The sequence below is a fragment of the Callospermophilus lateralis genome, chromosome 9 (assembly GCF_048772815.1).
Source record: "Callospermophilus lateralis isolate mCalLat2 chromosome 9, mCalLat2.hap1, whole genome shotgun sequence".
Lineage (NCBI taxonomy): Eukaryota > Metazoa > Chordata > Mammalia > Rodentia > Sciuridae > Callospermophilus > Callospermophilus lateralis.
In genome coordinates, this window is record NC_135313.1 from 29,277,628 (window position 1) to 29,421,806 (window position 144,179).

The following is a 144,179-nucleotide window of genomic DNA, read 5'->3' on the forward strand; positions in this document are numbered from 1 at the left end:
AGGCTGTAGTTATGTTCATGTATATTCAATTAGACTTTGATGTAAACCTAATCTTTGCAGCATTTAGTCTGTTTTTCAAATTTTCATTCATGTGTCAGAGTCCATTGAGATTATAGTTTCTCAGCTATATTCCAAAGTTGGGAAAAATGATTAAACTATGAGCAAGATTTGAAGCAATCATTACATCTAACACTTACTGGGTTGCAACACTATGTGATGATATATACATTGATTTATGTATTAAGGGAGAAAGCTATGGAATCAATTCCCCAGATTTAAATTCTGACTTTACCACCTACCAGCTATATCTCTATTACTATTATCTATGAAGTGGGAATGTTAGTGCTATAACACTTACCTTAGAGAGGGTTTGGAAGACTAAATAATTTAACATGTGCAAAGCATTGGGTAGAAGTAAGTGCTTAGTAAGTTTTAGTTGTTGCTTTCATTATACTAAACATTAAAAAATTGGGGCTGGGGTTGTGGCTCAGTGGTAGAGTGCTTGCCTAGCATGTGTGAGGCATCCTCAGTATCACATAAAAATAAATAAATAAAGTTAATGTGTCTATATACAACTAAAAATATTTTTAAAAAAACATTAAAAAATTCTCTAGCAATTTCATCTTTATCAAGGAAGAATGAATATGGATACCAAGAATTATGACTTAATATGCAACCAATCTACACAGTTCAATAGTAGAAAAGAAAGTATTATATAACTTTTTGCACACAATACTTTCTACCAAACATTTTACTTCTGGCCATTTAAAAATAATAAGAATGGGAAACCCTTTACTTCCCACACAGAAAATATGTAAATTCTTAGATACTTGCAAATGCCTTGCAGTCAAGTATTCAATAAATATTTATTCATTGAATAAATGAATAAATAAATAAATGCATAGTTATAGCCAAGACTACAAAGAGAATTTGTTTATTTATATATTATTTAGAGAGGTTAAGTTGGCCTCGAACTCCTGGACTCAAGTGATTCTCCTACCTCAGCCTCCAGAGGCTTAGGATGGCTCTGACAATATAATTTTCAACCAACAATGTATGAATTATATAAACTGAGCATTTTAGAGAGCATGTAATCATAATCATTGCTTTTACAACTGGATAAAAATCATCTGTGCAATTTGTGACTACAGATTACTCAACAGGAGTTCTTCATTGTTTCTGGAGGACAAATCAAAATCAGTGTCTTACCAATGGAGGAATAATAACATTTGCTTTTCTGAAGGATTTAGACAAATGTGCAAAAATAATTAAAAAAAATAACTCACTAGGCTAAGAAGAAAAATTTAAAAAGGGTCATTACTAAAGGACTGTTTTTCTTTGGCCTGGTTTATGAGAACTAATTGTCCCAATAGTCCAAGATATGTTCATGTAGAAGGCAGAAAAATGGCTCCCAAAGATGTTATGTATTAATCCTCTGAACTTAATGTTCTACGTGGCAAGGGGGATTTTGTAGATATGAGTAAATTAAGGATCTTTGAATAGGGAGATGAGCCTGGATTATCCAGGTGAGCTGTAAATAATCAGAAGAATCCTTATAAGATCGAAGCAGGAAGATCAGAGTCAAATGGAGATTGGAAGATTCTATACTGCTGGCTTTGAAGATGGAGAAAAGGACCATAAGCCAAGGAATATGGGTAACTTCAAGAAGCTGGAAAAAAACAAGGGCAGGAGGACTTCAGGTTCAAGATCAGCCTCAGCAACTTAAAGCAAGACCCTGTCTCAAAAAATAAAAAGGCTGGTAATATAGTACAAGAAAAAAAAGAAAAAGAAAGAAAGAAAAAATGTAATGTGCCTTGAGATTCTTAGCTGTGTTGCTTACTCTTTGCATTTTAATAATTCTATTTTCCTTAATTTTGGAAGAGTGGGTATGCTTCAAAAGACAATGTGTTGGGCATGGTGGCACATACCTGTAATCCGACAATTCAGGAGGCTGAGGCAGGCAGATCACAGGTTCAAGGTCAGCCTAGTAATTTAGTGAGACCATAAGGAACATAATAAGACCCTATCTCAAAATAAAAAATAAAAAGGTCTGGAGACTTATTTCAGTGGTAAAATCATTTGGAACTGGGTTCAATCCCCAGGACCAAATATCCCCTAACCCCCCCCCAAAAAAAAACCCTAAAACAAAACCCCTAGCATGCTTCAACACTATAATGATTTTGATACAACAATATGTATTTTAATGAGAATAGTTGTATTAATGGATGCAATCCAGAAATTAAATATGGACAACTTAGTATATTGTGGAAGCTTTTTGCTTTTGTCGTGTTGACATCTGCTTTTATTTCAAAATAAGAAGTTAGTATATATGGTATAATAATTTTGTCTCTGTCCCTGTTTCCTGATACAAGCTCCTAAAACCCTTTTAATTCCCTCAATGTTGAGCTGATATGGGTATCATTTGTCCTAATATTTGGTCTTTGTCCTCATAGTTCCTGACATAGAGCTCCTAAATCCCTTGAAATATCCTGGGTAGTGGGAGCATCTTTTTTCCTAATGAAGCAACTCTTCACAGGTCCCTAGAAGCTTCAGGGTGGAGACTGGTCACCAGAAAGACTAAGTCTGGATTAGAAACTAAAACTATAAGTTGCAGATCCCCAACCTCCAGGAAGAGGAAGGGGGCTGGAAATTGAGTTAAAAATCATTTATATTGACTAAACTATCAAAAAAACTTCCGTTGGGGTTCGGAGAGCTTTCAGAGTAGGGTGGTAGGAGGGTGGTGTGTCCACAGAGGGCATGGAAGCTTTGTGTCCCATATTCCCAAGCCCTCCACCAATGCTTTGCTCTGTTTTTCTTATTTAGCTGTTCATGTCATATCCCTTGTAGTAAACTAGTGAATTTAAGTAAAAAATTCTCCTGAGTTCTGTGTACTATTTTAGCAAATTGTCAAACTGGAAGTTGTAAGAACATATCCTGGCTTTGTAATCAAGTCAGACAGAAATATGGGTAACCTGGGGACCTTATACTTGTGACTGGCCTCTTAAGTGAAAGCAGTCTTGTGGGGCTGAGCCCTTAAACTCACAGAGTCAGATGATGACTCTGGATGGTTAATGTCAGAATTGGACTGAATTGTAGGACCCTCAGTATGTCCAGGGAGTTGGGAGAATTGGTTAACGTGAGAAAAAACACTCCACAGTTTAGTGTCAGAAATTATTGTTATCATCTTTTAATTTTTAATTTATTTGTATTTTTTTGGTACTGAGAATTGAACCCAGGGGCACTTTACTACTGTGCTTCATCCCCAGTCTATTTTATTTATTTAAGGTACCAAGGATTGAACTCAGGGGCACTCAACCACTAAGTGACATCCCCAGCCCAATTTTGTATTTTATCAGAGACAGGATCTCACTGAGTTGATTAGTGCCTTGTCATTGCTGAGGTTGGCCTTGAACTCTCAGTTCTTCTGTTTCAGCCTCCCCATCTGCTGGGATTATAGGCATGTGTCACCATGCCTGGCCCCAGACAGGGTCTCGATAAATTCCTTAGGGCCTTGCTAAATTACAGAGGCTAGCCCCAAACTTGGGATTCTCCTACCTCAGTCTCCCCAGTCACTGAGATTACAGGTATGTGCTATCACACTTGGCTATTTTTGTTATTATTAATTATTATTATTTGTGATATGGTGATTGAACTCAGGGGCACTTTACCACTGAGCTATATCCCCAGCCCCTTTTATATTTTAGTTGTAGATGTACACAATACTTTTATTTATTTTTATGGGTGCTAAGGATTGAACCCAGTGCCTCACACATGCCAGGCAAGCACTCTACTAATGAGCTACAAACCCAGTCCCTTATATTTTATTTTGACACATGGTCTTGCTGTGTTGAGTCACTGGGATTATAGGTGTGTGCCATCTCACCAGGTAGTGTCAGAAGTTTTGTGAGGAAAAGCAGCTCAGCATGTAAAACCATAAATACATAAAATCCTTTCACAGTGCTTAAATGAATTAACGTTTTTTAAGTTTTGTGAATTTAAAAATAGAAGCAAAAAGAACCCAGTGAAAATCACATTATTACAACAGTTTGATTCAGAGAAAACAAAAAACTTTCTCCATTTATTTATTTGCAGCTTGAACACTACCACTGATCTACAGCTCTTTTTTTTTTTTTTTAATATTTATTTTTTTAGTTTTCGGCGGACACAACATCTTTGTTTGTATGTGGTGCTGAGGATCGAATGTTCGCATGCCAGGGGAGCGCGCTACCACTTGAGCCACATCCCCAGCCCCTTATCTACAGCTCTTTTATTTTTTATTTTGACAAAGTATAGCTACATTCCCCAGGCTGATCTTGAACTTGAGATCCTCCTGCCTTAACCTCTCAAGTAGCTGGGATTACAGGACTGCATCACCACCCTGGGCTAGAAACTCCCTTTTAATGGGGGGACCGGGAAAGACAAATGGTTTGCATGGAGTATTTACATGGGCTTTCTAAGAATGTTATTGTGAGTCTCTATTTCCCCACAATTTAATTTAATTTGCTTATTCATTTTTAAGATGGGGTCTCACTGTTTTCCAGGCTATTCTTGAATTCCTGTACTACATGCATGTGCCATCATGCCTGGCTCTGCAATTTTTTCTTTAGATACATTTCAGATAGAGACACATGATATTGGAATGAAATATATATAGGGACTGATAATTTATGCCATCTTCAATGACTACTACATGAAGTACAAAGAGTTTACTATGATAAAATTTAATTAACATAATTCTATTCTTGTTCCTCAACAGAGACAAAATGGTTACCATCTAGTTCAAGTTTAGCCTAATGGTCTCCTGAGGTTGATGTTAACATCATTCTGGATAGGGCAACAGGAAGCATCTGTGTATCCTATCATGAATGAAGATGATTCATTCTTTCCCCATTCAAGTATAAATTCTGTTGGTATTAAATTACCTAATTGCTATTTATATATTTAAACGTTTAGACATACTGTAATAACTTCTCAGTAAACTTAAATGATTTAAACCATGGAAATTCTTAATTTTTCCCAGTTGGTCAACATCGATTCTTTTTTTTTTTTTCCCCTCCATGGTTTAAAGGATACTTGTCATATGAAAGCTATTCTTACAAAATCTTTTGTTCTCATGTTCTACAACCATCTATGGTGACAGCAAAACTCAGGGAACAATGTCAGTCAATTAACAGTTCCCAAAGAGCAGATGGCATAAACGATCATGCCCTACAAAATGGAGAAGGGGAATACACAAAAGATATTTGCTCAAAGATGCTAAAGTTTCCATACAAAAGGCTATAATGGTAACCATTTTTAAATCTCTTGTATATTTGCAGGTGATTCTCTTACATCCTATCTTTTATTTTTGACCTGAGAGAGCATGTAAAAATAACTTAAGAGGGGCTGGGATTGTGGCTCAGTGGTAGAGCGCTCACCTTGCACATGGGAGACCCTGGGTTTGATCCTCAGCACCACATAAAAATATATGAATAAAATAAAGGTATTGTGGGGCTGGGGATGTGGCTCAAGTGGTAGCCCGCTCGCCTGGCATGCGTGCTGCCCGGGTTCGATCCTCAGCACCACGTACAAAACAAAGATGTTGTGTCCGCCGAAAAAACTAAAAAATAAATATTAAAATTCTCTCTCTCTCTCTCTCTTTCTCTCTCTCTCTTAAAAAAAAAGGTATTGTGTCCAACTACAGCTAAAAAATAAATATTAAAAAAATAACTTAAGAGTATGTATTTATATTAGGTATTTTTAGCAATGAGGAGTACACAAATAAATATGCTAACAGAAAAGTAGAATACTTAACACTGCTTTCAGATTTTTAAACTGTACTATAAAATGACCAATTGGAAAATAATGTTTAAACGTTACTAAAATGATTAGAATTGCACACATATTTTGTTAGCCATTATGGACTTTTATTTATTTATACATCATATAGGACCCTTGTATATGCCAGGTAAGTCTTTTGCCACTGAGCTATAGATGAACTTTTTTAGTGAAATTAATAGAAAGTCTACACTTACTCTCTCAGAGCTCTTCTCATTTAACCTATCTTAAAAAAGGGATTATACTTCTTAAGAATTCAAAATCTCAAATACTCATTAATTCAAAAAAATTTCTGATGATACTTTGTGCTCAACCTGTAAAACCATAAATACATAAAATCCTGTTTCTGATGCTAAGTGAATAAAATAGACAAAAACAAAAGTTCTAGCTCTCCTGGAACATCTATATCTTTAAGAAATTTTTTTTTTTTTTTTTTTTTTTTTTTTTTTTTTTTTGTGGTACTGGGGTTTGAACCCAGGGAAGCTCTACCTCTGAGCTACAAGTTGCTCAGTTGGCCTGGAACTTGCAATCCTCTAGCCTCAGCTTTCCAAGTCACTGGGATTATAGGTATGCACCACAGCACCCAGTAGAAGCTTGTATTTTTAAAGCAGGTCATGAGACTAGGGTTGTAGCTCAGTGGTAGGGCATATGGTTAGCATGTGTGAGGCCTCTGGGTTTAATCTCTGGCACCAAAATAACAACAAATAAATAAATAAATATAAAATTAGGATCTATATAAGAATAAAACATCCCTAAAATAATAATTGGTTCCTTTCTTGCCTGACTTCATCCATGTGAAGGCAGGAGCTGAATTTTTCACCAATATCCTACTACTTGTACACTGTAGATGATTTATAGGTACTTCTTGAATATTTGAACAACAGAAAATCCTTAAAGTAAGTAAAAATAATGGTTCTTTGTTACATGTTATATCTCTTTGAACTTTTCTGCTTGGCTTTCAAAGTTCTCTTTTTTTAATATTTATTTTTTAGGTGTAGTTGGACACAATGCCTTTATTTATTTATTTTTATGTGGTGCTGAGGATTGAACCCAGGGCCCCACACATGCTAGGCGAGTGCTCTACTGCTGAGCTACAACCCCAGCCCCTATTTATTTATTTTTATGTGGTGCTGAGGATCGAATCCAGGGCCTCGCACGTGCTAGGTGAATGCTCTACTGATGAGGCACAACCTCAGCCCCTCAAAATCCTCTTAACTGGGCCCTACCCTACTTTGTCTACTACATTTCCCAGTACACACCTATTCCACTGTGGAGAAGACCTGCTCACTCCTGCTTTGGATCATGCCATTTCCTCTATCCAACATCAATAAAAATTCTCTCCATTTTAACAAACTGATCTCTGATCTTCCATGTATCTGGACTGTGTTAGGGATTTTGGGGTATCTGATTTAATGCATACAGGAGTGAATGAGGCCCAGAGTTCTGGGAGAACCCCACTGCACTCAGTTCCTGAATTGGGCCTAAAGCCCAGTTTAGTAGCACCTAGCCTTCTCCAGCAGTTCAAGGAGCCCTTCTCTCCTCACCCTCGCTGTGGCCAGGAACCCTTGCTTATTTTTGTTTACTCTTCCTGGTTCTTCTCTTTGCAACTAGATTATAAATTCCCTGAGCACAACTGTGTAGTTACCCAATAAATATTTCACCACTGAAGAATGCATGCACTGGGCCTATAATCTCAGTGGCAGGATTAGGAGTTCAAAGCCAGCCTCAGCAAAGCCATAAACATCTCAGTGATACCCTGTGTCTAAATGAAATACAAAAAAGGGCAAGGGTTATGCTTCAGTGGTTAAGTGGCCCTGAGTTCAATCTCCAGTACCAAAAAAAAAAAAAAAAAAAAATAGACCACATGGTTTGATCTGAGCCTTTCATTTATTTATTTATTTAGATACTGTGGATTTAATCCAGGTACACTGTGCCACTAAGTCATTTAAAAATTTTCAAATGTCACCATTTTTTTAATTTGAAATATTCTCCTGAAGTTGCTCAGACTAGCCACAAACTTGTGATCCTCCTGCCTTAGCCTCCACGGTCCCTGGGATTACAGGTGTACACCACCAAGTCAACTGTTAAAAAGTTAACCTTTGAGTCCTTCAATAGTGAGGCTGGTACAAGATGGCTGTGGCATGTTGGAACATGAAGGGCCTGGTAGCAGTAATAACTGGAGTAGCCTCCGGTCTTGGTCTGGCCATTGCAGAATGACTGGTGAAACACGGGACTACTGCTGTGCTTCTGGACATGCCTTACTCAGGTGGTGAGGCCCAGACCAAGAAGTTAGGAAAGAGACCCATGTGTGCCCCAATCGATGTGACCTCTAAGAAGGATGTGCAATCAGCCCTGACTCTAGCAAAGGAGAAGTTTGGCTGTGTGGATGTGGCTGTGCACTATGCAGGTATTGCAATGGCCATTATTAAGACATACAACTTAAAGAAGAACCAGGCCCATTCCTTGGAGGAGTTCCAGTAGGTTTTCAATGTGAAGCTTATGGGTACCTTCGATGATCTACCTGGTTGCTGGTGAGATGAGCGAGAATGAACCAGACCAGGGAGATCAATGTGGGGTTATCATCAACACTGCCAATGTGGCTGCCTTTGAGGGCCAGGCAGGACAAGCTGCATATTTTGCTTCCAAAGGGGGTATAGTTGGCATGACGTTGCCCATTGCTTGGGATCTGGCTCCAATAAGCATCTGGGTTATGGCCATTGCTCCAGGTCAGGTCTGTTTGGCACCCCATTGCTGACTAGGCTTCCAGAGAAGGTGTCAAACTTCCTGGCCAGTCAGGTACCCTTCCTCAGCCAACTGGGTGACCCTGCTGAGTACGCTCACCTGGTCCAGACCATAATCAAGAACCCATTCCTCAAAGGAGAGGTCATCTGGATGGATGGGGCTCTGCATGCAGCCTTGAAGGGTGACAGCAGGGAAAACGAAGGCTCCTGTGCCTCATCTCCCCCTGGGGTACTACTACCAGTCACCCTCTGTGCCTAATAAACTATTTCATTATAAAAATTTTTTATTTTATTTATTTATTTTTGCCTTACAGATTTATTTATTTATTTTTTATTATTAGTTGTTCAAAACATTACAAAGCTCTCATATTTCATACATTTGATTCAAGTGAATTATGAACTCCCATTTTTACCCCATATACAGATTGCAGAATCATATCGGTTACACATCCACGTTTTTACATACTGCCATACTAGTGTCTGTTGTATTCTGCTGCCTTTCTTATCCTCTACTATCCCCCCATATTATAAAAATTTTTTTAAAAAATTAACCTTTGAAACAAATTCCATCTTTGACAATTTAAAAAATAAACTTCTATATGGTCAGAATTTGCCTGAGGCTTAGCATATATAGATTTTATAATCTTGAGGTAAGTTCCTGTTATCCCTAGTTTTTCTAATGTTTTGAACATAAAGGGATGCTGTACTTTGTCGAATGCTTTTTCTGCGATGTGAAAACTCTTTTTAAAAGAAATACTTCTCTTGAGATTCAAAAGTTGTCTTTCACTTATAGGTAAACAATTTAATGTTCAGTTGGTCTACGTCCTTCACTGACTTTAATCACAACCCCCTTCAGTTTCTTTTTTCATGCACAGAAGTCCTAGTATTTCCAGATTTTCTTTCATTCTTTCGACCACACAATGGTTCTATATAGATCTTCTCTGGCTCCTTTGTGTCTTTGAGGTAGAGTGACCTAAATTGCATAGACAAGCTTTATTTTGATGAGCTACCCTAGCCAGGGTCACATATTCTAGCCAGCTAATTTCCCACAGACATGTTTAGCTTGGCTAGTAGTTGTTAAAAAATAAAGAAGAAAAAATTTAAATTTTATTTTGGTACGAGGACTTAACCCAGGGGTGCTTTACCACTGACCACATTCCTCGGCCCTATTTATTATTATTATTATTATTTTGAGACAGGGTCTTCCTAAGTTGCTGGTGCTGACTGGAACTTGCAATCCTCCCGTCTTAGCTTCCTCAGTCACTGGAATTACAGGCACATACCATTGCACCCAGCTAAGAAACAATATTTTTAACCCAGTGGTCTCAAGTTCTTCTCAGGTTCTACCATTCCTTTAGACTTACACCAGGCCAATTTCCTAGACTGTAAAGTCAAGGAGACCAGAGACTGCCTGTGTTGTTCACTATTAAATACTGAAGCTGCTACAAATTTCATCCTTATGTAGAAGCAGCTTTTCAACTTTTTGACCCAACCCTGAATGAAAATATACCTGGGCCTGATGGTGCACATTTTTTATGCCAGCAACTCAAGAAACTGAGGAAGGAGGGTCACAAGTTCAAGGGTTGTCTGAAAATAAAAAATAAAAAGGACTGGGCATATGGCTCAGTGATAAAGCATCCCTGGGTTCCACCTCATATATAGGCACATATTCTGTGTTAACACTTCAATTACAATGACTTTGGATATTTTCTATCATTCTCTTTTTCTTTCTTATGGAGGTATGTGTATGTAGTACAAGAGATTGAACCCAGGGCACTCTATCACCAAGCTACAAACCCAGCCTTTTTTTATGTTAAGATAGGGTCTAAGTTGCCCAGGATGGCTTCAAACTTTTGATCTTTCTGCCTCAACCTCCAGAGTGGTTGGAATTACAGTGATGCACCACTATATCCAACTCTCCCAAATTTTATCTTTTTTTTTTTTTTTTTTTTTTTATACCAGGTATTGAATCCAAGGGTGCTTAACCACTGAGTCATATCCCCAGCCCTTTTTTATATTTTTATTTAGAGACAGGGTCTTGCTGAGTTGCTAAGTGCCTTGCTAACTTGTTGAGGCTGGCTTTGAACTCGTGATCCTCCTAACTCAGCCTCCAGAGTTGTTAGGATTACAGGCATTCACCACTGAGCTGGCTATCATTCTTCTTCATAATCTGCTAAATTGATGCTTTAAATTCCCACATTTTCAAACATCTATGGCAGAATTAAGGTAAGATCTCTTGCCACAGTATTACCTAGTACCCCTGAATAAGAACCCGGTTTGTTTGTTTGTTTGGTTGGTTGGTTACAGCCAGGTGCTAGGGAAATGCCTAGCAGTGTCTGGTACCTGGAAGAATGAACAAATGCTTGTAGTTTTATGTTGACTGAGTCTGTTCTTATGTGAAAATAAAAGTTCAATTACATATATCCATATATTTTTAATTTCTATTTTTTTAAGTGCTGGGAAACACTCAGAGCCTGGACTTCATGCATGCTAGGCAAGTACCTGAACTACTTCCCCAGCCCTCAATCATATTTAAAATTATTCTTAAAAACTAAACTTTAATTTACTGAAGAGCATTAACTTTAATCAAAAGGAAAAATCACACAAGTAGTAAATATGTAATAGGACTCCAATTAACTATATAATTCCTTTTAAAACTTTAGAAACTGATCCAAGACCCAGGTGAGGCAGTGGATGCCTACAATCCCATTACTTAGGAGGCTGAGGCTGAAGGATCACAAGTTTAAGGCCAGACTCAGCAATTAACTGAGACTCAGTCTCAAAATAAAAAATAAAAAGGGCTGGGGATGATGTAGTTCATTGGTAGAGCACTCCAGGAGTTCAATTTCAAGTACTTAAAAAAATTTTTTGATTTTACAGTTAGCTACCAGACTTTTCTCAGTTTTCAAAATCTACTTTGATCTACTTTCTATGAATTCAGTGGAGAGAAAATAAATAGAAATTGACAGTTATGGAGTAGCTGTTATGAATGATCTAGTATATCATATAGGGTCCTAAAATCACCTTATTCAAACAGTCTGTGTTAAGAATGAGGGCACTGAGGTTTGAGAGGCCAGGGAGCCTGCCCCAGTTTTCAAGTAAATATTAGCCCTGGGATTCACATGGTTTCTGATCTACCCCTACACTAATACTGAATGTGCATTTTAAAACAATAAATGAATAGCTGCCCTATAACACAACTGAAAATATTAGACAAGTATAAAACTTTTACTGTTCCCTTTGTGGTACCACTTTTAAAAAAAAATTTAATAATTCTTTTATGCCTTATTGTCAATGTCTTTCATTTTCAATACTTAGGATATTGAAATTTAAATGCATTTCTCTGTATAGAATGGTTAATGAAAGGAGTTAAGTGGTCATAATATTCTTCTTTTGTGTATTCTGTATGTACTTCCTGTACCCCTTATATTTTCAGACTTTGAAGGGCACCAAAATCACAGCTAAACTTAAATTTTTTGTTGTAGACTATAAATTATCTGGGTATTTGAAAAATATATGGAAAAAAATCAGTAAACAGTTTCTGTTTCAATGCATATATTTGGTATGCTAGAATCTTAGTTATCTCCCTTCATCTTTCCTTCTGTTGAATTTGGCTTATGACCATGGTAAGTCCACTGTCTAGGTAATGTTTAAAAACAAAACAAAACAAAAACAAAAGGTTACCTCCTGACCTTGAGCAGTACTAACTGTAGGTGTTTGCTGGCAAACAACCAAAAAGAGCAGCTGCTCTTCCCTTAGTACTTGCTGTGTGCTGGAGACCCTGCCTAGAGCCTTATATCCATTACACCATCTAGTCCTCAGAACACCCCAATGAGGTAGGTAGTATTATTATCTCCATTTTTACCAATCAGGAAAGTGAGAGGTTAAGAAGCTTACAAAGAGTCACACAGCACAAAAATGCTGGAGCTATATTTCTAACTTGATGACCTTGACCTCAGAGATTAAGCTCTTAACCACCAAAGCCCCTTACCTATGTGGAAAACAGAAACAAAAACAAACCAAAAAAAAAAAAAAAAAAAAAAAAAAAAAAAAAAATCTGGAAAACAATGTAGGACATTAAAGTAAGAATAAGGTCACTGTACACTTGGGTTGGCATCAGAAGGCTTCAGGGACAAGGTTTTAAGCAAAGTATCAAAGCAGAATGGAATTTGAGTTGGCAGAGCTAAGAACAGAGAACATCAAAACAAGAAAAGAAGCATCAAAACAAAAGTGGCCATGGCTTCCTGTATGAGGCAAAAAGAACACCACCTAATAGAGGGATCAGGTTGAGTAGTTTCTTTTCTTTTTTTTGGTACCAGGGATAGAGCCCAGGGGAGCTTAATCACTGAGCCACATTCAGCTCCCTTTCCCCTTTAAAATTTTATTTTGAAAGCTGGGCAGGGTGGTGCACGCCTGTAATCTCAGTGGCTCGGGAGGCTGAGACTGGAGAATCTCTTCATAGCCAGCCTCAGCAAAAGCAAGGCACTAAGCAATTCAGTGAGACCCTGTTTCTAAATAAAATACAAAATAGGGCTGGGCATGTGGCTCAGTGTCTTTTTTTTTTTTTTAATTTTGAGAGACTGTTGCTTACAGGCTCCCTAATTTGCTGAGGCTGGCTTTGAACCCATGATCTTCCTGCCTCAGCCTCCTGTGCTGCTGGGATTATAGGTATGTGCTACCACACCCAGCTAGGTTGAGTAGTTTCTAGTGGAATCTTATCTGCTGTCATCACTACATTTTTTTCTCTTTCTGGTTTTAAGAATGAAACAGGGGTTGGGGTTGTGGCTCAGTGGTAGAGTGCCTGCCTGGCATGTGTGAGTCACTGGGTTTGATTCTTAACACCATATATAAATAAAATAAAGGTCCATCAGCAACTAAGATTATATATATTTTAAACAAAATGCAAATACCAATGTTATACGGCACCCAGTTATGCAAAACCCAGAAATTCCAATGTATACAAAAGTAAACAGTAAGATTTTCAATTGCTACCACTGCCTTTAAAAACTTAATGTCTTTGATTATCTTCCTTGGGTTTAAATCAAGCTATTTGGACTATGTTGATATTTACTCCTTATTTTATTGTAATGAGGAATAACTTACTTCCCCATTCTTACTAGTGAGTTCTGGTTGTCTTTAAGGACATGGGAAAGATGTTACAGCACAGGAAGTTCAAACTTATTAGTGGGCTGTGATCCAGAAAATCACTGTAAATTAGTTGTTTGGAACCTGGAATTTATTTTCCCATGGAAATAGTGGTTATGTTCCCAGAGGGTCCACAAAAGCTTACTTAACTAAGAATGCAGTAGAAATGAACATTGTCACCTTTGTGCTAACCTCTGCCTATTATCCTGAAGTCTCTATGGATTTCTCTCCTTATTACAATGTTTAATCACCACTTTGGGAACAGCTTTTTTCATTACAAATTATAGAAAATGTTGACTGTCACTTGTAATTCTATCCAAATCCAATCTTTTAATTGTTCTTTGGGGGTATTTCTTTTTACCACCCAATACTTAAAACAGGACTTCTGTTGGAGTTATTTTCCTTTTTCTAATATCAAGGAGTCAGTATAATGGCCAAAGAGTGCCTATAGCCTAAGCTACAGTGTCACGTTCTTTGCTATAGCTTGATAAGCACTGCCATCAGAGGCCAAGAAGATATATTCTTAACTTTGTAAAGTTTTAAAACAAACAACCTCCCTAACACTCTTCCCCAGCTTTCTTGGCTTTTGACATATAATCATATGATAGTTTCTAGGTCTTATTTGTCCTGAGTTTGGTGGTATACCTTAAGAGACTACCTGAATAATGTTCATGCACATTTTAATTATAGTTGAATTGTTACTACAGAAATTTCATTCTCAAATAATCTAAAGCTATGATCTAAATGTCTGCCAAATACATAACTTATCTCAGGAATACTTTCTTTCATGTTATAATAACCACAATAAAACAAAAATATCTTTGTTTTAGATGGAAACATTACCAAGAAATGTTTCCAAAACAGAAATGCTTTAAAAAAAAATTGTGTATGGCCACAATAATAGTGTGGCATTGCAAATTTTTAGGCCATGTACACATTCCACTACTACCTCCTTACTTCTGGGGTATTGCCATGTTGCCCAGACTGGAGTGCAGTGGCTACTCACAGGCATAAGCCCACTAGTGCCCAGCACATGCAAACCTACTGGTGTCCCTGTTCCTAGCAGGTTACCATATTGATGCTGAACCTAGTAAGGACACCCAATTGGCTTTGGTATAGCACACTACATCCTTGAACTTCTGGGCTCAAGGGACCCTCAACTTCCCCAGTAGCCACCACACCCAGATCCTTGGAATTTTACATGCCAGGAATTCTTGGTATTATTTTAAAGTCTGCCTGTGTTGGAAAAAAACACCTTTAACATTAGGGAAGATTCTTATCATCACAACTACCCTCCAAAAAAACCCACCAAATTTACCTAACCATGTCATCAGTTGTGTGTGTATTTTTTTTTTTTTTAAGCCCATTTGAAAAAAAAAAAAAAAAAAAAAAAAAACCCATGTGATTGTCAGCAAACATTTGCCAACAAAATCATGGCTTTATTGTGTAAAGACAAATTCTACTATATTAAATGTGCATACATCTTTTGCTTTAAATCCTCACAATCTATGAATGACACCTTTTAAGGATATAGGTGGTATTTTTCTTAATAACTTCACTGTAACAGCCATAATATGGTGGTCAATTTTTATAAAATTAAAATCATTAATATAGAAGGTAGATTGATTAGATTCTGATAGTAAAAATATTAAGGTAAGACAGCCCACACCTGTACTAGCTAATCTCAGCAACTGGGAAGGTTGGGGCAGGAGGATGGCAAGTTCCAGGCCAGACTCAGCAATTTAACAAAACGTTGTCTCAAAAATAAAAATGGCTAGCGTGGTAGAGCACACCTGGGTTCAATATCCAGTTTAAAAACAAAAACTGGGGCTGGGACCATGGCTCAGTGGTAGAGTGCTTGCCTAGCATAGGCGGAACCTGGGTTCGGTCCTCAGCACCACATAAAAATAAAGGCATTGTGTTGTGTCCATCTACACCTAAAAAAAAATATATATTAAAAAAAAAAAAAAAAATTGGGGCTGGGGATGTGGCTCAAGCGGTAGAGCGCTCGCCTGGCATGCGTGCAGCCCGGGTTCGATCCTCAGCACCACATACAAACAAAGATGTTGTGTCCGCTGAGAACTAATAAAAAATAAATATTAAAAAATTCTCTCTTAAAAAAAAATAAAAATAAAAATAAAAACAAAAATTAAGGCAAGTGTAGTCCTATTTCAACTAAAGACCAAACAGCTACTTATAAAATCAAGGCATGATAGAATAAATTAGCTAGTGCTTTACACCAACTAACACTGCTCATTTTCAGGATCTGTAAGAAATTTTTTCTTAATAACAATGCATTTCTTTTTGACAATAGGTATTGAACCCAGGAGTGCTTTACCACTGAGCTACATACATCCCCAGTTCATTTACTATTATTATTTAAATTTTAAGACAGGATCTTGCTAAATTGCCCATGCTGGCTTAGAACTTGCCCTGCCTCAGCCTCCGGAGTTGCTGGGAATATAGGTGTGGTGTATGCTACTGTACCTGGCTCACAGTGCATTTCACTGACAAATATTAACCTTTTAGCATTCTTCAAAACAACTGATAGATTTAGGCACTATACTTCAGAAAGGTGAAATAAGCTACTAGTTAACTAATGAATGAAAGAGGGCTCCAGTAGCAGGTGACTAAAATTGTTTTTGGCAAAGCACAGTGGTCAGGAACCTAGGATTTCTAGACCCATGGCATTTTAGTAGGCACCTTGGAAACTACAGGGCAGAACCTAGAATTTTATTGAGCCAAGAAATTTCACACTCTGACAAATTAGACAACTATCCTGTCTTAAAAAAATAAAAGGAAAAAAACAGCATAAAACTTTTTGGAGCTCCTGTGGGAATTAAATGAGAATACATACATAAAGGTATCTAGCAGGGTTGGAATTGTAGCTCAGTTGAAGTACAGCACTCACCTAACACAGAGCTTGATCCTCAGCACCACATAAAAATAAATAAATAAAATTAAGGTATCGTGTCCATCTACAATTAAAACTACTTTTAAAAAAAGTATCTAGCAAAGTTACCAATGTGAGTCAGCAGGGTGGTGACAGGCAGGTATTTGACTAATTCAAGCTACTAAGGAGGTTGAAGTGCGAGGATCACTTGAGCCCAGGGGTTGGCAACAGAGCAAGACCCCTTTAAAAGTTAGCCAAATTTGAGTAGTGAGAATTTTGCTGGAGGAAATAAAAGTGCTCCTAAATTATGACAGCATTTTTTTTAAGCACTTTTGCTTCTAAGAATTGAGGGTGCCTGAAATGAATTAACAAGTGACCAAATTCACCAATATTGCAAATTCAGTGGGATTCTTCTTAGTTGAGCAGCAATCCCCCAAATTTTGACTAGTTGGCTAGGATGATGAATAAATAGTTTATACCATGTACAAGTCAACCTTTATAAAGAGAAAGCACTGAAATCCTGTGATTATACAAGTACAGTATTAGCCTGATAGACATCATGCAAGCACATGTCTCTTGGGTGACAAAAGGGATTGCATAAAAAGATACAGCCAGCTTAAGGCAAACAAATACATCTGAATTTCTTGAAACACTGAAAACATCATCTATAAAGTTACATCAGATATAAGGAAAAACAAACTTTTAGCAAACATGGTTTTCAAGTTCACTAGAGGTCTAAGTAAAGGGAAATAGTTTCCTTGCAATGACCACTGTTTATCTCCAAATGTTAAAAACAAATAAGTAAAGCAAAGTTCACAACTGAGGCTTCAAAGATGTTAAGAACCAGTTAAGTTGGCAGTGGCTCTGGAGGCAGAGGCAGGAGGACGCAAAGTTCCAAACCAGTCTCAGCAATTTAGCAAGGCCCTATCTCAAAATAAAAAATAAAAAGGGCTGGGGATGTGGCTCAGTGGTAAAGCACCCTGGTTTCAATCCCCAGTACAATAAACAACTAAATAAATAAATAAACCAGTTAATTTTACTTTTTTTTTTCCCTATTAAAGAGAGGCAAAAACCCCCAAAATAATTCGGAATATTTAGGTATTATATTCAAATTTAGATGATAAAGATGGTGTTCAGCAAGGCAGAGTGAATACCTGATATGTGCATTAACCAAACTCACCTTAAAGTTATAACAATTTCTGAATTCGGAAGCTCAAAAAATAGACATTTTTATGTGGAGTCATAAGTTACTTACTACTGATCCAAGGCACTAAAACTACAAATTCATTCCCATGAGGTTAGCCAACATGTGTTAGAAAAAATATCTTTTAGTACAAAACTCCATTCCTCATTCCCTGTAGAACATAAAGACAGTCTGGTCATTTTCTACCATTCTTCTCTCTCTTCACAAAAATGGAAAAAGTCTGTATAATTCATTCTTCTCCAGTAAGAGTTCTCTTGGTACTGATGCAAATAGGCAATGCCCTTCTATCACTTTTGCACTACCTCAATATTGTTTATTTTTGATCCTATTTACCTATCATGCTTTGTTCATTAAAAAAAAAAAAAACAAAACAAAAACAAAAAAAACTTCATGACATTTTTTTCGTTGTAATATATGAAAACTCATTCATACAGACCGGCAACACAGTGAAAGTTCTGAACTAACATTTCAACTTTAACAAAAATAAACAGATTTCTCAATTCTGTGATACAGGATGCAGACAGCAACACATGTAATACAAAGACCTAAACTTTAAGGACTCTAGATAGATAAAAACGAAATGACCACCTATCATTCTTAATAATTTTCCTTAAGAAACCTAAAGCTGAGTTTAAAAATCTATTTCCAGGTTTACAGTATTCTTCCTTCATAGGCAGACCACAACAGAATTAGGATTATTTCCAGAAACATGGTCAGTTATACACTGGGGTTAGATTTAAACCTCCAGTGATGTCTGCTTTTATTTGCACTGTGAAAAATAAATAGCTGTATTATGCCTTTCTGGACAGTCAATAGGTTTTATTTACATTGCTTTGCAAGGAGGAGACAAAAGACATCTCTTTACAATTGTTTTACAGCAATCTCAGTTTAGAATACGTAACACAGACATATGTGTATGTATACATATGAAAACACAAACATTTATATAGAGAGTAACAAAAATAAATAGACAAAATAACTATGAAGTCTCTTGAAGTACAGATTTATAAACTGTCCACCAGACACAGAACTTAAACCTGTAATGGACAAAAATCATTACTGACTTAAAAAAAAAATACGACTTTCACTAACATGGAAAAAAATTAAGATAGAAAAGAGAAAACAATAATCACCGGAAAACCTATGTCTTGTAAAGATTTCTTCCCATCAGAAGATGCAGAAACATTTCCCCCCCTGGAGCAAATGCACACGTTTCTCATGAACCCTCAGTTTCTTCCCTGCTTTCTCCCCCAGGCGCTGGTGTCGAAGGCCGGTGTGGACTTTTTTCCAGAGGTGAGAAGTAGAAATGTGTACTTTATCGGGGAGCGAGTGCACTTTTCCCCCTGGCCCCCCTTTGCTCTGCCTCCAAGATGGTAGGAAAGTTGTCGTTTCGGAGGGCAGAGGAGCCACTCTCTGGTGTTATGTCCTCGCAGTGCCTGTAGTGGTGCTGTAGGAGGCTGCTGCCTCTTCTTGTGCAGCCCCGGCAGCCCTGCCTTCTTGGCTGGAGAGTATATTCAGGGATTTCCCCTTAATAATCACCGACCCTGGGAGCACTTTTTACTTTCCAAAATAAAAATATGATCCTCACCCCTCTTGCTTGACAGGGAAAGGCTCTCACTGAAGCCCAGGGGGGAGCAGTAGCAGCGGCAGCCGAGCTTCCTAGTCCATTGCCAGCGCCTCTCACTCTGATCTGTCAGCCCAGCCGAGGGAAAAGGGGGGAAGGAGGAAGAAAAAAAAAAAAAAAAAAAAAAAAAAAAAAAAAAAAAAGCAGCTGAAAGGTAAGCAGAGGAGGCCCCAGGCCCGGCCCACATCCCCGGGCTCCCGTAGGGCGGCGGGCTGGGCCGCGCAGGCAGGGCGGGCGGCGAGCGCGCTTACGTGAGGCCGGGGATTTGCCGGCCCACGCCAGGCCCGGGGCGGAGAATGAAAGGGTGAGTGGGGCCGGCGCTGGGGTGGCGGGGGCCGGGGGCCTACGGGCCTCGGGGGCGCCCGCCGGCGGCGACCGAAGGCTGGCGGACGGGCGGGCGGGGGTCTGGCCGGGGCGGGAGCCGGCCGGGTGGCGAGGCCGGTGCGGGCCGGGGTGGGGGTGTGCGGCGTAAGGGGGGGGGAGCCGGGTAGGCCTCGGGCCGGCGGGCCCCGCGGCGGCCGCGCCCTGCCCCCGCACCCCGGGCCTGCACGCGCCCCCTCGGGTCCCCCGGGGCCTCCAGGCGGGACGGCGGCGCTGCCGGGCGAAATCCGGCGCCGGCCCCGGGGCTCTCCCGCGGGGCGGCAGGCCCGGACTGACGGGACAGGGGCGTCAGGGGCGTCAAGGCCTAGGAGTGGAGAATGGGCGCCGGCCCCCCTTCCCCCTGGGTGTCTCACAGACGCCCCCCGGATTCCGGTAACAGTTGAATTTATTTATCCCCCTCCTTCGCGCTCCGGGCGGCAGGCCGGGGCGGGGCGGGCGGCCTGGCGGGCGTGGGGTGGGGTGGAGGGGCGGTGAGAAGTCAGGTGCAGCCGCGGCCCGGAAAGTTTCCTTTTAGGCCCGAATTGGGGTCTGCCCTCTCTTCGGGGAGCCCTGGACCTACCGCCCGGGACCCCCGGGGGCGTGGGGAGAGCACTCGGCTATTTTGAAACTCTTTGCCAGTTCCTGTCCATTGAAGGTACTCCGCCCCTGCACCCCTGGCCCGCGCCCCACCCCACTCCCAGCGAGCCCCGTCGGGCTGCAAACTCCAGCCTGTTCCCCAAGAGCCCTTAGGCTGGGGGAAAGGCCTTCTCTTCCGGTTTGGAAAAGTTTTCAAGGGATTTTTCTTAGCGTTATTAGTTAGTGACCGTGTTTTTTAGGGGTGGGAAGGGAGGGAGATTCAGGTGGTGTTTCTTCTGGACAGTCTCTGCCCATCTCCGTATTTAGCCCTTACCCCCCGAACTGGGTTTATTATCAGGTTTACCACCCTTTTCCTTCTCGGACTCCTTTGGGTCCAAAATCCCCTTTTCTGGTCAGCTCCGGCAGAGGGAAATATGGGGAGCAGCGAGACAGGCAGCGAGAGGGGCAGGACCAGGCAGGATTTCTGGAGCAGCCCCCAGATGCAGGAGCAGCCCTCCTATTTGGTCACTGTCCGGTAAACCAAGCCCGGAATGGAACCAAGGGTCCCTGGTTCTCAGGACGCTTGGAAGCTTTCAAGACTGCGAGGAGGAGGGGGAGGTGGGCAGGGCAGCTCCTGAAACAAGGTCTTCCTACAGTTTAAGATCAGTAGTTTATTTATTCTGATAACTGATTAATTTATGCACTATTCTTATATGGCACTCTGGAATCAGAGAAATGGAAGTTTTAAGGAAACTTGTTACTACCACATCTTAGAAGGGTCTGTGGAAGAGCCTTCTGGAGTTGTTATTATTATTATTATTATTATTATTATTATTTTTTCTGTTTAAACGGATTCAATTTAGTTCTGTTTTGGCGTCGTGAGTTTCTGAGAGGTTTTTATTTTTGTTTTTTGAATGTAGTAAACTGAAGTTTCCAATTCTAGATTTCCCACTTTTCAGGGATAGGAAGTTTCCTGTGGCTACTCTTAACCTCCTTCTGGATGTTCTTTAGAGTTGATGTTGAAATGTTAATGGTTCCTGACACCCTCCTCCCCAACCCCCAGTGTGGGCACGTTTGGAAACGTTATTTTTCCTTTCTGTTTGTCCACCCCCCACACCCCCGCCCCCTCCCCCCACTTTTTTTTTTTTTTTGGTGAGCTTGGGGCAGTGTGGTTTTTGTGTGTGTCCTGCTTGGCAGCAGGTTGGAGGTTGCTAGCAGAGGTATTCCACGTTCTGACCACTCAAACCCTACCAACAGTAAAAAGAGTAATTTGGAGAGCAATGGATATAACCCATGACTTGCTCAGAGCTGACTTCTGTCAGGCACCTGAGACTCCTTATGATTCTTAACCAAGTCTGTCTTTTCCTTTTGTCTGCCTGAAGTAAAACTCATTCTCCACAATGATAGATAACCAACCATTTAGCATTGTGCTTAAGAAAGTCTTGATATTGAAGACTGTATAGGTTTCATACCAAAATGTAAATTAGATTTTATGGTTGTTTTAACTCTGTTGATCAGTTGAAATTTCTTATTAACTTGGACATTTTCATATAAATGTGTACCAAAAATCATTACTTTTATTATAGTTTGACTTTATTTTTAAAGCATACTGGTGGGGGGAAAAAATCCTTCTATGAATTAATTCCTTTTCCCAGAACATTTTTAAAGTTTGAAAGAAATTCTCTTGGGGCTGGGGATGTGGCTCAAGTGGTAGCAAGCTCGCCTGGCATGCGTGCGGCCCGGGTTCGATTCTCAGCACCACGTACAAACAAAGATGTTGTGTCCGCCAAGTACTAAAAAAAAAAAAACAAATGTTAAAAAAAATTCTCTCTCTCCCTCTCTCTCTCACTCTTTCTAAAAAAAAAAAAAAAAAAAAATTCTCTTGTTGCTTCATAATTTGATGTTTTCTCATATTCCTAAGCTTTCAAAAACTGTTTGTACAAATACCAAAACTTTGGTACTTTTTCCCACTTGTCCCAAATGCATATTAATTCCCTAATCTAATCACCTCATGGGCTACTTTATTCCTGTAGGAATGGTAGGTTTGACATTTTTAAAAGTTACATTTTATTTGAAACTAATACAGACTTTCAGGGCAAATATTGGATTAGCTTTAAATTGCAAAGGGAATATACCTTTTCACTGTTAAATGTTTTGTTTTAAAAATTGGTGTTTAATTTATAAGTATGAAGCAATCAAATTTTCTTTCCTCAGATTTTATAAACGCATTGTCTATTCCATCCCAAATGTTTTTTTCCCCAGCTAATCATGTTTGCTGCTATTTTTAGAAGAATGAAGATTTTAGTTTAGATGGATTTTAAAAGTTCTGAGTACTCAAAACTTAAAATGTCATTTCAGAAAATTGCTGATCCATTCATTTTTACCTGAGATGCTCTCCCAGGGCCAGCAGCTCTCACTACCCAGGTTTGGACCAGGGGTTATAGATAACAAAAGGCTATTTATATCTGAATACAGCTAAAGAGCAATATTCCCAGACATGAACCTCCCCAACCCCCATACCTGGTAACTTGTAAAAAGGTAGGATAATAGACGAGGCTGTCTTAGAAACTAGAATTATCTCCAGAACAGATACTCCTGTGTAATGGAGTCACATTGAAGTCCACTTAACTTATGCTAATACAGTTGTGTTTGGCAAAACATACAGCAAATAGTCTCCTTCCCACTATATCAGGTGTGAGTTTGTTGCAGAGGCCCCGACTATAAAAGTTGATTTTAGACAATGCTCTGGATCTTTTGAGATACTTGGTTAAAAAAAAAAAAAAAAGTTAAAATTTTAGGTTTCTTTTTTTTCCCCCTCCTTGCACTTAAGGTGATAAGAGTACTTTTTTTTTGGGGGGGGGGGGTGCTGGGGATCGAACCCAGGGCCTTGTACATACAAGGCAAGCACTCTACCAACTGAGCTATATGCCCAGCCTTACTACTTGGTTTTTATTCCTTCAAAAAATATGATCTGTTGTTGTTGTTGTTTTGGTACCAGGGATTGAACCCAGGAGTGCACAACCACCCAGCCATATCCCTAGCCCATTTTATTTTTGAGATGGGGCCTCACTAAGTTGCTGAGGTTGGCTTTGAACTTTTGATCCTCTTGTCACTGGGATTACAGGTGTGTGCTACCGCCCAGCTTGTGATTTGTTTTTAAGATTGGTTTTGGGGGAAATTTTATTGTATCATGGCATCTTGTAGTCTGACATGTTTGAACTGGGCTTTTGGGTTCTGATCCCAGGTCTTTCACTTGGCAGGTTACTTAATCTTTGGTTTCTTTATCTAGAAATGGAAATAAATTTATTTGACTTAAGCAGTAAGTGAAATAGCCATGTGCTTGGCCCCAGAATAGTTACTGATAGAAGATTGATCCCCCTAGCCCACTTTACCTTTCTAGTAGCACCATCTAAATACTATTTATTTTATTTGTATACTTATTTTCTGTAATTAAAAATAATACAGTCTTATTCTGTGTTTGGAGAATTACTATTCATCCCACTCCGGGGATAACCATTGTTGTTATTATTTTTGAGTACTGGGATCACACTCAGGGACATGTATGGGCAAGTGCTCTTACCACTGAGCTACATCCACAGCCCATCTTAACACTTAACATTTTAAGTGTGTTTTCTTTCTTTTGAGTATATGCATGTATATGACATCCACATAAGCATAGGCTGTTAAACGTAACAGTAATTGTGAGATTTTGTGTTGGTTAGAAGATTGGACTCTAGAGTCACATTGGTCTTGAATCCTAGCTGTGTGAAATTGGGTAATTAAAATTACTATCTCAGTTTCTTCATCCACGAAAGGGGGCAATAGAGTGTTTACTTCATAGGGTTGCTGTAAAAAATGAGGATTTACACATCAGTCCTTTAAAATAGTTCCTAGTGGATAAATTTCATGTAATATTTTCCTCTAAAGATTTTTTTATATTCTTGTGTGAATTTTTAATGAGTTTTGACTCAATATATGTTAATAATACTAATAAGTATTTGACTACAGAAAGAATATTGTAGTTAATTTCTTGGGCCAAGTACATATTCTTGTGCCAGTAAAAAATTGTGCAGTATACAAATGGACAGTTCCAGCAGCTTGCAGTTAGCCTAGCCTCTGCTACCCAATTCTCTCTAGTTTGCAAATGTAAAGGAGTGAGAAATGTACCCACTGGCAAAGGTGGAGGTAGGTTTGTTTGACTCTTGGCCTCCTGGAAGATTTGAAGTGACCTGCATGGCCTTGAAGGCCTGAGTACTGTTTGGGGCCTTGGTGGGCTCACTTTAAAGAGTGTTGCCTGAAGAGATGACAGGAATTGGTGAAGTCACTGCTGGTTCATTCATCTACCAGATTAGCTTCTTTGTGGTAGCTCTGCCCTTGAGGAGTTTTTAGTCTGCTCAGGAAGAAAACTAAGCCAGTATTGAGGAAACCTATTTTTCTCCTCTGGCCTGGGGGCAGGCCTTAAAGTGAGGGCTTTGCAGAGATTTCTTTTCTAAGGGAATGGGAGGAGTTAGGTATTCAAGGAGGTAGGACCTACTGGTTTGAATAAATGCCTAGGGACAAAGGAGCATTCTGTGTTGCAAATTGTGGTTCTGTGTGGCCCTGGAGTAGGGGGAGTAGGGGAGTAAACGGTGAGAGGAGGGGTCAGCCTGGCCAGGACTTCAGGAGTTTGTATGTTACACAAAGAAGTTCAGATTTCTTATAAATTTGTAAGCTTACCCCAAAGGCCTTTGACCAAAGAAGTGGTTAACAATTTAGAGGACTCAGGTTGTATAAAGAGTGGCATAGAGGAGAGCATGATTGGAATTAGAACAATGAGGCAGCTACTGAGAAAAGAATGAAGCTGGCCGGAATTAAGGTGGCAGAAAAATGGAGAGGAGGTGGCAGAGGCAGGTGCAGAAGGTAAGTGGGTTCCAGAGGTTGGCCACATGTGAATGTGGGCATCACCTTCATAGATGCTGAAAAGGTAAAAGGAGATCAGAAGTAGATTGGTGTGGTCACTGGTTCTTAAGGAAAGGAAAATGCACTTGGACAGTTTTGTACATTTGGATGGAAACCTGGGTAGTAACCTCTAGTCTTGGTAGATATGGAGTAAAATGATAATAAAAGCCTGTAGGGATGTTTTCTTTGATTTAGACTTTTTATGTTTATGTGTGACTTAATTACTACAATTTCATTGATGAGGAAGTGGATTTATAAAATTGCTGGGTAACTATTATCCCTCTTGTATGCTTACAAGTTTCAGTGAGCTACTGACATGAAAATATTGGAAGATTTTATGGAAAAGTTTTAAGTTTTTAATCTTGAAAATTTGGAAGATCTGAAAACACTAGTCTAAATTTTTTTTTTTTTTTTAATTGCAACAACTTGTTGGAACTGGCTTGAGTCAGTGCCTTTGGATGAACAAACTTCTGTAAAGGCTGCTCCTGGCCCACTCCTGTGGCCCCTGTAGGCATTTTTTCTTGCACCCCTTTAAGATGAGATCAAAAGAACCTTGGGGAACATTGGCCTATAAGTGTGGGGCCCAGAGAAAGGAAGCCACTGACTGAGCAGCCAGGAAGGAGAGATTTTTCAAGAAAGAGAAAGTGGCCAACAGTGTCATGCTGTAGAGAGGTCACATAAGCCAGAGATGGAAAAGTGTATGTGGAATTTAGTAACAAAGAGGTCATTCGTTTCAGATTCTTAGAACAAAAGAACTTTGAAGAGTATAGCTACAACTTAGTTTTTCTTCTTTCTTGTCCCTCTTGTGGGGTTTCTGCAACAATAGTGACTATGACAATGGTAGAACTCAGAAAACATTTGTTGTAAAGGATTATTGACTAGAGCTAATACATGTTTAACCAAATCAAACCCTGCTCATTCTGCTAGTATTTCCCATCACAAAATTATTAGTATGTAAAGACTATAGAGGGGCTGTGGTTGTGGCTCAGAGGAAGAGCACTCGCCTAGTATGTGTGGCACTGGGTTCAATCCTCAGCACCACATAAAAATAAAATGAAGATATTGTGTCCACTTAAAACTGAAGTAAATAAGTAAATATTTAAAAAAAAGACTCTATAGAGAATATTTTTAGTTTTTTGCAGTAATGAGAATTGAACCAGGGCCTGTCCATGCTAGGCAATCTCTCTGTCACTGAGCTACATTCTTAGCCCTTATTATTTTTATTTTTTAATTTTGAGACATAGAAAATATTTTTATATTAGATTTTATATTAGATATAATATGAAATATAGTAAAGAACTCTTGGTGGATTCTGTAAGTCTAGCCCCAATAGGGTGGGAGGGCCTGAATTAGTGGAGAATTATACAGTACTATTCAGAAAACCACTAGCAGCTGGAGAGGGCATTTTAGCCCTGCAGATTCTAGATTAAAATGATAATACTAATAAGTTACTACTTACTGCTTCTAATAGTAGTTAACACTAAGTGATTACTATGTACTGGGTACCATGCTAAGCACAGTTTGTGAAATACCTAATTTAATTCTCCTGAGCAACTGAATGAGGTATATACAATTATAATCTTCCTTTTCAGATGAGAGAATTTACCAGATTTGAGCCCCATCACTGATTCCTACCAGAGCCAATGAGTGATCTCTACTGCTGCATAAGCTATCCTTACCTTTCTAATAAATCAGGTAAAGGCTATTGAAATTATTTTAATTTTAAATTCATAATGCAAGCTTATATATACAATGCGAGAGCAGCCTTTGGCACATAGACATCTGGCAAACATTTATTTTTAAGTAATTCTAATTTAAACTTTAATTATACTGAATATTGCTTAAAGTTTTGGGCAGTCGGCAGTTTTCTCACTGATTTCTTTTTTCCTCTTAGTCACATGAGCTGGTAGGTTTTCATCATTTCTCAGTCAAATTTTACTACTTTTCACATTGACATGAGAATGTTCTTTTTTTTTTTTTAAGTTAATATAGTTGTCTGTTTAGCTACAGTTACATTTTGTGTTCGTCAAGTTGAATTAAAACTCAATTTAAAAAGTCTTAACATGAAGGAAAAACCTTAAGACTTTTAAGTATGAGACTCTAAATATGATTTTAACAATAGCTACTCCTTTGGGGATAAGTAAATAGCCTTTTCATCTTCATTAAATATTTTGGAAAGTTAACATCTCAGGATTTTGGTTCATGCTAGTTTAAAAAAATCGTAAGATATGTTTTTAGGTTAATGCTCCTTAAAGGTGGTAGAATATAAAATTATAGGTGGCAACTAGAGAAATGCTGTGGCAGTGAAATGAACATGCTTCTGAAACAGGAGACTCAAAAGAACAATAATGAAACATAGGGAGTCCGCATGGCGGTGACCCAGCAGTAGTCCCAAAGAGAATAATGTTCACATTTTGTCAAATTGTTTTGTGGTGGTTATTGGAAGACTGAAAAAGCTATTGGCTGCTTGTGCTAAAAGCTTATCTTCCTTTCTCCCGGCTAATATCTTTTTCTCTGTATTTGCAAGAAGAAAGAAACTATGAAAATGAACTGTTTTATTTTACAATTAAACTCAATATATAGTATCAAGAAGGATTTTTTGGAAAAAGATTCTGCATCTTAACATATTTACTGTTTCTGAATTCTAGTGTATGTGGATGTATATGCTGTGGAAATATTCTTTCTGTGACCTGAATCTCATCTATTTTCAGTAATAGTCATTTCTGCATTTTGGTAATAGATGAATGTATATGTTGCTGTTGCTTTAAAGTTCTTACTTACCTGCATTTTCTCTTTAAGGGAACATAGATCTTTTAAATTCTAAGTTAGTTGCTCCACAGCTGAAGGTGATATAGCTGCTAAAGCTGTTAATAAATTTTGTCTGGTTAAGATTTTCTTCCTATTTTAAGTGATTATCAACATGTGTGAAAAGTTAAAGCTGTTTTATCCCTCTTTTTATTTTTTGTTTTTTGCAGTGCTGGAGATCCAACCAGTCTCCCACAGCTAAGCAAGCACTCTACCACTGAGCCCAGAAAATGTGATAGTATTTAAATCTTAGGACTTATACATGTTTGATTATGTGGACCTTATGTATTTTATGTTTCCTTTGTTTATTATAGTATCAAGGAGTGAGGTGATTGTGAACTCCAGCTGTGCAGGCTGGACAGTTGACTATTCAAAAAGAAGATGCAAAGAATGCTATAAAGTGGCCATTTTATCGGACTTTAAAAATATCAAAAGAAATGAGGAAAAATTAATCACAGCTACATATAAAAATTAAGGAGAAATTGTTTATAAGATGCTGAAATTAAATATATATATTTTTAAGTTTTTTTTTTTTTTTTTTTTTTGGTACTGAGGATTGAACTCAGAGGCACTCAACCACTGAGCCACATCCCCAGCCGTATTTTGTATTTTATTTAGAGACAGGGTCTCACTGAGTTGCTTAGCGCCTTGCTTTTGCTGAGGCTGGCTTTGAACTCGAAATTCTCCTGTCTCATCCTCCCAGAGCCGCTGGGATTACAAGTATGCGCGCTGCGGTGCCCAGCTTTAAATATGTTTATGAGTGGCATAGAAGTATAGGTAAACCAGGCACAGTGACACATGCCTGTAATTCCAGTGACTCTGGAGACTGAGGCAGGAGAATCCCAACTTTTAAGGCCAATCTGGGCAATTTAGCAAGACCCTGTCTCAAAATAAAAAGGGCTGGGGATATAGCTCGGTTGCACAGCATTCTGAGTTCAATTTCTAGTACCAAGAAAAAAAAGGAAGGTTGGGGTGATTAGAGAAAACTTTCACATTTTGTGGGTAAATACTAAAAGAGGGCAGTTGAATGGACTAATGAATTCTTAGAGTTGGAAAGGAGTTGAATAGGTAGACTTTTAATGAGTTTTTACATTTTCAACATTACTTTTTTGAATAAATATTGAGTAGCAAATTATATGACATCTATTTGATGAAACATGTTACTTCATAAAAATTCTGCGATATTAAAAACATTTTATAACTTTTAGTGTATACTGACTTTGTCATGATATCTGACTATGGCTTCTAGAAATAATTCTGTAGACAAAAGTACCAATTTAGTAGAGGTTTTTGATTTTTGTTTCTGGTTCTGGGCATTGAACCCAGGTGTGCTTTATCACAGAGCCACATCCCCAGCCCTTTGTATTATTTATTCACTTATTTTTTTACTTTTTTAAAAAAAGTGTGATTTCTAATTAGTTATACATGACAGTAGAAAGGCTTTTCCATTCGTTTTATTTTGAGATAGGATCAGGCTACCTCCCAACTTGTGATCCTCCTGCCTCAGCCTCCTGAGTCTCTGGAACTACAGGCAGGCACCATTGCTTCTGGCTCATTTTACTGGTTTTTAAGAATTATTTAATGATAAGTGGGTGAATGTCATGAACTTTGAATACATAATCTGGAATTAAGAATTACTCTTATAAAATCTCTTCATTCAACATGTACTTATTGAACATCTACTAACTTCTGGGTAGACCGAGGAATATAATGATGCACAGAAAACTGTTGGTTCTTTTAGGAGTTTATTTTCTAGGACAGAAGTCAACAGGCAAAGTAGGACTTGATGAATGTAGAAACGGGGAAATAGAGGCAGTACCTCAGAAGAGCATGTAACTAACTCATGTTTCTGGTTGAGCTTTGTGGGGTCTGTATGTGTCTTCTTAAGGATTATACCAGGGTTGACCATAGGAGGGAGCACTAAGTAGAAGATAAAGAGGGAAGAGGACCATTTATATGGGCAGATGGAACATTCTGTTTATAAGCTTGGTGAGAGTAGAGGAACCTGAGGTGTCTAGAGCTCTGAATAAAGGTTCCCCAATTATCTGCTCCCTTTCTTTCTTTCTTTTTTTTTCTTTTAAAAATGTGTTCTTTTTAGGTATACATGACAGTAGAATGTATTTTGATGTATTATACATATATGAAGTATACTTTCTTGTGGTTTTACATGATGTGGAGTTTCATTGGTTGTGTAGTCCTATATGAACATAGAAGTTGTGTTCGATTCATTCTACTCTCTTTTCTTTTCCTATCCTCCCTCCCTTCCCATCATCTAATCCAATGAACTTCTGTTCTGCTGCACCCTCCTTATTTATTGTGTGTTAGCATCCGCATATAGAGAGAACATTCGGCCTTTAGTCTTTTGGGATTGTCTTATTTCACGTAGCATATCTTATTTCACGTAGCTTGATAGTCTCCAGTTCCATCCATTTACTGGCAAATGGCATAATTTCATTCTTTTTTATGGCTGAGTAATATTCTGTTGTGTATACATACCACATTTTCTTTATCTGTTGTTGAAGAGCACTAACTGTTGTGAATTGAGCTGCTATAAACATTGATGTGGCCATATATATATATATATGTGTGTGTGTGTGTGTGTGTATATATTTTTTTTTTTTTTCTGGCTTTAAGTCTTTGGGTATATGCCGAGGAGTATAGCAACTGGGTCAAATGGTGGTTCCATTCCAAGTTTTCCAAGGACTTTCTTTCACTCCCTTTCTTTTTTTTTTTTTTTTTTTTTTTTTTTAAGAATTTTTTAATATTTATTTTTTAGTTCTCGGCGGACACAACATCTTTGTTTGTATGTGGTGCTGAGGATCGAACCCGGGCCACACGCATGCCAGGCGAGCACGCTACCGCTTGAGCCACATCCCCAGCCCATCACTCCCTTTCTTTTTAATGTGTCTCATTTTATAGATTATAATTTTTCTAAGGACATAATGTCTTGCATTATGGCATTCACAACTATTGAGAAAATGAAAAACTTTTCTTAAGTGTCTAATAAGTAAATACTTTTCGCCTTTAAAGGGAAAATGACACGAATTTAGCAAGTTCTTTAATTTAAAAAAAAATTCAGAATTATGAGAAAGTTTGTAAGTTTTATGATTTTGATTTTACTATGTTACGTTTTACAATGTAGATACATCTGGTTAATGATGGTACAGTACTTACATCTCTTTTTCCTCACTAAACCAATCACAAAATAATAGAAATAGAATTAGAGAAAAGAAACTCAAATCTGGAATAACTACCATAAGCTCATAATCAGAATATGTGAAAATTAGATGTCCTTAGGGGCAGAGAAAATTAAATCAAGACAAGATGCTAAGAAAGAATGATTTCCTCTTTAGAATCAGGTTGGTGAGGGGAGCAGCTTTCTCCCAAGTAGGTGACACACCCTGAGGGCAATAACTTCTTTGGAATGACAAAGTAGGGCATGTATTGGGCTCCCCAAGTGGCCCAGGAGGTGGGGCGGAATTATAAACTGCAGTCCTACCATTTTTGCAAGTTCAAAATGGATGGAGCATAATGGCGCATACCCAGAATGCCAGGGATTCGAGAGGCTGAGGCAGGAGAACTGCAAGTTCCAAGCCAGCACAGGCAATTTAGCAAGACCTTCTCTCAAAAAAAGGGGTGGGGATGTAGCTCAGAGGTAGTGTCCCTGGGTTCAATCCCTAGTAATGCTCCTCCCCGTCCCCCCAAAAAATTGGGGCAGAAATTGTTAGCAAGGAAACTCAACAGCTGCTCATGTTTATCAACTAAAAAGGAATCAAGGCTAAAGAATCATCCCTTCTAAATCTATGGCAAGTGGGTATTTATGGGCTTGGGAAAGTAGTCCAGCAAGGAGTTAGAACCTCCAGAGAACAGTGATAAAAATTTTCAAAAACGAGGGGCTGGGGATGCAACTCAGTGGTAAGAACCTGCTTGGCATGCTTGACTTGCTTGGCCTTCAGTTCCACCCCCAGGATTGTGGGGGGGGGGGACTTTTTCAAAAACAGCAGAGTAGGTGAAAATTGTGATCAAGTAGTTCCAGTGGGAGGAGATGGGGTGAGTAGTGGTGAGGTATGGCTCCTCTGAAATTAGAATTTAAAGATGAGATTTTAAAGTTCAAGAAAAATAATAACAACTGAAAGAGATAAGAGTGAGCTGATGAAACCAGTGTACAGAATAAAGAGAAAAGTATGGTCATTTATACAAATGAATGTTAACTTTCAAAGCAATAGATAATGGAGGCAAGCTTGAGAAATTTAAGAAATCAAAAAAGAAAAAATTAAAGACTTTAGAGACAATGATAGATAAGGAATATAGTACCTCTAGCATACCAATAATTGATACCATCGAGGATGTCAACACAGTAAATGAAGGAGGCTGGGCATACACTCCTATAATCGTGGCTATTCAGAAGGTTGAGGCAGAATTGTTGAGTTCATTGCCAGGCTGGGTAATTTAGTGAGACGCTGTCTTAAAATAAAAAGTGAAAAGGGATGTGGAAGTAGCTCAGTAGTATGTGTTTTGCTACTAAGCCACATCCCTAGCCCTTTTTATTTTGAGACAGGATCTCACTAAGTGCCCATGGTCTCACTAAATTGCTGAGGTTGGCCTTGGACTTGTGATCCACCTACCTCAGCCTCCTGAGCTGCTAGGATTACACATGTGCACCACAGTACCTTGTTCAATTAAAATATTTTTAACAATAATTTTCAGCAATAATGCTGATACATACAGTTATTTGTGTGAAATCAAGAAATGTCTTCTAATGGAGAGACTATAAATCTTCCAAGAAAAACAGCTATATGGTGGAATATGTAATGAATTAAAATTTACAAACAGTACAGAGAAATATAATGAATTGAGATGAAATATCTGTCATATAAGTAAACTGAAGCAAAAGTCAAATCTGATAAAAGAGTATTTAATAGTTGATAAAGTCAAGTGTGGTCCCAGCAAGGCTAGGAGATCCCAGATTCAAGGCTAGCCCGGGGAATTTAGTGAGATCCTGTCTCAAACTAAAAAAGTAGAAAGGGTTGTGGACTGGGATATAGATTGAACCCTAGCTGGGTTCAATCTTCAGTACACACCCGCCCCGCCCCCCCCCCCCCCCCCCAAATAGCCAGGAATAAGGCTGAGGGTGTAGCTCAGTGGTAGAGCACATGTCTAGCATGCATGAGATCCTGGGTTTGATCCCTAGCACTGTAAAAAATAAACAACAACAACAACAAAACTTTAGTGAGTATTATCGGCCTGTGGCTCTGTGATGTCTGTCACATCTGCTCAGCTTATGATAGCCCCCAAAGCAGACATGGACAGTATTTAAGTGAATGAGCATGGCTGTATTCAGTAAAATTTTATTTACAAAAACAAGCAGTGTTACAAATTTGTCCTCTAAACCATAGGCTTTTCTGACTTAAGATCTTAAATAGTGTCTGAGAAAAGTTGAGAGCAAAGAATGTGCAGAGATTTAACTTGGCAAGCCACATTGAACTCAACACAAAGAGAATTGATTTTGAGTTACTTTTGTTTTTCTTTTTGCAGACCTAGGGATTGAACCCAGGGACTTTGTGCATGCCAGGCTCTATCACTGAAGTATATCCCCAGCCCTGCTATTTCTTCCCCCCTCCCTCCCTCCCTCTCTCTTTTTCCCGTTCCCCGCATTCCTTTCTTGTATGTTAAACATACTCTACTCCAATCCTTCCCTTCCTCCCTTCCTTATTTTTTTGTACTGGAGATTGAACTCAGAAGCACTTTACCACTGAGCCACATCCCCACCCCTTTTAATTTTTTACTAAGTTGTTTTGGGCCTTGCTGAGGCTGGCTTTGGCATCTTCCTGCCTCTGCCTCCAGAGTCACTGGGATTACAGGTGTGTGCCATCATACCCAGCTCACCATTAAAATTTTTAAGACAAAAAGATAAGGAAAAATAGAAGTTAGATTATAGTAGAGGATTTTTGATTCAACTCTTCCAGTCCTTGATAGAACAAGAATAGAGAATAAGTTATGACATAGGATATGACACATGAGGTTAATAACCTCATAAATGGTGTAACAAACAACATACCATGAAAACAATTATTTTTTTCACACACCCTTTAGGCCTCCAAAAAAAAATTTAGTTAATATAAGAAGCAAAGATATATGTAGATTATGATCCTATTTCTTTTCTAGAATTAAAACAGAAAAGTACAAAAATTTTCCATTTGGAAAAAAAAACTCTTTTAAGAAGAATATTTTTAGTTGTAGATGGACACAACACCTTTATTTTATTTATTTAGTTTTTTTATGTGGTGCTGGGGATCAAACCCAGTGCCTCACACATGCTAAGCAAGCATTCTACCACTGAGCCACAACCCCAGCCCTGAAAAAGATTAACTCTTGGATCAAAGGAAAAATAAAAAATTAAACCAAATGGTAGAATGTGCTGATAGTCAAAATTCTGTGTATTAATACCTATGGGATATATAGTTAAATCTGTACTCAAAGGAAAATTCATAGATGTAAATAGAATATTAAAGCTGGAAAAGAATGAAAATTCAATCCAAGAAGTAGAATAAAATAATTGGAAGAAAGTAGAAGGATGGTATTAGCAGAGATAAAAGCAGAAATTGAGGAAGTAGATAAATGAAAGTGCTAATAACTCTAAGATATTTTTTATTTTTGGTAGACAGTGTTGATAAAAATATTAAGCAGATAAACTAAAGCTCATCATGAACAAAGGGAGAAAACACAAATATCACATTGTATGTGAACGTACAATAGGACGTGAATATTTAGAAAATTAAATGTAAAAAGTTTACTCTGCTCAACTGGATACAGATAAATTGAAAACAGAAGAGCACTATTAGGCTCAAGCAACCCAAGGAACATAGATAACTAAAATGCTTTTTACATTCTTAAAGAACAGAAAAAGAGGGATGGAGGTGTAAGCTCAGTGGTAGAGCTCTGCCTAGCTCGAAGGAGGCCCTGGGTTAGATCCCCAACACAACCCGTGTGTACACGCACATAGAAAAAAGAACATAGGAAAATAAAAAATTGTTTTGTAAATTACTTTTTGCAACATTATATTGATACCAAATCTGCCAAAACATACAGAAGAAAACTATACCATTCTCAAAATACAAAAATCTTGCTGGGCATAGAGGCACTTGCTTATAATCCCAGCAATTTGGAAGACTGAGGCAAGAGGATCAAAAGTTTGAGGCCAGTCTCAGCAAACTAGTGAGTCCCTGAACACCTTAGTGAGAATCTGTCTCAAAATAAAAAGGACTAGGGATGTGGCTCAGTAGTTAGCACCCCTGGGTTCAATCCCTGATTACCAAAAAAAGATAAACAAAAAGTAAAAAAAAAAAAAAAAAAAAACAAAAACCAAAAAACAAATCCTAGATATTGGTGTCATTCAACAGCACATTAAAAGAATAAATAATATACGATAACCAGTTGGCTTTTCTTATATTTTTCTTATATGGAGGTGTTAAACACCATAATTTTAAAAGTGTAAACAGGAAATAAGATTTCCCTAGGTGATGAAAAAATTGGTTAAATTAACCATCAACTTTTACTAAGTTGCTTTGGGCCTTGCTGAGTCTGGCTTCAGCATCTTCCTGCCTCTGCCTCCAGAGTCGCTGGGATTACAGGTGTGTGCCACCATACCCAGCTCACCATTAAAATTTTTAAGACAAAAAGATAAGGAAAAATAGAGGTTAGATTATAGTAGGAGATTTTTGATTCAACTCTTGCAAATAAAACAAAGACTAAGAAACTTGACAGTATTGGGGTCTTAACCCAGGGGTGCTTTACCAATGAATTACATTTCTGGTCCCCATCCCCCGCCCCTTTTTTTTATACTGGGGATTGAACTTTGGTCACTTAACCTCTGAGCTGCATCCCCCTGACTTGCTATTTTTTTTTGTTTTGAGAGTATCTTTTTAAATTGCTGAGGGTCTTGATAATTGACAGAGGCTGTTCTCCAACTTGTGAACATTCTGCCTCAGTCTCCCAAATTGCTGGGGTTACAGGTATTTTTCACCATGCCCAGCTCAAAATCCTATTCTTAGTAAGATAGGAATTGTTGGGCTTGGGGATGTAACTCAGCTGGCAGAGTGCTTGCTGTGCATGCACAAGGCCCTGGGTTCAATCCCCAGCACCAATAAATAAACAAAAAAACAATAGGAATTGTGGGTTACTTTTTTTAAAAATATTTTTTTAGTTGTAGCTGGACACAATATCTTTATTTATTTTTATGTGGTGCTGAAGATCAAACCTAGAGCCTCACATGTGCGAGACAAGTGCTATACCGCTGAACCACAGCCCCAGCCCCTGTGGTTTACTTTTTTTCTTTTCTTTGTTTGGTGCTTGAGATTGACCCAGGGCCTAGCATGTGCTAAGCATACACTTTCCCATGGAACTACAAATATGGAATATGTGTTGTGATGTGATGCAAGTTAGCATTGTTTCTAATGAAGCAGTTATTTAAATTTAGGAGTTAACAGTGTTGCTGCCACTGTTATCATTATTATCATCATCATGATTATTATTTGTTGTACTGGGCATTAAACCCAGTGGTGCTCTATCATTGAGCTACATCCCTGACTCTTTTATTTTTTTTAGTTTGTGACAGAGTCTCACTAATTTCCTGAGGCTGGCCTCAAACTTGTAATTTTTTCTGCCTCAGCCCCCAGAGTACCTGGGATCACAGGTGTGTTACATTATGCAAAGCTTTGCTATTATTGCTTAACATTTTTTCTAGTGGTTCTAGCCAATTGAGTTATGGGAGAATATATGCTTAAAAAACTGGGGAAAAAAGTGAAATCCTCAATTTTTTTAAAATTCTTTTTTTTAATATCTTTATTTTTATTTTTATGTGGTGCTGAGAATCGAACCCAGTGCTTCACGCATGCCAGGCGAGCGCTCTACCACTGAGCCACATCCCCAGCCCGAAATCCTCAATTTTGATTGCATAACTAGGAAATTTCATAGTAAAATGTAAGCATTGCCTTTCATATCCCTCTATTCTTGCCCTTAGACTTTGTAAAATATTCTTCTACATACCAACACACAGGTTTGTTTCTTTTTTTAAAATTATTTTTTTAGTTGTAGATGATACAATATCTTTATTTTGTTTATTTATTTTTATGTGGTGCCGAGGATCCACCCAGGGTCTCATGAGCGCCAGACAAGCACTCTACCACAGAGCTACAATCCAAGCCCTTTTTCTTTCTTTTTTTTTTTTCTATAAAGGTAATCAAACAGATTCCGTAAATGACTTTTTTAAAAAAAGTTTTTTATTTGTTTTAATTAGTTATACATAATAGTAGAGTGAAGCAGGAGGCATCACAATACCAGACCTTAAACTATACTACAGAGCCATAGTAACAAAAATGGCATGGTATTGGCACCAAAACAGACATGTAGACCAGTAGTACAAAATAGAAGACAAAGAGACAAACCCACATAAATACAGCTATCTCGTGCTAGACAGAGGCACCAAAAACATTTAGTAGAGAAAAACTAGCCTATTCAATAAATAGTGCTGGGAAAATTGGAAATCCACATGTAACAAAATGAAACTAAACCCCCATCTCTCACCCTGCACAAAACTCAAAAGTGGATCAAAGACTTAGGCAACAGAAACCCTGTGCCTAATAGAAGAAAAAATAGGCCCAAATCTTCACCATGTTGGCTTAGGATTTGACTTCTTTAACAAGTCTCCTAAAGTGCAAGAAGTAAAATCAAGAATCAATAAATGGGACAGCTTCAAACTAAAAAGCTTCTTCTCAGCAAAAGAAACAATCAATAACGTGAAGAGAGCCAGCAGAATGGGAGAAAATCTTTACCACATGCACCTCAGATAGAGCATTAATCTCCAGGATATATAAAGAACTCAGAAAACACCAAAAAACAAAACAACCCAATCAATAAATGGGCTAAGGAACTGTATATAACTTTTTAAGCTTAGGTGTACCCAGGGTATTTTTTCACTGAAGTTCATACACACTTACTTGAACTTACTTGTGAAAGACTTTGCCAGGTAGTTGAGTAGTTTAAGAGAGTATAAGAATGAAAAACCACCTGGGTTGCTTTGACATATTTCCTGTCCTAACTATTCAGACCTTTAGGAAAGCTAAATGAATTTGTAGTCCAACTCTTGCATCCCAATAAGGTGGAAAGGAAAAGCTCTAATTTTTGTTTTATATTGATGTTATTAGATTTACTTAGTAATTTGAGTGATTTATTAGTATTGCATGTTTTTTTAATCTATTGAAGTTATCGAAATGTTTCTTAAGGAGAATACAAATATGCTACCATTATCACTAGTAGGTGAAATTAGTAATATAAGGATTAACATTTTTGGGCGGGGGTTGTGGCTCAGTAGAGCACTTGCCTATCATGCGTGAGGCACTGGATTTGATCCCTGGCACCATATAAAAATGAAAACAAATAAAATAAAGGTATTGTGTTCATCTACAACTAAAAAAATAATTTTTAAAATGTTTCTTAAAAAAGAATAACATTTGTGAATAGTAACTTAAATTTATCCAGCGCTTACCATGTGCTAGGCATGATCCTTACTGTTACATGCTTTGCATCATTTGATCCTTAGAACAACAGTGATAACATCTCCTTTTATCCCTATTTTACAGATGAGAAAACTGAGATTCAGAGAGGTTAAATGATTTGTTCAAGATAACACAGTAAGTGTTAGATTTCGGGCTGGAACGACTGTGTCTTCTCAAGTATTTATGTTTCTTGTCATTTGCTGGTATAAGGAATGTTTCATTCAACCTTTTTTCTTTTGTTTTTATTTTTTTAGCACTAAGGGTTGAAACCAGGGCTTTGCACATGATAAGCACATACACTTTACTACTGAGTAGTAATGTGTTCAGATTCTGAATGAAAGGGTATTTCCCAAGTGTTCCTGTAGCTGGTATCTAAGCTGTTCCATCAGCTTTGGGAGGATGGGTTGGACTGCATCAGCTCTCAGAGACACTGACTTTGCAAAATAGATTTGAGTTTCATAGTTGTGGACTCCTATGGGGTTATGCAATAGCTACCCTTTTGGGGGCAGAAGGGTATAGGCAAAGGCAAAGGTCTGTTGGATATAGAAAGGTAGTCAGTATTGTAAAATTCCCTTCCATTTTCTAATGGAATCTCAGAAGGCTTAAGCAATGATTATTATCCTACTTCCCAGTGATTAGAAGCACCAGGTGGGGTGGAGTGCTGAATGATATAAGTGTGGTTGGATGACTAGGCTTTGTGCTGAAAAAGCTTAGAGTTTAGATGTTATAGTGTGGTGGAGTATTAGAAGGAAAATAACATTTTTTAAAAATTTTACTTTTTATTAGAGCATTATAATTATATGTAGTATTTGGGTTCCTTTTGACAAGATTATCCCCATTTCTCCTCCCTATTTTATATTTTATTTGCTCTATTTTTATGTTTCATAAACATTTGTTACAAATTGGCAAATATTTTGTCAATATAAGAAAAAAGGTAGGGACTGGCTGTGGCTCCATGGTAGTGTGCTTACCCAGCATGTGAGAGGCACTGGGTTCGATCCCCAGCACCACATAAAAATAAATAAATAAAATAAAGATACTGTGTCTATGTAAAACTAAAAATTAAAAAAAAAAAAAGAAGAAGAAGAAGAAAGAAAAAGAAAAGAAAAAATGTAGAATTTCTGAGAGAAGTTTTAGGTCTATAGTTTATTCCATTGGCCTAGTAAAGGGATTTGGTTTTCTAAAAATACAAGTACATAAACACCTGTAAAAAGACCTGTACTGGTGACAGTTCATTTGGTGGAGGAGTTCTGCTTTAAGGTATTCACAAAACTTAACCTGAGTAAATGTTATTTAGTTCCATTTTGAGAGATAGGATAGCATATTTTATAATGTCTTTTTTTTTTTTTTTCCTATTTGACCGCATTAATGAGATGTTGGAGTATAAGGAAGAATCCATTACATTAGGAAGGGTGATAGTGGCATATTTTATAACCTGGATGAACTAGCTTTGCTTATTTCTACTTGTTAACTAGGCTTTTGATATTTTTATAGACAGTCTGCTTCATCTCGATTCAGCAGCGTTCCAAACTGTGGTATCCTTGGGGTTTTCTTAACATTGCTATGGTGCAGAAGATTTAAAATCAGGTATGGCTGTGAGGCCAAAGTTCCTCAGTGAAATTCTCAATTTAAATCTACCTTGTGCTCTCTGATTTATCATTTGGGTTTCTTTTTTTGTGGTGGCCCTTTAGCTGATGTTCACAAGGAATAGAGTCACGTGATGTATGAAGGGAAACATATACACTTCTCTGAGGTTGACAATAAGCCCTTGTGCTCGTATAGCCCCAAACTGTGCAAGCAGCGGCGTCTCAACGGCTACGCTTTCTGTATCAGACACGTTCTGGAGGACAAGACTGCCCCCTTCAAGCAATGTGAATATGTGGCCAAGTACAACAGCCAGCGCTGCACCAACCCCATCCCCAAATCAGAGGATCGTAGGTAAGCAGTCAGTCCTTGATTTCAAGGGTAAGCTTGCCTCCTTGTCTTCTGTCTTCTCTTTTTTCCTTTCTCCCTCTTTCAGTGTGGTGAATTTAAATGTTGAGTTCTGGGGGAATCCAAGTAAACTTGGGAATGCTTCTTAAAAGATTGAAATTTCTTTTAAACAGAGTAGTAAGTTTGAGGGATTATTTTAAAAATATGTGCCAGTGTTTTCTTTTTTTATTAATTTCATAGACTTTTTAAAATTATCTCCCCTGAAATTTGCTGCTTGGCTTCTTGGTACTAGTTTACTTGGTTTGTGTCCTTATAAAGTATTCCTGTCTTTTCTACTTAGTTTTATCCATCTGCCTAGCAAAAGAAACTATAGGAAATAACTGTTATAATATATAATAATTTGGGTGTTTTAAAATATATGCATGAAAGATAGTGAATGATATGTTAATTAAATATATGTAATTAAATCCTAATTAAGGGTTGGGGTTGTGGCTCAGCGGTAGAGCACTTGCTTAGTCATGTAAGGCCCTGGATTCTATCCTCAGCACCACATATAAATAAATAAAGGTATTGTGTCCAACTGCAACTAAAAACTAAATATTTTTTTAAAAAATCCTAATTAAAAGAGGATTTAAAATAGTATTCAAAATATTCAGAAGATTTACTTCCTAAACAGACTACTAAGTTTTGGCATTGTCTTATATATAATTTTGACTTTTTTTGGTCAAAAAGGGTTCCACATACATTTTGTTTACCATAATTTAGACACTTTTGCTTTATGGGTAGGCTAAAGTGTGGAAGTTATTTTGAAAGGAGTTAAGACCCATTGTCTTTCATAGTCTTAAGAAAATTTATGCTTTCAGATATAATCTCTTCTTCATGTATCTTTTTCTTTAGTTCTCCAGAAACCATTCTTATCATTGTGGAACATGACACAGGGATGCATGCTTGTTTTCCCGAAGTTTTAGATAGTTATCTTTAGGTATAAGAGTTGAAACTTTTACTTCCGTCTTATATCATGCGTGCACACACACACACCCTCACACCCTTACACTCTCACCCACAATTGTATACATAAGCAAATGCTACCAGTATACATTAGTTGAAAAAGAGAGACATGTGTTTTTTTATGTCATAGTATATACTGTTTTTTAATTTTTTCGTGTGAAATAATTTGTGTTGGTAGAGATCCAACCAAAATGAGAATATATATAATGTGGTGATTTGGGAGTACCCTACTAGAATTTCTAATGAGCATTCAGGCTTCAAATAACAATACCTGAAAGTTAGAAACAGCTGCTTAGTGAGGCAAGAAATAAAATTTTAATCTCAGATGAGAAAGGGACCTGTGTATTAGGCTAAACATATCTATCTAGTGGGTTTTAGCTCACTGAAAATAATAATTTCTTACCCCTGCTCTCTTTTAACAGCCCAATTTCTAAGCTTGGAGTAATTTCTTTACTTCAAGCTCCATTGTAAACACATTTCTATAATTTTGTCTTAAATTTAGTTTATCACAGTTGCAATTGTCAGCCTTGGATTTCTTTTGGTGGGTTTTTTTTTTTTTTCCCCTATTTGAGCTAAAGCAAGTATTATCTTAATAGTTAACAGTAAGCCTGAAGAAGGAGTTCTGAATTTCTTTAAAATTTTAATTCTCTGAAGTATTTGTCTTCAAAGTAATTTCCTCTTTTGAGGAAAGGATAAGGGAAAGAAGTTTTGTATTTCTGTGTTAAGAGAAGCTATGCAAGAAATAACAAGTTATACTTCTTTTTTTCAAAATTGTTTTATGACCATATCAGTGAAAAATTATAGGAATTTTTTTGTTTCAGCACTGGGGATTTTTTTTTTTTTTTTTTTAAGCACTGGGGAATTGAACCCAGGGCTTTGTGCATGCTAGGCAAGTACTCTTCCACCAGGTACATCTCCAGCCCTCGGTATTTTTGTTGCTTGTAGGGTTGCCTGAAAATAAATTAAAGTGAAGTCAAAAGAGGTAATGTTATTATTTTTTTTCCAGTTGTAGATGCACACAATACCTTTATTTTGTTTATTTTTTTTATGTGGTGCTGAGGATCGAACCCAGTGCCTCACACATGCTAGGAAAGCACTCTACCACTGAGCCACAACTCTACCCCAAAAGAGGTGATATTCTTGTTACCTCAAGAAATCCAGGTTGAATTCATGTATTAATATGTTTAAACCTATATATGTTTAAATATATATATATATATATATGTTTTAATAGCTTAATTAAGATGTGATTCACATACCATACAGTTCATTCATTTAAAGGGTACTAGTCAGTATTTTTTACTACGACACAAGACTACACAGCTATCATCATAATCTAATTTTAGACCATCTTTATTATCCCCATAGAAACCCTGACTCCATTAGCAGTCATTTCCAGGTGATGGTTCTTTTAGACTGAAAATTTAAATCTATATACTTATTTTAAATGTTGTTCATAACTAAGTTATTATAGTCTAGTTATAAAGAATTTTTCCACTTAAAAGAAGCAGAGTTTAAAAAAAAAAATATATATATATATTTATTTATAGTTTTCTTTTCTTTCTTTATTTTTATGTGGTGCTGAGGATTGAACCCAGGGCTTAGCACGTGCTAAGCAAGCACTCTACTGCTGAGCCACAACCCCAGCTCCAAGAAGCAGAGTTTTTAAGAGTCCAGACTATTTGTTGTGGGTGGTGGTGGTATCCCAGTATCTAGAATTAAGGGTGCTGAGAGGGAAGGCTGCCTCTGTCAATGAGCCTCATTCTAGTCAGTAGCACAGAGCAGCCTCATTTACCAGCTGGGATTGTCCACATATAAATGAGCAGAGAAGTTTGATTTCTAAACTAAAAAACAAAAACCAAAAAAACTACTACATTGTTCTTCCCTAGAAAGCTAATAAGCCTTTTGTTAATTATAGAATTGAGTTGAAAACAACAAAAACCATTTACTCTCTTAAATTATAATTATTAGTGCTATGACATTTTTTAATATTTTTTAGTTGTTGATGAACCTTATTTTATTCATTTATTTACATGTGGTGCTGAGAATCAAACCCAATGCCTCTCACAGGTGAGGCAAGTGCTCTATCACTGAGCCTCAACCCCAGCCCCTGGATGACATTCTTATACATACATATAATGTACTAAATCATGTCATTTTCCCTATCTGCTCTTTTATCCCTTCCCGCTGGTCCCCTTCTCCTCTGTCCCCCCAATTAAATTTTTTTTAAGTATATATTTTTTAATTGTAGATGGACTCAGTACCTTTATTTTATTTATTTATTTTTATGTGGTGCTGGGGCTCGAACCCAGTGCCTCACACATGCTAGGCAAGTGCTTTACCACTGAGCTACAGCCCCAAACCCCTATTTAAATTTTTTTTTTTTTTCGGTACCAGGTATTGAACCCATGGGCACTTAACCACAGAACCATACCACCCCCCTCGCCTTTTTTTTTTAAAGTATTTTATTTAGAGACAGGGTCTCACTGAGTTACTTGGGGCCTTGCTAAGTTGGTAAAGCTGGCTTTGAAATAGAAGTCCTCCTGCCTCAGCCTCCTGAGCCACTGGGATTACAGGCATGCGTCACTGTACCTACCTGAGTCCCTCCCCCACTGTTTAAGTTTTACTAAATTGTATTATTGTTTTTCACTTTTTGGTTAATGTAGTTTTCCTAATATTCCTTTCCTTGCTGGCTACAGCCTTTTTCTTTTCTTTTCTTTTTTTTTTAATAACAAGGAGTGCATTACCACTGATCCATATCCCCAGCTCTTTTTATTTTTTATTTAGAGACAGGATCTCACTAAGTAACTGAGGCTGGCTTTGAACTTGGGATCTTCTTGCCTCCTCCCAAATCTCTAGGATTACAGGTGTGCAGTACCATGCCTGGCTGCTGGCTACAGCTTTATGAATCTCTTTTATTTAAGGTACATATGGTACCTAGCACAAATCTGCTAGTTGGACTTGGAGATATCATCTGTATGTCAAAAGAATAGGTTCCATTTTCAAATAACTTGAAGACTTCATGCTTGGTCAAAGAGGACAACCTTGGTCAAAGATACACAAGTAGCTGCAGTCCCCTGCTAGGACCTCCAAGCAAGCTCTCAGATAACTTGGAGAAACACTGCCAGATGGGTACACATCCGTTTTGGAACTTCATAGTGCATATTATACAAAATGATTTGAGAAAAATTTCAGAAGAAACAAGCAGCAACAAAATCAATGTCTAATTTTGTTTAAGCCAGCAATTTTCAAATTTTCTTAAGCATGGAATACTGTTTTTATGTATACTAAGTAAATATACTGAGTAAATTTTCATAAGTGAAACTGTATGAATAATGTGAGTTTAGAGGTGAAATATTCTATTGATTAAAAGCCTCCATGAGTTTTTAGAGTGATTAATTGGTGTATCATGTCTTCTACTTTCTCATTATGTAACTCTATCCTTTCCTAACATATATATTTTTAATTTTATGTTTTATTCTTTTAATGTCTTAAAAATGACATTTACATTGCAAAGATAGTCTGCTCATTGTTGAAGACGAATGAGACATGAGCTTTGATTTTAGTTCAAGTCTTAAATATGTCACTTTCCAAATGAAAAATGGTTTGGGCAAGTTCATGAAGCTTATTAGTTTCCTAATCTGTATGAAGTGCATTATATTCGTGCCTACTGATATTAGAGGAGATAGTCCAAGTTCTTATATTTTTTTATTGAGAAACTCATTCCACCTACAATTCCATTAACCAGTTTTTTTCTCTTATTTTATTCTGTTCTCATGTTCTTCTCTCTCTGTCTCTCTCTGTATAAAGCACACAGTGAACCCTTAAACCCTTCATATTCTTGAGAGTTAGGACATAAGCATCTGGATACTTCTCTGTGAATCTCCTAAAGTAAATACTTAAATGGTATTGGAATATATATTTTTCTCCATAAAAGAATTTTTAAATGATCCTTCAGACTCTGAATGAGTTACTTTGTATGTTCTGAATAAAGAACAACAAATCATGTGATAAGCAGTGGTCTAGTTGTTTTCAGGGCCCTCACTAGATGACTGACTTGCCTCTGTCTGGCCATCTCTGCTCATGTTCAGTTTGCATATTTGCCTCAGCAGAATCATGCAGACTTTGAGGAATGCTTGAGAGTTGTGGAAGTTATGTATTAAATCAATGAAGGCCAAGAGTTACTATAGTCATGAAATTTTTAACCTATAGGATTCACATTGTATAATATGTAATTTTTATATTCTTCATATGTTTCATGCACATTTTCCCATATACTTTTAAAGGTACTGCAACAGCCACTTGCAGGTACTTGGCTTTATCCCGAAAAAAGAGAGGAAGAAAAAGAATGATCCTATAGATGAGGTGAAAGTCCGGCACCAGATGGATACCATGGCCTTTAGCTTGACAGTGCCCACGCTGGCCTTGAAGATGCCCAACGGACTAGATGGAATGTCCCTCTCTCCACCTGGGGCAAGGGTCCCTCTCCACTACCTGGAAACTGAGTTGGAAGACCCATTTGCTTTTAACGAGGAAGATGATGATCTGAAGAAAGGGGCAACTGTGAGAAAGAAGTTGCAGAGCAAATTGGCCCAGAATCGGCAGCGCCAGAGAGAGACAGAGATTTTAAAAGTTCGACAAGAGCACTTTAGTCCCCCTCCTGCACCTTCCCAGCAGCAGCCTCCGCAGCAGCACTCCCACCTGTCACCTTTATCCACTTTAAAACCTCCAGCGCCGCCGCAGGGTTCTGTCTGCAAGTCACCTCAACCTCAGAACACCAGCCTACCAATGCAGGGAGTGGCCCCCACCACACACACTATAGCACAAGCAAGGCAGTTGTCTCACAAGAGGCCTCTGCCCCTCCTGCCATCCAGTAGGGCTCCCGTCGTGGACTCCCCCAGGACTGACCGGGTCCTTATGAAAGCCACAGCCTTCTCTCCACACTTCTCTTGTATAAGTCAGCTGCAGAGACTGGTGAAACTGTGCACACAAAAACATCAGTTGGATACTGATCTGTTTCCCCACTTAGGTGAGTTTTTGGTTTTACCATATCATATATGTATAGATAAACACATTCTGTCACAGCTACCACATAAATGATAGGGCTAGAATACCTACCTGTACAGAGTGATGCTCTGGATGCTTCTTTTTAAGCTCCAGGAGATGAGTGTTTCTGTGTTGCCCAGGCTGGCCTCAAACTCCTGGGCCTAAGTGCTCCTCTGCCTCAACCTTCCGAGTTGCTGGGATTATCAGAACTCTCTGTGTCTTATCGTAGGATTTTAGAATAACAATCGCATTGCTAATATTTACCAATAGCAGGGGAAAAAAAACCCACAAAGCTTCATTTAAAAAAAAATTCACAAGACAATACCTGTGTATGGTTGGAAAGTGAGAAAAATATAGATAAAACTTTTTTTTTCTAATTTAAAGGTTTTTTGTATTTACTATTAATAGTTGGGTTTATTTGTTTTGTTTTTGATTATTTAAACCTTATTGAATGTGATATGAACTATTCTAACTTCAGGAAAAATTCTTTTGCATGATGTGGGTAGCAGTAAAAATATGAACAAAGGACATGAATAAAAGAACAAATATTAATGGTCAATAAACAAACAAAAATCCCCATTGGAGGCAGGGTAATATAAATTAAAACAATGAATTACCATATTGACAAAAATTATACTCAATGTTGCTAAGGGTATTGTGTCATACTTTTTTTTTTGTAACTGGGAATTGAATCCAGGGGCATTTTACCTCTGAGCCATATTCCCAGCCCATTTATTTATTTGTTTGTTTGTTGTTGTTGTTGTTGATAGACCTTTATTTATTTTACATGGTGCTGAGAATAGAACCCAGTGCCTCACACATGCCAGGCAAGTGCGCTACCGCTGAGCCCCAGCCCTTATTTTTTATTTTGAGACAGGGTCTTGCTAAATTTCTGAGGCTGGCTTTTAACTTGCAATCCTCTTACCTCAGCCTCCCAAGTCATTGGGATTACAGGCATGTGCCACTGCACCCTGCCTGTATCTCATACTTTGTTGATGAGTAATGTTAGAATACCTTTAAAAATATATATTGGGGCTGGGATTGTGGCTCAGCGGTTGAGCGCTCGCCTAGAACGGGCAGGACCCGGGTTCGACCCTCAGCACCACATAAAAATAAAGGCGTTGTGTTGTGTCCATCTACACCTAAAAAATAAATATTAAAAAAAGTACACACACAATTATTGATAGCCAACAAATTCCCTTTTGGGACTTGTATTAGTTAGCTTTTCATCACTGTGACCACAGAACCTGACAAGAAAAATTTATAGGAGGAAAAGTTTATTTTGGGGTCAGGGATTCAGAGGTTCAGTTCATGGTCAGCTAACTTTATTGCTCTGGGCTTGAAATGAGGCAGAGCATCATGGCAGAAAGGGCATGGTAGAGGAAAGCTGTCACTACATGGTAGCCAGGAAGCAGAGAGGGAGAGCTGGGGACTAGATATAGTTCCCAAGGGCATGCCCCAGTGACCTACATGCTTAAGCAGTGCCCCACTGGCCTACAGTTACTACCCAGTAATCCATTCAAATCATTATTCCATCAAATGGATTAATCCACTAATGAGGTTATAGCTTTCAAAATCCTGTCTTCACCTCTTAACATTGCTACATTTCCTAACATGAGCTTTTCAGGGGACAATTCATATTCAGACCATCACTGGTCTCTACTCTATGAATAACATGTCCTATCTAATAATCTGTGTGTGAAAATGGTTATTACAGCTTTGCTTACAACATTAAAAATCTGTAAATATCTTGAGTAACTGACAGGAAACCTTGATAAATTATTGTACACACATGTATTAAATAAGCAGCTATTTAAAAGAATTGAATGAAATGTGTATGTTTCGACCAGGATGTGCCCAGGATTTATCAGGTGGAAAAAAAATCAAGAGGTGTTCTTTGTTACTCTGTTCATGTGCTTTGTTTATTTTTACAAAAACAAAGGACATCATTATATTTATTGATTAAGTATGTGGATAGATATTTGCCTATTTGGTGTTTGCATAGATAGGAAAAAGTGTAAAAGGATATATGCTTCTGGGCTGTTAACATTGGCTCTTACAGGGAGACTGGAATTGGGCAGGATGTGTTTTATGGGAAAAGGGAGTGGTAGCTTTTCTTGTGTAGCTTATATTGTTTCACATGTTGTTAACACTGTGTTAGCCAGGGGTGGTGGCACAGGTCTGTAATCCAAGTGGCTCAGGAGGCTGAGGAAGGAGGATCACAAGTTCAAAGCCAGCCTCAGCAACTTAGTGAGACCCTGTCTCAAAATCAAAGTACAAAAAGTGCTGGGATGTGGCTCAATGGTTAAGCACCTCTGGGCTCACTCCCTGGTAACAAACAAACAAATAAAAAACACCAACTTTTGGTAATTAAAAATACTTAATAAAACTCTTAGCTGGGTGTGGTGGCACCCACCTGTAATCTCAACAACTCGGAAAGTTGTTATAGGAGGATGGCAATTTCCAGGCCAGCCTGCCTTAGCAACTTAGCGAGACCCTGTCTCAAAAAATAAAAAGGGCTGGAGATGTGGCTCAGTGGTAAAGCACTTTCTGGGTTCAAGCCCCAGGACCGCTGCCCCTCCTCCCACATTACACACCAAAAAACAACTTTTAAAATATAGATAAGCCAAAAGAACAAATTAAAATACCTCAAACCCTAATACCCATTGATTAATACTTTCTCAAATGTGTAAATTTGTTCCTACTATACATGCTGATTTATAACTTTTAAAAAATTTTATGTATTTTCAAGTTAATTTTTTATATGAAATAACTTGTCATAGCTGCATTCTATCTTCAATTTTAATATCATTATACTCTTGTAGAGCCTTGCCCCCAAATAATTACTGTTACATCTTTAATTTTTTTCTTCAAATAGATTCTTAGAAGTGGAATTTATATTTTTATAAAAACGTTTTTGGTGGATTACATATATACCTTAATGGTACAGTGCATACTTAGCATATATGAGCCCCTAGGATCAATCCCTAGCACCAAAAACAAAGTTTTTGATATGTGTTGCTAAATTTTCCTTGAATTACTTTGTCAGTTTACTCTTCTTTCAGTAGTACATTTGAATTAGTATGTCTACATCTTTATCAGCCCTGGATCTTATTATTTTTGCCTTTGCAAATTTAATAGAAAATCTGCTTTAATTTTCACATCTTAGATCAATATTTCTCAAGTTTGGGCCTTTAGACGCTTTTACACTTAAAAAATTATTGAGGACAACTGGGCATGGTGGTGCACACCTGCAACCCCATCAACTTAGGAGATTGAGGCAAGAGGCCAGTCTTAGCAACTTAGGGATGCCCTGTCTCAAGAAAATAAAAAGAACTAGGGATGTAGCTCAGTCCCTGTGGGTTCAAGCCCCAGTAGCTTAAAAATAAATAAATAAGTAAATTGAAGGCACCATAAAACTTTTGTATATGTTATTTCTATTGATACTTACTATGTTAGTTGAAATGGAAAAGTTTGAAAATATTAATGATTCATTCAAAAATAACAAAATAAATTCGCCATGTAATATGGTGAATAACTTCTAAAACAAAACAAATACAATAAGATAGAGTGTTATTTTGCATTGTTATGCATATTTTAATGTCTGATTTACTAGAAGGAAGGTAGATTCTCATGCCTGTTTCTATATTTAATATGTCATGATATATGGTTTTAGGAAAATATGGTCTGACTTTTACGTAGATGGAAAAGTTGGAGTACTTTAATAGCCTTTTTAAAGTAATTGTGGACATTGTCCTTTGATTCTTCCCTGCAATTTGATAAGTGGTAGTTGCAATGTGGAATCTGAAACTGTATACAGGAATTTTTCATATTGTTACATTAAAATCCTTTGATTTAGGGCTGGGGCTGTAGCTCAGTGGAAAGGCCACTTAGCACGTGTGAGGCACTGGGTTCAATCCTTAGCATCAGGTAAGAATTAACAAATGGAATAAAGGCATTCTGTGCATCTACAGTTAACAAAAAATTTAAAAATTGGTTTAGCCAGGCTTGGTGGCGCTTGCCTGTAATCCAGAAGCTCAGGAGGCTGAGGCAGGAGAATCATGAGTTCAAAGCCAGCTTCAGCAACTTTCAGACATAAAGCAACTCAGTGAGACTCAGTCTGTATTATCCACTACATTTTATTTATTTTTAAAATACATTTCTTTTATTTATTTATTTTTATGTGGTGCTGAAGATCGAACCCATTGCCTCACATGTGCCAAGCAAGCTCTCTACCACTGAGCCACAACCCCAGCCCCTCGTCCACTACATTTTAATTTATAATTTCATTCATTTGTGGATGTTGAAAATTCTTCAGCTTTTGAAACTGGAATTTTATGTTGGGGGCTATCAATTTTGAATGAACTTACAAAAAAAATTCAGCCTTTTTTTAAAAAAAATGTTTTTAAGTGTAGATGGACACAATGGACTTTTGTTTAATTTATTTTTTAATGTGGTGCTGAGTATGGAACCCAGTGCCTCACAGGTGAGCACTCTATCATTAAGCTACAACCACAGCCCCAAAATTCAACCTTTTTTTTTTTTTTTTTTAAGAGAGAGTGAGAGAGGAGAGAGAGAGAGAGAGAGTTTTTTTTAATATTTATTTTTTAGTTATCGGCAGACACAATATCTTTGTTTGTATGTGGTGCTGAGAATCGAACCCGGGCCGCACGCATGCCAGGCGAGCGCGCTACCACTTGAGCCACATCCCCAGCCCCCCAAAATTCAACCTTTTTATTTTATTTTATTTTATTTAAATTTAAAGTCATTTACAGGGCTGGGGATGTGGCTCAAGCGGTAGCGCGCTCGCCTTTCATGTGTGCGGCCCGGGTTCGATCCTCAGCACCACGTACAAACAAAGATGTTGTGACTGCCGAAAACTAAAAAATAAACATTAAAAAACTCTCTCTCTCTCTCTCTCTCTCTCTTTAAAAAAAAAATTATTAAAAAAAAATTATTAAAAAAAAAATAAAGTCATTTACAGCAAAGTTAATTTTAGAGAAATTGTAATGTACTCTTAGAACCAAACACAATCTTTGTTTATGTCAGCAAAGAGTGCTTAAAGAAAAATTTAGTCTTCTAATTAGCTTTTATAGTTCTGTCTGGGCTGGTCATATCAGTTAGTTAATATTAAAACTGGCTATAACCTAAGATCAAAGGTTTGCTGTATTAGATAGTTAATTTCTCAGCAGGAAAAACACAACTTGGGTCTTGACTTTTTCAGAGGAAGTGGAGGTGTCTTAGTAGAAAATATCATTACTTCTATCAACAAAAGATAGATCATATTCTGTTTTGTTTTTGTTTTTGGTACTGGAGATTGAACCGGACACTTAACCTCTGAGCCACATTTTCAGCCCATTTTATTTTGAAACAGGGTCTTGCTAAATTTCTTAAGGTTTGTTAAGTTGCTCAGGCTAAACTCCAACTTAAGTCCTCCTGATTCAGCCTTCATATTCTGTTTTTTTAAAGGTGTCTTAAGTATCACTTTGAAAGACCCCACTGAAGTTGGTGTTGTTATCATCACTTAATTGTTTCTTTTTTTTTTCCCTACAAATTTTGATTCTTGCACTTAGTAGTAAGTATTCACATTTTAAGGTGACCTGACACCAAAAAGGGTCATCTTGGAACTAGATTTGAAGTTTCTTTTACCAGTGGCAATATGTAATTTAATTTTAAGCATTTATAATTTACATTTCAATTATCCATTTCTTAATTTCTCTATTTGGCACAGTGTAAACTCATTTAAACTATGAAAGAAGTCCATGAGATCCTTTTAAATATAACTGTCTAATGAGAATGCTCTTTTGATATTTGAGGTTCTCATGTAGGAAGACATAAAATCAAGATGTCTATTAACTTTCATAGTGGCATGAGTATATTGAAATTGCATGATCCCACACACTCTGTTATTCTTTAGGCTATGCAACATCTATTTATCAAGACTTCTTCAGAATATAAACTTTTAAAAGGGGAAAACCTTATGTCAGAAGCTAATAGTTATCCTGTCATTAAAAATTATAGCATTTAACAAAACAGTTAAGCATCATTGATACCATGTTTCTACATTTTATCTCCTCTAAACTTGTTTTAGCAAATGAAGCACAAAATGTGGGAGCTCTTGTTTAAAGGAATTGAAAGAAGGCCCAAACTTCATTTAATTGAACATCGGTATCCCACCCTTTGCTTTTCCCATGGGAGTGCCCTGCCTAATCCTTGGAACCCTTTCCTTTCCTCCACATGTATTGGGGGAAAGATGGAGTGTGTCTGCCTTTGACAGTTTATTCCAGGGCCTGTCTTTGTTGAAGGTGACTCCATTACCACCTTTTGACTTTTTTCTTGCTAGAACATTACATACATAGGACTTCTTTTCTTAACCCTCTTGAATATGTTTTTCTGATACTGTTTTAGTGTATGATATTTTGATAGTTAAAAATTTTACCTTTTATGTGTCCTGAACTCTATATCTTTGCTTCTGTTGTGTCTACTCCATTAGTAAAGAGCCTGTTAAAAGTCCATTTTTAATATAACATAGCCTTTTTGTTATAATGTCATTTTTTCAAAACCTGAGCATATATCATATATTTATTTTTAATGCCTTTGTAGTGATAGAAATACTGGAGGCATTTGTTCAACACTATGATAATACTTGCTGGTGTTGGCTTATGTGTTTTGGATACCTATTTTTTAAATCTAAATTTGTAGTCAAAGTAAATTTTTTTCTAACTTGAATATCCTCTGTCTGTCCCAGGGTTGGACTGGTCTGAAGAAAGCGGAGAGGAACTGGAGGACTCAGAACAGGCTTCACCATACCAGGTTGCATGGTCTATCCGAGAAACCCTCAGATATGAAAGACACACGTAAGCCTTCCTTTTTGTTTTTATTTTAATTCTTTAAGTACCATTGTAGCAGATAGATTTTGTACTAATGTTTTTCTCTTATTGGATCTAGTTTTGATATAATGTAGGTAAAGTAGTTATCATTTGGAAAGAAATGTACCATATTATTTGAGCAAAGGTAATCTTAATTTTTCTTGGTGAATTAGTCATAGAATTTAGAATTTGTAATAAAGTTTAGAATTGAAAGGGACCTTGGAGATTTCTTCCTTTTTTTTTTTTTTTTTAATTGGTACTGGGGATTGAACCCAGGGGAGCTCTACTACTGAGCTATGTCCTTGGTCCTTTTTTATTTTATTTTTTTTTGAGACAGGGTCTGTCTAAGTTGCCAAGGCCAGATTTGAACTTGGGATTTTCCCCCCAGCTTCCTGACTAGCTAGGATTACAGGTGTGCTCCCCCATGACCAGCGGGCCTTAGAGATCATCTGATGCAATTGCTTCATTTTACAGAAGAGGAAAGCAAGCCTAAACAGGTTAAGAGCTTGTCATGTCATTAGGAGGGCTACTTGGAATCCTCCTGTCTTGCTTCTCCACATCTTCTTTGGCTATTTCTCCATAGAAGCTAGAAATAGTGCTTTTTGCTTCATTTGTGTCTTTGCAATTTTAATTCATTCTTTAATATTTCTGCTGTGCTAAAAATTTGTTTAATCTTCTTAGGAGCTTTTTGTACCTACTCTATAAGAAATCTGTTTTAATATACTTAAACCCTCTTGAGTACATTAGTAAGAAAGCATTTGTGTAAGGTCTGTAGAAGATTAATGCATGTGTTCTTCAGTAATAGATGGTGAGAAAACATTTCAGGTGATTGCTTTAGCAATATAGGGATTCACTTGGTGCCACATCACAGTACCAAGAGAAATCCATGTCCATGGGGCCAGAATAATGACTAGAATAATGATTCTAGAATCATTATTCTGACTAGAATAATGATTTAGTTCAAATAGACACCCAACAAGATAGAGACCAGCTCTCTGCCCCAGACTGACTCCTAGATGTTCATAATTTAGGTTATGGTTCTTGAATTTGTAGGATTAAAAAGGTGGTTTGTTAGTTCACCCAGAGATGATGAGGCTTAGAAAACTGACTATTAGAGACTGATCTAATAATTATTATTAGAGACTGATCAAAACTATGTAGGAGGCAAATTATAATCAAAAGCTTATTTGGCCATGGAATTAAAGCAAAAAGTGTTGGTTGGATTTTATTAACAGACATTGTCACTAAGTTACAAGAGCATCATGTGTTCTTTTCTACTCTTGGGATTTACTTCCCAAATTCTTGTCCCTGCTTCACTTACATGCTAGACAGTATTGGAGAATGCTACCATTGTAGCATTCACTCACTCAGTTTTATTTTATATGTCATTCATGACTCTTACCTTATCATTATATTCTTTCTTTCAGCCATTGTACAATAGAATCAATTGAGTTTAAGCTTTCCTAGTTATAGACATGTTTCATATCAACTTGACTTGGCATATTTTGGGGTAATTTTACAAACTGCTGTGAATTAACATAAATCCTTAGCAGTATGCCTGGCATATGGGAAATAGTAGTTATTCCCTAGTTTTATTCTACTTCAACACTAGTATTGGGTATATTTGATATTGATTAGAGTAATGTATATTCCACTTCTGCCTTCTGTATCCCCTCATCCTCCCAGTTCTGGGAATTGAACGCAGGGTGCTTTGCCACTGAACAACATCTCCAGCCTTTTTTTTTTTTTTAAAGAGAGAGATAATTTTTTAATATTTATTTTTCAGTTTTCGGCAGACACAACATCTTTATTTTATTTTTATGTGGTACTGAGGATCGAACCCAGCGCCCCACGCATGCCAGGCGAGCGCACCACCGCTTGAGCCACATCCCCAACCCTCCAGCCCTTTTTTAAACTTTGAGACAGGTTCTTACTAAGTTGTCCAGACTGCTCTTGAACTTGAGAGCCTCCTGCATCAGCCCCTTGAAATAGCTAGGATTACAGGCCTCACCTTGCTTCTACCTTCTATTCTTGAATAGTTATCAAAATACTTCTTTTTCCTTCTAAAAAAATTTTTGGTCAGGGTCTCACTAGGTTGCTGAGGGTAGTCCCCAGTTGGTGTCCTACTACCTCAGCCTCAGAGTAGCTGAGATTAAAGGCATGCTTCACTGTGCCAGGCCAAAATACTTCTTTTGTTATTTCAGGCTTCTGACCATCCTCAGTTTTCTTCATCTCCAAAGCAGTTTATTCTTGGTCATTTTTGCTAACTTGCTTCTTCCACTTTTACTACCATGGTACTCTTCTTTCTTGGTTATTCTTTTCTTTCAGATAATTTATTTTCTTTTTACAGGCAATTATCTTTACTTCCCACCAGCTGTAATTTTTATCTCTTCTTCATTCTTTTCATTCATGTACTCTTCAGTTTATATCTGTTAAGCTCTTTTACTCCAGCTGGGGGCGCTGTGTTTTTTCTTTTGTGTAAAACTGAAATCAAATTGGTTTATCATCCTGTCTATGCCAACAGCTGCATGTCTGTGTCTGTCTACCTCTTTTCCCTCTCACAAGAAACCCTTTCCTATGTTTTAAACTATCCAAGGAACTTTTTATTCCTTTATTTTATTTTTTTTGTTACAACCACCTGTGCTTTGTTGTACCTTGTGTGAGAATAGGTAATTATCCTTATGTAATCTATCCGTTATATCTTTTTGGAGTTTTTGCCATTTAAAATTTCTAAGTGAATTCTTTGAGTTTTTGGAAGAAAGACTGACGTCTGATTATCGCATTTCTGCCTAAAGAACCTTTTTCATGAATTATTTGTTAAACCATAATTATACTAAAAGTAATTTTTAGAACAAGGCTCAGTTTTGTTTTGGCAAAGTTTTCTTGGTTATTTTAGTTGTAGATGCACATGTCTCTGTACGATCTTTCTGACTTTGTTCTCAATATCAGAAATAATTACCTTAAATATATTATTATTAGTGTAATTTTTACTTTTTTTTTTTTTTTTGGTACTATTGATAGAGCTCAGGGATATCCCCAGCTGTTTTTATATTTTATTTTGAGAAAGGGTCTCAACTAAGTTGCGTAGGCTCTCACCAAGTTGCTGGGGCTAGTCTTAAACTTAATCCTCCTGCCTCTGCCTCCCAAGTCACTGAAGTTATTGGCATGTGGCACTATTCCCAGATCGTAACTATTGTTAAGGAACAGTGGTTACTGCCAGGAGCTGTTCATCTTTTCATTTCCAAAATGGTGTCTTTTCATTAAAAAAAAAAAAAATCTCTATTTAATAAACCGTAATTGGCTTTTCCTTACAGTGAGTACACTTGTCACTTGCGTAAGAAATCATGGCTGTGTCGTGGTCATGAAGATATTCTCTCATTATCTTCTAAAATCTTGATTGTATTGACAATCCTTCTGGAATTTAATTTTGCATATTTTGTATATGGTGTGAAATGTGGGATTAACAATGTCTTCCTTCCTCCTTTCCTACCAGTTTGTGCATCCAGGCTGGGGATTAACCCTAGAGCCCCCTGGAGGAAGCACATGTTCTGTCACTGAGCTGCCCCCTAGCCTTGATAGTTTGTGTGTGTGTGTGTGTGTGTGTGTGTGTGTGTGTGTGTGTATGTATGTATGTTTTATTTGGAGTGTTTAGACCATTTAAATTCAACTTGATTATTGATACTGGATTTATTTATTTATTGTTCTCTCCTTTTTTAAAATTTATATTATATAACAGCGGAATGCATTACAAATCTTATTACATATATAGAGCTCAATTTTTCTGGTTGTATACATAGTATACTCACACCAATTCATGTCCTCATACATGTGCTTTGGATAATAATGATCATCACATTCAACCATCATTAATTACCCCATGCCCCCTCCCTTCCCCTCCCACCTCTCTGCCCTATCTAGAGTTTGTCTATTCTTCCCACCCTCCCTCTCTCTATCTCACTGTGAATCAGCTTCCTTATGTCAAAGAAAACATTTCAGCATTTGGGTTTTTGGGATTGACTAATTTAGCATTATCTTCTCTAACTCCATCCATTTACCTGCAAATGCCATGGTTTTATTCTTTTTTATTGCTGAGTAATATTCCATTGTGTATATATGCCACATTTTTTTTATCCATTTATCTATTGAAGGGCATCTAGGTTGGTTCCACAATTTAGCTATTATGAATTGTGCTGCTATAAACATTGATATGGCTGTGTCCTTGTAGTATGCTGTTTTTAAGTCCTTTGGGTGTAGACTGAGGAGAAGGATAGCTGGGTCAAATGGTGGTTCCATTCTCAGTTTTCTAAGAAACCTTCATACTGCTTTCCATATTGGCTGCACCAATGTGCAGTCCCACCAGCAGTGTTGATATTGGATTTAAATCTCATATCTTTTATTTGTTTCTCTTTTGTTCCATCTATTATTTGTTCTTTTCATTGATTTTTTTTTTTTTTTTTTTTTTGATACCAGGGATTGAACCCAGGGACACTTTATCACTGAACCACATCCCCAGCCCTTGTTTATTTTTTTAAAGACAGGAGCTTGTGAGTTGCTTAGGGCCATGCTAAATTTCTGAGGGTGTCTTTGAACTTAAATCCTCCTGCATCAGCCTCCCAAGCTGCTGGGATCACAGAGTGTATCACCACACCTGACTGCACTGACTTTTTTTTTTTTTATAATTCCATTTTATCTTCTTCCTTGGCTTATTAATTGTACTTCTTTGATGTGTTTTTTAAAGGCTTATATTGTGCATATTTAATTACTACAGTCTACCTTCAGGTGTTATAGCTCATGAATAAGAATTATATAACGGTATACTTTTAAAAATGTTATCATTACTGCATTGTAGTTACACATAATAGTGGGATTCATTTTGTTTATAATTGTAAATTTTGATTCTACCCTTTTAAGATATCTACTCTGAGAATCTCTGCTTTTGATTCAGCAATTTGATTTGTTTAGGCAATTTAAACTTATTTTTTATTTAAAAAATTGTTTTGAGACAAGAGTCACATTAAGTTGTACAGTCTTGCCTTGCACTTGTGGTCTTTTTCCCTGGCCTCCCTAGTATCTGAGATACAGGTATGTCCCACCGTGTCCAGATTGGCCATTTAAATTTAATGTGATTTGTTGATATTAATGTGTTTAATGTTAATTTTTTTAGTGCTTGATACAATTCACCAGTGAAACTGTCTTGTCCTGGGCTTTTCTTTGTGGGAAGTTTTTTCTTTACTAATTTCAGTTTCTTATTATAGGTATATTCAGATTTAAAATTTTTTGTTGTTGTTCTGTCTTTTCCCCACTATGGTACAGGGCATTGAACCCAGGGCCTCACCCATGGTAGGCAAGTGCTCTACTACTAAGCTGCATCCCTAGCCCCAATTTCTAAATTCAGAAGCTTATGACTCTAGAAATTTGTTCTAAATAATTTTTATTATCTAGGGCCTTACACATGCAAGCACTCCACCACTGAGTTATATTCCCAGCTCATATCTACATACATTTTTTTTTCTTCTTTTGAGATGGTTCTCTGTTGCCTGGGCTGGCTTCGAAACCTTGATTCTCCTTTTTTAGCCTCCCTCATAGCTAGAATTACAGGTGTGTAACACCCATGTTTAGTCCTTGGAGAGTGAATGTTACTTTGAATTGGCATCTTCTTTTTAAATGTAAGTGATTGATTGTAGCTACAAATTTCTTTCAAGTTCATCAATAAGTTATGGTATCTGTACTTCATTTTTACTTATCTAAAAATATTTTCTTATTTTCTTTGTGATTTGTTTTGACCTGTTGATTATTTAGGACAGAAGTATTCTTAATTTACATGCAGTTTCAAAATTCTCAAATTTTATTGTTATTGAATTTCTCATTTTAAATGTTGCAAAGTATACAACTTAGTGGCACTTAGAATAACCATTACCATATCTTGTTCCAGAACATTTTCATCATCCCAAAAGGAAACCTCACACCTTTGAAGCAAGCTGTTGCTCTACTCTCTCTTTTCCTCCTTCCCTCAGTCAACTATAAATCTTTTTTCTTTCTCTGTAAACTTATCTATTCTGGGGATTCATATAAATGGAGTTATATAATATGTGGCTTTTGTTGTTAGAAAACACACTTTGTATAATTTCGGTCCTTTTAAAATTATTGAGACTTATCTTAAGTCATCTTAAAAATGATCTAACATAGCAAACTTTCCATGTTGTACTTGAGAAGGGCGCATATTCTGCTGTTGTTGAGTGGAGAGTTTTTATACGTCTTATTTTAGGTATAGTTGGTTTATAGTTTTGCAAAATTTTATTTCCTTGATGATTTTCTGTTATAACGAGTGGAATATTGAAGTCCTCATGTTATTGTGGAATTATTGATTTTTCCCTTCAGTTCTGTCAGTTTTTATTTTGGGACTCCATTAGTTACATGTGTGTTTATAATACTGTGTTTTCCTTATGTGCTGATACTTGAATCATTTTAAAAATAAACTTTTTTATTTTGAAGTATATTTTGTTTTATGATAATATGGCTATTCTAGCTCTTTTTATGGTTACTATTTCACATATATTCTTTTCCATCTCTTTGTTTTCAGCCTGTTTTTGTCTTTGAATTGTAAAATATACATTCTTCTCAAGCTTACCACCATATAGGTACTTAATTTCACAAGAAGTCTTAACCATAACCATTTTCTAAAGTGTTTGTACCATTTTATACTCCCATTAGTAATGTATGTGAATTCTTATTGCTCAATATCCTCTCCAACATTTGGTGGTGTCAGTCTTTTTAAAGTTTTATATATTTGCCTTTTTAATTTTTTTTCTGTTGCTATAACAGAATACCTGAAATTGGATGATTTTCAATGCATACAGGTTTTTGGATTTTAGTTCTGGAAGCTGGGAATTCCAAGAGCATGGTGGTGGCATCTGCTTGGCTTTTAGTGAGGTCCTTGTGCTGCATCATAACGTAGTTGAAAAGTAAAAGAGCAAGTAGGCTCTTGTAGGGGATACCAAACACAGGCTGATCTTGCTTTCTAACAGCCCACTTTCCAAGTAACTAATCCAATTTAGCAAAAATTAATCCACCATTGTGAGAAGGGCATTAATCCCCCTTAACTACATAGTCACCTCTTATTTGCTTCACATCCCAGCACATTGGCTTTGGGGATCAAGTTCCAACACAAAAATGTGGGGAACACTTTCGAGCTCTTATTACTTTTTTTTTTTTCCTCTCTCTTTTTTTGCAGTGCTGTGGATCAAACCCAGAGCCTCATGATGCCAGGCAAGCATCCCACCACTGAATTATGCCCCTCACCCTTAGTATTCTAATGAGATATGAAATGATATCTCATTGTCACTGTCATTTTACTTTACATTTCCCCAATAACTGATGATTTTTTTTACCATTTCATGTACTTATTGGACATTCAAAAATCATTTTGGGGGAAGTATATTTTCAAGCCTCTTGGTAGTGCCGGGGATCAAACCCAGGGCCTTGTGGTTAATAGGCAAGCATTCTATCACATTCTACCACATCCCCAGCCCTGCCTCCTTCTTAACGTATTTTTTTGTTATATATTTTGGATATTTCTTTTTGTTATATATATGGTTGAGATTGTTTTCCTTTAGTCTGCTACTTGCCTTTTTATTTTCTTAATGGTATCTTTTCATTAGTACCAGTTTTTAATATTAAATAAGTCAAGTTTATTGCATTTCTTTTATTTTTTTTATAGTTAGTACATTCTGTATACCATTTTTAAATGTTTATGACCATTCAAGATTTTCTCCTCTGTTGTATTTAAGAATTCATAGTTCTATCTTTAGCATAAAAATTTAGATATATGACCTATCTTACTTATTTTCATATGGTGGTATGGTTGGAGTCAAGATTTATTCTTTTATGGGTATCTAGTTATTCTAGCATATTTGATGAAAATATCTTCATTTTTTTATTCATGTTTTTTGGTACTTTTTTGTGAAATAATGGACCATATATTGGTGTATTAACCTGGTTTTTAAAATTTTTTTTTTTGTTATACATGGACACAATATCTTTATTTTGTTTATTTATTTTTATGTGGTGCTGAGGATCGAACCCAGGGTCTCTCACATGCTAGGTGAGCGCTCTACCACTGAGCCACAACCCCAGCCCTGTTTAGGTCACTTCTATACTTAATATCTTAATTAATGTGGTTCTAGAGTAAGTCTAGAAATTCAGTGACTTGAATTATACAATTTTGTCCTTTTTCACAGTTATTTTGACTATTTTAGATACTTGCATTCCTATAGGAATTCTTGAATGAAATTGTCGTTTTTGATAAAATTGTAATTGTGGTTTTTAATCATAAATCAATTTGAAGAGAATTGATGTTTTAACAGTGTTATATCTTCCAATCCATGAATGTGGGATACCACTTTAGGTCACTTAAAATCTTTATTGTTAATGTTTGATTTTGGTTATCAAGAACTTGCATATATTTTATTAAACTTACCTTGAAATTTTTTACTAGTATTTAATGACAATATTTGCTAGTTGTTGTTAAGTGACCTGCAGTTGTCAATATATACTACAATTTTAATAGATTTATTTTTTTTTTATAAAATTATTACTTTCCTTGCAAACAATCATGTCATTTATAAATATGGACAATTTCACTTTCACCCTTCTGATCTTTAAGCCTTTTATTGCTACTTCTGGCCTTACTGTACTAAGATCTTCAGGAAAGTGTCGAATAGAAGTAATGAAGGTAGATATGATTGCTTGCCACTTATTTGTTTGTTTGTTTGTTTATTTATTTATTTGCACTGGGGAATGAACCCAGGTCTTTGAGCAGTGCCAGGCGGGCTCTCTTCCACTGACTTACAAAACCAGCCCTTTAAAAAAATTTTTTTTTTTCAAGGTCTTGCTAAGTGTTTGATGATAGCCTTCAGCTTGTGATCCTCCTGACTCAGCCTCCAGAGTAGTTGGGATTACAAGTGTATGCCACCAGGCTTCATGCCTTGTTTTCTTTATTTGGAGCAAAGTATTTATGTATTTTTGACTTAAATTTTTTTATTTATAGGGTTTCCATTTATTTTCAATCTTGTTTGGCCATTCCTATATTTCTTTTATATTTCTTCATAAAATTCATACTTTAAACATCTCATACATAACAGTTTTATATTCATAATTCCAACCTTTGATGCCCTTGTAAATCTCATTTGTTGTTTTTTCTTTTTGTCATGCAGGAGGGCTTATATCTTCTTTGGCATGATAATTTTTGATTTGGTAGGTCCTGGCCTTATGGATTCTCAGTCAAGTTCAGCCACTTGATCTTGTAGGGATGAGAGTTGATATCAGCATGCACTCTCAAAGAAGCCCATTTCAAACCCTCTTTTCGCCTTCCCTACAAGTTTAGCTTCAGTTATGAACTTTTTCTATTTATGATTTCTTCATTTTTTTGATCAAGCACTTCCTTTCAGAGCAACATGCATCCATAAAGCACCTAGTATATAGGTGCTTTGGAGTGGCAAGTTCCTAAGAGTACCTAACTGCCATACTGCCATAAGTGTTCCATTCTTCCATTGTTTCACCTGTTATTTCTATATGAATGACTCAGATCTTTTTCTCATGTCTGACCATTGTTTTTTCTTAAATTCAAAAACAAGTTCTTTTGAGATAGGTTCTTGCTGTTACATAGGCTTGTCTTGAACCTCTGGGTTCTAGTGATCCGCCTGCCAAGTCTCCCAAGTATATCTAACTGTTCTTTTGAGTTTGAACTACCTGTTGGATATTTCTCAACAAATATTCTGTTAATACCTTAAATTCAGCATTTCTACAGTTAAATTCATTATTTTATTTACTATATATTTTTCTTACCAGTTTCTCTTTTTGATTCCCCTGTTTTTTTTTTTTTTTTTTTTTTTTTTTTTTATCAGCAATGTTACCATTTTGCTGCTGTTGTCTTAATAAAGTTAATTTTGTTTGGAGAATTTTCTGTCAATTCTTGTGATTATGGATAAGCCCGGAGTCTCAGAATGTCAAGTTTGGAATTTATTGGTTTGTATTTGGTTTTTACTGATAATGTTTCAATATTAATAATAACTGTACTTTTATTGTGACTTTACAGATATAATTTCTTTTCATTTTCTTCACATTTGGAGATAAGCAGGCCAGCTATGCCTCTCATAGATGAGAAAAGTTCAATGAGGGGAAACTGGCCTCTCTCTTCCCAATTCACTCACTGCTCTTCTTAGCAACCAGGCTTGCCATATTAATGTCAGAGAACTAAGAAATGGGAAGCATCTTGGAGATGCTGGCAATGGTCTGTGGCCCTGTGTCAGTATACAAACTGTTTGTTACTGGTGTGTGACAAGATAAGTATGGAAATTACGAGTAAGCTTTTGAAGCTTCTTTATAATCACATAACATGCCTCAACATCTAGTGCATCTTTCCAAATGAACTGGAGGGGCACTGATTTAGCCTGTCCTTCCTCAGGTAATAGTGTCTTTGAAATAACTATTGTGTTGAGTGATGATCTACCCAAGCTTTGCCTTCCCTATCAGCCCTTTCTTTTTCTTTTTTACCAATTGCCCTTCCATTCTCTATTATGCAGATTCATAGTCATTAAGTCACCCTTAAGTTTCTTATTTGTCATATCCAGTTGCCAAATTAAGTTCATTCTTTCTGATAATGGCCCTTATGTGTGTTTTCCTTTCTGTTATCTGTCTTGTCTCTTATTTTCATCATTCTCCAGTCTTTGAGTTGTTTGTTGTTGACTCTGAAATTTGTGCTTTTTACCTCAGTGGACTGATGGTGTAGCTTAATCATAGAGCACTTGCCAAGCATGTGTAAGGCCCTTATCCCCAGCACCCCAAAGTTCCTTTTTTCCTTTTATCTGAAATGGGATTCATTTTCTTCTCCAAATCTGCTCTTGATCCAGTTCCTTATTTCATAAATGGTACCACTGTCCTTCCCTAGCTCTGATGGGAACAGCTGTCTTCCTTTCCAGGTTTGTCTTTTCTGCTCACATATTACCACTCACATTCTCCATGCTGCTGCCCTTATTATCTCTTACCTGGAGTTTGCTAATAGTTTTCTAATTGCTCTCTTCTGTTTCTTCCTCTGTTTATTCTGTATCTGCTAGCACTGTAATCTTTCTCATGCACATCTCTATTATATTGATACCTATTTTTTAAAAATTTACATATTACATAGATTCTTCATTGTCTGTGAAATAAAGGTTAAACTCTTTCATCTGGCATTTAGATTTATAAAATTTTACCAACCATCACTTCCCAGCACGTCCTACACCTTAGCCAAACCAAGCTCCTTAGTATTACAGTTTTCAGTTGTCTCTGTACCTTGGCTTAAAGTGTTTATCCTTATTGATGAGCCTTTTTTCCTTTTCTCCACATCTTTAACTTCTACCCTGTCTTCAAGATCCAGCTTTGTTGTTATCTCTTCTTCAGGGCCTTTCCTGCAGCACTCTTTCTTGTGAACTTTTGTAGCACATTATCCATATTTCTCATGGACTTAACTGTTATTTATCTTGTACAAAGTATTTAAGTGTTTGTAGCACTTACTGGCCCTACCTGAACCCCAAATATAGATCTTCTATGAGATTCTGGGGAACAATTTTAAATAAAAGATTCTTGGGCCTGCCCCATGAGATTCTGGTTTAGTTAATCAGTGTAGGTCTTGGGAATCTGAAGTTTCAAGATGCTCCTAGGTTTTTCTGATTTGTTTTCAAATATTTGAATTGTTGATCTGTGTGCCTTGCTGTTTGCATCATCACTTTTAGCCTCTTGAATTATTTAACTTTGGAATGTGTTATCTTGTCTGAATTATATTGCAGGCTCTTCTTCAAAACTTTATTTTCTCTTCTATAGTACTCAACATAATAGACACAATAAATGTTGAATAAGTGATAAGATTGAAGTAAAATCTTCAGTTTATCTATCTGCAGTAGAAGTTGTAGTGAAGAGGACATGCTTCAAGAAAAGACTCCTAACAGAAGTTTGAAGAATAGCCTGTTACATGTCATTCTGGGGGAAAAAAAAAAAGGATAATACCACTTTAAACAAGAGAAACCAAGCAATGATTTCCAGATTAGTAAGATAATATATAGTCTATGGCGTCACATGTATGGAATTTATGTTAAGATAGAAGAGAAATAAAATAACAGGTTAGTCTTTAGGTCTTATGCATTATTCTTAACAATAAATAAAGTGAACAGTTTAACCTTGCTGATGGTAGACAATGTTAACTAATCATAGCACTGTTTCTTATTAAGCCTAGATGTGCTTAGCGTCCTTTCCAAATAATACTTCAGTAGGGATCACCTTTCAATCACATTAGTATATGATGAGAAAATGTGTGTTTTGTCTCTGGTGTATGAAATGCCATTTAGGATACCTGTAGTTAAAACTGTAGAACTAATGTGATCCCTACAATCAAAGTACTTTTAAAAATTTTTTTTTTGCACGGTACTATGGATTGAACTTAGTTAAGAGCATTGAGCTACAATCCCAGCCTTTTGTTGTTGTGTTGTTGTTGCTGGTGATTGAACCCAAGGCCTTGTGCGTGTGAGGCAAGCACTTTACCAACTGCACTATGTATATCCCCAGCCCCTGATTCCTAGTCTTTTTATTCTGAGACAAGGTGTCTGGCTAAGTTGACCAGGCTGGCCTCAAACTTGGAATCCTTTTACTTCAACCTCTCAAGTTACTGGGATTGCAGGTGTGCACCAGGATGCCTGGCTTCAGAATTCTTTAAGTACTTAACAAGAAAAGGTAGTTAAAAACCAGAATGTTTTAAAGGGCAGTTCCTAAGTAATGTACTATTGGAATTCACTGCTCTGATATGACTGATCTATCTTTTATTGAGTTGTGCTGTCATTTATTCAGTTTTTAGTAAGTAAAGGTAAAGAAGTGGTTTTCTCTGAGTCCCTATTCATTTAAAATTCAGAAAGTACTGGGCATTACGTGTCTAATGGTGACATGCTAAGAAGGGTAAGCATCTTAAAGTCCTGGATTGTCTCTGCTGCCTTGTGTTGAGTTGAAATATTATTTTCAGTTCTATTGAAATCTCATGCTCTAATTTTCTTAACCACTTACTCACTTGCCACCAAGGTTTTAACCCTGTTCATCAGCCCCCCTTCCTTATTCTCATTTCCCCTTTCTAAAATGTTCATCAGCCCCCCTTCCCATTTCCCCTTTCTAAAATGAGCTTAATGTGTAATTGGTTTTTTACTTCTCTCCTTGCACTTTCCAGGCCAGATGACGATGATGCGGAGAGTAGGAGCTCCAGGGTGACCCAACTTTGCACTTACTTTCAGCAGAAATACAAGCACCTCTGCCGCCTGGAACGGGCAGAATCTCGTCAAAAGAAATGCCGTCATACATTTAGGAAAGCATTGCTGCAGGCAGCCAGTAAAGAACCGGAATGTACTGGTCAGTTAATACAAGAACTTCGGAGAGCAGCATGCACTCGAACCAGGTTAGAGCCACACAGAGCCACTTGTTCTAAGGAACTTGTCTCAGTTTGTATTTTGTTTTCTGTATTTTTGGAGAGGGTGGTTAAGGCACAATGACCATTTAAACCTAAAATATTTGAGACTGCATTTTGGTTTTGTTGTTCCGGAAAAAAGCACCACATAGGTGACAGAATAGTACTGCCATATACTGATATGATAGTAAAAGCATTACTGAAGTTTTGGCTGGAATTTAATTACAGTTTATTTTTAGAAGGTTGAGAATATTATCTATTTTAGTGCTAAAAAATTTCATGTTATTTGAAAGTAATATAGTTTTTTTAGTAACAAAAGAAAAATGTGTTTTATTAAAAGGACATTTTTTTTGCTTGAATTATTTAAGATTTTTCTTTTCCATGTATTTCATATAACTACCCCACCTAGTTTGTGTTCAGTTTTCTTTCATTCATTCACTCATTGTTGTTGTTGTTGTTTATTTTTTTATGTGGTGCTGATGATTGAACTCAGTGCCTCACACATTGGACAAGTTACTCTACCACTGAGCTACAACCCCAGCCCTCACTCATTATGTTTTAGTGGTACTGGGAATTGAACCCAGGGGTGCTCCACCATTGAACTACATCCTCAGATCGTTCCTACTTTTTATTTTGAGACAGGGTCTCACTAAGTTGCCCATGTTGGCCTCAAACTTGTGATCCTTCTGTCTTAATCTCCTGAATATGTTTTGCCCAACATGTTCAACATATTTTATTACATTGCATTTCTTTAGGGGGAAGAAACAGCTCTTCTGTTTGTAATGCAGATGCTTGTTTATTGAGCAAAATTTGGAAAAATACAGAAAAAAAGAAGGGGGAAATCTCCATAGCTCCATTGATATAACTGAATAAGCACTGTAAACATTGTTCTTCTTTTCCACTCTTACCTTTTTTTTTTCTTTTCTTTCTTTCTTTCTTTCTTTTTTTTTTTTTTAATTGTTACCAGGAATTGAACCCAGGTGTATTTAACCACTGAGCCACATCCTTTTTTTAATGTTTATTTTGAGACAGGCTCTTGATAAGTTTTGAACTTGTGGTCCTCCTGCCTCAGCCTCCTGAGCTACTGGAATTATAGGCATGTGCCACTGCACCTGGTTGTCATTGTTGTTCAATCCTCAGTACCACATAAAAATAAAAATAAATAAATAAACAAAGGTATTGTCCTGTCTACAACTAAAATTTTATTTTAAAAAAGGATTGTTTTAAAGTCTAGGAGACCTAAGTCTTTATTGAGTTTACTATTTCACACTTCTCAGTGTTACATTTTCAGATGACAACTTTGAGTATATATGTGTAGAAAAAGATTAGGAGTTTGTATATTGAAATGTCTCTAACTGGTGGGTTATTGATAAAGTGAAGAAAATATATTTGTTCTAATTTTTTAATAGTGATTTATGAGTTACTTGAATAAATCTCTCATGCTAGACAGTAATTTCCATGAGTGCAGGATGAAGGTCCATTTAGTTCTTGTATCTCCAGTGTTGTTCAAAGAATGAATATTATTGAATATATGAAGGTCTGTTTATTTGTTAAAGCAATTCACTCAGTTTGACAGAGATAATGATATCATATGTTTTAGATGGTATATTGCTCTCAAGTGCATAATTTCAAGAAAGTGTAGCTATATGCAGCATAATACAATTTATATATAAATATTTTATACAGCAAGTCACATATTGTTATGATATTGTCAGAGATGTAAGAGTTTGTACATCGAGATTGGGACAATTTGGTATTTATGTGGAAGACTATTTTATCTATGTCCATCTCCCTCCCTCCCTCCTTCCCTCCCTCCCTTTCTTCCTTCATTCCATCCTTCCTTCTGCTGGAGATCAAAACCAAGGACCTTGTACTTGCTAGGCAAGTACTCTACCACTGAGCTACACTGTCAGCTTTTTCTATGATTATTAACTGGTTGTTTTCAGAACATCCTCCAAACTGACTTTAGTGATATGGGAAGAAAATGATAAATGTCACCAAATAATAAAATAACACACCAAGATGGATTCTATTACTATTTTAAAATTTATTCGATATCATTTCATTATGTCACCCTTGATTAATGAAAAGTTTATTGCCCATTGCAGTAAATTACTGATGATTGTATAGCAATGTGTCATAGTTGTTCTTTGGTTATTGCTTATTACTGGTACATTGTATTTTAGGTTCACAAAAATTAGTTTTAGTTACATGATATTCTCTATTTATTTGATAATTTTGGTATCAAAGTCCTAGTTCCACAGAAGACATTTAGATAAATATTTTAGAAACTGAAACTTTAATGATTGCCTTCTAATATGTATGTTATAAAATATAGTTTGTATATAAGCTGAATAATATTAAGGTGTTAATTTAACAGCTTTTTCATTCTTTTTGGTAAGCAGACTATGCCACTGAAATAGCCTAAAGTACATAGACCTGTATTTGACTCTGGTGGTGTATAGTCCTACACTGACGAGTGTTGTTGGTGTCTTGTGTTTGTATGGCATTGTTTATGTGGGAGCATGATTATTTATTAGGGATACTATAGAGCATGCAAAAAGGAAACTTGTAGATATTTTTATATTAAAAACATCAAAATGTTTTAGTAATTCTCTTTGCTTTCTTGGGATTATTTGAATAATAAAATATACCTAACATCATTTTAACCTTAATCTATCCATGGGGATATTGAAATTCTGAGTTCATATTCATTTTAAGAGATCGATAAATTGGAACATGAGGTGATTGAAAAAAATGAAACAGATGATTTTTTTGAAAGTTTAGAAAGAAAATGAGGGAATATGTTGTATAGTAGGGGTGGTAGATAGGTAAATAATTTGTGTGTTCAATGAAAATTATCCCTTCAGTATAAAGAGGTACCTTCTATTTAAATAAAGAGAAAGAGAATTTGGGCTTAGCTGCCAAAAATATTTATTTCAAATTATGTATCTTTTTTACAGGACTAAAGTTAATAATGTAAACACCCTTTGGGGGCCAGTATATAAAACTATTAGGAATAAATGGTTTACTTCTGAAATGACCCTCTTCTTCATCCTTGTAATCTTGATAAATCTTGTAGAACTCTTAATTAAAGCAAGTTCTATGGCAGGGCTTGATTATCTATTTCCATTAACTGTTTCTATAATTATAATGGAAGTATTCTTTTATTTGAACAGTATGTAAATTCACAGTTTAGATTCTGTATGACTTTATCTACTTAGTATAAATCATTTTATTGAGATCCTTATAGATACTAGAAACAACACAGGATTTCTTTGATTTTCATGCCTGATTTGTGAGTCAGTTTATTAAGATTTTCCCTCCATATTCAGGCATGTGTAAAGGCCTAATAATTTGTGATGTTTTGTAGAATTATTATTTTTGGAACCATATGCATACATTGCCGGTTCATAAAATCTAAAAGTAAGTTAAATATATTAAATATTAAATGAAAAAAGTGGAAACAACATTTACGTATTGAAACCCGGAGTTACACATAATGCAAAATTTTAAAATTTGTCCAAAATGAGTATGTTTTAGGGCTTGAGAGTAGCTCAGTCACTTCTGCATCTTAGTGTTCCCTTTGCTATATATATATAAGAGCAAGTTAATTTTTATTTTTTGGGTTTTGGTATTGAGGATTAAAAGGGGCTTTACCCTGAGCTGCTTCCCCAGTCCTTTTAATTTAATTAATTATTTTTTTTAAAAATTGCTACCAGGAATTGAACTACTGAGTTACATGCCCACACCTTTTTATTTTTTATTTTAAGACAAGGTCTCACTAAGTTGCTGAGGCTGGCCTTGAGCTTTCCATCCTCCCACCTCTGCCTCCCAAGCCAGTGGGATTATAGGTGTGCACCACTGTGCCTGGCTATGATCAAGGGGTTTTTTGTTTTGTTTTGTTTTGCATATTTATCATTTAGCAGCATAAGGTGACCACATCCTAGTAATGATAATGATAACAGTGATTAACAACCATGTTCACAACACACCTGCCAGCTGAGGGGACCTTGTTGTCTCTTCCCTTTCCAAGTGAGGAAGTTGTTTCTTAACAGAGGCTTATTAACTGTCACACAGCTAGTAAGAGGTAGAGATGAAACTGGGAACAGGGTCTGATTCTAGTCTCATGTTCTTCATCACTTTTCTCCATTACCTTTTTGAAAAGTAGAAGGTATCAAATATCATTTAAAAAACAAAAACAGGGGCCAGCTGCAAATGGCTATAATCCCAGCGGCTCAGGAGGCTGAGACAGGAGGATTGCAAGTTCAGAGCCAGTTTCAACAGAAGCGAGGTGCTAAGCAACTCAGTGAGACGTTGTCTCTAAATAAAATAGAAAATAGGGATGGGGAGGTGGCTTACTGGCCAAGTGCCCCTGAGTTCAATCCCTGGTACCAAAAAACAAAAAGACCATATATTTGAAAACTATTCGATAAAACTTTTTGCTTTGAATATCAGTAGATTTGGGAAATAACATATTTGGTATTTATAGTACTTACTTTAACTCATATTTGCAAGTTAATGACTGTGGGTATTATAGATAGTTATAATGTGGATATTACAGAGTACCGACATAATATAGAAAAACTGCCTTAGATTCTTAAGCGTGTGCTTTAAAAACCAATTTTGTATTTTTTCTTCCTCAGTATAAGCCGGACCAAGTTGAGGGAGGTGGAACCAGCAGCATGCAGTGGAACCATGAAAGGGGAGCAGTGCACTAACAAAGCCCTTCCATTCACCAGACATTGTTTCCAACGTATCCTTCTAACTTGATCAAGTGTGCATGGAAAAGTTTTAACTCACTTGGAGCTGTGTACCTTTTTTCCCCTGGTACGGGGGATTGAACCCAGAGTCTCCTGCATTTTTAGACAGGTGCTCTGCTGCAGATGATTACTGTGCTTCATTTTTAAATCAAGTGAATGACTTTTGAAATAGTAACTGTTTAATTTTTGAAATTATTAAGTAACTTCTAATTTTCCTAAAATCTTACAATTTTTTTTCTGCTTATATTAGTTCAGCCCCGCCCCCCAACACACACATTTTATTCTCATGACACTGAGCTGGGAAAGGTAGGAATCACAAGTGCATAAAATTCACTATTCTTATCTTTTAGACAAAATTGAGATTCAGTTTCTAATTGTCTTAAGTTCAGAATCTGGATCAAAGTCAAGAGGACCAAATAACAACAAAATAAGCCAAACTGATAGCAAATAGGATCTCCTAGTGGCTAACACATTATATGTTATTAATAGAATTCTGATCCTACAGGTGGTTCCAGGTAGCTTATAAGGAGTAACTCTATAACAATTATTGATGGAAAAATTAAATCAAAGTTTTAGTTTTTAGTCTTCCAAGATAGTTATACAGCTTTACAGTGTGCCTGATGCTATAAGGTTAATTTGCTGTTTTGGAGAATAATTTGAAAGGAAATAAGTTAACATATCACTGACTTGGCAAAAAGGTCTCTTACGATTCTATACTTAAGGAAAAAATTTTCTAGGGAGCTTTCAACTGTAGATAAAATCTTATTAGCTCTTTTATTAAATATTTAGAACTGAGTAGCTTTTTTTGGGGGGGTACTGGGGAGTGAATCCAGGGGCACTTAACCACTGAGCCACATTCCTTGCCCTTTTTTGTTTTCTGTTTAGAGACAGGGTCTCACTGAGTTTCTTAGTGCCTTGCTTTTGCTGAAGCTGGTTTTGAACTCTTGATCTTCCTGCCTCATACTCCCAAGCCAGTGAGCTTATAGGTGTGCGCCCCCACGCCCAGCTATTTTTATTCTTGATAAATATCATAAGCAGAAAGTTTTTTCTTTTAAAATAAGTTTATTTAAAAAAATAGTTGTTACAGTGGAAATTTTAGGAGTGAAATGTGTTAAGAAGATGATCCTTCTCCAAATAACATAAAGTGGTTCAGAATGGCCATAAAAGAGACTTGCACTAGGAGCTTATTAGCAAAATGACATCCTTCAGAAGTATCTCCTATAAATAATGATGGTCAATCCAACTATTAACATTTTACCATATCAGTATTTGGATTTGTACTTTAGGTTTTTACAGATAATAAAATTCATATTTATTAAACATAAGTAAGGGAAGCAGTGAATTATATAGATATTGAAAAATTAGCGTTTAAGAGTATTTTATTCCTAACTTTAAAAAACACAGATATCCTCTTGAACCGCTCTCAGCAGCTCTTCTCCAGTTGCACCGCCAAGTTTGCAGATGGACAGCAATGCTCTGTGCCAGTTTTTGACATTACACACCAGACACCTCTGTGTGAAGAACATGCCAAAAAAATGGTAAACTCATATTTTATTTTCTGTGACATAGCCTTTCAAAGTTTTGATGACTATCTACAGTAGAAAATACTTTGTGACCTAGTACAAACTATGTGTATATATAAATCATTGACACAAGTTTTGTAAACAGTATTTTTCACTACCTGAAATTTTCTATTCGCTGACCAAAAGATTTTAAGAATGCTAAACATGACTCATTGAATTAATTTCAGACCCTCATTTTTAGAAACACTGTTTTACAAGATACTTGGTGTGGGTTGAGCATTCCCCAATTCAAAAATGTAAAATTCAAAAGGTTTTAAAATTCAAAGCCTTTTGAGTGCTGGCATGATTTTCAAAAATTTCAGATTTTGGAGTCTTTAAATTTTGGTTTCTGGATTAAGGATGTTTATCAGTTAAATTTTATGCATATACTCCGAAGTTTGAAACACTTTTGCTCCTTAAGTTTTTGGATAAGTGATATTAAACCTGCAGCTACTTAGATGAGTTCATTTTGTTTATTATCTACCCCTATGCTATACCTCTCTTTTCTTTTTCTTTTTTTTAATATATACAAATATATTTTTAGTTGTAGATGGACACAATACCTTTATTTTATTTATTTGTTTTTATGTGGTGCTGAGAATTGAACCCAGTGCCTCACAAGTGCTAGGCAAGCGTTTTTCCACTGAGTTATAACCCCAGCCCCATACCTCTCTTTTCTTTAAGATATATTTTCTTACACATAGCAGATTTCTCAAACTCTTTCTTTGCCCTTTTTTCTTTAGGTTTTTGCTTTCTTATATATAGTTCTGTAAATGTCTTGAATATTTGCTAAGATTTTGACCAAATGCCAAGACTTTGTATAATTTGGTTTAATTTAGTTATTGCTTTGGTTAATGCTAGTCCCATTTGATTCAGAATAATTTTGAGAACAGATAAGTTTGAATTTATGGAATTTTTGAATTGTACATTAAAGTTCATTTTTTGCCTGTGGATGTAGCTCAGTGGTAGTGCACTTGCCTATAAAGTGCAAGGCCATGGGTTTGATTCCCCAACAACACAAAAACAAAACAAAAAAAGTTCACTGATGTTATTTTCTCCCATCAGATAGTTACTTCACGAGATTGTGCTAGGTTACCTTATGTACCAAAAAGTTGAGAAAGACACTTCCAGCTGTCTGTAAGCACTTTCTGTTTTCATGGACATGTGGCCTGTGACCCTGTCTTTGCCACTAACTAAATGCATAACTAGGGACTGATGATTGAACCTTTCTGTACCTTGGGTTCCCTGATTGTAATTTACTGGCCTCATCAAAAACCTTATTTGTTTTGGGGTTCTTTTATGGATTGTATGTTTTGAAAATTTTAGATACTAACCTATATACACAAATGTTGGATTTCTTCCCCCTTTTTAATTAAAAATATTTAAAATTTGGGCATTTTTGTTTGTGTCTTCAGGCTACATCATGGGTAAAGAATAATTTCTGTATGCTTTTGGAACCACTTTTGTGGACTTTCATTGATGATTTTGCAGACTTTTGGTAACAGGAGCCCTGCAACTTTCAAACCACTGAAGAATTTGCCAGCTTGAATTTTAAAGTTGTTTAATTCTAGAGTACTTTAGATAGATAGATAGATAGATAGATAGATAGTTGGTTGTATATGGACAGCATGCTTTAATTTTATGTTTATTTTTATGTGGTGTTGAGGATCAAACCCAATGCCTCACATGTGCTAGCACCCATTCTACCCATTCTACTGCTGGGCTACAACCTCAGCCCCTGTAGAAGCTTTTTTTTTTTTTTTTTTTTTTTTTTTAAGGTACAGGGGATTGAACTCGGGAGCACTTGGCCACTGAGCCACATCCCCAGCCCTATTTTGTATTTTATTTAGAGACAGGGGTCTCACTGTGTTGCTTAGTAACTCATTTTTGCTGAGGCTGGCTTTGAACTCCTGATCCTCCTGCCTCAGACTTCCAAGATGCTGGGATTACAGGTGCCTATTACCATACCCAGCTTCCCTCTAGAGGCTTTTAAGATTAGGAAAGTATTGTTAAGTAGGGAAGCTTATACTATTTGTATATTGATTATTATGTGAAGGCTTTCGAAGAAATTCAAAGCACTTTATTCTTTTCAGCTGGTTGAACATTCTTCCTTAGGCAAATTCAATAAAGCAAACCTAAAGTTGAATTAGTATGATATGAATTACTCAGAAAATAATTAATATTTTATATTGTGACAAAGTAAAAATAAATATTAATCAGGTTTTGAAAAAGTGTTTACAGATTTTTGATTTTCTCTCTGAAGACTGTTACAAAATCTGACACTGGTTTTAGCTATTTTGTTCTGGGTCAAAAATTACTTCATTGCCCCTATGAGAGACTTACTCTGGGTTAGACAAGAACTGTGTGAAATCTCTTGGCGCTGCTTTTGTGTTATGTCTTCAACCCAAACACATTTTACCAACCTGACTGTTAGTGTCTTAGCCTAAGCTGCCATCATCTTTGCTTTGATTATTGTTATAGTCAGCATCCTAAGTGATCTCCTTTTGCCATACTCGCCCCTCTGTAAACACACACACACACACACACACACACATACACACACACGTACACCCGTGAATTATGTGAACTGAATTTAATTCGAAGAAAGTAGAAAACATCCACAGAAGCTACTCTGGCTATTATTCTGACAAGTGGATACAATTGTGTGACCATCACCATGATCAAGGATAGTCTTATCACTTCTTCAAATTCTCTTGTAGTGAATCCTTTACTCCATTTTCATTTATCTATTTTTCAGTTTCTATAATTTTTATATTTTCTAGAATGTTATCAGTGGAATCATATAAGTATGGGCCTTTAAAGCAGGCTTTTTAAAACATCTGATCATCTTAGTCCCATGATTAAACTCTTCTAATGACTTCCTATCACAATCTAGAGTCAAATCCAAAATTCTCACCAATGTGTCTGAGGCACTTTGTGATCTGGGCCTCACTTCTTCAGCTTCATCTCCTCCCCTTGTTGTCCTGGAATTCCAGCAGTGCTGACTTTCTGGCTGTTTTTGATATTCTACATATGCTCCCTCTCGGGGGCTTTGCACTTGGTTTTCTCTTTTCCTGGGATGTTCTTTTCTCAGGTTTCTGCATGACTTACTCCTTTATTTCATTCAAGTTTCTGATCACATTTCTCATCAGAAAAGTTTTCTACTTCCCTGCTACCCTGTCAGTGTTTTAATCCTCTCTCCCCCTCCCTCCTCTCTTTTTTGGTACTAGGGATTGAACCCAGGGGTGCTCAACCACCAAGCCACATCCCCAGTCCAAATTTTATATTTTATTAGAGACAGGGCCTCGCTGAGTTGCTTAGGACCTCACTAGGTTGCTGCAGCTAGTTTTGAACTCTAGATCCTCCCGCCTTAGCTTCCCAAGTTGCTGGGATTACAGGCGTGTGCCACCTTTTTATTGTCCTTTCCAACATTTATTTGCCTAACATTATTTTGTTCATTGTCTATATTCTCCTATAATTGTGGAAACTTCACAAGAGCAGAAACATTTTTGTTCATTGCATTTTCTTATGTGGGAATGTTGAATAAATTAATGGTTAGGCACATGGCTGGGAAGGGTGAAGATTCGGAAGTAAATTCAACCACTGAGGTGAAACAACCATTGGCAGGAGAAGCTTAGACCATAAGAGGTACAGATTGGTAGGCAGAAAAGATGTTCCAACAGGTTGGTCACACCTCAGTTGGTAAGTTAGAAGGTGCTTGGCCTGGCATACAAAAAGATGGAAAGTTGCAAGTGAATAGTATTCCATTACTCACTAAAGCTAGGCAAATGAATCATTGGCATTGGGAAATCCTCTGCCAAGTGAGGGCTCTAGCTCTCTGAAAGAACTAAGTGGGAATGGCCAATAGTAAGAGCAAAACAAGATGTCTATCTTGAGTAGTTCTATGTGCATGATCAGTAGGGTCACAGTGTGTGTAGGCTAGGAGAGTAGGTCAGGAGGCAGCAACCTGTACCAGGTGGATATTGGTAACTCACAAGTCAGACTTGTTAAATCTGGGGCTGGAGCTCTCTGACTTGATCTTATCTAAGATCTGTGCTCACATTGAAGATCTGCTGCTTAAAGTAGACACTGAGCTGAGTGCTGGTTGTTGGTAGTCACTCACTTTTATTAAATAGTGATCATCATAGAAGTAGACTTCAAGTGTTGGGCTCAAAAGAACCACAAGCCTAGGAAATACCTCTTTAAGAAAAAGGAAATTGTTTTTGTGACATAAAGAGTTTAATAATTTTTTTGTCAAATATTTGGTATCAATCATCTTTTAGACTTCTTGAATTTATGCTTTAATTTTTATTTTTCATGTTTTTAATGCTAGTGATTGTTATTCATCTTCAAAAACTATTATCTATAAACTTTTTATATTCAGTTGTGGATTATTACTGAATTTGTAGAATCAAAGATGACATCAGTTATAAAAACTAACTGTACTCAGAAAATATGTTGCCAGTGATTCAATATTTTTATTTCACTTGGAATTTTTGTTTTAGACTTACTAAAAAAGCCTTTTAAAAACCTATTTAGACATGGATTTTTATGTTATATGTCATTCCTGGTCTTAGCTATATTATTTGATGTGTGAAAGTCAGTATTTTGCTATTATGTATCATCATCAACTTTGTGGTTATTTCCCTTTCTCACTTAGAGTTGTAGTAATATTTGCTTCTCTAACAATTTTATACTCTCCTATTCTTTGTGCCTTTCTGCATACACAAAAATTTTTCTACACAAGTTATACTAGCAGTGCATACACTAATTCAAGTAGTGCCAGCACAAAGAAGTATAACCGCTGTTGAGTGTATAAAGGCAGGGCCAACTGTAACGAACATTACCTGGTTGGCAGCTCATGTAAGATACCAACATTTACATTTTCCTATTATAGAGAGATTAAAATGTACATTTTGAATTGATAAAATGTGATGTTAGTTTTGGTGACTATAAGAAAGTACCAAAGATAAAGTAGCTTGTAATCAATATTTATTTCTCAGTTCTGGATGGTGCAGGCATGGTTGGGTTCTGGTCAGGTTCTTTTTTGGATTGTACCCTGCCAACCTCATTGTTGCTTTCTGAGGTCTCACATATTAAGGCCCTAATTCCATACATGGGGGCTCCACCTTCATGATTGAAACCCCATAAAACCATCACATTGGGGGATTAGGATTCAACATCAGTTTGGGGATGAAACAGACTTTTAGTCTGTATCAGATGGTGGGCAGATGATAAAGTTGATGTTATTGACTGAAGAAAGCTAGTTATATCATCACTCTCTCTTTTGTCCTTGTAGGCTCTTACCCCCTTGCCTACTCACTTAATTTCAGCAGTTTTATGTACCTGTGTCCTCAGTGTCCATTCTCTCTGTCTCCCTGCCTGTGTAAATTATTTTAAAGGTCTTGACTGAGTCATGGATTTCCAGGTCTGTGTCTTCATCCCCTTTATTCCTGTGCGCCGGTAGTTTTCCCATAGCTCTTTAGACATCTATGTATCTCACCACAGGGGAGCTGTCATCCTATCTAGGGGCTAGAGGTGTAACTCAGTAGAGCTTAAGGCCCTGGGTTCTTATCCCCAGTAATGGGGGAAGGAAAAACCAAAACGCTGCAATGCCTGTTAAACAAAAGTTTAAAATCTTTAACAGGAAATTCAAAGAAATATGTACTCTGATCCCAAAATTCTTACAGCTTGCTTTTGTGTTTCATCTATGATCATACCTAGTTATTTACTGTACTTTTTCTCTTGTTTGTGCTATTTCCTTTAGGCAAGAATGATCTTTTCTATTACCCCACAATTTAAAATCTACTTACCTTTTAATCTCACAAACCAAAAATAATTAATTTTTCTTTTGTATACCTGTGGGAGGTGTTTACCTTGTCATTATTTAATTTTCTCTGTACTGTATTTATGTAGATTTTTATCTGTGTTTTCACATACAAGAGTAAGTTCACATAAAACACAAATTTTTTTTTATGTTACAGTACTTCCTATAATGTCTTTAAATGTGGGATGAACTATGTATATATGTTGAATTGATATGAATTGAATAATTACATAGGTATAAGTTTATTTTAGGCATTATATAGAATATTAAGAACTTCAGGCTTTTTGAAGATGGTTGTTAAAGTTTTTCCAGATAGTCTCAATTGTTTAAATACTAAATTTGTTTTAACTGCCACCTGGGAACATAACAAATTTTACATGATATTGCCATACATGTATACATTATATGGTGATTGAATCAGGTTAAACTATCTTTATGATAAAACTTCCAGAGTCATTATTTCTAGTTTTTTGAGCTGCACAGAATATTATTGTTATCTGTAGTCACCCTACTGTAGAGTAGCACACCAGGAGAGAGGGTGAGGTAGGGTTGATCAGTGAGTAGTCCTCAGTTTAAAAAAAATAATAAATTTTTTTTTTGTTTATTCCAAAGGATAATTTCTTGAGAGGAGATAACTCCCGTAAAGTTCAGCACCAGCAGCAGAGGAAACCCAGGAAAAAAACCAAGCCTCCTGCACTTACCAAAAAACATAAGAAGAAGAGAAGGCGTGGACCTCGTCGACCCCAAAAGCCCATCCCCCCAGCAGTCCCCCAAGGGAACCTCAGCATGCCCACCAGCGTCTCACTGCCAGTGGAGGCCTCTCAGATCCGGTGAGTGGTGGACAGACTTATTTTTCCTATTTCCTGAATGTTCTCAGAACATCTGTCTGTGTGAGTATCAGAATGTCGGCACTAAACTACAGAGCCATCCAGTGTGTCAGTCTGTACTTCTGTCTAGTCTTATGCTCTACCATTGAGCTATGGCCCCGGCCCCAGCCTCAGCTTAGCCATTTTGAGGAATATATTTTACTAATTCTGGCTGAGTTTGGAGTGCACATTTTATCAGTATCAAAGCTTTAGACTATAGCAAAGAGAACAGATGCTGAAATTGCGAATTTAATTATATACTCAGAAATTGTTTTTCAGTCTTTTTTATTTTTTGGAACTGGAGATTGAACCCAGGACTCAAAATGTGAAGTAAACACTTTGCCACTGAGCTACATCCCAGCCCAATACTCAGATTTTTTTTAACAGAAATTCCATGTACATAAGAAATATTTCATCAGAATTATGACATTATTAATTTTGGGCATTTTGACAGGATAACTAGAGCTTCTGTTTCATTTTATTACATTTCAGTTTTACCTGATTCTCTTTTGTGGTACTGTGGGTTGAACACAATGGCTCATGCTTGCTTGGCAGGCACTCTACCATGCAGTTACATCCCTAGCTCTTGTTTGTAAAATTTTATTTTTTATAGGTCTTGCTAAGTTGCCCAAGCTGACCTTGAACTTGCAATCCTCCTTACTCAGCTTCATGATTGGCTAGGATTATAGGTATGGGTCACCATGCCCACCATTTTACTTCATTTTTAAAATTATTATTCTGACCAAATTTGAAATTCTACTACAAAATATTAAGACATACTTGATACCCAATTGTGATCCATTCTACTAATCTGAAGTAAAAATATAGCTAGTAATAATTCTCTTATCTCAATTATGGGTAAAGATTAAAGAAATATGTGACGGTATATGGCAAGGTATATCTTATTGCAATGTATCTGCTTTGATTTCCTTCTCACAAAGTAAGTTTATATTAGGATTTCCCATGTTTGCATTGAATATATACGTTTTAAAAAAAAGTGTAGACGTTAGCATCTTCTTATGTGGGGTAAACTTGAATTGTTGACATTGGTATGAAGGTGAAGGGGGAGTGCTGGCACCAAATGCCCTGTCTTCCTAGGAGCCCATCCACGCCTGAGCTGAGTGCTGACGAGTTGCCGGATGACATTGCCAACGAGATCACCGACATTCCACATGATTTGGAATTGAACCAGGAGGACTTTTCAGACGTCCTGCCACGGTTACCTGATGACTTGCAAGATTTTGATTTTTTTGAAGGTATGGTCAGTGTTTTAATTAAACAAACTGACTTAAAACAAATGAGTTTGTAAGAAGAGAAATAGTTTTGAGATGTGTCTGAAATTTTCCTCAAGTAAAATATTTTTTCACTCTATAGACAGAAAATATAACACTGCCAAAGTTTTCAATCCTTTTCAGAAGTGGAGAGTAGGTAATTTTGTTTAACCATATTTTAGGTTTAGTAGATTTATATTGATAGCTAGATTTATAACTTTGTTTCTTTAAAATGAGTAATTTTACTTAATTTTTTGAACACAGACATTTAAACCACAAGTTTATTGAAGTCTTTTAGAACTTTCCCAGTTTTAATATCCCACCCTGTAATTCAGTTAAAGTGAACTTTTCTAAAACAAAGTTTGCTTAATGCCATCAACTCCCCAGTGCTTTCAGGAGAAAACTTTTATGCTATTAAGATATTTTTTTCCCACTAAAAATTGAATATTTTCATGGTGATAAATCAAGTTCCTAACAATAAGATTTTTTAAATTGATAGTGAAATCAAAGTGTGTCCATGTGCTTCCATTTAATGAAAATCAATTAGAAATGGAAAAAGAATGAGGGAGAAGGATTAGGTAAACACCCCCAAAATTAACTGAGTGCTTAGTGTTGTGCTGAAATGTATACATGAGCTTCTGTGTTCTGGTCTTCTATCTGCCCTCAAGCTGGAAGAAGCTGGGCATAGACAAGGCAAGGAACAGTAACTCTATGCAGCCTATGTTTTCTATCATAATATAATAAATATAATTTTAGATAAAAACATGTACAACCAAATGGTTATAAGATTTTTAAATTGGTAACACAGTTCCTAAGAATTGAACATCTGATAAGATGGCCTTCGAGATTCTCCGCTAGCTGACCTTTCAGACCCATCCTGCAGATTAATAGTTTACTTTTTCCTTCCAATGCAGTTCTTAGAAGCTTCCCTTTTCAAGAAGGACTTTCTTTGAATAATTTAAATGTATGAATGCTGTGGTATAGATTAGATGTGAGACCTACTTATTCTCAATGCCTTTTGTTGACTCAGGAAAGAACGGAGACCTCCTCCCGACGACCGAAGAGGCTGAGGAGCTTGAACGGGCCCTGCAGGCCGTAACTTCTCTCGAGTGCCTGAGTACCATTGGGGTACTTACCCAGTCAGACGGTGTACCAGTCCAGGAGTTGTCAGATAGAGGAATAGGGGTGTTCTCCACAGGTACTGGAGCTTCAGGAATCCAGTCCTTGAGCCGAGAAGTAAACACGGACCTAGGGGAGCTATTGAATGGGCGAATAGTACATGATAATTTTTCTAGTCTAGAGCTGGACGAGAACCTGCTCCGTTCTGCTACCTTGTCTAACCCACCTACACCCCTGGCAGGGCAGATCCAGGGGCAGTTCTCTGCCCCAGCCAACGTTGGCCTTACTTCTGCCACTCTGATCAGCCAGAGTGCACTTGGGGAGAGAGCCTTCCCAGGACAGTTTCATGGACTTCATGATGGCAGCCATGCCTCCCAGAGGCCACATCCTGCCCAGCTGCTGAGCAAGGCAGACGACCTAATCACCTCACGACAGCAATACAGCAGTGATCATTCACACTCCTCGCCCCATGGAAGCCATTATGATAGTGAGCACGTGCCGTCTCCCTACAGTGACCATATCACCTCTCCCCACACGACATCTTACTCTGGTGATAATATGGCAGCTACCTTTTCAGCAGAGATGCCCATCATGGCGCAGCACTTGCTCCCAACCCAACTTGAGGTGCCACTTGGAGGAGTGGTAAACCCTAGAACTCACTGGGGTAATCTCCCTGTCAACCTTGGAGATCCCTCTCCATTTAGCAACCTTCTCGGCGCAGATGGACATCTTCTTTCCACTTCCCTATCCACGCCACCCACCACTTCGAACTCAGAGACCACACAGCCTGCCTTCGCCACCGTGACCCCCAGCAGCTCCAGTGTGCTTCCGGGGTTACCGCAGACCAGCTTCAGTGGCATGGGGCCTTCTGCTGAACTAATGGCCTCCACCTCTCCCAAGCAGCAACTCCCTCAGTTCAGCGCAGCCTTCGGCCACCAGCTGAGTTCTCACAGTGGCATTCCTAAGGACCTGCAGCCCAGCCACAGCTCTATAGCCCCTCCTACAGGCTTCACAGTAACAGGTGCCACAGCTACAAGTACCAATAATGCATCTTCTCCCTTTCCCTCCCCTAACTGAGCGTGTCTGTGTGTTTGCAGGCAGGTGGGGAACCCGGTGTTTTCTATCTTTGTTTCCTCTTTAGCACCCCTTCCTCCTTTTCCAAAAGAAGATTTAAAAATAGTAGATGGGAATTAGAGGGGCACCCCCTTCCCAGCTCAACAGGTGGCCAGGCAGTGGACCTTGCTGCAGTGTTCACATGTGCTCCTTAGCACTGGTGCTCATTCCCTCCTGGCAGGTCCACTCGGCCCCTGTGGTTTCCTTGGTGGTTCAGCACATTGACTGGATAGGATTGGTTTTTAGCAGCAAGTCCTAGAAGTGGAAGATACCTCAGATTACCAGTGCCCTTTACTATTTCCTAGTGTTCAGATCAGTGCTTTCCATTCTATAGCCAGGTTTTTACATAGGTGGTTCTAGATAGAATGATCCTATTAAGTGAGTTCCTGTGTAGGAGATAACTGATGGTGTATAGAGGCAGGTTAAGACTCTGACTCAGCACCAGCTGCCAAACACCACCCAGAGGCCAGGATGCCATTCCTAATTGTGATCATGGTTAACTAAAAAGAAAAAAAAAATGTTTTTTGACCACCTGTGAGTGTGTGTGCACCCATGTGTGTGTTTTGTGCAGTGCAGGAAGTAGCTGTCCTATTGGGTTGTTAATTTTTTTTCTTTAACCCCTGTAATGAGTATAAGGCCTTTTTCTCCTTTGTACATCTCACATCCTAGTAAGGTTGGTCATTCTGTCCCACTGAGTTAACTGAAGTTTCTTGAATAGGGAGGGGGGTGATCTGCCCATGTGAATAGCACAACCCTTTTCTGCTAAATGTTAGCCCATAAAGAAGTGAGACACCAAAAGCTGAATTCATTCACATTAGCGATGGGGGCAGGGCGGGGGCGGGTGTCAAGCAAGACTTGCCTGGAGTGACTGTGGGGTTGCTGAGGCCATTTTGCCTTTTCAGACCTGCACTTGTTTTAAACCCCTTACTCATGGGACACTTTTGCAAGATGTCATTGAAGAAAATATCTTGATGTGAAAAAGCAGGATAGGTCAGATAGATTTGAAAGATGAAATCTGTGAACTTCTTGATCCATCTTTTGCTTTTGACTTTTTCATGTTTACAGTAGTGATTCTTTGGTAAGATTTGTAAAATGTTGAAGACACTTGTAGAATCAGTGTACCAGTTGTGAAGTGATGTGTAATAACTGAAGGATACACATTTTAAAATTTCTTTCAAAGCAGAATATGGAGATCAGACATACATTTTTACCTGCATTTGGTACTTTTAAAATAATTTAAGAATCTAGGTTTAAGTAAATTTGGTAAAAGTTTTGGGAAATTCTTTTAAAGTATCAGGATTTTAGGGTAAAAAATCATGTTGGATAGTTTAGTAAGTTGGTGACTATGAAATAAATATGTGAGATTTCTTCTTGCCTGCCTTCCCTGCCCTCTGCCCCAGAGAAGGGTGGAGCTAGATTTTAAAGCATCTCTACTCCAATTTTGCTGAGAAATTTCACTGTCCCTTAAGATACATTGGCTATTTATACCTGATTCCAGCCTAATTTACATATATATTTTTTAAAAGATGAGCAGAGAGAACATATCTATTAGTGAAGTGGTACAATAATTCATTTATCAGGGAATATTTGATCTTAATTCCTTTCTAATAGGTAAAAGTTTGGACATATTTTCCTATTTCCTATATGTATTCTCTTTATGCCATGCTAGTTCTAACCAGGCCCTTCTTTTGGAAGCTTTTCTTTCTCTGCTTTTTAAAGGAATGATGGTGATCAGCAGGCATTATGCAGACACCACGTGCCTGGGATTATGGAGGGGAAATGTCACATGACTGTATGGAATCATGATATGCCCTATTTTGTATTTATTGAAGTTTCTTTGGGGGCCAAAAATATGTATGTAATATATTTACTTTTTTTTAAAATCATGTTAATTGATTGGAAGATTTATTTTTAATAGCTTTGCCTTTTTTGAAGATTGAAAAATTTCTAAATTATAAGTTATGTCTCAAAGCAAAATTATATTTGGTATCACCATAAATTTCTATTCTGAGTGGTGAGAACACATAATTTGCATATTTCTTACCTGTGAACCTGTGTCAGTAAGCTTTTTTACTTTAGTGCACTGTAATGAAATATTAGTAGTTACCTCTGCTCAAGTATCATTTAGTTTGCTGTGCTATTTTCACATCCCATTGTCATCATCTCCAGGTAACACTGAATTCCCAGCAATTTCATTTTGTCTCCATTGTGTATTATCTAAAGGTTGTAGCACAGTAGCATATGGACTTTTTATTAGCCCTTCTTGACAGCAAAGGGCAGGTCATGGGTAGGTAATTTGAACTATTTCTGGCTATTTGTCCCTTGTATTAGCTGCTTAAAAATCTTCAGTTATCAAAACTGAGTTTGCAGTAAGTTGCACATTTTATTGTTTGCAATTTTCTGTTTTATGTGCATTTAAAAGCCCTTCTCTGCTTTCTAGTTGGGAGGCATGAAAATGATCAGGAATGTTGCCAGTTACAGCTTCACACCAAAAACATTGAGGAAATTCACTTTAGATGCCCACCATGATAGCTGAGGAAAGGGCACTTTTAGAAAGTACCAGTGTAGGGTTGAATAATTAGCAAAAACAAACTTTTCCTCTTTTCATCTACTTCAAAACAAATATCCAAGCTTGCAATTTGCTTTGCTGTTTCTTGTGAAGAGAGAAGAACATCTATAAGCCCAGAGATATCCATTATGTTTTGTTCTAGTTTTCAGAGCAGTTCTAGTCCTATTATTAGTAGGCTTGCTATTAATATGCAAAAAAAGAAATGAAGTGTCTTTTAAAATTGGTGTCTTTTAAAATAACATTTGTGTTATCATAAGGCAATACTGGAATCAAAAACAAGTTTTATATAAGGTCCTATTTAGGTAGAAACTAGCTTTTATTCTAGTATTCAAGGTATGAGATACGGTGGCAGAAGATTCACTCTGTTTCTGCAGTTCTTTGGGACCATTTATAAAGGCCAGTTAGCTTGTGTTACTGTGATTTAATTTTCAAAGTTGCTGCAGTTAATGGATGTGTTCTGTGCTCTGAGGATCTGATACTTATGACTGTGATCTATAGCATCTGAAGAAAAGACGGGCTTTCTCTCCTTTAACTGTTGATATTATTTTAATAAAAGTACTTAAGACGTTGTTTTTTCCTGTGTAAAAATGGCTTAGCAATGTTCATATCTCCGTAGGTTATGTAGCTAGTCAACAATTCAGGACAGTGAATAGCAATTATACTTTACCCACCAAATGACAGACTATGCAATGGAAAATTTTTCTAATTATTGTCACATAGCTTACACAGCAAAGGATTATTTTCTCTAGTAAACCTACCGTGTGTAATATGCCTACTTTATAAATGACTTCCTGAGCAGTTTCATGTTGGCAGGCAGTGTGTGCTGTGTCTAGTGTCCCTCTATGAGAAGATTATAATGTAATGAGAAGCAAATAGGTAGGTATGGAGATAAAGTTGGAAAGTGACTTTTTATTTTATTTTCATTAAAATTGGTGTTATTGTTTTAGTGGCTTGAGATTAAAGAAAGCTAATACTTTTATCTTTGCCAAATGCTATTTATAAGATTTATTTCTTAAAGAAGCCTAATCTCTCAGTTGAAGTTAGAGATCACCATTTTCTTGACTAACACTAAAACTTTTCCTTATCAGGGCTTGTCCTCAAAACTTGATTACAATCCACAGTGGCAAAGGCAGTTCTTGGATCAGGAAGGAAACTGTCAAGCTACACACAGGTGCCCCTGTCCATCCCAGGTTCATCCTGTATGGAAGAAGTTACATTTCCATTGACCTATAGCATGGAATTTTTATAAATTGGCATTAGAATTTGAGCACACATGCCTAAATCCCTTTCTGTTGGTTTGCTGATCCTGCCTGGGATCCCTTCTGTGCCCTACACCATGGGAGGCTAGTGATGGTTGATCAGCTTCATCAGCAATATCTGTATGAGGTTATTCCTTTTAAAAAATTTAGTTCAAAATGTTGTGGATTGGTATCTCAAAAAGATGAGGACATTAACACTAAACTAATTATTTAAGCGTTTTAAAATTCATTAAAAATTTTTATGTGTCTAGTTTTCAGTTTCTTCATCCTTTTAAAATTCTATTAAATTCTGTTCTTAATCTGTCATATAGAGAATGATTGAATAGAGTGGTCTGCTAAATGGTCAACAGAACTCTTCAGCTTAATGAGGCAATTTAGAGGATTTCTTAGAAAAAAATTTAATCATACTTCATTTGTATCTGTTTTATCACCAAAACCTACATTGTTCTAAAGATTTTTTTCCTGACAGAAAGTATATTTCTAGGGGGATATATACATATATGCCCATATGTATGTGTATACATGTATATACACATGGTGTATGCAGATATACACATGTGTTTATATTAATTCAAGAATAAACATCTAGGACTGGGGTTGTAGCTCAGTGGTAGAGTGTTTACCTTGCAAGTATGAGGCACTGGGTTCGGTCCTCAGCATCACATAAAAATAAATAAATTATAAAGAATAACAAATAGGAAAATATCGTGTCCGTCTACAATTAAATTTTTTTTTTAATTTTCCCCCTCAATAAATTGAAAATGACTGAATCTTCACTAATGTTCTATACAAAAGTGAAACAATTTGATGATTTCTTAATATCTTGGCCTTTATAAGCTTTCCTATATCATATTATAGAGTGAGCCAAAATGATATTTCGTAAATTAAAGTAAAATTTTAAATACCTGTGAAGAACATGTATTGATAATCTGCTAAGCATTTTCCATTGACCAGTGGTTAGAATGGAAAATATAAGCATATATGAATAGTTGTGTCTCTTTGATAACCAGCATTAATTAAAGCTGCAATGTGGTTTAAACTTAGGAAGCCTTTTTTCACTCCAATTGTTTTTTGTTAACTTTTCTCTCTGTGCTTTGATACAGGATTAAGAAAAGATGTGTCATTTCAGACAGAGAGCAAATTTGGTGTGACTTTCTTTACTCCAAGTTCCTGAATATCAGGAGTGTCTGGGTAGTTTGAAGAACAGAGTTTTGGGTGATCTGAAGCTTAGTGTGACACAGTCCCATTAGAGAAAAATATGAACTCCTAGTAAGCAGTATTGGGCAGCACAGCTTTCCTTCTTCCCTTCTGCCTGCTTGCCTCTGCCCATCCCCGGTACTAAAGTATGCACGTGCACACATACTCTGTACTGATCTTGGCCGAAGAGTAATAGAATCCTCTTCTTTCACTTTTTTTTTGTTGTTGTTGTTTTTGTTTGTTTGTTTTTCTTAAGCTGGGGACCACTGAAGTAAGCTCTATATGCACCCAAAGTTCCCCATGGAAAAGTTTTCAACACGCAGTGCAGAAGGCTCCAATGCAGCTAAATGTCACGCCTTTGCTTTTACTTGGGGAATAGACTGATTTGCCCTGAAATGACTCCAACCTGCATCATTAAGGTACAGTTGGCTCCAACGGATTAGTGTTGAAATGAAGAAAAGCTTGACACTTGCTGACATTGTTTCATCTGTTTGGAAGGGTTGAATCAGTTCCTCTCAACAGTGGCAGTTCTTTTCACTGTATAGTATTGAGTATGTCTCAGGGATTCCTTGTGGAAATTAGGGCAGTTTTTAAAAATAAGAAAACAATTTTAAAAGAAACTAAAGGTGACTCATCATTGAAGAGAGCGCAAGAAAGAGGAAACATTTTGGTTTAGTAGCCCACGGTGTCTCGCCTAGGACTTCTTTCCTTTCTACTTCAGGCTCTCATCTCAGCTTCAGCATACAGAATCCTTTCCCATCATGCACAGCTTTAAAACTTTTATTTAAAAATTTCCTTCCCCCATGAGCTTTCAGAATACTTATTGTAGATTTTAAGAGAAAAGGTATATTAATTTATGCTATTAACATCACCTCATAAATTATAAGTTTTATACTAAAGCTGTATTGAGTGTAATGAATTATGTTGCCTATGTGTTTAATAGCTAAAAAAAAATTATATATGAGCTTTTTTTTTTTTCTTTTGACAAACTAGTAAGCACCTTTTTACACTGGATTTCTGCCGTGTCAAGGTGTATAGCTATCCTTTGCTACCTTGCAGATATATAAAATAAAAAGGATATCCTGGGGCCTCAAAATGTAGAACACCTTTAGACCATTTATATTGTTCATAGAACTGTTGAGAATCATGTTCTTTAGTAAATGATCTGTGGTTTACACTTAAGATGGCTAGAAGCTTAGTTACAGGGTAAATAGAAATACATAGATCAAGTAAAACTCCAACTACTGTAGCTGGAATTTGTAAACTAAGTTTTTAAGACCTCTTTTATTTCCTATGGATTTATTCTTTAATTTACAGTTTATTCTGTAAGTTGGGAAGTAAAATAGAGAAAATAAGTCTAGATGTTCTCAGTGTCTTATTCAGGAACTTTTTTATCCCTCCTCACTAAGGAATTCCCACTGTGACTTAAAAATAGAATTAAATTACTTGTGTGCATGTATATGTTTTTACACACATGCAAAAATATTCATTGGGGCACTGTGTGAGAGAGATGAATGTGTGCTAATGTACAAATAGAGAAAGGTAACCGAATGTATTGTAGAAATATGATTTATTTAGTTGAGGATGTTAAGAGTTAACTTTCTCATTGTCTCTGTTGTATAAATATACCAAATTCTTCATTATGTTATATTATGTTAAAAGGCAAGCTCTGATATCATGTACGTTTTATTTTAACTTTTGGATTAACTTATGTTTTTTAAGTGACATGAGAAACAGCAGATTCTAAGACCAGCCTCTCATTTTTTAACATAAAAGCAAGAGAGGGAGAGACAGACAGACAGACCCAGACAAGATCTGTGTTTATCTATTGGGGTGATGGGACCAGAGATCTGTTGAACCTCTTTTATGTTAATAATAGATTTCTTAATATTCTGAGTAATAAAATATTGATTATTTTTTCACGGTGACTTTAAAAGTTAAGGCCTTTTATAAAGAATTTTTTTTGAAGGGGAGTTGTTGGAATCATTTTACCATGCATATTTCAAAGCTGGGGTGATTTCAGTTATTTCCAAAGCATTTTTAAAAAATTTATTCAGTTGTACCATTAATTAGGAAGTTAGAGAGCCCCATCTTTTTGCTGTAGGAAAAATTATGCTACCCTTGACTTTTACCTGATTGGTGTGGAATTAAAAAACATTCCTTTGAGTTTTAGTTATCATTTGCTATACACTCTTTACTGGAGTGTCTGATGATATAAAATAGTCAAAATTAGAGTTATTAAGTGTTCCAGTCATATTTACTTTTAATATTAAAAAATCGTGTGCTTTGAGATATGTCAAAACAACTTCTGATACCGCATCCGCATTTGTAGTCCTCCTTGAAGCTTCATTGACTTCCTCTTGGATACAGTTAAGACCTAGGAAAGCTTTATATGTTGTTCTTTTACAGTTGTATCGTTATTTTTGTAGCATCTCCCAGTTCCATTCGCTCTTGTTTTTGGATTTTAAAAATCTGCATTTCTTGTACATATGCATGCAAATGAAAGAAGGGAGTTTGTATTGGTGCCATTTCTCCCTTCAGTTGCTGGTTAATGGAATTTGCTAGAATAAATTCCCCCTGATTGAAGGGTAAAGACAGACCCTTTTGTGTATATCTGTACAGAGATGTGTATATGGGATGTGGTGGCACTTTGCTGAATGTGAACTTGCCTTGTCAATGGAAAGACTGAAAAGTATTATGTTTATTTATACATTTGTATAAATCTATATATACACGTATGTATATGTGTGTGTATAGATAAAGCTATATACATATATTTCCCTTAAAAAAAGTGTGTGTATAATAGGTAACAGCCTTTGTTAAGCAGGATTATACATCTACAGAAAATTCTGGATTATTCTGTAAGCCAGAGGAGGTAACCTTCTAGAGTACATCATCTGAGCATACTAAAATGCAAGTCCTTTGGATTGTAGTCTTACTTAAGGCTGTCAGAAATGATGTCTAACTATTTTTACTCACAGTTCCACTCTCTTCATAGTCCCTACCTTCTGCTAGTTAATCTCTCATGAGTGAAAAGCAAAATCACACATCATTTTTTTCCTCTATAATTATGTCCTTTCAAGCTAGAAGCATTTGACTTAAACATATTTCATTAACTTTTCACTTGTTTCTTAAAGATATTTATTTCTGAATTTTCCCAGAAGATAGAAGTATTTTCTACAGTACTCTTGAGAATTGGTAGTCATCTTTGTCTCAAAAACAGGGAAAAAAAAAAAGGCAACATTCAAACAAAACTAATTTAGAAAGTTTTACCTAGATAATTTCTGGTTATTTAACTTACTTTGAAAAAAACACTTAAGTATTTTGATTGATAGTACACTTACTGTCAGCAAATAGTTTGATTTACTTTGTGATTGAATTATAAATTTACCATTTGCATTTTAAAGGAAAGCATACAAAATCACATGAAAGACTCTTGAATTCTGTAACTCACTTTACTCATGTTGAAACTGCTTTAATTAATTCTGCCATATTTCCTTTTGACTTATCTCACAGTGTGACATTCTGTTTTAACTTTGCTGCAGCTCTCTAGAAAACTCGCATCCCTATATATTGTGCCTTTAAATCTCTTATGCACACACAGACAAAAGTGTATATATACATGTTGGAGCATGTGTACATACACTTTGTTAATACTCACACAGTATGTGGGAGTGGACGTATAGATATTCAAAGGCAATGAAATGTTGCTCTCTAGATATATATGTATATAAATAGTGTTTATAACTGTATATACACATGTATATGTATGAGTTTTAAATGGCAATCTTTTACATTTAGCAAAATGCTGCCCCTACTGGAATATTGTCACTGCAATGGCAGTTGTATGTATGATTTAAAATACATTATCAAAAATTATTTAAAGAACATTTAAAAGTCTCATCTAAAGACATCCACACATTATTTATTTATCTTCCTTTTCCTTGTATTGTTATGTTTGTTTCACTGAAAGGGAGACCGTTTTAAAAAATGCCGTCTATCCCATGAAAGACAAGATTCACTTGAAGAACTTTGTGCATTTTTTCCTCTCTGAGATGGAGATGTACCACAGCACAGCCTGTTTGTTTCAGTTATAAAACAATACTAATATTTCCATTAGTGTGTGTCATCCACTATCTTCTAGATCAACTTAATTCACCAGTTTGCCTCTTCCTTTCATTAATAAATGATGATCATTGAGATCATTTTGCCTGGAGGGAATTTAACTACTCTCTCGCTGCAGGGAAATATATCACCTAGTTGTTATTCTGCCTTGTTCAAAATTCAACTTTGAAAGAAGACAGCTCTCTCTCGGGAAGCTGTCTTAAGCACATTTTGCATTTATTTAGTTAAAGGTCTTCCCAATCATTTTCTTTAAAAAAAAAAAAAAACGAACTCCAAGTTACATGTGTTTGTCATTTAATTTTTATTCCCCACAGCTTCAGGTAGTTTTCATTAGTAGATCAGCTTGACACACTGAATGCAAGAACATAAAGGAAAAAAATTAGCTGTTGAATATTATTTTATTTTCTGATGAGTTGGTAGCAGATTACATCTCAAGAATATGTAGAGAGAGGAAGGTAGATGGACAATCCTAAACTGTAAGATGTTAGGGTAAAAATGGAGTATGGGAACCCCAGAAGACTAAATGGAGAGGTTGGGGTTGGAATGATTTTACAGAGTATCTTAGCTGGAACTTGATATCAGAAGCAGCCTTTAACAAAAAGCCTCTTGGCACTAACTACAGTACTGAAGCCGAAATTGAAACCAAGTTGCAGTGGGAAATCAAAGGTGAGGTGGCTGATTTGAAACCAGTGAATGACAGGTTGGACAGTTTTAAAATCTCTTCTAACAAAGTAACTGCACGGTAGCAAGGACTAGCAGTTCTCTAAGCCCTTCTTTTTCAGTGTTCTCATTCACCTTGGCACACAAGTATGTTTAATATGCCATACATTAAAAATATGTAGAAAACAAAAAAAGCTGCTTAAAGGGAATTTACGAACCAAGAATCTTCTCCTCTATGTTTGAGTTAATGGTGTGGCTATAACTTTGGTCATATGCACAAAAACTGGGAGCCACTCATTTCTGCAGACAGCAGAAGGAAGACAGGAGGTGGTAGGTTTTGGTGGGGTCTGTGTGGGTTAGAAAGGCATGTCTGTGGCATAGCGGGTAGTGTTGCTGGCAGAGAACACATTTTGGGAGATGATGGGTTTGGGGTTTGTAATTTCCCTTTAAACAAGAAGAGATGGCTCACATTTTCCATATATATATATCAATGAATGTACTGTATTACTGTTTTAAAAATTTGATGAAATAATAATGGATTGGTCTCCTTTTGTTATCTGGTCCTTGTTTAATTTGTTTAAGGGTTTTTGTATACAAAAGTTTACATTTTTATGTATATTTTTCTTGTGTAAAAACTGATGTAATATGTGTATAAAACACTGTATGTATTATCTGTATATAGTGTGACAAAATGATTTTTCTTTCTTTCTTTTGGATGTATTAATAAATCTTGCTGTGAAGTACCCTTGGTTTTAGTATAATTTTCTTAGCCTGGATGTTGATGAAGCTGCTAATCTAAGGAAGGTTTTTTTTTAAATTCCCCTTTGTTATTAAATGTAGTATTTTTCAATTCTTAAGTTTTAGCAGCAACTCTTGGGAGATATATTCATGGTCTTTAGGGTCAGACTGACGGTGATTTAAAATAGTAATAGCTGTCAATCAATTAAATTTTATCCAAGGTGATTTATAATTATGGTATCCAACCTTGAAGTTCAACCAGAAGTTGCATTTGAAATTGTTATCTGCTGTAATGGAGGGCTTACAAACCAGTTTCTATTTAACTTCCTCAGAAGCCCCTTATCTCTTCATGAACACAAAAATTTCATGCTATGTAACCAAAGTTAAAAAAAAAACGGGCTGTGGGTGTGGCACAGTAGTAGAGTGCTTGCCTAGCATGTTCAAGGTTGATCCCTAGCATTGCAAAACAAAAACTTTTTTTTTTTTTTTTTTTTTGCTGTACTGAGGAATGAACCTGAGAGAACTTTACCATTGAGTACATCCCCAGCCTATTTATTCACTTTAAAATTTATTTGTTTACTTTCACAGTGCTGGGATTGAACCCAGGGCCTCTAGCATGCATGGCAGATGTTCTACTACTGAGCTGCATCCTCAGCCTGTATTTTTTGTTTTGAGACAGGGACTAACTGAGTTGCCCAGGCTGGCCTGGACTTTGCTATTGACTTCAGCCTCCCAAATAAATGGTATTACAGGCTTGCACCACTGTGACCCCTGAAATACTCATTTCTTTAAAGCATTGCCAAGGGCCTGCCTTATTTCACTGTGGAATTGAATTGGTTATTTTTTTTTGTAGATTGGAATTTTTTATTATACTATCTTATTTGCTGAGGGAAGATTTAGTGTAAACTATTTTGCAGTACACATAAAGGTTAGGACAAAATTCCCCAATTAATAACCTAACCAAATGCTCCATTTATTGAGTTGCACTCTTTGTGTTTGGGGGTTGATAAGTACGGGTGTGGCATTTGGATTTGTTTTCATTTTCTTTGGTCTCTAACCCAGGCATGTTTGAGATGGATTCTAAAATCTTACTTCCCTTCCATTAAAGAAATGAACTTTGTGTGTGTGTGTGTGTGTGTGTGTGTGTGTGTGTGTGTGTGAGTGAGAGAGAGAGAGAGAGCGAGCGAGCGAGCCTGGGGATCAAACTGTGGCCTCTGCTCACACTAGACAAGTGTTCTACAGCACTGAGCTACATCCCCAACCTAAGAAATGAACATTTTCAGACTAGAAGCATATCTCCACAGTTATAGTAAAACAGCTAACATTAATAAAAGTATGTCCATCCATTTCTCTTTTGGAACTGACAAGGTCTGGAGAATTATGCTCAAAATTGATCTGTTTATATCTGCAATTATATGGTAGTTGATTTTAAATTTCTGTTATTTTCTACTTAAAGATGCTTTTCTAAATATTCATGCAAACTTGATATTTAGCTGGCTAAATTCTTGGTTTTTTAAAAAATAGGCTTGCCTCCTATGGCTACTATCAGTATAATGTTTGAGACAATTTTTTTGGTGGACCTCAGGATTGAACACAGGGTTGTTCTACCACCAAGATACATCTCAGCTCTTATTTTTTATTTTGAGACAGGGTCTCCCTAAGTTTCCCAGCCTGGCCATGAACTTGCTATCCTGCTGGGATTACAGGTAGGTGCCACAGCACCCAGTTTGACACAACATCTTTAAAGGTGTGATTTTGAGATTCCATGGATTGCCATGTAATGGCAAAAATTAGAGAATATATTTTTATATAATGTATTCTGTAGCTCATCTCTACCTCTTTGATCTTCCCTTTGCTTCATTTAGATGAACAATAATTCTTTCAAGGGCTGGGGATGTAGCTCAATGGTACAGTACTTAAATCAGCATGCACAGGGCTCTGGGTTCAGTCCCCCGTACTGCCAGAAAAGAAAAGCACGTGTTGTTTAAAATCCTTATTTGCATTAATTTGTACCTCAGCAATATGTGGTTCTGAACACTAAAGTGATATTTTGTCCCTTTCATGGTACTGTTCTGAAAAATTCCTTGTTAACATGATGTGACAATAGTCAGTTATTTTCCTTCTTTTAAAATCCCTGTGATGGAGAGGGATGCCTAATGTTGGCACTCTGAAATTTCTGTCAGTAGTATGCTATTGCTATTTCTATTCCATTTTCCCAATCTTCTGTCTTTCCGGTCTTACATTTTAAACACTTTATATTTTTGAGCATTTGTGTTGGGAACAGTGAGACACGTGGGAATGAGTCACAGTTGGAGTCTGCATACAAAGACTTTGCTATGCAGTGGGAGAGAAAAGATGCATTAAAGTACATACGCTGCAGAAATAGTTAGGTGCTCAGAGGAGTGACAGTGCTGCCCCTGTCGGGAGGTGGCTGCCCACCAAAGGACTGGGGAAATTTTCTGGAGAAGTGTCAGAACGGAGCATTCTAATTTGGACTTTCTGAAATGGAGAACAGGATCCGCATGCAGAGGATAGCATAAGCAGTCAGATACCTCGGGGACTGGGGAGAAGAGAATGGGAGAGAGCACACAGAGCTCATGGGGGGCCAGGAGGGGCTATCCTGTGATTCAGGATGACTGACCTGGCGTCACGATTTAGGAAGCTGAGTTCCCATTGCATTGGGACAAGTTAGGAGGAAGCTACTGCGATAGGTAAATGATGAAGTCAAACGTAGTTAGTAAAAATGTAAAGGAAAGGAGACTTCAAAAGGACTTGAAAATAGACTGATATTAGATGCCAGGGGGGAGGGAGAGGAGATATTAAAAGAATTTTCATCCCTGGATTTCTGGAAGAATGGCAGTTCTAGCGACAGAGGTGGGCAGCAGTAACTCCAGGCAGTGCGTTGCAGCTATACAAAGTTTGAGTTGGCAGCAGGGGCCACGTGCAGATGGCCAACTTGAGGGCTCATAAGAAAGACCCAATGGGCTGGGATTGGGGCTCAGCGCAGCACTTGCCTAGCATGTGTGAGGCACTGGGTTCGATTCTCAGCACCGCATATAAATAAATGAATAAAATAAAGGTCCATCAATGTCTAAAAAAATATTAAAAAAAAAAAAAAAAAAAGAAAGAAAGACCCAAGCTGAAGAGACAGAGGGGGAGTTACTGACATAGAGTGGAACCTTGAAGTTGGCTGTAAATAATCAAGGAAGAAAGATAAGGACAGCTGTTTGGGGAGCCACTCTGTTATCCATTTTTATTTTATTTTGTTTTTAACAGGACTTAAAAGAGAGCTCAAATGATTTGTTCAGTCTTCCAGCTAGTAGACTGTACATCTTCTGTTCAGAGTCTACTGTTTCCCTGGCCTAGCCAGCACTCCCCTAGGAAGGATGACATTGAGGAAATCTACCCCTCCCCCAACCCTTGCCTAGGAGGACTTAGGGAGCACTGCCTGCTCCCCACTCTCCATCGCCATGACCTCCTGCTTGACACCTCTAGACTGTGTTCCAGCATCCACATCCTTAACTCCTGAAACCCTAACCCCAAGTATAGCATGCCTGCCCAAGGGTGCACATTAAATATTACTGAGTGGAGGGCGTACCCTGAAGAAGTGGGTGAATAGAAGGAGGGCAGAGTTGAAGAGACAGAGATCTGGTGACAGGTAGAATAGTAGGAGCTGGTGAAGGCTCTGTACTCCGAGGAAAGACTTCCTTGGTTCGCAACTTGATTCTGTCATTCATAAGTTGTGTGATCCTAGGCAAGTCATTTCCCTTTCTCTGATGTGTTGTCCTCATCTGCAAAACACATTGGGAGTGCTTCATGACACAAATACATGAAAAGCACTTAAACAGCACATGGTAAATTTTAGTTTGTGTTTTTTTTATAATGAGGGAAAGATTGATGATGAACAACATCAAGTAAATGTAAGTAAATATCTGAGGAAGTGACCAAGAGGACAGAGGTTAGCAGTACAGGAGGGAGCTTGGGCAAGAAGTTACTGATTTTTGAAATCCAAGAGGTTATAGGGTAGCCGTCACATGGACTTGTTTTACCCAAACAAATTCCAAAACGTTTTAGGATGTATTCAGTTCCTGAAATTCTGTTAACTTATATATAAATTTCCCTTTGCTTTATATTTTCTAAAAATTTTCCTACCTTTTTCTTACAAAATACAAAGCATCATTTAATGGAACAAAATCTATCAATGGGGAACCACCATTTGACCCAGCTATCCCACTCCTTGGTTTATATTCAAAGGACTTAAAATCAGCATACTAAAGTGACACAGCCACATCAATGTTTATAGCAGCTCAATTCATAGTAGGTAAACTATGGAACCAACCTAGGTGCCCTTCAACAGATGAATGGACAAAGAAAATGTGATAAAGTAAATATATGCAATGGAATATTCACTCAGCTTTAAAGAAAAATGAAATTATGGCATTTGTAGGTAAATGGATGGAACTAGAGAACATCATGCCAAGTGAAATAAGCCAGTCCCAGAGAATCAAAGGTCAAATGTTTTCTCTGAAAAGCAGATGCTGATCCATAGTGGGGTTGGGGGGAGAATGAAGGAACTTTGGATTGTGCAGAGGGGAGTGAGAAGAGGGTTGGGATTGTGGGGATGGGAAGGATAGTAGAAAGAGACAGATATTATTACCCTATATATATATATGATTACACTACTATTGTGACTCAGCACCAGGCACAGCCAGAGGAATGAGAAGTTGTGCTCCATTTGTGTACACTGTGTCAAAATGCCTTCTAGGGCTGGGGCTGTGACTCAGTGGTGGAGCGCTTGCCTAGCACGAATGAGGCACTGGATTAGATCCCCAGCACCACATAAAAAAGCAAAATAAACACACAAAATAAAACTATTGTGTCCATCTACAACTAAGAATATTTTTAAAAATGCATTCTACTGTCACATATAACTAATTAGAACAAAGAAAGGAAAGAAAAAAAGAAAGAGAGAAAGAGAAAAATCTATCATTGGATCCTGATTTGAAGAATATCTTTTGGGTTAAAAATTACATAAGATGAATTCTAGATAGGGAAGAGGGGTGGGAGGGAAAGGGAGGGGGCAGGGGATTATCAAGGATGGTGGAATATGATGGACATCACTATCCAAAGTATATGTATGAAGACTCAAATTGGGTGTCAACAAACTTTATATACAAAGATATGAAAAAGTGTGCTCTATATGTGTAATAAGAATTGTAATGCATTCTGCCGTCGTGTATTTAAAAAAAATAAAATCAATAAAAAATTACATAAGAAAATAAAAATGACTATAATTAGTTAGCAGGAGGTTCTCTATCAAAAGCTGCACTTGTTGCCAGGTGCGGTGGCACACGTCTTTAATCCCAGAGGCTCGGAAGGCTGAGACAGGAGGATTGCGAGTTCAAAGCCATCTTCAGCAAAAGTGAGGCACTTAGCAACTCAGTAGATACAAAGAACTAAAATACAAAATAGGCCTGGGGTGTGGCTCAGTGGTCAGGTGCCCCTGAGTTCAATCCCCGGCACTCCCCTCACCCCCCCCAAAAGATATGCTTGTCACCTGCTAAACTGAAAAGTCAAACCATATATCACCTCTATAGTACATCGAAGCCAAATACCTGGCCCACAGGTCTGACAGTCTGCACCGTGTATAATCTTCAGGACTAAAACCTTCCCTCTCCCTCTCATCCCTGCATAGCCGTCCTTCTGTTTTCTACTCAACATTATAATTGCTCTTTCCACTTAGCATTACTCCTTAACCCAGGGCGGTCCTGACTATTTCTAAGGTCGTCCATGATCTCTGCAGTCACTCTCTTTAACCTGTCCTGAACAACATTGATGACAATCAACATTGTCCCTTTTCTCCACTTCATTTCCAGATTCTTTATCAATTCTGTCTCCTCTTTCATAATTCTTCAACCTTCTCTTCTGTTCTTGCTGTATACGAGTCCTGAGTTAGGGCTGGTTATGGATTGGATGTGAGGTGTCCCTCCAAAGCTCTGTGAGAGGGTTCAGAGGGGAAATGGTTTGAGTTGTGCGAGTTTTAAACCAATCAGTGAATTAGTCCCCTGGTGGAATGAACTGAGCGGTAAGGAGAGGCAGGGGGTGTGGCTGGAGGAGGTGGGCATTGGGGGCGTGGCAAGTAGAGACCTCTCTCTGCTTTCTGATCCTCATGTGAGCTGCTTCCCTCTGCCACACTATGATGTTCAGCCCTTGAGCCCTGAAGAATGGAGTCTGCTATTATGGATTGAGACTTCTGAAACCGTGAGTCCCCAAATAAACTGTCCCTTCTCTACAATTGTTCTTGTCAGTTCTTCTAGTCCCAACAGCGAAAAAGCTGACTAAAACAGGGCCTTTTTACTACCCTGGCTGGACTCCAAACCTGACCGTTCTCAGCCTTCAGTCTCAACATCACCTGCTTCCTGAGGATCTCACCTCCATGTTCAGCCGTCACTATAAATTTAGCTTGGCTAAACCCAAACTTGCCATATTTTCCTTAAAGCCAGCTCTCACGGTGAATTTTTGCCCTTGTTGATTTGTTCTTTGTTTTTATTTTGTTTTTGGTACCAGGGATTGAACCCAAGGGCATGCAACCACTGAGCCACATCCCCAGCCTTTTTAATTTTGTGTATTTCGAGGCAGGGTTTCACTAGGTTGCTTACAGCCTCACTAAGTTGCTGAGGCTGGCTTCCAACCTGTGATCCTCCTGCCTCCGCCTCTTGGGATTACAGATATGCACCACCACTCCTGGCTCATTTGTTCTTTTATTCATTTATTTATTCAGCAAATATAAATTCACTCACTGAGTATTTTGAGTCATCTTGATTTTTCCTGGCGTCCTGCTTTCATCACTTGCTGATGGAACTAGGACAGTAGTTTTCTGTTATCCTTGCCTCTAATCTCTCTTCCCTCAGTTCCTTTCCAAACCTGTCCAATTGACCTCCCCAAGACACTCCAAAATTAGGCAAAAATGATATCTGGTCCTAGCTGAGCTTCCTCTATTCATTCTTCTTCCCTCCCCTGTCAGAAGGTCCCAACGCAGTGTGATTTTCAGGGCTCCTCCTTATTACCTGCTGGAGTCGAGTTTCATCGTGTGATCAATGTGCTACAAATGTGCTCCCCTTCACAGGTCCCGTCTTCCAGCCACACAGTCTACACACACTTCTGTGCACAACGGGAGGGATCCTTCTTTGAACACCATATCTTTGCTCATCTAAGAAACACCTTTTCTCAAGCCCTCCTTTTCTCAACAAGACTTCCCTTTCTGGTGAAATCTTTTATCACGTTTCTCTACAGCACTCATTACCTATAACACTAATTTGAAGCAAAATATGCTACCTCCTCCGGCCCCCTATAGATCAAGGAAGAAATCAAGAAAGGAGTTTTAAAAATTCTTGCAAACGGAGATATGACATACCAAAAATCTGTGGGCTATAGCAAAAGCCGTACCAAGTTTACAGCAATCAACCATCATCCAAAAAGCAGAAAGATCTCAAATAAACAACCGATCACTGAAACTCAAGGAATAGAGAAATAAGAACAAAGTTAATAAAAGGGACGAAATAATAAAGATTAGAGCAGAAATAAAATGAAATAGAGACTAAAAATTAATACAAAAGAAAAATGAGCAACAAGCTGCTGGTTCTTCAAAAAGTTAAAAAAAAAAAAAAAAAACACCTAGCTAGACTAAGAAAAAAAGAAGACTCAAATGAACAAGTAGATATTACAACCAGTAGCACAGAAATGCAAAGGATCATTAGAGATTAATAGGAGCATTTGCACATCAACAAATGTGATAACCCAGAGGTGGGCAAATTCCTGCATACATACACCTTACCAAGGTTGAATTATGAAGAAATACCCATGGGACATGTCTTTTTAAAATCCTTATTGCTAACTAGATATGGAGGCGCACATCTCTAGTTCCAATGACTCAGGAGGCTGAGGCAGGAGGAATGCAAGTTTGAGGCCAGCCTCAGCAATTTAGTGACACCATGTCTCAAATAAAAAAGGGACTGGGAATGTACTCAGTGGTAAAGCATCCCTGGGTGGTTCAATCCCCAGTACCAAAAAATAAAATAAAATAAAATCATGGGGCTGGGGTTGTGGCTCAGTGGTAGAGCACTTGCCTAGCATGTGTGAGGCACTGGGTTGGATCCCCAGCACCGCATAAAAATGAACAAATAAAGGTATTGTGTCCATCTACAACTAAAAAAATTAAAAAATAAAATAATAAAATAAAATAAAATAAAATCTTATTGCTTAAGATAATGGCCTAATGCATATAACGGAACCTGAATAAACTGTCACTCACTACAATGCTAGCAAAAGCCAAATAGTACATCCAACTCCCTTGGGTGGGAGAAGACAAGGAACCTTCAAATATATCTTGAGATACTCAAAATTGGTGACCTTGTCTAAAACACTTATTTGTCAGTTTATGCTTAATTCTCAGCATTTCATTGATCTGTGACCTGTCTCCCCTCAAAAGTCTACTCAGAATATTAGTTAAGAATGTGCATCCAAGCCAGGTGAGGTGTCTCATGCATATAATCCCAGCTACTCAGGAGGGTGAGGCAGGTGGATCACAAGTTTGAGGCCAATCTCAGCAACTGAGTGAGACCCTGCCTCAAAGTAAGATGAAGAGGGCTGGGGATGTGGCTGTCTAGTAAAATTCGTGTTTACCAAGTACAAGGGCATGGATTGGATCCCCAGTACTCAAAAAAAAAAAAAAAAAAAAATGCATCCAGTGTCTTTTTTGTTTTTAATTTTTATGTATTAATGGAATAACACTGCCCAAATTGTGTTTGAATTTTGATATTAAGTATAACATGTTTACAGCTATTACCTACATTTATCTCTCAAAATAATACGAAGCTTGGAGCTCTAATTTACTTGTGTTATTATCGTTTGTTTCTCTTATCATATTCTTGTTTAATTAACAGGCTACTTTAGAAAATGAACTTATTGCTGAAAAATTGGTAGTAAATCTGATTTATATGAATTAGTCATGCTTTCTTATTGTCATAAGTTACCAAATTTGAAATGCTTTCTTTGGGGAAATATTCTTTTTCTAAGACCAAATAATAATGTTCCTAGAAAATGCAACAAAACATTAAAATCGTGTATTCTTTTTTTTAATGTTTATTTTTCAGTTTTAGGTGGACACAATATCTTTATTTTACATTTATGTGGTGCTGAGGATCGAACCCAGTGCCTCATGCATGCCAGGCAAGCGCTCTACCCCTGAGCCACAACCCCAGCCCTAAAATCGTGTATTCTTAGATATCTGATCAAATGATGTTTAAAATAAGTTGCTAAGAACAGAAGCTATTCTGGATACTGTTAAGATAGTCTGTTAGGGAAAAAAAAAATGATTCTTAAAGGCAGAATTTTATTGTTGGAACAGTAGAAATCTCAGTTTTGCTTTGGGACAATTTTTAACTGGTGTGATATTTGTAAACCCAAGCATTTATAAATAAACAGCTTTCTAGAATAGCACTGGGCAGAAGTTCAAATTGTTTCAGCACACCAGAGGGTTTGGGAGAATAACCTTATCTTTCTGGGCCTTGGTTTCCTCATCTGTATTAAGAGAAGTTGGCCAGATCCGTCATTGCTAAACTTTGCTCTGTGAACATCTTCAAGGCCCCTGAAAGTGCAGGTAGGATTAGGATGTGGTGGGGTGAGACAATCTGTGAGGCTCCATGTGCCCTTTTCCCTTTTAATGGGCTTTGTTTCCACAATGAGTTGTGAAGCTAAAGATTTAAAATGTCTGGGTGCAACAGTAGCGCATCTGACTCCAGATCAGAAGATTGTGTGTTCAAATTAAAAATGACTAAAAATCAGGGGCTTCCACAGTGGTGCATGCCTATAATCCTAGCGGTTTGGGAGGCTGAGGCAGGAGGATCACCAGTTCAAAGCTAGCCTCAGCAAAAGTGAGGCGCTAAGCAACTCAGTGAGACCCCGTCTCTAAATAAAATACAAAACAGGGCTGGGGATGTGGCTCAGTGGTCAGGTGCCCCTGAGTTCAATCCTGGGTGCCCATCCCTCACCCAAAACAAACAAACAAAAAGAGACTGAGAATCAAAAGTTGTAAAATCTCCAAGTTTCCTTCCAATTTCAGAAGTCTAATTCTAACTTTTGTTGTTGTTTTAAAAATAGTATTCATATTTTGAAATATAGACTGCTAAGTAAACAGCTGTTTTGGATCCACTGTTTTTTTTTTTTTTTTTCTCCTAAATCATACTTTCTCCTCTTCTTTCCACCAGGTTGTAGTTTTGTAGCATCTTAGGGATCAGGATGATCAGAATTCTAACAAGGTCTGTTAGGGAGTGCCAAGCTGTAACAGATACTTTCCAAATGCACACTTATGTAAGGTAACAGTTTTGTTTGTTTGTTTGTTTAGTTTGTTTGTTTGTTTATTTATTTATTCATTCTAATTTGTTACATCAGCAGAATGCATTACATTTCATATTACACATATAGAACATAATTTTCCTATCTCTGGTTGTACACAAAATATAGTCTGGAATGTAACAGTTTTTAACCGTACTTGTAAACTTTGCTAGCTTCTCAAATTTCTTTGTTTTGAAAAGCTTACACCCCCTGCTTGCAGTTTTGTTGGTCTCAGGCAGTGTTTCCCTGTCTGTGTGTTAGGACGCTCTGGCCTCTGTTAGGTGCTGGCAGATTCCTGCCTCCGTGACCTCTTTCCTTTGCCGACCAGTGACTCAGCTTCTAATCAGAGACTGGTTTCTACATGTCATTCCTTCCTGTCTTACATAATGTTTCCCAAGAGACCCTTGGAGTCCATCATGGTGTAGGGGCATAGCTGCCCCATGACAACCTAGTGACTTGGATAAATCCCCACTTAGGTTCACAGGCAAGGCTTAACTGAACTGATCTGTCTTGGCAGAATGTCCTGTGATTGTCCCAGAACACAGTAGCTTGTGAGGAGATGCTGTCAGGCCATTTCCCACTCCCCGCACATCCAGGGCACTCAGCCACTGAACCACATCCCCAGCTCTATTTTGTAGTTTATTTAGAGACAGGGTCTCACTGAGCTTCTTAGTGCCTCTCCATTGCTGAGGCTGGTTTTAAACTCACAATCCTTCTGTCTCAGCCTCCTGAGCTGCTGGGATTACAGGCGTGTGCCATACTACCCAGAAGAAACTCTTTTTACTTAGCTGAAATCTATAAATTCTAGCTGTGTGTGTACCGTCTGCATTTGGAGAACACATTTGGAGAACTGGTCAGCCAGTTTCTCAGTGCTTCCTGACTTTTTTGTGGTGCTGGAGATTGAACCCAGGGCCTCACGCATACAAAGCAAGTGCTCTACCACTGAGCCACCTCCCCAGCCCTTTTTATTTTATCTGATTATTTTATCTGATTATCTGATTATTTTATTTTAGTGATCTCACTAAGTTGCAGAAGCTGGCCTGCCTCAGCCTCTCGAGTAGCTGGAATTACAGGCTGTGACACACACCTGGCTTCTTGGTGACTTCTGATGAGTTCTGAGGCCCACCTTTAGAATCTAGCCGAGGTTAGAAAACTGCTCAGCTGCAGCGTGGCCTTGGCTCCTCAGCTAGAGTGTCCTATCATCCTCGTTGTCATGGGCCTCTCTCAGCACTGCACTGTGGAGCAATGGCGAGGAAGAGCTGACACCTTAGCTGATTTTTCTTTATAAGTAATAAACCGAATAATAAACTATATAAGTAATAAACTGAATCTTACAGGGCTTGTTTCTCCATTGGCCAAATCTGCAAGCTTTGCTTGACATGTGCCAATTACATCTGTTCCTACCATTTGCCTAATTCTTTTCCTAGTATCCTGTAGAAAAGTCGAGAACCAACTAGAATGGAGAACAGGTTCCCAGAAGGTACTTACAGGCACCTTCTCTGGGCAGCCATCCCTGTCTATTGGATCTTACTCATCATTTCTGTGCAGTGTTTTCTTTGGAGCAAACTTACAATCCAGTCACTGATTGCCATCAGGAAAATGTTCAGATCAGTTTGAGAACCATTAAGAATGTTTGTGGAATAATAGCCTTGGAGCCTATGTTCATTAATTATTCAAGGACTAATTATCTGCTGTTCATTATCCGAGCTCCTAGGTCTCCAACTCCTCCTCTGGCTGCTTGTCTTCTGGAGGTTTCATGCTGTATAGCACATGTACCTCAGGGAGTAGGGAGGGAAGACGGCCCCCACTGCGGTCAGTTCACAAGCTGAAACTCAAGAATGTAGAGGAGGAGGCTTTTTAAGGGACTGGTGGCCTTTAGTTATTCTAGTAGTGCTGATGCTGCCTCTACTACTACTTCTTAGTTTTTAAATTTTACTTATTTATTTTTGGTACCAGGACTTGAATACAGGGGCGCTTAACTACTGAGCCACATCCCCAGCCCCTTTTTTAAAATTTTATTTAGAGACAAGACAACTCTTGCTGAGTTGCTTAGGAGTTCACTAAATTGCTGAGGCTGGCTTTGAACTTTCAATCTTCCCTGCCTCAGCCTCCTGAGCTGGCGGGATTACTAGTGTTCACCACTGTGCCCAGCTTACCACTACTTTTTAAAATAGTATACAATCCTCCTTCCTTCCTTCCTTCCTTCCTTCCTTGTCTCAGCACTGGGGATTGAAGCCAGACCCTGGTATATGTACACAATATTCTTAAACAAATTTATCATTATATGGAAGTGTAGAATATCAGAGTTGGAAAGGTTATTTATTTTTTGTTTCTTTTCGGGCTCTGGGGACTGAACCCAGGGCCTGAGAGTTGGTAGGCAAGTGCTCTATCACTGAGCTGCACCCCAAGTCCTAGAACCATCCTTCACAGGTAAAGTCCCCCACCTACCCTCTCTTTCAAGTAGACCATCCCATTTTTGCACATCTTTATTAAGAACATTTTTTTTTTTTTGTACTGGGAAATGAACTCAGGGGCACTCAACCACTAAACCACATCCCCAGCTCTATATTTTAGTTTATTTAGAGACAGAGTCTCACTGAGTTTCTTAGTGCCTCTCCATTGCTGAGGCTGGTTTTGAACTCACAATTCTCCTGTCTCAGCCTCCTGAGCTGCTGGGATTACAGGTGTGCGCCACCGTACCCAGAAGAAATACTTTACTTAGCTGTAAAGTATTTACTTAAATTCTAGCCATGTGTGTACCGTCTGCATTTGGAAAACACACATTAAATATAAGTTCTTTCCCCCCACAATAAAAACCTGGGTTCTGCCACTAACTTGTTTGGAGACACTGCTTAACAAGTCTCTCATCTTCCCTGGGCTTTTATTTCTTTCTCTATAAAAGGAAGTATGTAAAATAACTTCTAGAGGCTCTGGGTTCAATCCCTAGTCTCGAAAAAAAGAACAGTAAAAAATGTTATCTGATCATGAGTGAGTTCTTATGATGGGCTTATTGCCCTTAAAAAAGAGGCCCAAGGGTGCTTGCTTACCCTTTCCACCACATAAGTACCATCTGTGAACCAAAAAAATGAGTTGTCACCAGACACTGAATATGCCAGCCTCTCTTTTCTTTCTTTTCATTATAGTGGGAATTGAAACCAGGAATCCTCTACCACTGAGCTATCGCCCCAGTTCTTTATAATTTTTCATTTTGAGACAGGATCTTGCTAAATTATAGATCTTGCTAAATTATGCTAATTTATAGATCTTGCTAAATTAACTGTGATTCTCCTCTCTCAGTCTCTGGAGCAACTGGGATCACAGGCTTATACCACCACACCTGTCTGCAAGCCTTTTGATCTTGAACTTTCCATTCTCCAGAATTGTGAGAAGTAAATGTCTGTACCTAAGTTATCCAGGTTATAGAATTTGTTACAGCAGCTTGCATGGTCTGAGACATACTGTACTGCTCCAGTAATTCTCCCTTCTCTTCTATATCATGTTTTTTTTAACCGAAAGGATCATTTCCATGCACATACAAGCATACCATTATGTTTCACATTTTAAAAACAAATATAAAACTCTCCATTGATTCTTCTCCTCTAGCTCTTACCCCAGTTTTCTTCTCTTTAGAGCCAAGCCCCTTGAAAGAATTATTTGTATTTTCTGTCGCTGTTTCCTCACCTCCTGTTCTCTCTTGACCCCCTCCTATGAGGCTTTCACTTCCTACTGCTGCTCTGGGACTTGACAAGGTCACCTACACCTCTCTGTGGCCAAGTCTCAAGGTCAGCCCTTGGACCTCACTCTAGCAGCAGCACTCCATGAATTCCATCTTGAATTGCTCCTCACTTCTCTTTTATGATGACAGATTCTCTTAGTCTTTTCTTCCATCTCACCAGCGGCTTCTTGGTTTCTCTCTCTGGAGCTTCCCTTCCTCCCCAACACGTAATACTGAATGCTTCAGGGCTCAGACTTTGTGGCTCTTCCTTCTCCATTCACAGCCTGTGGCCTCCACCCTTGGTTGGCTCTAAGAACCATTGGTAGCTCCTGACTTACATCTCTTTCCAGTATTTTGACTCTTATCTTCACACACATATATCTGTCTTGTTGACATCTCCACTTGGTTATCCAAGAGGTTTTCAATTAAATGTTCAAAGCCGAGCTTCAGCCTCATGCCTGATGATTGCACAGTCTTCCGCATCTCAGTGAACACCAGTATGACCATTGTACCACCATCCTAATTCTCTGGTCTAAAATCTTAGTGTTATCCTTTAATCATCTTCTTCTTTCATACCCTACGTCTAGTTCATCAGCTCTATTCTTATCAGATACTCTGAACACTAACGACTGGTTGATTCTGATTAACCACCTCCACTGGGTCCCACTGTGGTCCAAGCCACTGTCATCTCTCACTTGGATTACCACAGTGGCTGCTTGGTCACCTTGCTTTTGCCCCTACCCCAGCTCAGTCCATCCTCAGCACAGTAGTCAGTGATTCTGTTGAAACTAAGTCAGGCCCCGTGAGTCCTCTACTCAGGAGCAAGTGTGATCTTCCCGACGTCCAGTGCTACAGGACATCTGGTCTTTGTTTCTTCTCTGAATTTTCCTCTTTCCCCTGCACTGACTCCATTCCAGCCCTGCTGGTCTCTGTGATATTTCTTAAATATGGGCCATGCTCCTGCTTTGGCATCTTTTACTTATTCTCCCTTGCTTTGGCATGCTCTTTCCTATGACAACTGGATATGACTTGTCACTGAACATACTTGGGGTTTTTATTCAGATTGCTCTTCCCAATGAAGCTTTCCCTGACGATTTTATCTAAAGCTCCAAACTTTCTCAATACTTGCTGCCCCTTTGTCTCCTTATCACTTGTCACTGCTAATATGCTATACATTTTACATTTACATATTGGTGCTGGGTTTGAACCCAGGGCTTTGAGCATAATGAGCCCGTGCTCTACCAGGGAGCTACATCTCCAACTGCTTATTTACTTATTTCTTTTTAAAATATATATTTATTTTTTAGCTGTAGTTGGACACAATACCTTTATTTTATTTATTTATATGTGATGCTGAGGATCGGACCCAGGGCCTCACATGTGCTAGGCGAGCGCTCTACTGCTGAGCCACAACCCCAGCCCTATTTCTTTCTTTTTAAAAAATATATTTCCGTAGTTGTAGATGGACAGCCTGCCTTTATTTGATTTATTTTTTTTATGTGGTGCTAAGGATCCAACCCAGTGCCTCACACATGCTAGGTAAGTGCTCTGCCACAGCTGCAGCCCCAGCCTTTATTTCTTTTTAAATGTCTATTTCTTCATGGGTATCTAAGTTCCAGGAGAGCAGGGTTTTTGTCTGCCTTGTTCACTGCTGTCTTCCCAGTACCTACAACAGTGCCTGGCATGTAATAGAGGCTCACTCATTTAATGAATAAATAAATGAATAATGAATGGATGACTTCTCATCATTTCTTATCTGTTATGGACACTGGTTACAATTTATATGGATTTATAAAAATTTATTTAACTATATTATACAAGTACCACTTGTTCTTATAGAAGGATTAGAAAATGTAGTTAAGCAAGAGATAAAATACCTATAATGCCTTTTACCCATATTCAACCTCTGTGCCATTTTAGTCTATATTCTTCTAGAGTTTTCTCTTTGTATTGCTCTACTTATATATTTAAAAAAATGGGATTCATACATATATGAATTTATATATAGCCTAACTTTTAACAATTTAACATGGTGACAATATTTCATTGTCAATAAATCTCTCCACCATACATACAGATATATAGATATAGATAGATATAGATATATACACACACACATATATATATATATATATATATATATATATATATATATATATATATATATATATTTTTTTTTTTTTTTTTTTTGTACCAGAGATTGAACCCAGGGGCTTTAACTTCTGAGCCACATCCCTAGCACACACCCTCTCCCTTGAGAGAGGGTGTCACTGAGTTGCTTAGGGCTTCTATAAGTTGCTGAGGCTGGCTTTGAACTCATGAACCTCCTGCCTCAGCCTCCCTAGTTTCTAGGATTACAGGTGTGTGCCACTACACCTGACTAATTTTTTCTCAGTACTGGAACACTGGAGATTGAACCCAGTGGCATTCTACCACTGAGTTATATCTCCAGTCCTTTTTATTTCTTATTTTGAGACCAGGTCTCATTATGTTGCCAGGGCTGGCCTTGACCTTGAGCTCCTCCTTTCTTAGCCCCTTGAGTCAGAATTACAGGTACGCCCAGCGTGGCTTCACTTTTGATACTAAATTCAGGCCACAGAAATAGTGAGTTTGGCTGTGAACTGAGGGTCTGGAGCATGGATCCAAGCAGCTCCCAGTCAGAGAAGGGCTGTGAGGAATCAGCCCTGGGGAAGCCCTCAAGGAGCTTGGGGACCTTTTCCTTGGGCTCCGCACTCTTGCCCACAGCACTTGGCCACTCCTTACTTCCAGATGAGGTGCTCCTTCTTTTCTTGGAATCACGGCCTTCCCTGTCTCTGGTACGTAGACTACAAAGACATGAAGGTTTTCACCTCCCTTTTTGAGTCTCCATGAGCTCTTAGCAGACTAAGTGGGGATGAGCTGAATGGAATCAGAACAGTTCCCCCTCCGGTTGACTGCTGTGTGCTGTGCCTGCTTAGGGATTCCAGAGCCATTTGGGGAGGCCCAGAGATGTGCTATTTTCCAGGTAGCCATGGGCCTGAGGAGACAGACCAGCCATAAACATGGCTTGTTGGGGGCTGGGGCTGTAGCTCAGTGGTGGAGCGCTTGCCTAGCACATGTGAGGCACTGAGTTCCGTCCTGAGCACCTCATTAAAAAAATAAATAAAATAAAGGTATTGTGTCCATCTACAACTAAATATATATACACACACACACACATATATATTTAAATTTTTACATATTTGTGTGTGTGTGTGTGTGTGTGTGTGTGTGTGTTTGGCTTGTTGGAACTGAAATGCACCATACTGGTAAAATATAGGTCAGGTTTCAAATCTTAGTATGAAAAAAAAAATTGTAAAATACCTCATGAATAAATTTTTGCATTGATTTCATATTGAAATAACATTTAGAACTATTGGATTAAATTAAAAAATTTTAAATTGATTTTACTCATTTATTTTTACTTTTTAAATTTAAAATTATAAGTGCTGCTTGCATTTTTGCCTTGCCTGATGTTTCTGTGTATAAGTGCTGTGCTGGAACTTGGTGATTTTTTGGGGGTGAGGTGGGGTGGGGATGGTAGTGGTGGTACTAGGGATTGAACCCAGGTCCCTCACTTGTACTCTACCCCTGAGCTACAGCCCAGACCTTTTTCCGTTTTATTTTGGGGCAGGGTCTTGCTAAGTTGCCTGGGCTGGCCTTGAACTTGGGATCTTCTTGTGTATCTAGGATTACAGGCATGAGCAACGTGTGTTCTCTGAGCCTGCAGCTGCAGCAGCCTTTCCTGAAACACAGAATCTCCGAGGTTAAAGTGCAGACTCTGTTCTGCATTTTAACCAGTTTCCCACTGGTTTCAGATTCGGGTTTGAGTTTGCGAAGGCCTCAGTAGAGGACTTCCTGGAGATCTAGCCATTCCAGCTGCTAACAAGAACACATTCTATCATGGCCACTGCCCAGAGGCATGCTAAACAAAACGTGGAGGGTTTTCAAAACGTTGAAACTTTTCCCCCCCTATCTCCCACTACTGTTTGCTTTGAGTTGAACTTTCAGAAGGAGGCTGGGGTCCGAGAGCATTGAGCACGTTGGGTTGGGCAGTGGGAGTTGGGGAGAAAAGGGTAAGTCACAGGAGATAGGGAAGCTTCGAGGAAGAAGACAAAGTCCTTGTTTGTGCACTCCAGTTAATGGTTAACTTTACGTGGAAAACAAGCGGTTGAAACTGTGGACTTTAGTTTCTGGCTCTTCTCAAAAATCATGTGAACTTGGTTTAATTGCCCTCCTGTCTTGGAGAATTGCAGATGTTAAGAATAGATTGGGCTCTGTATACCCAAGCCTCACGAACTAGGGGATCAGTCACACAGAGAAAGATCTGGACTTTTCATTGGTGGCCTGGTTTTCTCCCCCTTCTCTGGATAAGTAGATAAGTCACTAGCTGCATAGAACTGCTGTAAAATATCCCACCTATAAATTATAGATTCATGTTTTGGAAATAGTAATGAATAAATGACTCAAGTAGAATGTTTAACAGCTTTATTGAGCTATATTTTGCATGCCGTAAAATTCATCCACTTTAAGTGCACAATTTGAGTAGAATTTTTATTGTAACCAAGTAGGAAAGTAATGATGCTTTCTCAGTCCTCTCAGATTGAAATTGTGGATGTTTAACTGTTTCCTGGCCTACAATGTGATTCAGCCTTAACTTAAAAGGCTGTTTTTCAACATTCTTTCAGAACAGAAAAATATTTACCCAGAGAATTTTTCAGCTAATGAGATGTCATTCCATATTTCCTATCTCCCCTTAGAGTGAATTATAGTAGAAGATAAGTTACACAAATCTAGATTTGATCATTCTATTTTTTCAACTGACTCTTCATACTATAATTCATTTTACACTCAGAAAATGGATTTTTCACCGAATAAACAAACCTAATCAACCTTTTCTGACAAAGATATTTGTCAATATTTAAAAAAAAAAATTGAGACCTGAAGGAGAACTAAACACAGTATTGTACTGTGTATAAAAATTATAACTTTATAAGGAAAATAGGCAATAAATACCAGAATTGCAAATGGAGAAATGAATGATAAACATAAGGAAGCAGACTCGTGCTTGGACATGCCCAACAAGCATTTCAAACTGAAAATGAAATGTGACTAACCCTTTTTAAAATCTCCTGTGCTTGATTCCTTCATAACATAACTGAGAAATACATACTTGATGGATGCAAACACTCATTTAATTTATATCTGTGTATGTATTCTCTTCTGGGTTAGATAGAAATGCCTTGTTCTGCCCTCAGTTATTTCTTGACAGGACTTTTAGTCTCACTTTCATAAGCTACAGGGCAACAAGAAAAATGCAAAGGAAAGGTTAGTGATGTTGAGCCTCCGGTGATTCAATGTCTGCCGGATATTTGGTCAGCATGCCGGAAGTACTGTGAAGTTCTGGATCCCCTTAGGCTTCCTGTCACTGTCATTTCATTTTTAATTTTGAGACAGGGTCTCACTCAGTTGCTGTGGCTGGCCTCAAATTTGTGATCCTCCTACCTTAGCCTCCTGAGCTACTGGGATGACAAGTGTGCACCACTGTGCCTGGCTTCACCTGCCCTTTCTGATCCATCACTCATTGTTCCTTTCTTATTCCTTATTCTTGCAAAGTTAAGTCTGGGCAGATCTGCAGCCCACAGAACAGTACCTGTGTCAGGTATGTAGATTAGGTGAACCACACAGGTGTACACCAAATTAAGGGAGTACTAAGGAAGTGTTAAGGAAGGAGTACTGAAAGAACTTTTTGACTCAAGTGTGCAGTATGTAGGAAAAAATTAAAAAGCTTTAAAAATAGTTATCAGAAATAGTTTTTTTCAAGAAAGTAGATGAAAGAACACTCCAAAATCTTGCGGGGGGGGGGAACCCCTAATATGTGTGAATCTGGCCTCAGCGGAGGAGCTCTGGAACTGGGGGCCACAGGACTGCTCATTTTCACTCAGGTCAAATGTTCTATTCCTTCTAGAATTGCTCTCTCCTTCAGAGAACGGCCTTGAATGAAGAATTGTTGCTTTATAAATTTCTCACGGTTCACTCTCTGGAGCTAATCTTAGGTAGAAGAGGAGGAAACCTCAGCGGACCATTGCCCACAGAGAATTCGCAGGTTCTGAAGATTGGCCTTTCACATATCCTCGAGATTAGGTTCGATTCCTCATCAGTCCAGCTGAGGGGACTTCTTACTACTGCATGTTTACTGGTCTGAGCCACAGAGATTTACATTGTGGCTCTGGTGAACCTTCCCCCCAGAGTCCCCTCTGAGCTTCACTGCCATTGAACTCACTAAGGGTTTGTGGAATTCCTGCTCAAAGCTTTCCCAGGCCATTCATACCCAATAAGGCAGATCTTGCTGCATCTTTAGCCTTAATGGCTGTATCATGCATCCAAATAGGAGGCTTTCTCCTTGGTTTTTGAAAAGAATATACATTTTCAATAAAACATTATTCTCTTAAGGTGTAACCCAAGAAGAGCTACATCACTCCTCTTTGACCAATAGAAGTGCAAATGGAAGATTCTGTTTAGAAGTAACTCTCCATTTTCTTTTCTCTGAACACTCCTTTACTTTCTCTCCTCCCTACCTCTTCCCCACCATTGCCTCATTAGTAGTTAAACCCAACTGGTCACCGACACCTGCAGACACACATGTAGAGACACACATGTGCGTGTGCGTGCTTTTTTGGAAGTATGCATGTGCTTGCCATCTCACCTTTGGCTTTGGCACACAAAGGCAGGAGATCTGAGAATAAGGTGGAATTCTCTCTGGAGACCCTGCACCTGCTCTTACCTTGACATATGCAAATGTCCACCTGCTTGACTTCTGGGTTCTTTAATATGCCTGGAGGATGTTTTGATTATTAATAGAAAGAATCTGATTATTGATACAAAGAACTCGTGGCTGGTAGGAAGAGCCGGGGAAGGTTCGGTTTCTCATTTCAGGTTTATTTGGGGCAGGTTGGTGTTTTCCTTTAATTGGTAATAAATTTTCATTTTATCACTTGAAACCACCATTTAGGACTAACCCATTTGAATTTCATCAGCAGTTGTGGCGGCTCTAAGGATTTTCTTCAATTTCTATTCTCGGCTTCTCTCTGTACCAAGGTGCTTTGAATCTCATGGACTGCTCCTGCTGTTCTTCAGGTGTCAGGGCCTCCTTGTGTTTCAACTTTCCTCATCCGTTTGAAAATACTCTTGGGCTAGAATGTCTCATCCCCAGATTACTGACCCTTTTCTTTGTGCCTTCCCAGCTTTCTTTCCTCTTCTCTCCATAGCCTGAGTAATTTCTCTTTCCCCACCTGCTCCTTCCAACTTGACTTTGGAGTCTGGGAGTTTGAGAATCTTTTTTTTTTTCTTTTTTCTTTTTTTTTGGTGCCAAGGATTGAACTCAAGGGCACTTAACCACTGAGCCACACCCCAAGCCCTTTTTAAACTTTTTTTTTTTTTTTAAATATTTTTTATTCTTTAGTTTCCGGCGGACACCACATCTTTGTTTGTATGTGGTGCTGAGGATCGAACCCGGGCCGCACGCATTCCAGGCGAGCACGCTACCGCTTGAGCCACATCCCCAGCCCCCTTTTTAAACTTTTGAGACAGGATCTCACTAAGTTGCTCACAGCCTTGCTACGTTGCTGAGGCTGGCTTTGAACCTGGGATCCTCCTGTCTCAGCCTCCCAAGCCGCTGGGATTACAGGCATGAGCCACCACACCAGGCTAGTCTGAGATTCTTCACAGACTAATCAAGGCCTTATGCAAGATTTTTATCCTCAACTCTCTTTCTCTTTCCAATATATAGTGCAATGTATGCATATGTGTATATGTGGATATATACAAACACACATTCATATAAATGCATATTTTATCTATTCATATAAATGTGTGTGTGTGTGTGTGTGTGTGTGTGTGTGTGTGTAAATCTATCTCTAGCTTCTCTGGAAAAAAACAAAAAAAACAAAAAACACCTCTATTAAGGCAAACTTTGGGCTAAACTGGACAGTGGCTGTCCCCTTAGGTAACATGCTGTTCCCAGCTCATGTCATTATTTTGGTTTTCAATTACTGGTTTATCTGAGTAATCCTGATGACTCTTGGAGCCTGGCTGTTCCTGACTCTGCTGCCCTGCAGTCTTGAATTTCTGAGTGTAGAATGAGCAGGCCCGGAGATGGGAGCCACGCCACTGAGGAGCACCACATTTGTCAAGCCTCATTCTCCCCGACTTGTCTCTTTCTGTGTTGGACCTTTCCTTGCGCTGCACCTTCTCCTTGTTCTGTTCATTCTCAGTTCTTTGGCAGAGAAGTCACTCTTGCCAAGGCCCAGTGTCAGCGATGCCTCCCACCCACCTTGGGGCCTCCTTCTGTTCTTCCATAGCACTCAGGATAAGGCCCTTTGGTTGGTGGCTCTATTGCACACTGAGCTCAGTTCTTCACGCACCTGCCTTTCCTGGTTTCTCCAAGGCAGGGGGCCCCTCTAAATCACCATAAGGGTCCATCCTCCTTCTTCCTTTCCAGTCATCGATCCCGCAACAGGCTTTCTGGCATCCATCTGAGGGCCGGGTAGATGTTGGTTGAATTGAACTGAACTCTTTAAGGAAATTCAATTTTCTGTTTTCATCTTACCTACCGAGAAGCCAATGCATAAAGAAGAGTGCTTGTTCAAGGTCACAGAGCTCCGTGAGGAGAGGAGCATGTAAAACCCGACTTGCCAACTCATTGCGCTCACAATACTTGGCACATCTTAGGAGTTCAATAAACAGCGAATGCAAGAAACAATGAATGAGGTCTTTACAGCTTAGGTGGGAACCCCGTCTCCTCCTCATCCCTCCTCTAACAAGAATGATGTACATGAAGTCAAATGGAATTCTTCTTCACTGTATGTGAATTGGCGTTCTCGAGAATGTCCTTGCTGTTCCCACCAAATAACTAGAGTGGTGCGTTCTGTACTCAAAGAAAGGTTGTTTACTCTCATTCCTAGTCATGGGACCTTCTTGTATGATTCAGATCCAGCATCTTTCTGTGTCTGGCCCATCCCACGTGGAGGGATGGAAAGAGGTGCATAAAAATCTCTGGTAATGAAGTAGTAGATGGCTGTGTCTTTTCCAGACAGTGTGATATGGAAATCAGCAACCTTTGCTTCTTAGACCTCTATTCAGAGAAATCATCGTATCCATCTTGTCTAATTCAATGGTGCTCTCCAAAAATGAGCACAGTTTGTATTCAGATGCTATTCAAAGAGAAAGGTTCGCACACACTGGTGAATGGCAGGTACCAATGATCTGTTTTTACCTGTAGTTCCACCTCACAATTGGATGGTAAGTAAACATGAGAGAGAAATATTGAAGTTGAAATTGTTAGGCAAAAGAGAGAACCATCATTATAAAAATTATTTTAATGTCCTCCTTTTCCATAAATGGAGCTTCCAATTTAGTGTATACCATATGGCAGGTTGGCCTTGGCTAACCAGGTATTTTTCATGTCTTTAGATAGTTCCAGGAGGATTTTACTTCCTGTTCTGGATTGGATTGTGCCCTAATAAATTCATCCCACTGAATTGTTGTGTTGTAGTTCTAAACCAAAGTACCTCAGGATGTGATCTTATTTGGAAATAAGGGCAATAAGATGCAATTAAGACGAGGTCATTCAGGAGTAGGGTGTGCCTCTAGTCCAGTATGATTGGTAACTTTATAGAAGGGGGAAATTTGGACATAGGATACATATGCACACAGGGAGGTGTTAAAGAAAAAAAAAACTACTCAATGCCACTTGCTTAAATATCAAAGTATGATACAGAAGACTTTCAAGGAAGGACCATCACAATAGATTTAGGGACCAACTGCAATGGGGTCTCACAGTGGGAGAAAGAAATTGGGCTCAACTTAAAATATAGAACGGACAAGTGGAAATTTTAGCCAGAGATCAGAGTAGGGAAGAGGATGGATAATTGCTAGAGGGAAACCTTAGGGGCAAGGGAGATTCTGTCTAAACTGATCTGATGGATTTTCTGGTGAAGACAGGCCAGGGTGATCAGATGATCACCTGGGGGATGGTGGAGGTCGAGAAACTTAGTCAGACATTGAAGATAATCAGATTTTGTGGGAGTTTTTGCTAACCTAATTGAGCAAGGTTTGTGCTAAAACTGGGTTTTACAAGGAAGTACACAGATAGGCTTAGGAGAAAATTCCAGGCTGTACAAGCAGCGAATCTTTCTCAGAGAACACCAGGAAGATGAAACTTGAAACAGAGCAAGGAAGGCAAACTGCCGGCCACTACTAGGAGCCAGGTGAGGGTGTGGGACAGATCCCCGCTCGCGGCCAACAGAGTGAATGAACTCTGCCGGCACCTTGACCTTGGCCTCCAGAACTGTGAAATAGTAAATTTCTGTTTGTGGTACTTTGCTATGGCATCCCTAGAAAACGAACACATTTCCCCTTTCACCTTCTTTCTCTAACAGACTAGTTTGCAACTTTGAGGTGCTGTCCTTAAACCTGACAGGTGGTTTCATGAGGGAAAGAAAATTCTCTTTTCTCCGTTCCCAGTTTGGTTTTCTTTGCCGGCAGCAGGTCAGGTTAGGTTGTGGGCACTTGAGCTGGACTTAAGAAAAAAGTTTGGTTTATTTATTTATTTATAGTTATTAACATATTAATTGTACAAATTAGTAAGACTCAGCATTGATCACGGCCATCCACCCTTCTTCTACCTGTCCCCCTCTTTTCTCTTTTCTTCGAATTCCCTTAATAGTCCCTCGTCTACTTTCAGGTCTTTCCTTCTTTTATTTTGTGGTGCTGGGGATTGAACTGGAGGCCTTGTGTATGATTGGTAAGTGCTCCACACCAGCCTACGTCACAGCCCGCACCAGCTTGCTTGCTTGCTTGCTTCCTTCATTTCTCTCTCCCCCACATACCTCTATCTCCCCCATATATGAGGGAAAACATGCAATACTTACCTTTCTGTTTCTAGCTAGTTTAACATGATGGTTCTCCAGTTCCATCCATTTTCCTGTAAATGACATGATTCCATTCTTCTTTATGGCCACATAATACTCCATTGTGTATAAATGCCACATTTTTCTTTTTTCGTTCATTGGTTGATAGGTACCTCCACTGATTCCCTATCTTGATCATTGTGAATACTGCCTCAATAAACATGGATATATGAGTATCTCTTTTGTATGTCCACTTCATTTCCTTTGGTTGTATACCCAGGAGTGGGATTGCTGGGTTACATGGTAGTTCTAGTTTTAGTTTTTTGAGAAAACTCCATATTGTTTTCCATAGTGACTGTACCAATTTACATTCCCACCAACAGTGTAGAAGGGCTCTTTTTCCTCCACATCTTCATCAGTGTTTGTTATTATTATTATTTTTGGTAATAGCCATTCTGACTGAGGTGAGATGTAAACTTATTGTAGTTTTATTTTGCATTTCCCTGATGGATAAAGATAGTATTTCTTTATGTATTCATTGGTGATTTGTATTTCTTCTTCTGAGAAGTGTGTATCCAGATCATTTGCCCATTTCTGACTATATTACCTGTCCTTTATATTCTGGATATTAATCCTTGGTCAGGAGAATAGTTAGCAGATTCTCTCCCCTTCTGTGATTGTTTCTTCACTCTCTTTATTATTTCCTTTCCTGCCTGAAAACTTTTTCAACTGATGTAATCCATTTGTCTATTCTTGTTTCTGTTTCCTGTGCTTTTGGAGTCCTGTCCAGTAACTCATTGCTTGTTCCAGTATCTTGATGTACTTACCCTGTGTTTTCCTCTAGTAGTTTCAGAATTTTAGGTCTTTCATTTAGGCCTTTGATCCACTTAAGTTGATTTTTGTACAGGGTGAGAGATAGGGGTTTAATTTCATCTTCTGCATGTGGATATCCAGTTTTCCCAGCACCATTTGTTGAAGAGGCTGCCCTTTCTCCAATGTATATTTTTGGCACCTTTGTCAAAAATCAGTTGGCTGAAGATGTATGGATTCACTTCTCTTTCTTCTATCCTGTTCCCTTGTTCCAGGTGTCTGTTTTAATGTCAATACCGTGCTGTTTTTGTTACTACAACTATCTGAGTCTTGGCACCATCTAGTTATTTGCCTTCTGTATGCTTCGATTGCCCTATCTATGTAAACTAGGAGTACTGAAGTCCCCACTCCATAAGGTCATTGTGTGACTTAGTTGAAATAAATCATAAAGCACTTAGAGTGGGCTTAGCATATCGTAAGTGCTCGTTAAATGTTAGCTGCTGTCCTTCTACTACAGGTGTTTTCAGTGGGATCGCTTTACATGTTTCTCCCCTAGTCTTCCTGTTACTTCTGAGCCTTTCCTTTTGGGCCTCTGTGTGCATATCCTTCATGTGACCCATCTGTTGAGTGACCTTGGGAAACAAGTGATATAGTTTATCTAAAATAAGGGTCTTTAAAATCTGGTTGTCCAACTGGCAGCTTCTGCATCAGCACCACCTGACAACTTAAAAGTCAGATACTGAGCTGGGCACAAGGCACTGCGGGGGGCCCGGCACCTGTGTTTTCACCTGGTGAGAACCACTGATACAAGGTGCTGATCCTACTTCTTCAGCCAGCGGCTTATCCAGATGTGCTTTCCTTTATTCCTGCATCCCATTTCTCCAGAGCTGACAGATTGCATCTTCTCACAAAATAGAAGGCGGGGAGGTGGGTGAGGGTGAGGGGAGGTACACTGTTCACGCCTCTGTGTCAGTGCTGCCCCATTGGGTCTGAAAAAAGAATAACTTTCTCTTCCGAGACTGCAGGATAAGCCTCTCTTTCTTTCTTACTGTGGAGGTATCTCCCATTCTGTTCCAGGACCAAGTCTCAGTCTGTCCAGTGCCTGGGATAGGGCTGCTGTCAGGTAAACCTCAGTAACATTTACTGACACCAGGAAGGAAGGGCAATTCATGCATCATGACCAGATCACTTGGTACAGACGCCATCTACTGAGGCCAGTGAGGATGGCTGTGGTCTTTACATCACTGACTCCAGTTGGTGTGGAGTCAAGGTAGGGGGAGTCTTGGCTCATATCTCTCTCCCTGGTGACACATCCCAATGCCCTCTCCCTGGTCCTCAGTGCTACCGAATCCAGGTTTGGAAGCTCGTCTCATGAAAAAACTAGTGCCCCAGGGACAAGGGCTGGGGAGAAAGAAAGGCTTTATTCAGTGTCCCAAGAAAGGAGAAGTGGGAGTTCTTCTCAAATCAACTCCTCAATTCCAGGGAGTTGAGGGATTACAGATTATAGAATAGGAGTAACAAGGGAAAGGGATTGGCTAATAAAGAGGAGGAATATTCAAATCCTTTCTGGGAATAGATGGAAAATCTTCCAGGAGCTTGGGTACCACCTCTTTTTGCTCTTTTCGTGGTCTGGAGTTTCTGCCATGCTGCTGGTAGGGGGGAGGAGGTGGGCTACGCAAGTCTAGGTCGAGTTAACCCTGCACTGTAATTCTGCACAAAACATTTCTCACACGTTCAACATGTCTACATGCGGAGCCAAATAGAAATCTAAGCCCCAAGTTAAGGAAGCAGAAGAGACAGACACAATATGAAGGCAGAGAAGCCAAGGCTTCTCATCCCATAGCAGTCTCCCATTGGACATCTGCAGGCCCAAGTGAAGACTCAGTGTTTTCAGCAAAAGCAGCCTTCAAGTCCCCGGAAAGTAACCTAGGCAACCGTTATCAGCATAACCCACACATCAGAGGTGTTATCTACAGCAAGCTAGTGGGAGACTAATAATGTATTGTCCAGCTGTGTGACCTCCAAAATTGGTGATTTCTAAGTCAACCAAGGGCAAGTGAAACTAGAGGGCTAATTTAGATTCTTCCTTGGTGACAGTAGCATTCTTTTCCTTTGGGTGTGAGGTCCCTTGGGGTCCTGGCATGCCTCGTTGGCCTGTGACATTTTTCTTTTTTTCTTCTTCACATTATGTCCTACTCTGTTTTTACCTTAAACACCATGGGGTCCTTCCCCAGTCTGTGTCTTGGTCCCATTCTGAAGTGGGTGGCTACACTGGTAGGTCAGGGAGTATGACAAAAAGAGCCTTGGGACTTCAGTATGTGGTCAGCAGGCTGGGCTCTCCACTCTGCCTTTCCTTTCTGGGCCTAGCTGAAGAACCTCACCTGTTACCTAGCTCCACGTCCTCCTCCCTGGGCGTGGTGGCCCATGCCGTCCAGTGATTGGAGAGGCTGAGGCAGGAAGATTGCAAGTTCAAGGCCAACCTTGGGCAACATAGCAAGATCCTGTCTCAAAATAAAAAGTAAGAAGGACTGGGGCTGTAGCTCAGTGGTAGAGCACCCTGAGTTCAATCCCCAGTATTGAGGGAAAAAAAAAAAAAAAAGGTAAAAAGAGAGAGAGAACCATGAAAACCTAACAAATTATAATTTCAATAGCCATCCACTCCTCATCTGTTGACTTTACTGTACATAAACAATGACAAAACCTAATGGAACTACCAGATCTTTTTGCTGTGATATCTTGATTGCATGCAACATCCATTCATTCCAACAAAGGTCATGCTGATAACCTGAACTTGCGGTGCAATTCCCTTAATAGCAGGGAACTAACACTTCTTTATTTTTAGCATTGGACATCACTTGTTAAATTGTTTTTCTCACTAGCTTTGTATATAGATTTTATTTCCCTACCATCTCCAACTTCCGGTGGGAAATAAGACTTAAAGGAAAAGCATATCGTGCGGAGCATCGTTTCTTATGAGATCACATCTGTGCCTGCCCAGGAGAGGTGGCGCTCGGCGTGTGTTGATCTCACTTGGGAAGGGTTCACGGGGGTTCTTGCAAATGGACCTGTCTGTAAATGGTCTCCACTCCTACCTACAGCACATCCCATCAGCCGAGCATTTATAGCTAATAGAGCTTTATTGTAGCCAAAGCAGAGGACGGCTCTTTTCTGTGTCTCATTTGAATAATTGTATCACAGGTTCTAGCACATGGCTTGTCAACCTCAGCACTGTTAACATTTTGGGTTGGATTGTTCTTTCCTGGTGTGTGTCGAGGAGGGTGGGGAAAGCTGCTCTGAGCATTGTAGGAATTGGAGCAGTGTGCCTGGCCTCTGCCCACTTGATTCCTATGGCATCTCACCCTCCAGTCCCCAATTAAAACACACACACAAAAAATGTTTCCAAACATAGTTAACTATCTCTGAGGGCAGTAGGCGAAGGGGAAAATGGTGGCAAAGTCTCTCTGCGCAACACCATTCTGATACAAGGAACCTTGAAATCCAGACGTCTCCTGGCCTTCGGAAGCCCTCTGTGCCAGCCCCTCGGTGGTGGTGGCGGTGGGCATCAGTGAATGGTGAACAAACATTTTCAGTGTGTTTCACTTTAACTTTTCCTTGATTGAGTTTACTGGCTGCTGCTTTCTCACAGCCAAATTCTACTTTCCGGGAAATTGTCAAGCATCTCTCTCACCCCTCTGCTGGCAGAGTGGCCTCAGAGCTGTGGGTGGAGAAGGGAACTGGATCTAGAATGGACTGAAAGGTACAAGGACCAGTTACCACATCACCTGGGGAGCATGTTGCAGGTGCAGATCTGTGTCCCCCAGGTCTGACCAGGTGGGATGAGCACCTGCTTCAAGCTCTGGGGCAGTGTAGAGCCCTATGTGGCCACACATATATACACCTGGTAGAAAATAGCCCAATGCAGAAAGATGACTATTTAAACTTCATATCCATTGTGTGTTTATCACATATTGACTAAGAAAGTTAAAAAAATCATTTTCTGATTTTTGTATAGCTTTATATTTTGAATTATATAAGGGGTGGGAACTATAACATTTCTAGTGGATCACTTCTGATTCTCTAGAAAGGTCCTAAATTTGAATGGGTGAGGTCTGGGGTTCTGCATTTTAAGTAACTTCCCAGGTATTTCTTACACATACCAATGTTTTGGGGTCACTGAACATAAAGGATCGTAAATATATTCTTTATTTTTATTGGGAAACTTTGCATTAAAATATATTTTTATTGTAGAAAATTTGGAAAATGTGAAAAAGAAGGAGGCAGAATAATGTCCAGAATCTTACTACCTGACACTGCCACATCTTCTTAAACATCTCTTTCCAGCTGGACACGGTGGCAGGAGAATTGAGAGTGAAAAGCCAGCCTCAGCAAAAGTGAGGCGTTAAGCAACCCAGTGAGACCCTGTCTCTAAATAAAATACAAAATAGGGCTGGGGACGTGGCTCAATGGTCAAATGTTCCTGAGTTTGATCCCTGGTACACCCCCAAAAAACAAAACAAAAAATCTCTTTCCTTCTAATATATTTCTTTTCCTTTAAAAATGTATTTAAAAAATAAAAGCCACACATACACATATAGTTGAAAGATTCATGAATACCAAAAGCCTTATAAAGAAAGTATTCATCTTCTTCCTGTTCATTCTGCTTCCCAGAAGCTCTGGTTTAGAATATTATGGTTGTTTTATCTGTATTAAGCTTGCAACATTATTATACATTTTGTTATCTATTTTGGACATGTCTCTCTGCTTTTTCATTGTGATTGAAGATTTAGCTTATTTATTTATTTTTACTGGTGATTGGACCCAGGGGCGCTAAATCACTGAGCTATGTACGTCCCCAGCCCTTTTTATTTTTTTATTTTGAGACAGGCTCTTGCTAAGTTTCTTAGGGTCTCCCTAAGTTGCTGAGATTGGCTTTGAACTTGGCGTCCTCCTGCCTTAGCCTCCTGAGCCTTTGGGATTGTAAGTATCACTGTGCCCAGCAGTTTAGCTCCTTTTTTACCACTCTTCCCACACCTTGCCTTTCTCTCTCTGATCTTTTCACCATGGGGGTTAAGTGATAGTCATAAGTTGTTAGTACTAGGTCAAATTGTACAATATTTTGCTTTTTCTGAAGTTAATAACTTTGTGAATTTTTAAATTTTTGTCATTTTCTATGGGTCTACCAGTTGTGAAAGTTGTCAGAATCAGCATACAGAGCTCACCGAGCATGTGCAAGGCCTTGGGTTCGATCTCCAGTCACCAGTCCTGAAGGAAGGAAAAAGAAAACAATAACAATAAAACGAGTTGTCAGAATCAAAATGAGGTACTGTGTTGAACTCTAACAAAAAAACAATGAAGCCAAGGTTATGAAGGAGGAATCTCATATACATAAGCCTGATAAAAAGAACTATCACAAAGACTCTGCCGGGGCCACAGCTTTGCACAGAAAAGACTTCTTCAGGGATATCTGCTCAACAACTGCCAGTTCAACCTTGGGCTTACGCCACCCTTGCTATTAATTCTTGTAGTCAAGGGTTGTCATTCTAAACAACTTGTATAATCCTCCACATTTGCCTTTAAAAATTTCCCACTGCCTCAAATGCCTTGAATATGCACACAGTTTACTACGGAAGGCATACTCCCACTGCAATATCCATTCTTGAGTAAATTTGCTTTGAAAAAAAATGTTTTTTAGCTTGACCTAAGGTACAAAAGACTTTTCTCTTTTAAATCCTTCAACAGCTCTTTTCAATAAGATCTGTTGTAATGGCTTGTAATATTTGTAATGCCTTCCAAATATTCAAGAAAAATCACACAACCCATTGATCCTTTGCTGCCCTTGAGATTCCCTGCCCCCACACTTTGAGTTCCATATCTGTTGGGGTTCAGGGTTCTCTGGCTTGGTGTACGCCCATCTTCCTGTATTTATTCTCACTGCTCATCTATATTCCATTTTTTCTTCTTCTTTTGCAGGGCTGGGGATCAAACCTAGGACCTTGTGCATGCTAGGCAAGAACTCTAGTCCACCCTATTTGTTTTTGTCTGCCTGGATCCTTCTAATCCACAACCTTCTAATTTTTGTCACATGGATTCTATGTATCTCTCTGAGAATGTCAATTAACATTTGTGGAGTTTTATTTTGTTCCTTGCATTGATTACTTCCCCTCCTATTTTTGCTGATTGTCTTAGTCACCAAATACTTATTGAGTTCCTTTAGTGTGCCAAGCATTATTCTTCATGTGGGGGATACATGTGGTGCTAAACAAGATAAAGTTCCCTGCACTTAAAAATATTATATTCTAGCAAGGGAGGATAGTAAATGAATGAATTATATTATGGATATGAGTAAAAATAAAACAGAATGATTGTACTATTTTTTGGGAGGGGAGGTTATCAGGGATTGAACTCAGGGGCACTTGGCCACTGAGCCACATCCCCAGCCTTATTTTATATTTTATTTAGAGACAGGTTCTTACTGAGTTGCTGAGACTGGCTTTGAACTCCTCCTGTCTCAGCCGCTGGGATTACAGGCATGTGCCACTGCACCTGGTGAGTGTATTGTTTTTGTAAGGTGTTCAGGGAAGATATCTCTGTCTGAGATGTCTTGAGAATTTGTCTGGAGGTTCTAGCAGGAGAGTGTAGCTACTAGTATACCTTTCACCAAAGAATGGTTTTCCTCTATGGGGAGGGCCATCCTCTTGGACGGAGCATGCAGCTTTAGGAAGGATGCATATGGAGCAGTGAGGGAGGAAGAGGACCCTTGCCTAGCCAGCCAGATCAACAGAATCAACCCTGGCCATCCATGGCGTGACAGATGTCGCAGGCAGATCGTCCTCACATCCTGTGTTTTCTTTATTCCCCTGCCTACTCCTTGAGCTGGGATGATTAAAGGCTATGCTCAGCTAGGTCTGTGGACAAGAGCACCTGTATGTAGCTGCTTCACAAGGGTTGGGCTTCCTTACAGGGCAGCAGCTGGCATTCAAGAATGTTCTGAGCACAAGTTTTCCAAGAACCAAGGAATAACTGTAGGACTTCTATGGGTTACAGGGAAGTTATTAAGGCTGACCCAGATTCATTTGGGGGCGGGTACTGAGAATTGAATCACGGGTACTTTACCACTGAGCTACACATCCAGCTCTTTTAATGTTTTTAGTTTAAGACAGGTCTCACTAGGTTGCTGAGGGTGGCCTCAAAATAGAAATCATCCTGCCTCAGTCTTCCAAGTTGCTGGGAATACAGGCATGTCCCACTATTCCTGGACTACATTTTTGATGGAATAGTATCAAAGTCACATTGCAGAAAACACGGATGGGCGAAAGTATTTTGGCTATCTTTGGAAAACACCATTTGTCTCAGTTTGTAACTTCCTTCATTTTGTTATGCTGGTATTTTTCATCTGCTTTGTCTTCAAACATTGTTTGAAGTTGAGTGCCTCTGGCTGTTCCTTCTCTCATTCTTTTTGGTTCTTAGGAGTTAATACCCTTTTATTATTCTTTCACAGCCTCCTTAGGTTTGAGGAGGAGAAGGGAATAAGTGTGTGCCATCCTTGGGGGTAGTCCAGATGAATGGTCTTGGATAATCTACAGTGCAAGGTTGTAGAAAATTGGGTATGGGGAACAATAACAGAGCTTAGAAATACCTGCAGTAAAATATTGTTTTCTCTCTACCCTTTTTGGTTTTGGTTTACATATGAAGAAATTAAGACACAAGAAGTTACAAAACATCACCCAGCTAGCTGTAGAACAGAGAATGCATGTGCACTTAAACTTGTGTTTTATAAATTCTTTGGATTATACATTTTAAAATCTATCAACCAACAATTTTTTTTTTTAAATCCCAAGAACAAGAACAAGAACAACAACAACAAAAACTATTGGCGGGGGGAAACCAATCTACTCAGAGGTCAAAGAAATTTGGGAGCTGCTGAGTTAAGCAGTTAAACTACTTTCTGTACTTCAGGTCTTAAATATGCTGAAGTGCAGTTTGACTCTCCAAGGAAGGAGAAATGAAAGATGTGCTTGCGAGGCAAGGGGGATTTGATTTTCCAAACTCCCATGGCCACTTTTGCATGGTGACTCATATAGACTGTAATTATTTAAATATCTTTGCAAGTGGCTCTCAGAGTGACCTGGTCAGGCTTCCCTTCTTCATCTTGTAATGGTTTCACCAACAGAGAGAGAGATGCATAGCATGGAGGGGTGTCCAGTTTTTTTTTTTTTTTTTTTTTTTTTTTAATGATCAAAGAGGTTTGCATATTTAATACCTGCTGTTTTTATGTACTTCTGTTTGGTAACCAGACAGGCTCCTTTAAGTAGGCAATTTAAGAGCCTTTCATTCATGCCTGTGAGGCTTAATGAAGAAGACTCTTCAAAACTGGATTTATTTTTTTTCAGGATTTCTACTTTCACTGCTCATGGACAAAACTGTTTTGTTAATGGTTACTGGACTCTAACCTGTGACTCATCTATGTTTTCCACCTTTGGACTGATCATTCAGGGTAATTTCACTTTTGGCCACCAGATGGCAGGGCACTGCCACACTTCTATCCTTGGACTTGGTCTGAGGTAGGATGTGCACTGACAGCCAGAAGAGAAGCTATCAAGTGGGCCTTTGGGATGCAGTTGTGTTTTTTGCAAACTGTGACATTAGTTTTTTTCTATCTTGTTTTAATGATTTCTGGATTTAGTTCTGACTATGTTGATACTTAGGATAGTATAATTGAGCCACCAACAAGACTTATATAGAAAATTCTTCTTTAAAATTTTTTTAAAAATTTGTTTTAATTAGTTATACATGACAGTAGAATGTACTTTGATGCATCATGTATAATGGGATATATCTTCTCATTCTTCTGGTTATACGTGATGTAGAATTCTTTTTTTTAATATCTATTTTTTAGTTGTAGTTGGACACAATACCTTCATTTTTTTTTAATGTGGTGATGAGGATCAAACCCAGGGCTTCACATGTTCTAGGCGAGCGTTCTACCACTGAGCCACAACCCCAGCCCCTAGAATTATTTTTTAAAATAACTTATTAGCAGCTGCTATTTAGTTGCTGGTTATTTCAGGGTCCATTTTCTGATTGCATAGTAAGGACTTTTTAATTGAAAGAATAAGTGAAAGTGTTTGTCAAATTTTAAAGCTCCTTCAATCCCGAATGCTCATTTGGATACTATGCTAAGTTCTGAAGCACCAGAAAACACCTGTACTTCTTTTAGTTGGATCTTAAGAACAAGGGTATTACTAAGGATCTGTATGAATGGGGCATATTTTCAGGTTTTCTGTTTTTTGTTGAGGGGCTAGTGGGGATTGAACTCAGGGGCACCTGATCACTGAGCCACAACCCAGCCCTATTTTGTATTTTATTTAGAGACAGGGTCTCACTGAGCTGCTTAGTGCCTTGATTTTGCTGAGGCTGGCTTTAACTTGCAATCCTCCTGCCTCAGCCTCCCAAGCAACTGGGATTATGGGCATGTACCACTGCACCTGGCTAGTTTCAGCTTTTCTAATCAAGACAAGATTATCTTTGTCAAAGGAGATGAGCCTGAAGATGCAAGCAAGATTCATGGGAGCTCCCCTGAGGAAAGGGAGAGGTGCTGGCACAGGGAACGGAGTCTTCCCCTGAGGAGGCAGGGAATTCCAGAGAGGCCTAGAACCCTTTAAAATAAGAAAAAGTCAAATAATACATCTGCATTGGGTTTGCAAGACATTCACCCGAAACTCATTCTTGAGGACTGGAAATGGAAGGATAAGGGAAATTGAAAGGAAACCTCATTTCCTTTCCTTACTACCTCTAGCCTTGTTCCCAGCACAGAGGGTTCTGTCCTCTTTTCTCTCCACCCACATCTGGAGAGTCTGGTATACTCTCCTGCATTAAGTGCTCGGTCATGCCTCTGGATGTTGGAGGGTGAGATGAGTGGCTGCTGGCCATCTTATGCCAGATCCTGTCTAACAGCCCATGAAAAGGGATCAACACGTAAGAACCCCTGGCCTAACTTTCCAGAGGCAGTCCATCAGGAATGCAGATTCCGGAAAAAAACAGGACAGCCAGGGTGTGCATACTGCCATGGGTCTATGTGGCCAGAAGTGGTGGCTCCCTGCCAGGATGGTGCCCAACTTGCCCTTGGCTACTTCTCTTCAGCTTACTCAATTCAGTTCACCAGGAAGGCTCTGGTGCATCCTCTTTCTGGGAGTCTTGAAGTTTTCATTACTCCCAGGGCAATGAAGAAGTCACCTCCCATGTCCAGGGCTGCATGGGAGTGTGTTCTCAACAGGAAGGCAGCAGTCAGGGGCCAAGGCTCATGAGGGGGGTCTCATTTAGTCTGAGCTGTGAATTAGACATTGGAAGGATGGATGAGATGCCCTCTCCCAATAATTCTAAGTTTCTGCTGTGTTTTGAGACCCTTGAATTGTCAAGGCCACGAAAGTGAAAAGCATTAGGATTATTTATTGTCACAATTGCCATCTGTCTGGGTCTGTGCTGACACCCAAGGTCCCTCATCCATCTCTATGAGCATCAAACAGATTACCACTGCTTAAGAACTGCTCTCATGAAAGATTCATAAAAAGACACAACTCATGGGGACCACCCCCTTGGTATCTAATACCGTCGAGGGTACTGAAAAGCAGGTTGACCTGGAGCACGTGGGGGTGAGGCTGAACTTGAGCGTACTTCCTCTGACAGGTGGGCCTTTTCTTTTCAGAAGGGATTGTCTTGGAGGAGACGTGCCAGCTTTGTCTTCTGACACCTTGTCTCGTCCTGCGAGGCACATCGGTTCTGCTTCTCCCAACATCAGAAAATGTTTTAAAGCCGGGTTGAACAGAATCATAATAAAAATCTATAAGCACCAGGCTTTTATGTATTTCACTCTTATTGAATTCCTTTTAGTAGAAAAGCAGCCTATTTTGTGGCGTTCAGGACAATGTCCATCCACTGATAGAATAACTGAGTGACAGCTGAGGGGCTGCGGCAGATAAGGGAGAGAACGGGCCTCGCTGGGTGGAGGTGGAGATGTTATTGCTTTCTGAGGGAAGGACACTCCTGCATTTCTCTGATTTCCTTTTTGTGTTTGTGTTTTTCTATAGGTTGGAGTGGTTTTCTGATATAACTGAAGGGTATCTACTGACATTTATCTTTTTTTTATTTTTCAAATCCCTTCAGGTTAATAATCAAATGAATGGCAAAAAAAAAAAAAAATGGCACCAAGTGAATATATAACAATGAGGCAGATTTGTTCGGCTGCTTTTGGGTAAAACCTTTATATTTCCTTATAGTTTTCCTCAGACACGCAAACATGGGATCACATTGCAAATGCCTGTTAGCTAGTAACTTATGTGAGGTTTTATTTGCTGTCCTATCTCACAGGAGATTTTATACCAGACTTCGAGTTGCTCGTCCTGCTCTTCTCCAGTGCTTTCTCCACGATGGCTGTCGCGGTGCTGGGAGGTGCTCTCCTGCTCTACATGGCGCTGGTGAGCATTATGGCAGCCTCTGCTTGTGGTGTCTGAGTCACTGTGTAGGTCAATGTGCAGTGTCCATTCAGGCTGGCAGGGCTGTGTGCTCATCCCACCACAGAGGAACAGGAGCAAGTGATGGGGTAGCTGGGGTGGGCCAGGATCACTGCACATGTCCGCAGGACCCTGGTGTGTCCCCTGAAGTTCCCAACCCTGATGATGGTATTTTAGCTTCTTTTCCATGTCTGGCCTCCTGCCTGTGAGTTCTCCCAGGCTGGGCTAGTCTGTCTGTTTGGGGCAATGGCTCCCACAGAATGTAGTTTGCAATCTGAGAGGAAGTGGGTCATCCCAGCAGCTGGCAGATGTGGAAAATGTAGAGTAAACTTGCCATACAATGATTCTGGACCTGTTCTCAGTTAGCCTGATTTGAGTGGCCCATTTTATAGATGGAGAAACAGAGTCAGGGCTTTCCTGGAGGTCATAGAATTTTTATATATATATTTGTACCAGGGATTCAACACAGGATGCTTAACCACTGAGCCATATTCTCAGCCCTTTTTATTATATTTTAAAATTTGGATTCTTCACTTTGCCTAAGACGACCTCCAGCCCTCTAGTTAAGTTGCTGAGGCTGGCCTTGAACTTGTGATATGCCTGCCTTAGTCTCCCAAGTTGAAACAGAGTCTGGCTCCTGAGGAGCTCACTAAATGGCTGAGACTGGCCTCAAGTTCATGATCCTCCTGTCTCAGCCTTTGGAGTGGCTGGGATTTCAGGGGTGCACCATGATGCTGGCTCAGTTTATGCATCTTTTAAACAGAGCCTGGGCTTGCCTCAGCAGTCACACATAAGGGGGCTCTGGAAAGTATGATGGTGTACGTCTTCCCCAGTGACAGAGCTTTATATCCTTGGCTGCTCTCATGCAAGAGTTTGCCTGTTTGTGCCTGGGGCCTTTTGGGGGCTGACTTCTGGCTCCCCTGCTGAAAGAGCGGGCTGACCATGGTCATGACCACTGGTCTTTCACCCCTCTTTCTCCATCCCTGCACTGGTGTCTGCGGTCTTTTACCCCTCAGCCAGAGGGCACTATAGCAATGTGAAGGTGCTCAGCTTTGGGGTCCTGAACTCCGTTCTTCACTCTCAGTATGATGTGTGTCAAATAGTCTCTCTGGGATCTCCCTAAATTTGATATTTTGGTACAACCTGTTTCTACTGCTGAAAAAAATACACGTCTTCTACATTAGTTCATTATCCTTTAGGGAATTGCATGTTCTCAATTATCCTGACAACTCAGAAGCTCACAGCTAGATTTTCTGTTTAAGTCTCCATCTAGATTAAAAAAAAAAAAAAAATCCTTCAGCATGTCGGTACAATAGCTCCTTTGTCTTTCTCCTTCCCTGCACCTTGTAACTTTTTAGGATGCAGTGTTGTCTTTCCCACCAGAACTAGAACTTGTTCAAATAGGCCCCACTGAACTCTTCACTTTGCCTAAGACGACCTCCAGCCCCCTTCAGTGAAAGACGATACAATGAATGGCAGAGAGAGACCAAGGCCGACGAGTGTGACTTTCTGACTCTTTAAGTCTTGATTTAATTGAATGCTGTAGACTTCAAATCTTGCACCCCCCAGGATGAAAAAAAAATATTGCTTAAAATACTCTTTTTTTTTTTTTTTGCTTTTTTTTTAAAAATTAATTTTTTAAAATACTCTTTAACTAGGGCCAATATACTACTTAACTGTTTCATCCGTAGGATGAAATTATGCATTAAATATGGTATTAACACACTCTGAACAACAAAACAGGCAAGAGTCTTATACACATTCCCTAATGCCCTCAGAGAGGAGGTGGAAGCTTCTCCAGAGAGGGGAGGTTATCCAAGGTCATCTGATAAGGACAGCCTTATCTAGTGGCTGCAGTGTATTACCAGGAAGGTCCTGCATGTAAATTGGCCTTGGTCAAAGGGAAGTCAGCAAACACATGTGACACAACCGAAGACTTAAAAAGGGCTTGCTCTTACTTGCTCCCCAGCCGCCATCTTGAGAACAAGACTGGGCCAGGGGGGAGAGACATAGGCCACACAGCTGAGCTGTTTCCATTTAGCAGGTCTAAATGAGCTGAGCCCCACTTGGACCCCAAATGCATAAGTGAATCCAGATGAGATCTGTGAACCTTGTAGGTGTGTGGGAATTAACTGCTTGTTGTTGTTTATTTCTGAATTTTTGTGGCTGGTGGTTTTGTGGCATGTGGTCCTATCATGGGTTGAATGCTAATGGCCCTCCCTCATATTCATATTTAAAGTCTTAACCCCCAAAGTGATGGTATATGGAGGTGAGGCCTTGGAAGTTATCTTGGTTGGTCAAGGTCAAGTGGGCGGGCCCTGGTCTGATGGGATTAGTGCCTTTAGATGGAGAGATTTGGGAGAACTCACTTTCTTTAACATCAGTGGAGGCCATGCGAGTAGTCAGGGATAAACTGATTGTCTACAAGTAAGGAAGATAGACCCTCATCAGAAACCACCATGTGACAAGCTGATCTTGGACTTGATGGATTAAGCCCACCGTCTGTGGTATTTTGTTATAGCAGCCTGAGCAGACTTGACCTAGGTCGCAATAGAGAACTCATGGGTGAAAAAAGGTCCCAGACAACTCACTTGAGTTTTGTGCTTTTTCCACATTTTATGTATCTCCTTTAACCCTTTTTATGAATGCACGTATGAAAGTTGGCAAATTCTCTCTTCTTCTTCCAGGTTCTTCATTTGGTTCTCTTATACCAGGGAAATCATAACCAAGAGATTATCAACTGTGAGCTTTTATGAGGTACTGTTTCAGAGCCCTGAAGTGGCATCTAGAAGTCTTCAGTCATTGCCCCAAACCTGAAGGCCTAAATACTCCATCTTGCCCTTCAGACTAGAATCCTTTTCACCTGCCATTACCTTGGATTATAGGAACAACAGGTCTCATACATGAACATCTTGTGAGGAGTCAAAACTACCCCTTACCCAACTTTCTTATTGCTAACAAGGCCCAACCTGACCATCTTGAGATAATGATCATTCAGACCGTGGCCTGGCCAAGATCACCAGTGTGCAAGCCTCTGACCCTTGCCATATGACCCCAAGGCTGTTATTAGTTCCTCAGAGAGACAAATTGTCAGTCCCAGGGCTGCTGCTTTTCTCCCCACTGTGGTCACACTAAAAATAAATTCCTTTCCTGTTTTCACACGGTTTGTCTCCTCAGCTGACCTTTTGGGATGATGGCTGGATGTGGTTCACTGGGACCTGCAGAGTTAGGCCTCTGGCCTGGGACTCCAGTTCTGCCCCATCCTTGTTCCTGGGCTCCGGGCTGAGGCTGACTTGCTCACACCAGCCTGACGCTTGTGTGCTGGGTCACCTGCTTTCTGATGACCGCTCTTATTGCCAGGTGAAACACATTCTCCCAAACTTCTTTACACTTCACTTTCAACTCAGGACCATTCCCCTCTCCCCCTTTTCTTTGCCCATTTAAAATGAGCTTGATAGAGAGGGAAGAGAGTGTGATGTAGTCACAGTCCAGGTTGAGCATCCCATGATGGGAAATACTTGGGACTAGAGGGGCTTTGGGTTTTGGATTTTTTTTTTTCAGTTTTGGGAATATTTGCATATACTTACTAGTTGTGCATCCTAGTCTGAACATTCCAAATCCTGAATGCAACAAAGTGTGTCTATTTTGTGTTCAAAAACTTTGAGATTTTGGGCATTTCAGAATTTGGATTTTTTTATTTTCTGGCTTATTTCTCTAGTAGGTAGATAGACTTTTTTAAAAGCAATTTTATTCAAAAAGAACTAAAACTAATGCTGGAAAATGGAAATAATTTGATAGAAACTGGTTAAGATGATTAGAACAAAGGACTTCCTGAGTAGCTAACTTTAAATTTCAGGCATTGGGCTGGAGATGTAGGTTAGGGGTAGAGCCCTTGCCTTGTAGTGCGGAACCCTGGGTTTGATTCTAGCACCTCAGAAACAAACAATAAAAACTTTAGTCACCACATTATTTTTAGTGTTATAGGCTTAGGATTCATAAAAAGGAATGAGAGGATATGGTCCCTGAATTCTGACAAAGAGATTCACCTTATTGCTCAAAAAATACTAACCCTATTTATAACCAATTTGAAAAAAAAATTAAGTTCCATCTTGTACTATTAAAATTATGCATATAGGGCTGGGTATGTAGTTCAGTGATAGAAAATTTGCCTAGTGTATTTGAGGCCCTGAGTTTTATCCACAGCACAACAACAGCAACAAAAATGATTACACCTATAAATGTGTACAATTAGAGAATTGTATAATTACATTTGTTTCATGATTCAATGTATTTTAAGTGATGATTTCTAAAAAAGTATATATATTTTAAAATATTAAAATGTGGTAAGTGGAATTGAAGAGTAAGGGAATTAAATAGTATGCCCATGGGGTCAAAGGCTACTTGAGATTTTGTACTGGGGTGTAGCTGGAAGGCCAGGGTGACCAATTCCAGAATACCAGAAAGGAAAAGTGGAAGGTCGAATGAAAGCTTGTTATTATTATCTGTGGAATGTATTTCACCCCAAAAGGAGTGAAAATGGTTTATTTCATTTTCTCTTTGGATTTTGCAGAAATGGTGAACTCAAAGAAACAAATGGTTGAAAATAAAGGTGAGGTTTGGATACCGTAAAGGGCATTTGGGTGCCTTGGGCACACGTGGGTGATCCTGAGCCATTCTGTGCTATTCAGACTCTCAGATCAAAGAGCTTTCATCTACCCCAGGCCTTTAATCGCCTCCACCTCCCACCACGAAGGGGAAGGGGTGGGACCTTCCCTGAGACAGGGTGGGAAGGGGTCTCCTGGAAGCAACAGAAAAATGTCAACAGAGAACCCTTTCATGCATTCAGCCCACTTGAGTAAGAACTGCTGGGCTCCACCGTGGATGAACCTGACCTTAGACACGGGAGCAGAGCAGCAGCTGTCCAAGCAGGAGCATCTAAGCCTGCCCGTGAAATTTGTGCATCTCCTCAAACATAAGAAACAATACCACGATTTAGTCACACAGGGAATCCATTAGGCTTGGCAATTTAATTCCTACTTCCTTGAGATCTTTTCTGGAGGGGTTGGGGGGCAGGGGTGTCCTCCTACTTGGCGTAATAGATCTGATTAGATTCCCCAGGGATTCCTGACTTCTTCTTTGGGCGATTTGAAGAATGTGATTTTTTTTTTTTTTTTTTAAATGTCAGTCTTGTCTGAAAGAAAATAGGTTATGAGCTTTTATCACTTATCATTTCAGATTAACACTGCAATGCTCAAGGTTGGAGATCTGTCAAATGGGGCAGCAGAAAATATGGTTATCTCCGAACAGGGAAAGTGCAGATTAACAAATTTCATATTCAATAATACTTATTGAGCGTTTGCTTTGCTAAACCCGAAAATTCTCCATTCCGAGTCAGTGAGTGTTCAAAGCTTCACAGAATAAATCTGTATTAAATGAAAAATAAATCAATTGTCACGGTCGTATAGCCCAGAAAATTTGCAGCCCAAGTAAGACAGTGAAAAGTGACCCCCACCTTCCTCTTCCCCTCTTGCCCCCCGCCCCACCCCCATCACTTCACACCTATCAGCAAATCTCCTGGCTACAGGAAAGTCATTCCGCCCAGGATTAGGTGGGTTTATATGTAAACGGGTGGTAGGAGCTCCTGCTTAGCTTTGTTCTATCAGGAGGGCTTCTGATTCTGGGTGCTAGCATCGGAGGCTCTGTTTCCTCTCCAGCCACTGCCTGAGCTGCCTTTCCTGCCCAAATCGCAGCCATATACTTAGAAACACAGGGCAATCAAACAATAGTCTTTATTTTTTTCAAGTGCTTTAAGTAATTCCATTTAAAGCTTAAAAGAAGAGGTCTCAGGGAATTCTTGACAGCACCAATCTCATCCGCATTTCAAAGGGGAAAAAAAAGATGATTTCCTATTCTACTGTTGGGGGATGGCATTTTATTTTAATAACCAAAACAAAAGACAAAACAAACAAAAAGGAAAAAAAAAACATCTGTCTTACTGAAGAACTGAAGGATTTTGCTAGCAAGGGTCACAAGGTATGGGAAGTAGGACATTGGCTTAAGGGCTGGACAGGCTGCCTATGACCAAGAATGACACCACAGGGAAATACAGGTTTTTTTTTGTTTGTTTTGTTTTCAGTTTTCCCAGTGGAACTTTAGGAATTTTGCTCTCTGAGTGCCCTGCTAGCTCTACAGTTATGTAAGTGGCACTGTTTCTATATTCAATAGCTAAACGGTAGCTCATTCTGTCAGGAAGTTGGTGCTAGTTTTAGTCTGTTTTCTGTTGCTATAAGACAATACCCCAAACTGGATAACTTATAAAGAACAGATGTTTATGTTGCTCATGGTTCTGGAGGTTGGGAAGTCTGAGGGCATGGAGCAGTTTCAGGTGAGGGCTTTTGCATAGTCATAACATGGCAGAAAAGAGGAAGAACAAGTGGGTGCATGTGGAAGACACAAAAAATAGATGACAACTTGCTCTCTTAGTAATTAATCCAGGCAAGAAAGGCCTTAATTCTTCTTAAGGATTTCAACATGAATTCTGGAGGGGACAAACCATACTCAAACCAGAGCAGAGCCAGTTCAAGTTTCTGTCGGGGAGCGGAGTCCTGCACAGGCCTCAAAGCCCCAGATACTTTCTTTATGGATCTCTTCTAGCGGGTATCTGGAAGGATGTTCCAATATCACAGAATTTGAGAGTTTTTCCCCTCTGAGTCTTAGCTCTTTCCTTTTGAAATTCATGGATCCTACAATACTTCATTAACTTGAGTCATAGGATACTCTTTGGACTAGAAAAATTGGGCCTGAGAATCTTAATTATCTATCTATCTATCTATCTATCTATCTATCTATCTATCTATCTATCTATCTATCATCTATTATCTATCTATTACCTATCTATCTATCTATTATCTATCTATCTGTCTGTCTACCTATCTATCTCTCTATCTTTGTGGTGCTGGAGATGGATCCCTATGCTTCGTGGATGCTAGGCAAGTGCTCTACCATTGAGCCACATCCCTAGCCCTTAATTCTCATTTTGCCATCATGACTTGTGTTTCAGTCAACTTTTTCATTGTTATTACCAAAATGTTGACAAGAATAATTAGAGGAGGAAAAGTTTATTTTGGGGCTTACGGTTTCCGAGGTCTTAGTTCATCAAAGGCTGGCTCCATTCCTTGGGGCTCGAGGTGAGGCAGAACATCATGGCAGAGTGTGTGGTGAAGGACAGTAGCACAGGGCACCTCACCGGAAGGAGTGGGTGGGACAGGGAGCCTGGAAGGGCTATGCTCACTTTTCACAAAATAGACACCCCAAAGGTATGCCCTGGTGACAACCTACCTGTCTATAGCCACAACAAGTTAATCCCATCAGGGGATTAACTCACTGATTAGGTTAAATCTCTCATAACCCAATCATTTTACCTCTAAACGTTTCTGCATTGTCTTACACATGAGCTTTTGGGGGACACCCAATATTGAAAGTGTAACACTTTATTCTTCAGACCAAATCAGTAGGGAAATAAGAATTGTTCTAACACATTGAGGGGAGTTTTGGGGGAAAAATGAGTTTCTTTTTTCTCTTGTTTGCCAATGGTGGTGCCAGCAAGACAAGCTAATATAGTAATGTGACTTGCTGGTGGCACCCTCATCCAAAGAGAGGCACATAAGCTCCAGAACTCAACTCTGAGAGACACAATTTTTGTTAAATTACTATTTGGCATTAACAGGTCCAGCAGAAACTCTAGTAGTTAGTTAGTTAAACATAAAAGCTGGTTGAAGTGGGAAGAACATGAGAAGAGCTACATATATGCCATAAACATAGGCTGTAACTTAAAACGTACCATATTTCATGGATGACAAGATGTGCGTTTAAAAAATATTGACATGAACATCTCTAAAATTGACTTTATTTTGTAATCACTGTCTGCCAGGCAAAATTCAAGATGCAGTTGTCACTGCCAGTGTGGGCATTTTAATTTGCTCTCTTGGTGACAGGACTGGGCAACTGTCAAGACTCACTCCCCCCCCCCCCCCCCCCCCGCCAGGGCTGTGGCTCAAAACAGGGTCTCACATATGGTAGGCAAGTGCTCTACCACTGAGCTATATCCCTAGCCCCTAAATCCTCCATGTTTTAAGCCACAAACCGTTAAAGGATTCTTTGTGGAAGGAGTGTGGGTCCTGGCTGTCTTTAGAAAACATTCCCTTGACACCTTCCAGTACGATCAATAAAAAGGCAGCATCAAAACTTGCTGAAAGAGTGTCAGGGGCAGGGGAGACTCTTGGACACAGTTGTGGCACACCCTCAGGACACGCCTCCTCCTCATCATTCTTTATGATGCAGAGAATGTGGGGTTAAAAGTTGCAGCCTTCCATGATTTAGAGGGAAAATCATGCATGAATTGGACTCCACATATCAAAGAGTTTTAGAAACACATTAACCTATGATATGTGGTGTGTGTGTGTGTGTGTGTGTGTGTGTGTGTATTTGGACTGATAAACAACAAAATCAATGCTGTTGGGCTGGGGACATAGTTCAGTTGGTGGAGTGCTTACCTCGCATGCAGGAGGCCTGGGTTCAATCCCCAGCACCTCAAAACAACAAACAAACAAACAAACAAACAAACAAAACCCCCAAAAACCCCAAATCAATGCTGTCTACATCTAAAATAGTTTTTTCAAGAATTATAAAATAAAAATTCCAAGTGGAAAGGAAGCTTTGATTATAGTTTTGGCAGCATTTTTCTTTCTTAGTGGTATGCATAAAATAATGTGCATCTTACAATCAGTGGTATCTTGGATTTGATGAAATGCAGTAAGCATTTTTTTCTGTAATCCTTTGATATATGAATAATTTTCTTTGAAAATTATTGATTTTACTGGAAGGGTGCCATTTCCCATTGTCTTTTTGCATCTTCTATAATAATTTGCAGTTGCAATTTCTTCAAAGTGGAGTAAGACGTAAAGATGGCAAAGAAAGGTGGATCTCAGAAATATTTAGGAGGTTGACTGACCCATCTATTGAATGGATATATGGGGAGAAAGAAGGAAGGAAACTTGGATTCCTTCTTGGATTCCCAGGTTTCTGGTGGCATGAGTTGAACAAAATTATAATGCTAGGGCCAAATCCTAGCTGCTATCATGAAATACCATGGACCATGGACTGCATAGCTTATAAACAACAGAAATTTATTTCTCACAGTTCTGAAGATGCTGGAAGACTTGGTGTCTGGTGGGGCCTTCTCACTGTGTCCTCACGTCATGGAAGGGGGGAGGGATCTCTTTCACAGGGACACTAATCCATTCCTCATGACCTAACAGCTCCTAAAGGCCTCACCTCCAAATGCTAGCACCTTGGGGGTTCAGGATTTCAACATGTAAATTTTGAGGGGACAGAAACATTCGGTCCATTGCACACCTGTTTTTGTAAATGAATTTTTATTGGAATGAACCACACATTCATTTATGTATCATCTATCACTGCCTTTGCACTATAACAGCAGAGATGAGGACTGGTGACAGAGACCATATGGCCCCAAAGCCTAAAATATTCTCTGGCCTTCTACAGAAAGAGTTTGCCAACCCTTGGAGTGGGAGAATGCTAGAGTCCCTGGGTTGGTATAAAGAACATGACAGGAAGAGCAGATTTATAGGGAAAGAGGGTGAGTTTGCCCTGTTGGCTTTCTCTTATGGATGGCGTTTGTTTAATGAGAAGTTTCGAATTCAGGAGAACAAAGAATGGAGACGCAAAGATGTTTTCAGGGGTCCTGCAGAGGATGTTGACACAGAGTCCTTGGTTCTGGTAGCTTAAGAGAGAGAGCAGCTCATATTCCAGGAGCTTCATCGTCAGCCCCATGAGGCATAAAATGTACTGAAAATGTATCTGGAGGACTTCCACCAGGAGCTCTGAAGACAGAAGCGACACAGATTTGTGCAGATGTGGAAACCGGGAACTTGGTTTTACTGCCATCAGTGATGGGGGGTGATTCTGTGTGAACAGCAGTCTATCTTGATGATTGTGATCTGGTCAATTTTAAAGGAAACAACCTGAGAAAACAATTTGTAAGGAGCAGGATGCTCCGCTTCAGGGACTCTTTTGCCTTAGGGTCCCTCCAGTGAGGTTGTAGGAGTGGATTTTATGCATCACAAAAGGTCAGTCATTTCTGGGCTCCAGAAGGATTAGAGAGTTGTCTGATGACGTCAGCCTCTCTCCTGCCTGCTGGCCGTGGCTTCATTATGACAGAAACCCTGGGATGTCTGGAGGAAGAGCAGACAGATGAGGTGTGTGTGTGTTTGGGGGGGGGGGCGGCGGTGCGGTCAGAAACGCTGCGTTTCAATCTCAGTTTGCAAATTGTGTGGAATGTCCGGGGAGGAGAGGCCATTGGAAAACTAAATAAACTGGCAATTGAAATTCATTAGGGCAACTTGAGTGAGTTCTGATCAAACAGAGTAGAATTACCTGCATTGTGAAAAATCAAAGAACATCGGGGGAAAAAAGAAAACACAGATGAGATAAAGAGATCAACATTAGCCCTCTTCTGGCAAGACTTGCTAGGATATTAATAATCTGCTTGAGCTTTTGATTTTTGCGACTGTCTCCAAAATGAACAATCTGTTCGCTGTGGGATGAGGATCTGCCGAACCGAGTTCACCAATTCACCCCAGATAAGGGGCTCCGCGCACAAGCAGGAAGGAGACTCTCAGGCTCTGTGCTGCGGGGATGCATCCTGATCTGACAGGGAGGGTCTGGATGCACATGGTAGTTTCTTAAACCCTTTGCAGGTTTGGGATTAAGAAGAAGGTGCTTGGGAGAGACTTGGTATCACGACGGCCCTGTTTCCACAAAGGGGAACCTGCAGCTATCAGCTGGATCTCAAAGACAGTTGCAAATATTTGAAATGGGAAGGAGACAGGAAGAAAATGAAGCACTTAGGCCAGCCATCTTTGTTAGACTTACAGGCAGCTGTGATCCCCTCTTCAAGGTGACCTTTGGTCACAGCTTTATGAACGTGTGGAGAAATTTCGGGGCATCAGGAAGCCCCTATGCCTGTGTATGCATGGCAGGTTGGCGGGCAATTACTGAGCTAGGGGAAAGGGATTACATTATTAATATATGAATTATTAATTATTATAATTGCATTTGTCATTTATTGAGCACCAGCCATGCACTAGAAGCTGAGCAGACCTTAAGAGTCCCTGCCCAGTGGGGGGTGACTGAGGTAATTACATTTGGAATAGCTGCAATCACAGGCCCACAGTATAACTTGTGGCATATACTAAATGCACAGTGTATTCACGTATTCTTACTCTCTATAGAGCCATTTATCCTCATATGATTTTTCTAATTTGTTTATGTAAAGATAGAGGATGAGCCATTTGTCAAGATAAAAAATGCAACATCAGGTTATTTTAATTAGTATTTATTATATGTTTCTACTAGCAATAAGAAGCCAGATGAGAAAATGCATTTATGGCAAAACATACGCAATTCTTTTTTTTTTTTTTACCCCCCTGGTTGGCCATCTCTCCAATGAGTACTGAGGGACAGAAGGGGTTCATGCAAGGGTGAGTTTTCCACCCCATTGAAAGCCACTTCGGGCTCACCTCGTGAGTGTCCCATTTGCATGGTATAGCAGCACATCTTACCAGTGAATATTGAATTCTTAATATGTAGGGTTCTAGAATGTTAAGCCTAGAAGTGATTTTTAGAAATCATCTTGTCCAACCTTCTCATTTTGCAGATTTGGAAACGGAGACTTGAGATGTCATACATCTGTCCGAGGCGATGTTTAGAGCAGAGCTCAGACTACAACTGGGTAGGGTCTATCCTCAGATCAAGGACCCCACTACTAGAGCACGTTTACTCTCTTTGGAGAAGGAACTAGCACAGCATTGGACCTATGAATTCCAGAGGAGAAAAGCCAAGTTCAAGTTGTGCAGTGTCAGGGGCTGCCCTGAACAGGAACGATGCACACACGTTTAAGTCTTGAGTAAAGAGGTACTGGACTGGTATTGCACCCATTGTAAAGCAAGTGGACTTTACCTCTGGGAGTGGGCGTCACCCGATGGGGTTGAATTACACCCAGCTGTTCGTTATAATCCTACCCTTTTGCCCTTTTTTAGAATGTTCCATGGATTAGCTTCCCCCAGAAATAAAAGCCAAGCCTCAGAAGGTTCCCCCTCTCTCTCACTAGCCTAGAGTGTTTTTTTCTTGCCCGCCTTTGTGGGAGTTTGAGGCCAGGAGCTGGGGAAGCCACCCTGACGCCCAGAAATAGGTATTTCCATGTCTGTGTGGTCATTCCATGTCACCCCAAATTCACTCAAGTGACCTCAGTTCAGTAGCCCGCTCTGGACAGGGGCTACAAGCAGGTCAATAGTGTGTTTCCTTCAGAGGCCCTTCTCAGTGTTACTCCCCCCCTGCTTCACTCTGCACCTGGGAAAAGCCTCCATCAAAAACATCATTCATTGCATTTGATGATTCTTTACTAGTGGGAGAATACCTGCACATCCTTAGTCAAGGGCCTTATCTTCATTTCCTATCGTCAGTCTGGGGAAGGACATGTGGGCATTTATGAGAGGATGGTCAGGACCACTGGTCATCAGGGTTCCATCGTGTGGCTTTATCTGGACTGCCAAGTGGGCAAAGTTCCCAAAGTTTCAGGGAAGTACATGGAAATGAGCCATATTTTGGTTTGAACCTCTGCACATCATTCTGAGCACTGCAAGCTGGATACCTCACAGGGTGTCTCCAGGTGTGGGTGGAACCTGCCTTTGTGC

The 144,179-nt window shown here is 38.6% G+C and overlaps 2 protein-coding genes and 1 non-coding gene across 7 annotated transcripts; 2 read left to right on the forward strand and 1 right to left on the reverse strand.

Moving 5' to 3' along the window:
* The first annotated feature begins 7,947 nt into the window (after positions 1–7,947).
* LOC143407521 (3-hydroxyacyl-CoA dehydrogenase type-2) lies at positions 7,948–8,817 on the forward strand. The gene is given in 3 exon segments (XM_076866833.2): positions 7,948–8,327; positions 8,329–8,542; positions 8,545–8,817. Coding segments are annotated over 3 exon segments (867 nt in total).
* A 10,721-nt stretch (positions 8,818–19,538) lies between these two features.
* On the forward strand, positions 19,539–94,044 carry Ino80d (INO80 complex subunit D). 5 transcript variants are annotated; one of them, XM_076866743.2, is made up of 14 exons: positions 19,572–19,728; positions 26,891–26,993; positions 38,741–38,791; positions 40,151–40,243; positions 40,348–40,594; positions 45,883–46,625; positions 53,391–53,499; positions 66,752–66,976; positions 71,632–71,741; positions 73,153–73,286; positions 79,750–79,967; positions 81,102–81,259; positions 82,305–83,414; positions 88,788–94,044. In XM_076866743.2, exons 5-14 carry the CDS (start codon positions 40,377–40,379, stop codon positions 88,799–88,801), a joined length of 3,039 nt encoding a protein of 1,012 aa, XP_076722858.1. In that variant the 5' UTR covers positions 19,572–19,728; positions 26,891–26,993; positions 38,741–38,791; positions 40,151–40,243; positions 40,348–40,376; the 3' UTR covers positions 88,802–94,044. The 5 variants fall into 5 exon arrangements, with proteins under 5 accessions (XP_076722855.1, XP_076722858.1, XP_076722857.1 ...); XM_076866742.2 differs by lacking the exon at positions 88,788–94,044 and adding an exon at positions 36,972–37,082 and having other exon boundaries at positions 82,305–84,290; XM_076866740.2 differs by lacking the exon at positions 88,788–94,044 and having other exon boundaries at positions 19,539–19,578; positions 82,305–84,290.
* On the reverse strand, positions 61,571–61,643 carry Trnaa-agc (transfer RNA alanine (anticodon AGC)). The gene has a single exon. It is a non-coding gene; the product is annotated as a tRNA-Ala (tRNA).
* Positions 94,045–144,179: the final 50,135 nt, after the last annotated feature.

Coding starts and splice junctions, on each gene's coding strand:
- Ino80d (XM_076866740.2), top strand. CDS start 40,377: ATGTATGAAGGGAAACATATACACTTCTCTGAGGTTGACAATAAGCCC. Junction 46,626..53,390: donor TGATCTGTTTCCCCACTTAG/GTGAGTTTTTGG, acceptor TGTCTGTCCCAG/GGTTGGACTGGTCTGAAGAA. Junction 71,742..73,152: donor CACCAGACATTGTTTCCAAC/GTATCCTTCTAA, acceptor TAAAAAACACAG/ATATCCTCTTGAACCGCTCT.